Raw genomic sequence first — 144,179 nt, forward strand, 5'->3', positions numbered from 1 at the left:
GATTTGTAAAAAGCTGAAAATAAAGAAACTATGATAAATATAATAATACACATGTAGTCATTGATAGTGCTTCAGTCTGAGGATGTTTCGGGTCACGCGAGGAGGGAGGAGGGGAGAGGCGCTGCTGAGCGGCAGCAGAGCAAAAGGTCACGGCGGCGGTCTCTGTCTCTTTTTCCTTTCTGTAGGTGACACTACTGAAATGTGTGTGTGTGTGCAAGTGTGTGAGAGAGAGACAGATAGGCTGCGACCGTAAGAACACAGACCTGTGGCTCCGTCCCAGCTGCTCACAGCTCTGATTCATATTTCATGACCTTGTTTGTCTCTTCCCTGCTTTGTTCTGCTGTAAATTCAACTGGGACAGTTTTTTTGGCCGCAGAATTTGAAGATAACAAACAAACAAAGAAAAAAAACATACATCTGCATCCCTGCAGGTAGAGGAATCAACAATATTTGTTGTTGGGGTCGACTGTTGTTCATGTTTGACTTTCTGGTGCAAGAACCAGATCAGATCTGAGGACAGTTAGGGAGATTTAGAGGCCTGCTACTGCTAACAAGATGGCTCTCTGTGTCTGGTTCAGTGTTAACAGGGCACATTGACACATGCATTTATCTTTTTGTTTTTTTTAAATTTGATTTTTCTTTTTCTTTGCCTTGAGCCATGTGCGGGGGGGGGTTCTCCTCCCACTCCCTGATGTCACCCAGTGGCCAACGTGCCGGGTCTGTCTGTCCCCTCGTCTACAGCTGTTCCTGTCCTTTCTCCTTCTCTTCCTTGTGATGTTTTTTAATAAAAAAAAAAAAAGGGGGAAAAAAAATCACGAGTAAAGGCATCACCATCTGTCAGCCAGCTGGCATCCTGTATATAATCTACCAGAAAAAAAAGAGAATAAACATGAAAATTATATTACACAAAAACCAGACGGAAATGACCTCCAAATCCTGCATAGGCTGCTGCTGGAACGACAGATCATTTGACTGTTTTAATTAACAGAGCAAAAAGGATGGTATAAAGAAGTGCTGGGGAAATAAACTGAGATGTATTTCCACTGCTGGGAAAATGTAACATGAAAGCCGCCTGCTTCCTGCAGCGTAGTGGATCAACAGCAACATTTTAGACTTTGTAAAATATATTGCACTTTTGGACTAAAAGCCATCTCCCGTTAGCATTCAATTTGGCTCGATTCATGAGACATTTTATATGAGAAGTAGACACTGAAGCAATTTTTTTAAAGTCTCTACTTGAATTTGTTGCCCTCAGCGCTACTATTCATTCTAGTCCTATTGCTTATTTCCACTTGGATACAGTACTGTTCATCTTCATTGTGCTATATTTATGTTTTCCTCTGTTTCTGCATGTCTTATGCAAAGATTGAGCTTTTCACTCAGTGAAATAAAAACATACTGAACGACTTTAGGCCTGTTTCCAGTGTCCATGTGTCTTTGAGTGTCGAAAGGCGAGTACAACATGTCTTTCAGCAGATGCATGCTTTCTACCTTTTCACAAAACATCTCAGAGTCCCGGTGTATATAGTGCCAGTGCCAACAATGTGCGGGGCTGCATACACATCGGCCATAGCTGACACGCAGCCGCTTGATGTGCCAGGAACAGGTTGAGTGAGAGTGTGTGCAGCGTGGAGCGGCAACAGGCGCGGCTGGGAACACACACGACAGGTGTGCACTGCATATGTGGTCACATGATGCCTATAAGGCAGATTAGGGCCCAAACAGATGAAGCGCTGCTTAATGGCAGCTTTTATTAAGTTCACAAAGCGTGGAGGGAGGGGGGTGAGCGGAGGGAAAGCAGGTGGCTGGGCCTGTGCACTCCTAGATGAAGACAGATATTGTACAGTGGAGTCTGAGGAGGGTAGCCACTGTGGAAGGATTTATGGAGATTTGCCCGCCCTGGACTCACCCACTGCCTGCCTGTTCCCCAACTCACAGTAATAGCCAGAGAGGCAGAGCTGGAAAAGCTCAGACAGAAGAATGTGCCAGCCGTGAAGCCAGAGAGTGTTATCATAAAAGAGGAGATGAAACTATAATAATACCGGTGAGGACAGTCAGTAAATGCGACTACAAAAAAAGTTTTAAAAAACTGAGGCAGAGAAATAAACACGATTGAATTTCATGATCAGAGATGAAATCTGAAACGTTTTAGTATAAATGACAAGAAAAGCTGGGATCACATCTTTAGGATTATGAGCTAAATTTTAGAACGCCAAGATCATAAACATGTGACATGTCTTAGAAAATAAATGCACCTCTTATATCATCAGTGTGCATGTAATAATTGACAAAATTTGAATGTGAGGGAAAATATGGGATGTCTAAACATGAACAACTTTATACATCTACACTTAAAATAAAGGAAGGTGTTAGACATGAGGACTTGTAATTTAAAGATAAATTATACATAAACAACATTAAGGTACAGATGTGTGACGATAACTATAAATAACTATAAAGGTTTGTATATTCACATTATCACATTTACACATTACATTTCTATTCCTAATGAGATATAAATGTGGGTGGAACATAAAGCCATCACAGAAAGGTGGTTACGTGTATAACTACAGTGCATCTGTCCTCATTGCCACTACATTCTGAACATATTTCATGACACAGTTGTCGTGCCAACAAAAAACAGTGCTCCACTTCAGCAGAGTCAGTCAGCGCCCGAAGCTGATTGGCTAAGACAGTATGGACTGTACGTACTTTACGGAGTGGGAGCTTCTACACTATAGTTCACTTTAGACCACATCTGTCAGTAAAAAACTGCTTCCAGGCAAATATCACTGACATAGACTGTTCCCTCCTTGGTTTGTCTCCCGTCTCAGTCTAATTGATTCTTCTCTACACACGACTTTGGGCTTTTTTGGTATGTTGAAGGTTCAGCCCTTAGGATTTATTGGAATCTAGCTGTGAAGTTGCAGATTGCAAACACCTGAACATCATCCCCCCCCCCCCTCCCCCTCCAACGCATGTAGAAGAACGGAAGGCTGCCACACAAACACAAAATAGCTTCTCACAGCCAGAGTTCGGTTTGGACATTCTGGGCTCCTGATGAAAAAAGACTCATTCTAAGGTAAAAAGAACAAGTCATCTTATATTCAAGTGATGATGCACTTGTGAAAACCGAAATACACATTAAAACATTTCTGTCATTAGATTGCAAAATTCCACCATAAGATCCTTAAAGTAGTACTGAAGAAGAAATGATTCCACTAATTATCAAACATGTATTCAAACATAACCAATGTGAATTTAAAGAAAATAATTTACGAAAAACATATTTCAACTGTTCTCATTACACTGCTACAAGTAGCTGGTGAACAAAGTGGAGCATTTAGCAGCTAAATAGAAAGATAATTTCGATCCTAGCTGGTAGAGACCAAAACAAAGCTTTAAGTAAAGTGATTCATCGGGAAACACATACACGGCTCAACTTTATCGCTAAAGTGACTCAATATCTGTTGGATGTGTAAATATGCAGCCGTTATATAAACAGGTGATAATATGTAGGTGTTGTGTTTGCAACATTCTGTGGATTAAGGAATGCTTCAGGTCTTTGGGGTTGTCCGTCCCGTGGACTTCCAGTGCAGAGCTTTTTCTTGAACATGAAATCTTGAGATCAGCTAGAGGGAATTTCTTCAAATTTGGTAAAAACATTCACTTAGACCAGGGGTGTCCAAACTTTTTTTCCCGAGGGCCACATACAGAAAAAAATACGAAGGTCTGGGCCACTCATGCCGCAGCGCCCCCCCGCCCATGAGCGGACTGTTGACAATCGCGTCACTCAGGCCGGGGGGCGTGGCGGCCTTAACTGAGAAGTACAATACAGTGGGCCATAGTCCATTACATTACATTTCATTTAGCTGACGCTTTCATCCAAAGCGACTTATAATAAGTGCATTCAAGGGTACCCGAGGGTACAAACCAAGAACAACAAGAATAATAAAGAAAGTAAAAAAAAAAAAAGGCCGCAGATGGCCCGCGGGCAGTAGTTTGGACACCCCTGACTTAGACCCAAGGAGGAACTCGATTTGGTTGCTAGAGGTCAAAGGTCAAGGTCCCAGTGACCTCACGTCCCGGTGGATGTAACACATTAGGATTGCCTGTAGGGAATTCCCTTACATTAGGTTCAATTCAGTTGGACTAGCTGATTAACTGATTTGATTTCAGTGTCAAAGGTAAAGGTCAAAGTGACCCTATATCAATCCGGGTAGAATGTGTGGAGGACCATGTCCACAGAAACAGCACTGGTTGGCAGAGGCAAACAACCAGTGCTGTACTTCTAGTTTATTAATAAAAAGGTTTTCTCTCTCTCTGTCTCAGAAACATACTTCAGTCATTTAGACTGACCAATGAAAGCCTCTATGAGAACAGAGAGTAATGTTGTCTCAGGATTACTGTAATCACTAATTTTACCTGATAGCGACACTTCATGTCAACATTAAAGTTTATTATGACAACTGGCAACTTGGACTTTCTGATGGTCTGACACATTTTCCAAACAGTTAAATGAATGCAGGCGCCTCTTCTTCGCCCAAAGCTGAAGTTCCAGGTGATCAAACCCACATTTACTAGATAAAGTGCTATAGTGTCAACTCAATGCGTGTAACAACCTCACACATCAACCAGCTCTGCAGGTATACAACTCCTGTGGAGGCTTGAAATTCACAAACATCTTTTTGATCTCCATAATCAATCCTATAGGAAAACAATGAAAAGTAGAAAGAGTAAAATGATAAAAATGTGTTTTTCACAACCAGTATTTGAAAAAGAATGAAAGGATCCTAACTGAAAAAAGCTTGAGATGGACGTCATGTGTTCATCTAGTTTTTTAATGCCTAAATATAGATACATTATATCAGCCTGAGAAATGTTTTCCCTACACACCTGAAATTAAACAGAATAAGGAAACAGTCACAGAATGTTACGACAGCTCTGTCTGCAGGTCACCATGACTGGGGGTTTTGAAACAGGCCGATTTATTTTGAAATGTTCAACTCATACACCGAAATTATTCTGTCAAAAATGTGGCAGGAAGTTTCATAACCGAGCCTCGTCCTGACTTTCCAGCTCGACAACACAAAAGAGCCACCAGCCGCAAATAGAGAAAAGCCTTTTGCATAAAATGAATCATCTGCCTTTGTGTCATATCTTTGTCATCAGAGCAGCCTGTGGTTGATATGCCGCCTCACAGGTGTGCAGTATATCATGTGGCATGAGTATATATGACATGGCCGCGCTGCTCATTTTACTGCTTCATTGGCCCATTTATAGTTCACATTTTTGGATGAGATGTTTCCCCCGTCTCTCTCAGCACTCTGCCCCGGGTAGACCTCTCTTTAAATCCGCTGCCCTTTGCAATAGATGTTCATTTATCTATTTTTGCATGTGTATGGGCCTATTTTGGAAAGACCCCGGTCACAAGGCGGAAAAGGGGGCTGTGTGAAAAAAGCTGCTTTGCCATTGGTAGCAGCTGTTGCTGCTTAGACACCTCTGAGGAAATGGAGAATTGGACACACACTCATCCAATTTACCATTAACAAGACCTTATTGGATGCAGGGCCATAGGAGCATGCAGCTTTGCCTTGTGAGGCTCTGTTTAGATATGCCCCTGTTCTTCTTCAATGTGTGTGACTGGGGTCTGTGATAATCTTAGCATCTGTGATTAGGGATCATAGCCTGACGTGCGCAGTCGTCTCAAGTCTATAACAGACGTTCAGGCAAGTTACTCTATCGTTACATATCGGAACTGTACATAAAAAACAAACCTATTATTACTACTAGAATCTACGTTCTGGAAAATGTAAGATTCAAAACTAAATACTGAGGTAAAAATTCAAACTTTGAGTTTATCACAATAACATGGATTTCCATGTTCAGGGAAGAACCACTATTAAAACCTGCGCTCCAGAGGAAAGTCTGGGTTGGAACATGAGATAGTTTCACACATCAAACACTGAAGCTGCTCCGCAAAGATCTGCAGAAACCAGAGATTTCCATCTGTTTGATTTGTTTCCACTTCTAAATCTAACCACACCAAGAGATTTAGGTTGTTGTTGAGCTTCTCAACATGGCAGCCGCCGGTCGGACGAGTACCGGCTTCTCTTCCCTTCATGATTTTGTGCATTAACGAATATATAATTATCTTTTAAAGAGCCGACCTGATGCACAGCTCCACGTCTCTATATGCTCAGCAGGTTTGAATCAGATATTATTCTCTTGTGCAACACCTTTGTTTTGTTTCTGGTTGGGTAACTTTTTTTTTTCTTTCTCCTTTTTCCATAAACACATCTCACATTCTTTAGAGGGCGGTGTATCTAGAAATCTTTGTCTTTCAACAGGTTTTTTTTTTCTTTCTGTTAGGACATAAAGATAACAAAGCATTCTTCTCACAGTTTTGCTGGAACATTCAGTTAGTGAACACAAACAACGGTGTGGTTATTAACTTCAAAAACCTGAGAAACTGGATTAAACTCTGGCCTGTGCACATAGACGGGTTGGGCAAACCGTACGGGGAACTGCTGATCAGCTCGCTGCGGTAATGAAGCAGGTTGATTTCCCCCCCCCCCCCCCCCGCTTTTTTTCTCCCTTTGAGAACGCTTCATTTCATTTCTGTTTTTCTATACATGCACAGAGGTCACAGTTTGTTAGCGGGTAGGGACTCTGCGTCTTGAACAAGAGCAGAAACAGAGTCACTGCTGCTGATGACAAACATTGACAGCTGATATCATTCTTAATAATTTTCAGGGTTGAGGGTTGGTTAAGGTCACAGCTTTTCTGATTCCAGAGCTCTTCAGAGTATGAGGTTGACATTAAAATGTTTTTGTGTTCCTTAGAATTTGAAAGTCTTTATATTTACATATAATACACATATCGTATTTTGTATTTCTTTGTCATGCCAGTGCATTTGGCCACCTAAGACACGCCTGATTCACAAAAATGTACGTCTTCCGCAAACACACATACAAATCGTAGAACGTAGAAAAGAAAAGACACACACACATGCACACACCCCCCCAAAAAAAGAAAAAGAAACAAGGAACACAATCTCTAAATGAATTAAATAAAGAGTATATATCTGTAGATGAGATGGCTTCATATACTGAACACTGGATGCATTTTGAATTTCAATGGGCGTTTAAGTTCATGTTCAGTGGGTTCATCTCTTTGGCCACGAGCTCAGTTGTTGCGGTCACGCCCAAAACATAAACGTGGTTACCGAGGTGAGTTGGGAACATACAGAGCTCCTGCATTTCCATGAGCTCTGTTTAAAGTGAACACATTTTCAACAAAAAAGGGGGAGGGAGGGGGGGGGGGTGTACTGTAACACGAGAGATGTTATTTGGTAAACACACAGTTGTCATCTTACAAACACAAACAGAATCCAGTGGAAAGATTAGTGTTGAGGGCCTTTAAACAGCTTGTGAAAAATGAGCCTCCTGTCAACCCAGTTACATAAATGTTTACCGAGAAATACCAAACATTGTGTTCTATTTGTTTTACTCTGCCTCCAGTTTGCCCATCGCCACAGATTAGTCATCCCCAGGGTTAAACACGACTTTGCCAGCAGAACAAACAACTAGTAGCAAGACGGCGACCAGAACCCAGTGCACAGACCAGTCGATCCAGTCTGGCCCGCAGCCACGTGGCCATCACCCTTCAAGTGGTTTGCTTCTGAACTGGACCAGAGGTCTCCGCAGTCGAGTGGGAGTGTTTCATCACTTTGTAAACCTGATCCAAAAAGGAGAGAGCTCGGAGCAGAAACATCCAACCGCCCAGCGCCCTGAGAAACCAGTCATTCTCATTCCACTTCAATCGCCACAGAGCGGCACCGCTAACTGCCGAGTGAGGCCTGCTGCCGCCGCTGCCTCTTTCTTGGCAAACGCAGAAGTTCTTAAGTGCTGAGCTGTAAATTTGCTTGATTTGACGCGAGTCCGAGGGGAACGGGATCATTTTCTTTCAGGGAGAAAGCCTGCCATATTGGCTGACAATAAGCTGGAATGGTTCAACATGGTGTTTCTGCACGGCGGCAACGACCGGAACATACGACGGACAGCGTCTGACAGAGCTGTAAAACCAGCGCCGGGTGACTCATTCTTATGTTAATGCTGTGGAAACCCTTCGACTGTAATTTCTGTGGCGAAGAAAAATTATGATAATTATTCCTCTGAAGCGGCTTAAAGTGGTTTGTGTGTTTGTACGTTTGAAAAAAAAAAAAATGGTATTTACTGAATGTGCAAAGCGCTAACTCAGACCCTTGTATAAACCTGTCTTAATAAATTATTCTTAAATTATGAAGTTTCGGTCGCAAATGTGGAAGCAAAACAGATATACTGTGCAAATTACCAATATTATATGAATCTAATCTTCAAACTCACACTCGCTCCCTCACTGAAAACATCAGCCTCTTGAGAAGAAGAAATGTTTATACAAAGCACTGCTGTATATAACCTATGAAATTCATGAACTGAAATTATTGACACATTTCAAGCTGTTTTCAAATTATCTTTTTTTTCTACTGCATTAAAGTACCACTTAACAGCCACAAAATTACCTTTCATAACTAAGTGACAAAAATAACTGTGCAGATAGTGAATGATTGTCAAAGCTAGTTAGTGGTGGTTAATTAATAATCACCCACTGTGGGAGACAGCGTGGAATGAAAACATCTCTTTTGACCTTCTTCTGGAGTTTGCTGACTATTTCGCTGTGAAAGAGACAGAAAGAGGTAATAATGTCCCAGCTCCTATGAAGGTGACACTGGGGTGGTGGGGGGGGTGAACTTGAAATAGCTCGGGTTCGAACAGAAATGTGACAACTGTGGCATTTGCAGGACAGCATGTGGCGGAGTCCTGTTTTTTAAAGAGTTCATAAAAATACTTGGTAGAAACGGGGAAGAATCTAATTTAGGGGTTTGTCTCGTAACCTTGCGACAGAACCGTTGAAATCCATTTGAAGTTAAGTGTGCTAACATTCTGCTTTATTTCTGTTGAATGACTCTTAAATATCACCGGCGGCCCATGAACATCACGCGAGCCTTTAAAAAGACCGGTTTCAGTATCACAGCTGTGACCTTCATAAAACAGAGCTGGGCAACAGGTGGGCATCATGTGTGTGCTAATCTTCCACATTATGGTTGTTGATAACAGACACTGCGCAGCCCCCCCGCTCGGTTAAAACAAGGTAATTTAATATGGAATACATCAGCAATGTGATATTTGTAGCACGAAGGAAGCAAAGGTTGGGAAGATTCTGCCGATGCTAATAATAGAAAACGTCCATCATTCAGTGTGGGTTTGTGTTACCAGAAGAATCCTGCGAGTACCGCAGACCCTCCAAAACAAGACATTGGGTGTCCACCGGGGGATTTGGGGATTACTTTTTTCACTCGCTCTCCTCCTCGCTACAGGCATGAAAATGTGGATTGGATTTCGCTGTGACAATCCAAGCCAATTCTGGAGGACAAGGTCAGTGAATGTGCGGCCCCCCCATCCCACTTCACCCATTAAATTTCACATGGGACTTGGACGAAAGTTTGGAAATGGAGGCAGCGAGTCAGAAAGCTAAAGCTCATTCTGCATGTTGAGGTTCTGGTTATGGAAAACAAAAATATCATCAACACAGAGCTTGAAAACAGTTGAAAAAAATGTTTATACTTGGAACAAAATAAAATACTGATAGTCAATATTTACTGTGTTTATTTGGGTGGCAACGACCCCATTGACTGTTGCTCGCCAAAGGCCCAGGAAACCTTTAGAAATTTCTCCGGAACCGTTCACAGAAACCAGTTCATTGTTAGCACAGTTTGAGAATCACAGAATCTGATCATTACCTTAATGAATAATCTTAACTTTTTCCCCCCCCCATACTAATTTTGTGCAAATCTTCATATTCCCCTTCCAGATGATCATCTCTGATGCCTTTGGTTTATGACCAGCTACCAGCAAAGCTAATACAATTCAGTCATTAAGGTTTCAGCTGCATGTTGTGTTAAGTGCCGTTATGAAACTGTTGGCGAACCAAAATGGACGAACATGATAACCCTAAACATTCTACCGGCTACACATCAGCATGTTAGCACTGTCATTGTTAGCATGCTGACATTAGCATTTAGTTCATTACTCTGTCTAAGTACACACTGACAGAATTGCTAACATGGCTGGATTCAGACAGAGTCTTGTTTTTAAAGTTCAAAGGGAAATATTGTATGTGAGGACAACTGTGAATGCAAAAAGCCATGATGCACTCGACTCTCTAAACCCCTTTTGTTTCCTTCTCCCCCCCCCCCCCCTCCCCCGCCCACCTGGCTGCTAGCATGCTTCAGGTGTTCCACAGTCAGGCCCTGTGATTAGTCTCATTTGCACAAATGCTGGCAAGCGCCGCACCTGTTGCCCGTGCGGCGCCTGAAGCCGCGGCCCCTCGGCAGGCTGACAGGTCTTCTCCTGGATAATCCAATCGCCTCACAATAGCCTATCTGCTCTCCACCAGCGCAGCGCAAGGGGCGGCCATTTCTTCTACCTCTTGTCCTCCTTCACGTTCTCTTGGCCACCATTCTCCCGATGGCTCATTATTGGGCCATTCATAAGCACTGTCAGCCGGAGACTACTTCTGGGTTTTTTTTCTCATCCCGGTCTGCCACTGTTTCTCCTCTGCTGGTCTCCAGCGCCTTCCCTTACCTGCCACTGAGGTGAGCACAGGCTTTGCTTCAAGTTCAAAAGAGGCCCCACAGCCCGGCTCATGACAGCCTTCCAGCATTCACACACTCCATTTGGATTTGAAACAGTGCCAGGAGAAAATCAAGTGACACAGGCCACACAGAGTGGAAGGGAGGGAATGTGATCCCACTTGATTGTTGAGAGTTTATATAGCGAGCGATGACAAAGTGCTTTATGACTTTGCAGTGTTCGCAGGGCCCTGCGTTTGAAGCCTTATACAGGCAGAGCCCCCCCCGGTGACCTTGGCTTGTCAAATGTTCTCATTTTCACCAGGAAGGAGCCAGGGTTCATCGGCCACTCAGAGCTGCTGAGCTGCTTTTGGAGAGACAGGCGTGGAGAGCTTTTGGAGGTGACCCATGCTTCCTTACTTACACTGCTGAAAACATTAGTTGGGAAAGGCGTCACTCAGAGGAAAGCATAGGCCGCTGAATTATAATGATGAATATGAACATATTTTCAACAAAACCTAGAGGCCACAGCTACGCTAGCTAAAGCTTGGCTGTACTGCCCAGCAGCGCTTTGAGCTAAATGCTAATATCAGCATGCTAACAGGCTCTCAATGACAGGTGCAACATTTATCATCTTCACCATCTGAGTTCAGAGTGCTAACATCCTAACATTCTTACCACTCTTACTTTGTAATTAGATGTCCATTTTTTGTTATTCGGTTACAAATACTAGTATTGGATGAGTTTGACATTACAGTGGCATAATTATAAACTGCTTTATCCTGAGGAAACCAGGAAAACATGATAGTAATCTCTGATATTTCTCTAAAAGCCACAAATGTCGATCTTAATCACAGTGTGAAGAAAAAGTCATGAGCCAACCTATCAGCTAGATGTTAAGATATTTCCAACTGAAAACCTTGACCTGGTGTTGGCACTAGAACATTTTTTGCAACATGCATCTTATCTGAGAGGGAAGAGGATGTCATCCTTAGGGCTCCTTTGCCTGCATTGTCCATGACTATGCAAATGATTTACAACATTTCCCCATATGTCTGGAAACCATGTTGGGTGAAGCAACCCGACCTGTGTTGCTAGGACGTAAATGATCCTGCAAAACAAAAGCTGGATTAACCCTCAAGGACCGAAGGAGGACTTTACCGGAGTAAAGATGATGTGTGTATGGTGCACACAGAGCCGTGGTGTAGCCCTCTGACTAGCTGCTGTGGGCTAACAACCCTTGCATTGATCCAAGGAGACACTCAGCCCTCTAACCTGCTGAGTGCTCAGTTCCAGTGAACAATGGAGTTCAGAGCGCGTCGATACACTATCCTATTGAGTGCTCTCCGTTTAGCAGCAAGATTGATGAGGTGAAGGCTCCCAACCGGGGAGCCGAACGGTGTCAAAATCAAGGTGTCACTTTGGACAAACAATCCTTCACTACACTACCACATTGAGAGGCGCTAGCTACTGTCTAACCTACCAACTCCACCCAGGAAGTGGATTCACAAAGACACAAGGTTTCTCAGAAGGTCTGCAAACTGCTGTGGAGGCTGTAAAGATTCTTGAAATGTGGAAGTGAATATGAGGGAAGGATAGATGCAGCTTTCTGAACAGGAATGCACTGCAAATCCCCTAAGACCCCTAAATGATGTACAAGTGGATTTATTACAGTAGGTCCCTATAAATCTAAGATTGGCCTGAACTCCAGGGAGAGGTTCATGGATTACAAAGGGATGTGCTATCGAACCTCTGAGAAGTTTATACACCTCATCAATATGTGAAACACTATTGATCATTAGGAGCTTGATAAATGAAATTCATACAACTGATAATATATGGTAATATTCATAATGATGTGTATAAGGAAGAACCTTCTTTTTCAGCCCAGCTTTATTAAGATGAGGATGTTAAGTGGGACATTGTCAGCAAGAGCACAGAAAAGGGCGTCATAGGAAAACAAGCGTCACAGTTTGTGATTAGCTGCTCTATCAATGCTGGGAGTCTCAAGAAATCATCAGTAACCCATGCGTTGCAAGAAATTACAATAAATGACTGAGGCTGACATTCTGAGGATCATTGCTCAACATGAATGAGGCACCAGCTCAGACACGTTCATAAACTTTGCTATAAATTAAAATTAATCCAAGTTTGAGAGATAAGCAATCTCTCAGTCCAACAAATTATCTCAAAGACTATTGGCTGAGCTAAAGGGAAATTCCACCAATTTTCTCAGCATTATAATTGTGAAGAAAATTGTATGAAACCTGTTGTGGCTTTAAAGGGGGAGCAACACAAAAACATATCATGGGTGGCTTGAGGTTACATCATCCCACTACTTGCATAACACAACTCTCCAACTGAATTGTAAAGGGCTCAGCTGCGCCTTGGGTAATACATGAAAAGTTACATGTGGAATAAAAGGATACAGCAATACCGCATGTCAATTTTGTTTCAAGTAAAGTTATCAATAAAAAAATGCATTAAACTATGAATCTATGTAGTATTAGTAGTATTAAAAAAACTCACCTGCATTTTTGAATTATTGCTCTGAAGCTTAGTTAGCATGTTAGCTGTAATTGCAGAACAGCATAGACTGATGGAAGTCTCACAAAGTGAAGATGAGACTGAATGAATAGGATGAACCCTTCTGATACAGGCAACACGGCTTCACTGGTGGAAATGCAAGACCGGCGACTTAGACATTTTATAACGACGCATGCACCTTGTTTCATTTTTCTGTACTGTTGGATTAGGCAATAATAATTAGTTTTAAAACCAAGCAATTAAAAAAAACTATAAGAAATAAGCCGATAATGTTTTCTCTTTAACTTCTTTAACGTATTCAAAATGGAATGGGAAATTCTACTCCCACAACAGAAACCGAAAGACAGACACTGCAAATGCACCCACAGACATAAACAAATCTTCACTTGTTTCGATGTATAACTGTTTCACTTACTCATTTCCAGAGAGAACACTGACAGAAGGCTGAAAGTCCCTGCCTCGTCATGTTCCCTGAACATTCACTACCGGGTGGTTTAGGATTGTACACAGAAGAACTGCAGCACTCGAATCTGTAGCTCAGGAACCTAAAAGATTTATCTGAAGATTTCGGAACTCTCAGGCGTTTTGAGGTGCGTCACTCGATTATTCAAGTTTTCTTATTCCAAAAGGCTCAGTTATAAAAGGCTCAGGTTTATTAACAAATATGACAGCGTTTTACATGGTCTGATTTTATTATTGCCAAACAAAAACAAGAAATTGTACAAATTTACTTGATATGAATATTGCAGGAAAATGTTCCTTCCCCTGAAAAACCACATTTACACAAACAACTCAGATTAAAAGCAAAGACAAAAAAACAACACAACCCACTTAAAAGTGACAACTAAACACCTTTCAGCGTGAGGTTTATGATTCTTATTTTTCTTTCATTAAATATTAATTGAATGGATAGAAATTCAAAGTTGGTACATGTTCCTGTATTAGGATTTACAATGAACACTTTGTTATTTTTGTATACTTCAAAATAAACACTTTGAGGAGACAGATGGAAAACAGTAGCTGAATGAAAAAAAGAAAAAAGGATTTCATAAACAGGATAATTACAGAAATACTAGGTTAATCAGTAGCATGTGTGTTCAGTTGGTTTAGAATATGGATAAACCAAATGTGTGACAGTAATGTACACTCCTGGCTAACACTCAGCTTATAGAAAGGAACAATGACTGAAACCACTGCTAAAAAGCGTTACACCACTCGAACCTCGACTTCTTTTAACCAAGGTTATTCATCCACACAAATGTGTTTCTACTAAAGGAAACATGTAGAGGACACTGCAGCGTTGTTGTCGTCTCATCATTTGAAACTTTGAACACAAAGTACATCAACATGACTAAAACTGATGAGTAGATTAGGACCATTGTCACAGAGAAATGTCCAGTGTCCCGCTACCTTTTCTGTGTTCCTATGCAGGCCGTGTGATGGAGGTGGAAGTGGCACGAGAGCTGATATCCCTCCTTCTCACTCAGGGACTCTTCTTGTTAGCTGGAGACAGAGTGAGTAATTCAATAAGTCAAGAATTCATTTATTGCTTTCCTTTTCAATCATGGGGCATTTTTGTTGTCTTTTTTACTTCCCCCATCCACCTCCACACCAAGATAAAAAAAAGTGATACGAGTTGTGCAACTTCCATCTGTGGCAGCCCTCGTTGTCTTACTGCAGCTTAATTACAAAATATCGGCGCCGTTTTCTGTAAAGATTACTCACTGTAGGAGGCCCTACATAATTTGGACCGGAGGGTTTGTCACAGAAAATAATACAATGCAACTGGGCTTTCTGTATTAGATTTCCAGTTTTAGCCTCCTTGACATTTCAAGCTGCATGAACTAATACATCTGTTATTTGTTGATCATTTGATTATTAACATACTTCACAAACCAAATCAGCTGCCCTGCTGGAGACACAGATACAGCTCAGCAGACAGCGTCTGCCACGCACAAACACACTCACGAGAGATGTACAATTCAGCCCTCAGTGAAAAAGGAAAGCAGGGGGAAAAAACATTTATCTTCCCCTCCTTTGAGCCTATGAACACCCTGACACCGGCATGGAACAAAGCCCGTCATCACATTCTAATCTCGAATTTCAGGGCTTTTATTTCACCCAAATGCCACCCTGCTGGCCTTGTGAATTATTGACAGACTGACACCAATGCGAAAGGACACATAAAAGAGGCTAAAAGCTCCGGCCCTGGAAGAACGTGTCCTCTCCTATTGCCATCACCAGGGAGACAAACTGTGTTAATGCTTCTCTGGAAGCTCACAGTAACTCTGTGACTGAAGTACCAACATATGACTCCTGACCCACAGCTGCAGCTACACAGCAGAGACATTCTGTGCAGCGTCGCCTCTTTGGTCTGTATAAAGCCTTAGTACAATTACAAGGACACCAACGCACAGCTGTGAGTTATCTGATCAAATCATGAAAATTAAAGGCAGTCGGTTACATGGTTAGTTCTGCATGAACCCTCTAAACTCCCTCTGATTTGCCTATTGCCCGTCATTTCCCGGTAACATCACAAAATGGTACTCTGCTCGGCATGCAGTCATTTCGTTTGCATGATGAAAAGCAAATTGAGATAAGCCACGAGTCAACTAGACAATATTTGTCCGTTTTGCGTCTTCTCACGTTCATGCCTACTCCTCATTTTGCTCGAGATTAAGATGTTAGAGAAACAAGTGGAAAGAGACAGTGGAGATAGATTTAAAAAATAAAAAACAAACAGAGCCAGTGTGAGCAGAGAGCAGCAGATTGAAACAAAGCCATCGGCAGAGACAGGAAGTGGTGTTTGGAGAGTGTTTTGGTGCTGTTGTCTAATCCACCTCGCTCTCATTGCTGGCACCCTCTGGTCGCCTCAGTTTGTCCACCTGTTCATTAATCTGTCCATCCCCACCTCGCCGATCTTCTGTCTGCATGCTCAGACCCTCCTCCTCCTCCTCCTCTTCCTCCTCTACATGGCTGACATCATCCTCCTCTTCCTCCTTCCGCTCCTCCTCACCCTGCACTTCCATGCGGACCTGGTCTTTCAGGTCCACGGACAGCGCCGTGCCGTTGCCGACGGTGCTGACATCCCCATTCATAACATGGGCTCCATCTGGGCCTCCCAGTTCATCCTGAGGGTTGTGATGTACATCTTTGACAGGGGAGGAGCTGGCGGACTCATTACTGACAGGGGAGATGTCGCTGCTGCTGTGGTTAAGGGACGTCGAGCTGGATGTTGAAGGTGGCTTCAGGGGAATCTGCCATGAGGGGATTTTAGGAATAGAGGGAGAGGAGGGGAATTGTTTCCTGTGGAGAGGAGGGAAAAGAGAGCGGATCATCACCTCGTCGAAAAAACGTCAGTGATACAAATTTGTGAAAATATATTTCTAATGATTCGACAGAATGCAACCACATATATAACATTTAAAATGCAGTGACGCACACAAAGCATCCCATGTAATTCTCATAATTACAGCAAAGAATGTCCACCCCCCCACGCAGCCAGATGTTCATCACACCTGCTAAAGATGCTCCAAGATTTGTTTAATTACATTCACTGCAGGTTTTAAGATGAAAAGGACAACGTTGAGTCGTAACGGAATCAGTGCTGCTTAGTGGATGAAAAAAAAAAAATGTTTGGAGCTGATTTGGATCATTTGAACAGAACGGGAACGAGTTTGGAGACAGATGGTGATACCGACACCTTATTTTGTGATTGGAGCCATTGCCACTGTGAGAATCCAGATGAAGTCAAGAAAGCAAATGACAAAGGGATTATTACTGATTAGAATGTAGGGGGGGGGGGAGAGACAAAACATCCTCAACTAGACAGTTCTGAGGCAATTTTCATCCTTGCCGGTTTTCTGATGTACACTCTTCCTTCAGACTTCATTACAGACACGGATACCTAGTCATGCATGCTAATGGGCCTGACTGAGCCAGGCTGCACCTGACTAGGATGAGGAACAAAGCTGCATGAGATCTATACAATAAGATCTTAGTGACAAAACGTCTTACATCTTGTATCAACGTGTAAGTGAATGAAATGATCAACTAAAGTATTTTTGTTTGATCAAGAAACAGCAGATTTTCTCAGTGCACATACATCACTCCTCTCGTTGCGGTTTTATATTTGTCTCATAAAATGAGTGAAAGTTGCACAGGAACAATTATGCACGTGCGCGCGTGGTTATCTTGCTCACCAATAAAAGCAGTAAAACACAGAAGAGCAGCTGATGCCTGCAGTATGCTAATAGGCCAAGCCACGTTTCGAAGTAGAAGAAATGCTGCAATCAGTATTATAACCTCTAGTGCCAGTGAGATTAAACTTCTTCGAGATTAATGATTATGCTTTAAGTGTGCAATTTGGAAGAGCAATGTGACATTACGTGTTCTTTTATTTTATTCATTCATACGCAAACACAAACTTTCGGGCCATCTACAACAATTCTCTAATGAAGAAGTGACTACGCCACCATAATGGCTGTTGTGTAGTTACTATTTGAACAGTGTGTTTGTGAGATTTAGAGTCAGAGTTTAAGAAGAATACACAGTACGACAAAGAAAATATTAGCTGAATTTGCAGGCTTTTTCCAGAGCCTTTAAATAAACTGAAGACTATCCCTCAAATAGACTAGGATTCCCTCACCTTATATGAACCCTCAGTACTTCAGTAGTGAGATAACAACTGAAAGCACCGCAAAAATTTGTTAGTGTTCTTTGAGGAAAGATTTACAGTCTCAGTTGACTTATATGTTTAACATGAACAGTCATCAAAAGAAACAACACAAAAGGCTATACTTGTTTTTTTTCGGCTCTTATTATATATACTGAATATTAGTAATATAATATGATAATTATAAGTTTATAATTGTATCTTATTAATATATGCAAACCAAGAGACAAATACAATAAAGGCAAGAGTCATGTAAAAGAGCAGTTATGTGGACAGTTTCTGTAGACAGTAGTTTTATAACACACACGCACGCACGCACGCACGCACGCACGCACGCACGCACGCACGCACACACTTCAGAGAGAGATAAGTACAGGAACACACACTTTCATGTGACAGGGCATGGATAACTCTGTTACCTGCTGAGCAGTAAGCCCTTCAAAGAGACTATCTCTTGCTTCAGCTCTCCAATTGTTTGGTTGTCCAGGATGCGGTTGGTTGAAGATGATGTCTATAGGAAAAACACAAGCGACACACACAAGCACAGTTCAGGTCACGTGCGGTGGCACAACACAAAGTCAATATGTATCTGTTAACAACTCTATGTTCTTCTATTCTCAACAATATGTAATAAATGTAAGGTCATAGACTGCAAGGTAAACAAATATGGTGAATGCTAACGCTAAAAGCCACATGTTTGTAGTCAACACCATGACCTCACAAATGATGGTGATGGCAGAAAGAAAGACAAGCATTCACATGTCAGTCACCTCTATGGCCTCATCTGCTCCGAAACTCCCGCGTGGGAATCATCCTGTTTTTACATAATTTTCCATACTATCTAGAAAAGATTAAGCCAGTGTCCAATGTTTTGGATAATGACTTTAACTTGAACAATGGCCACATTCATAAAGGCAGACCATAGGTTCGCAGTTTGTTCTGTTCTTTTTGTCTTTTATCAAAAGGCATGTGTTATCACACACAAGCATGCACACACACACGCACAGCTTGAAATGCTACAGGGTTTAATAGCAAAATATTTGAATGGCAAAGTGCTTGTGAAAATCTGTCTCTGCAGCCCTTTTTTAGGGATAGGCAGGACTTTGACAGGGGCAGCTATAAAATGATGACTTTTGATAAAGGCCTAAAGAAAAAAAAAAAGAGAGATCACGTGGCAACGCCAATAAATGCAACAATAAAACTGAGGTGTAACTGCTGCAATGACATGTTGACTAATGGATCACAACGTAATTCACAACTCAAAATGGAGACCTTAGGGGCCCAAAATGAACATGTAACTTTTTTGACTTTGCCTCGGAAGAAATCTTGAAGCCATTCAAACGACATTGATTGAACTACTCATAGAAAAATGCAACCTGTAACAAGGTGTCATGACTCTGCATTGTTTGGCTATAGAGTCAAAATGGTTGAGAGGCAGTGATGTACTTAATTGCTCCCCTTTCTGAGTCCATCCCTGAATAAAGAGGATACACATGTGCAAGAGCAGGAGGATAGCATGATTAGACCAGTGGGAGAAAAAGGGAGAAGACAGGGGAAAAGTGGGATAAAAGAAAAGTAAAAACTGTAATTAAGACTCTCCTGACTCACCAGAGGAAGCTTGTTAGGAAGCGTAGACCCCCTATCGAGGGTAGAGGGATAACTTGGACTCTTTTGCTTGTAATTAAATCTAAGAGAAATTAATTGAATCACATCTGAAAGGGATCAGGCTCATTTACAGTGGAAGGAGGGAGGCAAGAGGAGGAGAAGTGAGGGGGAGACAGAAAAGGAGATGAGGAGGGGAAGGTTTTTTTTGTGGCTCTTATCGGTTCCTAAACCTCACTGATAAGGAGCCGTGTTTTAGAGGGAGTGCATTGGAGGCCAGCTGAAGACACTCTTATTACAGTCGTCACCTCATTAGAACCATCTTAATCCCTTGCCTCCCCAAGGCAGCACTATAATAACGCTGGATTCTGCTTCTCTCTAGTTTTACATCGGAAAAAAAATTAATTGCAGAGCTAAAACACTTCCAAAGCACAAATCAGCTGAGGAAAAAAAAGATCTCTCCAAATGACTGAAATGTGAGGATTTCTATGTTCTTCTATCACCTCATGCAAGAAAACAGGCTCTAGAGTAGAATTGTTAACCGCTAGCTACATCCATAATGTGCATTATCTACAGAGCAGCACCATATAATATCTCACATCAAGGCTTGTCACACAACACTACCTCTGACATATGTCTAATTAAGTCTGAGGAAACCTAATTAAATGTTGGTCCAGGACTGAATTTCAGCTTTCAGATACATTATGTCAGTGTTTATACACACACACATTGTGTAAGAATCTTGTGTTAAGTGCAGTAGGTGCTTAGGCGGAGGCTGAGTGGTGGGCTATCAGTGACAGGGAAGAGATTGAAAGAACACATGCCGACTTTACAAGAGGAGGCAACACTTATCCAGTGGACTGCACACAGTGATCAAAAATATGAACGTCTGAAAAAAATTAGCAGCTTTGATTACAAATAGAATCATTTAAGGATTATTTACAGCGATGATCATATTAGAATGCAGACCTTAACCTTTGTATTATTATTCTCACAACAATTTAGTTATAAACAAGAGAATGAGAATGGGTGATAAATCAAAATCAATATTTATCACATTGTTATTTTTCATCAATAGCAATATAACACAAGTAAAATATTTATAGATATATTACTTTCATATTTTATTTTTACATTTTGCAGTGATAAGGTATAAAACATCTCAAATTTGTAAAATGTTTTTCTGTTTATCAAGTGTTTGTCATAAGAAAGAGGTTAAAAACCACGACCTAAAAAAGTTGAATGTTTGCGTCCAACGTGATGCAATCCCTTGAATTCATGATGCGTCATGCTTAGAAGACTGGGATGGAAGTGGATCTTTATCTTTGACCACAGAAATCGAATCAGTTAATCCTTGAGTCCAACTGAAGGTCTGTACCAAATTTGAAGAAATTCCCTCAAAGCGTTCCAGAGATATCGCTTGTGACAACTGGGCCAGACGGACGGACAACCCAAAAACAAAACGCCTCCAAATACACCTATCATTTAGATTTGAAGGTACAACAAATTAACCAACCAACCTAAAATCTTACATTATCATCCACCACTGTACTGACAGGGTATGTTGTTTTTTTTACTGAGTAAATACTGTTAAAGGTGGTTAAGCTGGTAAAGATTTCCTCTAAATGGTTTAAAAGCCTTGTAACTAATACGTCTCGGGTGGGTGCCTCGGTGTGATTGGGGTCAGCCTCTTTCTAACGGTTAACTAAGTGCTTCAGGGGAAAAAAAGGGGAAAAAGATAAACACAGACACATACAAGCAAAGAAAAAAAGATTATCAACTGCAGCAGCACCCAAGGACGGCAACGCATCTGGATAAATGAAGATAAATGCCTGTGGACCATTAGCAACAAGATAGGATCTTTAACAAGCCTTGTTTAAGAGAGTCTGAAGGCAAATTAATTCACAGTTACTCCGCCGGCAGACAGTGTGTTTTCGTGTAACACATGTATATTTATGATGGAATTAGTTTCAAAAGGAAGTCCCCAGAGGAGGGTTTTTGAGTCGAAACACTGGTACAATGCAATTGATTTCACTCTACTTATGCGCTTTCCCACTGGCAGTGTCTCGCGCAAGCAGGGAGGCGGTTTCTAATCTTCTCTGTAGTATCCACTAATAAAAAGAACAATCAGTGAGTTTAGACAGCGGGGCAAACACTGTTAACAGTCAGATTTGTGATGATAATGGCGCAGAAATAGACCTCACTGTTTAACATCAGGGATGAATCATCCTGTGGCAAATCTCTCCTTAACACCTGCGGTAGAAAACAGGAGCATTTTTAATGACAGAGTCGTCATAGCTGTGAAAATGGTGAAAAAGAGAAACTGTCCCGGGCTCTAAAGTCTGGAAATGTGCAGCATCAGCGTGTGTGTGTGTGTGTGTGTGTGTGTGTGTGTGTGTGTGTGTGTGTGTGTTTGGACATGAGTCAGTTTGTCTGAACTCACTTCCATGACGAGGTCCCCAGTTTAGGGACAGTAAACACACTCCGCAATTGAGCGGTTTCCAAACTACGAGAAATGTTTACTTAGCAGCTGAGGAAACAGAAGTCTCCATGTGTTTCGGGTTAAAGGCACATTTCCGTGTTGAGAGGTATAATTGCTAAGCATGGTGCACTTTGAGCAGCGTGGTGAGGCAAACCCCAAAGCCACAAACGGTGAATGATAAGTAGCTCGCCAGCTCCAACATGTGTTTCTCATCAAATATCACGGACCTGAAAACAATTTCCCAATTTCCCCCATGGCCCGAGACAACAGAGGGCCTTGTGCCGGCTTGCAGGGACAATTTAAGATCTACGCTATAGCTATAAAGCAGAGTTTATGATTTGTTTAATGGGTGTTTTGATGTGAAATATACTTTTTATACACTACTGCTGTCCAACTAGGCACTCATGGCAAATGAAGTAGACACTTTTTAATCCAATCTGTGATTTGGAGATGACGAATGAAAAGAAATAACATCCCTTTTCATTCTCCCTGAGACAATACCGCAGCTTGGTCTGTTTCACGGCAGCGTGAGATCAAATCGGATCATCTCTTCCATGTATCCACACGGGCGGATATGGGCTTCCACCGCTTTTAACACCAGAGAGACTGTGTGGCTGAGAACTTGAAACAGCACAAAATTAGCTATGAGTTGTCAGTTTTTTATGAATCCAGGGGAAAAGATTCATATTTTTCTTCCTCGTTTGTGCCGAAGCAGATGTGGCTGCATATGTTTTCCTGCAGTATCCAGATGCTACAGTGAAACACCCGTGTGCTTAACAGCTGTGGACATAAAATATTGTCTTAGATTGTCTCTTCCAAGGCACTTTTTAAGAGCCCAGAGATCATAAAATGATTTATGAGCGGCGTCGTAAAAGCAAGAAACATTTCATCCTCGCACATAAGTTTTTAGAACAATCGCTCAGTTCGATTCACCTAAACACTTACAATTCTGAGTAGATTATGAACACTGTCTATAAAAATCAAGGCGAAGAGGAATGACCATACGGTAAAAGATTATGGTCCCATGATGAGATGCACCATACTATTTTGCAGCTTGTGTTCTGATGATATACAGTATAATAAGGCTGTCTGTCTCAGGTCGTTATGACTCGGGGTAGCGAAAGAGATTTTAGTACACAGAGTCGTCAGGAAACCTTTTCTCTCTCCTCATCAATCTGGAGATTTGAACCTGAGACTTTACGTTTACTGAGCTCTTCTGTAATTTCAGAGTTACTGCCTGTCGAGCTTCCCTCAAATCATCCATCGCAATGTAACGGACTCTAAAAGGGTACAGTCTGCAAACTCTTCACGACTGAAGAAGAGGAAAGTGAAACTAGTCAAGTTGTTTTTAATCTAATTTCTATTTGTCTGCAGTAAGATATATTATTTGTTAATAGTTTTAACAAAATTCTACAGTGAGATGGTAATGTTGTTATAAAACAGACATAACCTGCCAGAACGTATATGATTGAATATGTAGAGAATTTCATAAGCCTTTTTCAGAAAAACACTCGGCACCAATGGGGTCTGCACTTTGTCCAGTATCTGCATTGATTAATGAACCACTGCTCAAAACGTCATTTGAATCCACTGAACATGTTGAATGAGAAAGTAGGACAAAGAAAGAAAAAGGGTCAGAGTGTCAGAGTTTTAAGTAAAACCAATGATGTTGTAGTTCAAAATGAATAGTGAAGGGTGCCCAGTAGCTGATGAGATGGGTGTCTGCTCTACCTCTGCTGAAGTCTGTTCCTTCGAGAGCTCTTGGATTTTCTGCTGCTGCTGTATCAGGAGCTCCTGGACAGTTAGCAGGGTCTGCTGCAGCTGGCTCACTGTGGAAACAAGCAAAAGAACAGATGGGAAATTCAGCAAATTTGGAAAAAAAAAATTTAAAAAGGAAGTGAGATTGTGTGATTAGGTTGTTTTGGTGGGTCACAACTGAATAGATCTTCTTTCCAGAGATGACAGAACTGATAGGATTCAACTCATGTTACTGATCAAAGCTGTCCTCTAAGAATTGTAATCAAAGCTAATACCCCGTAACTTTAGTCGCAGCTTTTTGGTCCAAGGCGCTGAGGGTGGAGGGTGGGAAAGGGTGGGAAGGGGGGCCACATAGGATGGAGATATTAATCTCTAGTGTCTGAACTTAAATCAAATAACAGTCTCTAACCTTCCATTATCCATCCAGACACTGCCTTCTAATGCATCTTAAATCCTCAAACGATCAACAAAGGAAAAAACAAGGCTCCTGTTTGGGAGGAGGCTGCCAGACAAAATGTCCCCCCTAATCCTAATAAATATTGTTCTTTTTCCATTGACTTTGAAGATTGAATTAGTTCAAGTGTTGGTGTTGGATGTGGGTGTATGATTTCAAATAACACCAGGCACAGTTTGTTGCCCCCTGCTTCCAGTCACGCGTGTATTACCAAACAATGCATTAAGTTTCCCCGAGCTGATTATATTACAGAAAACCAATAAACATTCATATAAATCATGGGCGTGTAAAGTGTTAAATCAAGCCTAATAGGATTAACATCAACAGATATTGTGGCGGTCCACTACTGAGGTTGTCAGGCCAATGGTTAAAAGCCTGAGCTGCAGCCGGCTGGACGGGATGTAAAGAGCCCCTCCCCCTCCTCAGGTTAGAGACAGGCTGTGTTTCTTTTGAAAAACCAACACAGACAAAATATTTGATCTTTCAAAGACACTAATATCTTGTAGTGACACCTGTGTTTAAATGGGTGGGGTTGTATCAATATAGGTGGGGTGCTGACACGTTTGATCTTTTCATACTCGCAGAATCCTGCAGAATACGGGTTTGAGCAGGATCGTTGGTTGGGGCTGAAAAAAAACAATGTGAAAACAGTTTGCTGCTCGGTTTGTGATGCAGAGTGTGACCAAGCTTTCCGAGGACGGCAATAAAACTAAAATACCGCGGCCATCCCTGCTTAAAAAAGGTGTTACGGTGACAGGGTGTGCACGCTAAGCCAAGAGCTGCCCTATTACCCTCCGATTCCACCCCACCACAAAACAGCTTATCCAGATGCGTGGGTCAGTCTGCCAGCCTGTAATGCCGTACCTCCTGAATTACCATTGGCACCGCTTTTTCAGCCACTTCAGCCAAGCAGTTCACAGACTAACTCTTTTCATGTCTCTCCATAAAGTTGACTCTTTTGTACTGCTGAGACACTTGACAAAAATGCACAACTTCTTATCCGTAGTAGTCACAGATATGGAGCCAAAAATAATGAAGTCGGTGACTTTGGCCCGGCATGAATCAAGAGGCGGCTGTTGCTGTGATGTGTGCGTGTGTGTGTGTGTGTGTGTGTGTGCGTGTGTGTGTGTGTGTGAGAGAAAGAGGAGAGACGGAGGGAGAAAGAATCAGAGACAAGATGATGTGTGAGGCTTGCAGCTGCTGTGTGGAGGGCGCACATTGTGTATTCAGTAAATTATTCAGTAAATACCTCAATATAATGTACACTACATATGTCCAGGCCTGTCTCTGTCTTTAATGGCCAGCTGGTCACCAATATGGCTCCCACCAACAAAGAGTGCCCAAACAGCCGCACAATTCCATTACAGCCTGGCTCCGCTGAAGGAGTTCCAAGATCCATTCATTAATTGTCTGTGTGAAGTTGTAGGCAAATCATAATGGGAGTCAAGGCCCTTACTCTCGAGCCGGGGCTGGTGAGAGAGACTAATGTAGTCCCCATTCAAAAGAATACATCACCTCATTGCGCCCGGCACTAGAGAAATACATGAACTTTAACAAAAGGGGGTTCAAGCAATTGGCAGCAGCAAGGCAGTCGGCCGCTATTACTCAGTGCAGCGAGGAGAGAGGGAGTGAGAGGGAGAGAAAGACAAAGGGAAAGCAGGGGGAGAAAACTCTCGATGTAATTGCAACCCCTCTCCCAAACTGTTAACTACAACAGTCATTAACTACAATAGCAGCTTGGCTACTGCAGTCATAGCAAATTAGTTCCCCACACTGGCTGAAGAAAAGGCCCATGATTTTTTTTTTTTTTTTTTCCCCACTGGAGGCTCACCTACTCGCGGCAAACACAGGAGGACTCTTATTGTGAAATCCTGTCGTTACGTGCAAACAAAACAGGGTTTGTACTTTGGCAAATCTCCAAATATGTATAAGTAGAGTAAGAACTGGTAGTGAAACACACCAGAGGAAATGTGTTTGCATAGTTGGCAGAAAATGACCATAAAGGAGCATATATTTGTTAATCAGATTCAGGGTGACACACCTCGCACGCAATCTCACACAAATTCTAACCCTCCACCTGCGTGTGCCAGCCAGAAAACAATAGCATGGGCGTGGCTGGATAAAATTATAACAGCACTATTTTCATCTACACTTCGTTGGTTCGTGACAGAGGATGTAAACTCCAACTATTTGTTTTAATAAGGAGATGATTGAAAGTCAAACAAGACTGTATTTAAAACTCAAAGGCTTGCATTTATGATTCATGTGTGGCTCATTATTTCCTCTCTACCGTTTAAAACTCCCATAAATACAGGTGTAATAGTAGTCGTTACTGTTTTTCTACAATATCAAGAACAACTATATTATTAAAAAAATATTAATTTGACAAATGAGAGGATTGCATAACTAACACTCATTTAAGGGAGGAAAAACCTCTGAGGTAAAGGTTTTTACCTTACTTGACATCTCAAACAAACAGGATACAATAGATTCACAAATGAATGTAATCTCATGAAATCTAAAAGGCAATCCTTTTGCTTAAAATCTTATTTTATATTTAACTATTCATATTTAAGAAAAATTTCTTGTTACCTGTTATTCTTGATATATTTTAGGCCTCTGAGTTCTTTGATTAAACTTCTTTTAGTGATAAATTTGTCAAATTAATTTTATTAAGTTTTTTCTTTTCTGCCAGGCCGTCCATCTCAAAGGTGGATTGGTGAAAACACTCTCCGGTTCTACAGTACAGCTAACAAGAGCAAACTTTCTCGGAGTGCCTCCGTCATTTACGCCTCCCTGGATTTTTAATTATACTGACAAAGAGCTGGGAAAGCATCTTTCTCCCTACCTCTCTCTCCCACTCTCCATGTCTGACAGCCAGGTTGAGATTCCTCACCTGTCCAACATGGGAGCCGCACCTGTCACCGTACACTTAATCACACTAGGGCCAGTGGTGAGCCCAGACGCCACACAGTGCCATGCTGCACGCACGCACACACACTCACGCCACACACACACACACACACTAAATTAAATTGAACTTTCTCACCACCTATGGGGAAGAGGGTGGATGATGATGATGGTGGTGGAGGTTTAGAATGGGGGGGGGATAAGTTGGTGCAGGGGGAGACGGATAGTAGGGGGGGGAGTGAGAGAGGATGGGTGGAGGAGAGAAAAGTTGTCATTTCCCAACTCCTCATTAATATTCCGAGGTTAAGAGCTTTTCAGCGAAACGTAATTAATTGAGCCCGAGCCTGACAGTAAACAAGCAATTTCAAATTAAAGCGAAATGACAGCAGCGTCATTTGTTAAAAACGTGCGGGGCCCCCCGATTTTGGCGACAGATAAATGAGGGAAAATGTTAAGGAGGGAGAAAGTGATGAAGATATTAATCTTCACCTGTCTGTGTCAGCGTGCCACTCATTGCCGCAATGTTGCTCTCCATCCTCTGCAGATGCTTCTTGTCCTCTCGGCTGCCCATAATGAGGGGAAGGATGTATTTCTGCAATTAAAAAGCGTGGCACAAAATTACACTTCTCTTCAGTGGGAAGGCACAGAGAAATGAGAAAAAGACAAGGCCACCTATACTTGGCCTTGGAGGGTCAAAGGCATTGTTTTATCAGACTAATGCCTAATTGTCTAAGCTGCATGATTAACTGCATATTTAAATTGTGTCCAAACAACTGAAACAGGTATGTGTACAGATCTGTGATGAAACCATCAGTCAACTAGAAAATTAATCAACACTTTTAAAAACTCATTAGCTATTGAAGTTATTTATTAAGAATTAATGTTAAATATTGTTGCTTTGCTGTATTTAATACCATTGGAGATGAAATATCTTTGGGTTTTAGACTCTTGGTTGGAAATAACAGTCCTTTGAACATACAACTTTTGGTTCTCTTTTTTTATCATTTTAAATTAAAAATAAATTAAAAACTCACATTGATCTATAATTAAAATAACAGACACTAAAAACACACCATCGGAAATGTAAATGAATGACACCCAGAATGGCACAGTGAAACCAAGAGACAAGCCTACAGGGAAAAACATGGTGGTGAACAGTGAAAATAGTCCAAAACCAAAAACAATGTCACATTGTTTATCATCTCTCTTCCACTGAATAAGCAGAGCTCTACCAAATCATATGTACGTGTGACAGCCAAATGAGGGTGTTTTTTATCCAGTGTGAGTGATGCCCAGATGAGCAGCTTGTAAGTATGCGTGTGTATGATTGTGTTTGCGTGTGTGCAGAGCCGAGTTCGCCAAAATAAGAATGTCCAAGTAACCGTGTCCCCACAGTTCATTGTCCCCACTGAACTGTATTGAAAATCATTGGTTTTTAAGGCTGGATAAGGATCTCATAATCCCTCACAGCCAAGCCAGGTTTTCTCTCCAGCTCAGGTGGCAAGCAGACACACCAGCGCAAGTAATAAACACTTTTTAGAAAAATAGATTAAATGAGTGTCAACACGTAGTAATTAATAAGTGGGTTGCTGTGAGCGTGATGTTTACAAGGTGCACTATAACATAAATAAAGTATGGGCAGAAGCTTGGACATATGGTGCGACTGGCGCTACGCTCCAGTGACATGACAGCAACCTGTGCCGTCCCGCCAGGGAATCCCACCTCCCAGGCGACCAGTGGCTGGCAAAGCCTGCTGCATGTGGGATCAACAGTGGACTTGTACAGTGCATGTTTTTGTCAGTGAAAGACTGCACTGATAGAGGAAGAAGAGACAGGAGACCCTGAATGTGCAGCCTTATGAAAGTCTCTGTATAGAAGAATGAAATAATAGGACATAACAGGATCTAAAGAGAAGCCAATATGTCTGACAGGGTCAGGTAGGCATATGCATGTACACGAGACGTGCTCTCTTTCTCGCTCTTACAGACACTGAGGAGAATGGCCTGTCATCCAGGCCAAGAGCTACTGCTAGAGCTCCTGTCCTCCTCTAAAACGAGAGTAATGGCTTCCACATGCCACTCAGACTACTACTAACAACCACTATGGGATTAATGTCACCGGGGACAAGGGGCCTCATGAGCTCATGTTCAAGGGCTGCTAAGCCCGATAAAAACCAAGGTGATTATTTTTAGACAGTAGGACAGCAAAAAAATTGCTGTGTGCTGTGTTAGCAACTTTATTTTTTAGAGGAAAAAAAAAAAAAAATATATATATATACATATATATATATCCGAGAGGAGGAGGGAAGGTGAAGTTAAAAGAGGGGGTTCAAATGAGATCATGCTTTGACGTAAAGCAGGGTAGCTTTAATAACAAGACCAGAGTGATGTTACGTACTGCAGAGGCGCCTTCTCTTCAAGCACCATAATTCATCATAAACTGATTGACTTGCTAAGCCCACCAATTTAAATGTAATATCAGCGAGAGGCAGTACTGACAAATCTTAGGATGCAAAGCATAATATGTATAACAAATTTTAGCGAAACAGTAACTGTGAAAACAAAGTCGGTGCATGGTCTGAAGGGCAGGAGAGGCAGGGTGTGACTTGCCTTGTAAAGTTGATGAAAGCCAAAGGCGATGCCCACCATAATGATGGTGAGGGCACCGTAGTCTCTCCATCGGTAGCCTGCTGGACCTGGAGAACAGGATAAAACATGTGGTAAAATACGGATTTGGAAAATGACTTAATATCATTGTCGTTTTAATGTGTGCATTAATCTGTGAACAAACTGTGGCATGAAACTTAAAGCATGTCATACCTACTTTGGAATTTTATTTCATAACTACAAACCACATACACATTTTTTCAGATGATTTTTTTTATACATATTTATGTATTTCCTTGCAGCAATCAAAAATACATTCTCTAATCCCGCAAAATGGTTTGCACAATGGTTGGCAGAGTATGTACAACCCTTAATAAATACTGCATAACCATCGCAGAGACATTAAACATAACAATTAAAGCATGAGTTTGCAAAGTAACAAATCGCAGTGGAAATTCTCTGATCGAAAAGAAAGGACTTCATTGTCCTGCACTTATTTTGGGAGTGGGCCAAATGCAGTGTATACCATTTAAATAACTGCCATGAACAAAAAGGTGAGTGAGCGAGTGTTTGTGTGAGAGAGTGTGTGTGTGTGTGTTTAGAAGTTGATTGTCTTGCTGAGTGACAGATAATGTGAAAGTGTGTCATTGTGCAAGCTGTCATCTGGGTAGGCTAACTGTCTGTCAAAGTGGAAATTCCCCACATAAGAGATGCATTCAACTGAAAATGTCACTAAACAACAAACAGGTTTGGAGGAAATATATGAGGTTTTCTTTGATTCACTCTGGTGGGGCCCAAATGAAAAGGAAATGATCAGAGGCTGAGCCACTTAAATGCATGCATGATATTCTGTAGCGGGTCTGACATATCTTATTGGGTTATGTGGTGCCTATTGACAGGATAAAGGTAAACCAGATTGATCATGTGCCTTAACACTTGTGGGATTTGACATGCAAATAAAATGAGACGTCACATTGGACTATACGGTACATTTTCAAGGTTAATGCTATTTTACTCCTCAGTCAACTTACTCAAGGGCACGTTTCATGGCGGCAGCATTCAGGGCTGAAACCGTAACCTTTCCTATCTAAAATTTGAATTATTCTCCAACATCCATATGGTAACCACATAAATTTGGGTCTTCATCAACATTATAGCTGCGATATACTGTCACCTATCCCAGAATACCGTGCTTCTAAAAGGCCTTGGAGTCCTTGGGATAGGTGGTTGACCCTGAACAAGCCTCACTGCATCACCAGGGGTCTTCACATGCTCTCCCCCCCCCCCCCCCCTTTAGGACCTTTCATTCTTCCCGTCGCTCCCTTTTCCTCTGCCACTTCCACTCTGCCATCTTCCTTTTTTTATTTGGTCACTTAAGCTGTGGAACTGTGGTCTCCATCCCCCGTTTTTCCAATCTCCTCTCAAATTTATTGGGTTCAGTGGAGGCCTTCCTGTCCTTCTACCGTGTGGAAATAGAGATCAGAGTATCCATTACTTGGACAGAGATGGATGCGGGTCCCCGTGCACCGTCCCCATAACAAGGACATCAAAGAGAAGTAGCCCCCTCTTTTCGGCATGACCCCCCCATACAAGACTCCCCGCTCTCACCTCATTATGCAGCTGCCTTATAGCCGTTTTGATATAAAACCCCCCACTATGGACGGAGGGCCGCTAGTCTCCCTAACTACATGGCCATCCCATCAACATCACTTTCATTACAAAACATGAGATGCCGGGGGAGTCAAGGACAGTGTGGTAATAAATGAGGGTGGAATACATCTGGAATCATTGTCATATGGGTTAAGCATTACGCGGACTTCATTCTGCATTGGTAAATCAGTGGACAGCACTCATAACCTCCTGAGGTAATAAAGATACAGGTTGTGGTGTGGGGTCCTGCCAGGGTGGAACCCCTTGAAAAAGAATGGCATAGGAGACTTCATGAGCTTGTGCTGTGCAACATTGTATTACCTGTGTTTTATTTCAAGTCAAATGTTGCAAGTCTGTAATCCTTGTAATAGATGGAGCAAGGAATAATCCTGTTTAATGGGTTTAAATTAATAAAAACTAAAAGGAAGATCTCCAACCGCAAACCTGCTCTGGACAAGGGTCAAAGTTTTAAATTGACTCAACTACAAATGCTTTTCTCCCCAGGTGAGATGGTGAACATAAATATTAAATTAATGTATATGCAGCGTGTACTAAAGGGAAGAATAAGGCGTTGTGCACTCACTGTGAACTACAGGAACCAGCTGAGTTGCGTGGAGTGGATGTGGGGGTCCCACGGGGCTCAGGGCCAGGACTTCTTCTGTGCTTCCGGAACGCTGGATGGCCAACTCTACCTCTTCATCCGTCAGCCCTGAAATCAAGACGCACACCTTTAAAGTCATTTCAAAAGAAACTGCAAAAACTGTGTGTTAATGGGAAACACCAAATGGCTCCTTGCCTATCATAATATGAACTTAAATTCTTCCCAAGTTACCCACAAATCTTTCAAGTACAACTTAGAAAAAGTATGTCAAATTTTTTATTGAATTTTACCTACCCTATTCTGAAAACTATATTTTCATTTCATGATTCTCAATGGGATTCTCCATTAAGAGTCTCTGTTTCAGAAACATCTATCAAAGACAGATAGTGTGGAAAGGTTCACACAATGAAATCGGAAACTCTGCTAGCCTATTAACTGCCACCAAAGGCAAGGAAAATAAGAGTCTGTCCACTTCTCCAGTTATATTTCCCATGTGGAGATTTCATACACCCCAGACAGTGAAAATGCATTATTTTAATTTCTTCATTGTAATGTAAATGTATTACATAATTTTGCAAATGCCAATATAATTTAATCTTCAGATCTTTTTAATGATTTTAGTGATGATTAAATTGCAAAGGGCTCCCTGATGGAGAATCAGAGGGGCGGCAGAAAAAAATCTAATATGAACATCTCCTTTTGTGGCAAGAAAGGATTTTATTCCAGACGCCATATGCTGCCATTGCTCTGGGTATCATCTTTTAATGAGCATCTTGGTCTAAACAAAAGGAAAATAATTACAACTTTTGATGAAATACAATAGAATACAACCTTAACCAATTAAATGTTGTTGAAATCAAAATTGATTAGTACCTGCTGCATTTCTTAGATATTGATAAGCAGTGTTAACTAAATCAGAGGTTTACATCATAGTGTTGTAGCATACTGCTCATTGTGGCTAAGCAGGTTGTCTCTCCTAACATTTTGCCATTATTTCTGAAAGCCATTTCCTGTGCTTATTGACAGAAAATCCCCTTTGTACCAGAGCCTTTTACTTGAGCTACTCCCTCAGGATTTAGAGAATTTACACAAGCTCAGAATAAGCTTCCTCTGTGTTTTGAGAGACATCCAGAGAAATTGGAAAGGGTTCACTTCTAGTGTTTCAAGAGAAGGCTCTTAGTTTCATTAAAAGTGACCGCAGAGAGCCAGATCTGATACTGACCTCCTGAATGGACTACAGAAGAGAAATGTACTCTAGTGAAGAGTGCCAATGATTTTTACTGTGTAAACATATAGGGCCTTTCATTCTTAAACTCTTATGTGGACAATGCGTCTTAGTCAACTGACTGTGTTACATTGTTAAGAAATGTGCTATATAAAGTTTATTATATTGTGTTCCTTCAGATGAATGAGATATTATGATCAAGATGTTTCCTCACGTGGGAAATTCTGTTTAAGCAGTGGGTCAGGTCTCAATAGCAGGTTCAACATTAATATGAAATCCCACTTTAACCTAATCCTGTATCAGCAGAACTAAAAGCATAAAGGAATTTTTTGATACTCTACCACGCAGCTTATGCCAAGGGGAGGTCCCTGCCGTCACTTATTTAAATGCTCCAAGGACTTCAAATGGCCATGAAAATTGTTGAATAATTGAAGGCAAATATTGGCCAGCCTGTAGTCTACAGCAGGTCCTGAGTGCCAGGAAGTGGTGTCACCATGTGCTGAGTTTGTGCAGTCAGACTGCACTGTCAAATAAGCAATAATGTGTCCCTGGACTCCTGATTCATCTGACCACAGCAGACTACATGGTGGCAGACTATTGAGTGAAGCTTATGAGGATCTCAGTTTCACCGAAAGAGAAGAAATAAAAACATGCTTTTAGTTTTTCATTTCACCTTGAAATGTAAAGTTGATGTTTTTTTTGTATCTACATTTAGGATGCAAATATATGTACATTTTAATGGGGGTTGACATCTTTGATGTTGTATATTCAGCAACTGAAAGGTGTTTTTTTTATCATGTATTAAAATAAAAAACATGGACAATCCTTAAGCAGTTTTTCTAGTCAAATTACAGCTAGCTAAGTTGTGTGTCGCAGGCTCTGATGTATTTTTTTTTTTTTTTTTTTTTTGAGGGGAAGACAGCACCAAAATGAAAGGGCCCTTAGATCCAAAAGAAAAAGGAACAAGGTGAAAGTGAGTTTTACATATAAAAGGAAAAGACCAAAAAGGGATTGTGAAATTTATTATAGGTTCCAAAACCTGTGGAATGACCCCTGGACCTCTATTTCAGATCGACCTGTGTGGAGATGAATTTTTAAGACATAAATTACAACTAATGACGACACCATAAAAAAAGAACAATAATGGAAAGCTATTCTGTATTTCATTATACTGTATTATTTGGTGCACCTGATACACACAGTGCCTGTTTATGAGTCACCGTATTAGCAGATGCTCAGCCAAAGCATTTGCTTTGACCTTGCCATTCTCATTGGGGCATGAAATTACGGTGCTGGCACCTCGATATTACAGCTATAAATACTGTAAACTGCATATCTGGGCAACGTTTTCTATTGTCTTTCAACATAAACCTGATCGGTATTTATTTAAAGGAAAACCCATTGCTCGTCAGGTTATTTACAGCTCTATTTTCAGTGCCTCGTATTCTCTGGGTATTTTTTTAAGGGCAAAGAGGCAGCAAGGCTTCGCATTAAATCCATTTCTCGGATTCTGGCACTTCTGGATTTTATGGGTCAAGACCTAGGCCGGACAGCCAATTATAAAAATTGCTTACTAAAATATTTTGGGTGGTAAAAGGTGAATGCCTTTTTCGCTGTCCTCCAAGGCATGAATTATGATGTTGCCCTTGACTGGAAATTACTTACATTTTGAATATCGTATTTAGAAAAAAACGAAATGCACGGCAGGGGTCATAAATAGATGGAGGTCAATGGGTTATTAAGAAGTCGAGTGCAACTTCAACCTGTTTCTCATGGTGTGCTGGCGAAGGAGATTCTACATGTCATTTGGTTCACTACAACTGCTTGAAAATGGCATGCCCTAAATAATGACCACTCTCATAGAGTATTCATTTATGTATTAAAAAAGCGGACTCTGCTCTCATTTCCCTGCTTTATCGCCTTGTACTGATGACAAAGTAGGCAAGGCCTAGGCTAGGTGGCGCCGTGGAGTAATTTATAACCACATCAATCCCTTTACCTTCTATGCAGGCCTTGGTCATTGTCATTTTTGTCCGAGAGGTGAGTCACATAACCCCACTTACAAACAGGATCCTATTAATATCTGGAATGATGAACCTTACCCTTACCTTCATACCAGGTATGGTAATAGACCAATAGTCTACCTGTGTTCCCCATGACCCTGGATCAGTGGCCCTCTGAGGGTGAAATCTATTAGCATTATTTATTCAAGTCAATAACAACTGGGACGGCATAAAAAAGAAATAAGTCAAGCCATCATTTATGTCTCACTGACAGAGAGTGTACTGTGCCTGTTCCACATGCAGAATTTACCTGTAATGCAACAATGTAGGTGTACTCTCAGTTTGGTAATCTGGGAGCGGCTGAGTGATTTCACTTTGGGGCCACGGTCAAAGTGACACGCTGAAAGCTGGAAAGTGTTCTTGACTTCATCCTGAGAATCTGAAGTTTTTAGTAATTATGTGTGTAACTGCTAATTGTCTTGGTTAAATGGGTCCCAACACTCCTTAGTTGCTACATCTGTTAATTGTAGAGGACATAGATGGCACAATTCACTGGAAGAGACAGTGCCACATTATATTTCACTCAAACACAATGAAATTCACTTGATCTTGGCAAGGAACAAGTAAAGCAAAATTGCTTCAAGATGGCTGCAAGAGCGTTTAAATGCAATTCATTTCCCGGCTCCTAAACAAAAGAAAGAGAAAACGTCTCCTGGCTTAAATCTTGATTTATATTTCATCTAAGTGACAAAGTTTCAATATTTCAGCCGCTTTATTCAACAAGGACTCAAGAAGGGCAGCTAGAAGTATTGGACTGCATAATTGCCAATTCATATTCGGAAATTGCCAAACAGAAAATTATATTTTTCAATGAATATTGAAATAAACCACACTATTAGAGTCTCTTTGGGGGGAAAAAATGTAACCAGAGAGGCATCCTTCAATGCAGATTAGGGCACAAATGTGCTGAGAAATAATATGATATAATAAAGATTCTGCAACATGTAATCAAAGTGGGCCCTATTTTCCCCTTCATCAGCTGTCCAGCATAAGTACTGGCTGCAAGAGGAATCCAATTTAAATTCCACTCTACCAGGAGATGGTATTGTTTCATTTTATGTGTGCTTTGACATTTCTGGCTGTTAATATAGAGTAAAATCCAGAAGTATTTACATAAATATGGCATTAAACTGTATTAGAAATTAAGACTGACACATTTGCTGTGAGGACTGCGGGAGGAGGAGGCTGATTGAGTTTTCTATGTCACAAGGCAGCGAGGACAACACAGAAACGGGAAATGTGAGTATTGACGTACTGTTATGTCTGTGCTTAAGTTTACCATGTTTACTATACTGCTACGGCCAAGGTAAGGCAGAAATTAGAAAAATAATCTAAACAATCTCCAAATATCATGATCCTATTCTATTACAAATTTGATTACTATTTATATTTTGATTACAAGAAGTACAATTCATTTTGGCGTGTGTTGTAACAGAATAGTTAAGGTAAGAGGAAGCGATTTGTCATTATGACAAAGAAAAGGCTCAATTATATAAGAACATATTTCTACTAATTTGAGTCAGGTTTTACTCCTACTAAGGAAATTGAAATTGATCTTTGCCGTCACTAAAACTCCAACACCACTTTTCTGTAGTTACAGCCATTTCCTTGGAGACACCCAAACGTCTCAGCCTTGTCAACAACCAGCTTGAAGTAAGGAAGCCACAGCCAATGAAGATGACAAAATAATACTAGAGAAAAGTAGTCATGTTTTAGATCGTGTCCCAACTCCCAAAACCACAGCTTGGAAGCAGTACATTTTACAGATATAGTTTTAGAGTGTCACCAAGTAAAACGGTTATTGCTGCTATTGTTTGCTGATATTGCAAATAAACAGTATCTTTTTTAAGAAACCTATTTGAGACATTTCTTTGTCTTGAGTTCATTAAAACATTAAAAAACAAACAACAAAATCTATTTAAATTGCAATTGTCCACAATTCTGAATAAAACCCATCTTGATTTAACTACTTGGCCATATATCCCAAACCTACTTCTACCTATTAACTTGGATATATTTACTATACAGTTTTCAAGGTTTTAGAAAGGGTTTTCTGACACAATTTCCTGTAGAATAAACACATACAAACATTCCTCTAAGATCTAAATTAGTGTGTTGAAGTACACACTAAAAGAACACAAGAAAATGAATTTAAAGATGTATGTTATAGTAAAGCACTTTCCTGAAACAACTCGGGCAAACTGAGGTAGGAATGTATGAGATCTTCAAGTTCACTTAATGCATGACTATACCACTCAAGTCAAAGAGTTCTCTGCAGAGAGAGAGTCAAACATACTTTGTGCTTAGTGTTACATTACTCCATTTTCTATCATCTTTACCCTCTCTCTTCCTGAGATCAATGTCCTTATGCAAATCAAGAGTTCTTGTTTAGATCCACAGTGGATCCAACTTTCCAAAATAAATCTGCATCAAAGCGTCATACATATTTCATGGACTTAAAGTGCAGTAAGAGCATACCATTTTGGATAGCGGAGCTCTGTGGAGTTTACAACAAAGCAGAAAGTAAGAGGAACATGAGGTGTAGCATAACATCATTTTGTATTGATGAGGCCTCTTTACATTTGAGATAACGCATATATATTCTAAGCCGGTTGTTGTTTGCTTGATGTTGTTGTGTGATTGTGTCTTGATGCACCAAGAGAAGTGATACTTCTCATTGTGTTGTATGCATAGCTTACAATTACAATAAAGGCATTCTGATTCCGAACAAACAGTGGATAGTGAACATGGCTTAGTTGTCAATAATGAGAAATAAAGACGGAGACAATTTCAAAAGATACAAAGTCATTAGAGCCAGATGAGATGTGTGTAGTAACAGCCGACAACCATGGATTTAGTTTCAGGTTACCTTTGCCAGTCATGGAGCTTTTAGGCTCACTTGTCACTGTTTGGCTACAATAATGCTGGAGGCAAAGGCACCAAGCACTGCAGAGCTACAGTCCCTGAAGTACTGAACTGATTTTATATTGTAAATATATATAGTAAAAATACTCACCATAAAGAGTTTATCTAAAGTAAAGCCACGTTCTCTCATTGCTCAGCTATGGGCCGACTGGAAGAAAAACATGGCATAACACTGCACAATCCCACCGCCCGCATTCTATTGAACCGACTTAAATGAGTTCAGAGTAATAAAGCTATTTGCAAGTTTTATTGCACAAACAATATTCCACCGTGTGTCAGAAATAATTTCAATGAATTGCAAAGAAACTGAAGAGCCAGCAAACATTTCCAGCATCCCTGCTTAGAAAACCCTCCCTGTGTCATGCCTCAAATTTACGATAACAGTTAAATTAAGTAAAAGGGTTAAAATGCTGGAAGGCAATATTGATAATTCCATTGAAAATGCAGAGAGAGTTTGTCAATATTAATTTTCCTGAACCCAAAGGAGCATCCCTACTGGTGTGTCATTTATTCACAGGGCCTGAATCATGCACTCTGAAGCCAAATCGACTTGTGTTAAAGCCTCCAGGGCAAAGAGCTATGGCCACAACCTTTGACCCCAACAGACTAATCTTATAAAAAATAAAAAAAATGCTGTGTGTCCATCTTTGGTCAATCACATTTTGTAAACAAAGACATATTGATTATAATGTTAATATATACTGTACATATATATGTTATGTTTTTCAAGGTTTGCATAGCTGCATTCAACACAAATGAAGAGTGAATCAAATGTCTCTCACCTTTTTTTTCCAAGAAAGCTTTTCTGGTGGCCAAGGGACTCTGACGAACTTTGGGGTTCTGGAGAAATTTTACAGCGGTGATAATCTGGAAAGAGACAAATGTGAGTTAACTTCTCAGTAAGATAATGTGAGAGGAAGGAGACGAGGTGCACAGGGAAGTGATGCTTTTAACAGCACAAGCTAGAGTCCAGATCGTCTTTAAGAAAAAGGTTCATTATAAAAAAAACATAAATGGATTCCATTTGATGGGTTGCTTCTAAAACCCCCACACCCAGCAGTGAGGGGAAAGACCACCTGACCACTTTCCAGCTAAATGTGGGGAATGACCAAATCAGCAGTTATAAAATTAGCCCATCACGAGTGCCGGACAAATGGAGTATGGAGCTTAATTTGCTATTACCCTCTTAAAGACAAACTTCCATTCTTAAGTGCGCAGTGGAAGAAAATCTATACTTAATGCAGAGGTGATCATTTGTATCTAATAACTTGAGAATCCTAGGCTGAAAACTTCTGTAATTCTTCCAGTTAAAAACCTGCCATGATCAAATCACCCAGCCTGGATGTTGTAATGACTTGAAACGTTAATGCACTAGAACGTTAAATAGCATCAGAACATCAGAAGTTTTAAGTGCAGTGCGTTCATCGATTCTATTATGTTTTCCTTCGAGATGCACCTTAATTTTCCACCCCAGTATGCATTTCCAAGAATTGGAGGGAGAAAAAAAAATCTTCTTCAAATGGCATTAAAACATAAATTTGAAGTGGGCGCCGTGAAGTGGCGCCTCCTAAAATAGATAAATATGTAAGAACACAGGGAAAGGGGAAACACACTGGAGGGGAGGTTTAGATGACTTATTATCGCACCTGTGGTCCCCGTGATTCAATTGTAAAAGTCATCCCTCTAATAGGTTGAAAGGTTTTGATTACTCTTCTTTTCTCTTAGTGTTGAAAGATACAAAATGATTGAGCGCCCTGCCAGTGGTAATTCGTTTTGGGTAATGCATTGCATACACTATGAACCCGTTTCAATCCAAAAGAATTGCAGTTTAAACTTGTCTACGGGGTGGCAGGGAGGATGTGTGAAGAGCTAGATTCCAGTGACAAACAAACAGTACAGTAGTCGATGAATATGCTGAAAAGAAAAAAAATAGCACTTTTACTCTAATAAGGTACACACAGGCAGACTTCCTGTACTGTACTATACTCGGTGATGAAACTTCAAATGTGGATTTTATCAATATAGGCCAGATTCATCCCGAGAGATCCTGCCACAATTCATTTAGACACTCATCTACCAGTTCACTGGGACACTACCATGACCTTGATGTACGTAGGGGTTACGCAAGGGGTATGGAATTTCCTGGATCTCTATATGCTGAGGGCTTATTAAAGTCAGTCACCCGGAACCTTCATTGTGACAAGCAGATTAAACCATTTGCATGGTGAACCACCAACTGATGTTCTGGGCCAAAAGATACAGTCAAAACACAGAGAAAATATCCGTTTGATAACAAGACAAAAATAACCCTGCTCTTGGCAAAGCCCTGGCTGTTAAACTAAGTGAGCCTACAAGACTACTTGTGGTAAAAGACAGGAGTCAGAGATAATGAACACAGTAAAATCTAATATTCCAATATTTATTCCCGTAAATAACATTGTGATGTAGGCCCTGTGAGTGGGAGATGACCTAATAGAGGAAGAATATGCTGATTGAGCAAACCTTGTTTACATTCCCTTAAAATTTCAGGAGCACAATATTGACAAGAAAATTGTGTCAATGTTAATAGGCATAAGTATGACATCTTAGTAAGGACCGCAGCTAGCTCAGCGGCAAACTAATGAGGTAAATGTCCATTTGGTTAAAACTGTAGTGGTAGATCTTCAGGGAGAGGAAAAGTGCACTTCTTAGCAGATGACATAGATGCTTTGCACAAGTTCCACCCAGACATCTCAATCAATTATAACCACATTGCACAGATTTCAGTCTTGTCTTGTTATTGACTTATGGATCACCCCAGTTATAGTGTTGGGTAGCACACTATGATGGGGGCTTTTAGGGGGGTAAGATGGATAACAGTACAAGGCCCATTTGGGTTGGGGGCAGAAACAACAAAAACAAAACAATTCTTAATTTCCTTCCTTTTTGAAAACTGGTGAACCAATTGTGTTCAAAGACAACAATTAGGCTCTTGTGTAAAACTGCTTGTAAAGCTTTGACTGCTAATGCACCAAAGTGCTCCATGTTAAGAGCAATAATCTTTGCTAACCAGATAAACAATAAAGTGTCAGGTAAAGCTGAAAAAGAGGCGAAAACTCAATCATAGGAAGAGATAACATTAACCAACACACTTAAAGACAGTGCAGTTGATGAAAGGACAAGATTACAGCCGTGTTATTGAGTTTGAATTGGACAAGACATTGTGCTGCACTTGTCTGAAAATTACAGTCGTGATACCTTGAATTGTGAGAAATGAAGATAAAATCCAATTATGTTCGAACCGCATGGTCGGACGCCCGAGGAAATCCATGTAACTAGTTGTATATTTTTGCCTTAACTGGTAGTATCACTTAACTATTACCTATGAATGTTTCACAGACCGTGCATTCTGGTGAAATAACTGGAGAACTAAATTTAAACGACAGGAGATGAAAAATGTATCTCACAAGAAAATATTCAAGATTTTTGTTTAATTCAGACAAACTCAAACTCACTTGTTTTCTACAGTTATGATGAAATGCAGTGTTGCAATGTTTAGTCTTCATTTTTTTTTTAAGTTTTGCTGATTGTTGTTGATCTCTGAGCGTCTTTTTAAAATAATTATGTTCACTCAACACAGGGTTTATCTGAACTTAATTTCTATCGAAACCCTGGTGTATTTCAGACAAAACACTAAATAAATTCACATCTATTGGTTTTTACTACAGAATTTTATAGTGCCAGGCACTGAGCAACTTTTTAACCGATGTAATCTGTTCCACAGGAAGGTGTATGTCCACATTTTGTCTTCAATGATGAAGACAGTCAGAGAACATGATGGAACACAAAGTAGAGTGTTGGGGTGCAATGGAGGGGCTAAAAGGAAATCATTAGCAAGTATAGGATTCAGTCTCAGTGTGAATCAATTCATTCCAAATTGCCCCGGCCTGTACATTTGTGGAGAAGTGCCCCTGATATAATAACACACTGATAGACACGAACAAAAATTGTGTTAGGCCAGTCTCAAGTTTCACCCCCCAAACACACGTTTGAAGGACCAAAAGCGAGAGAAAGTGAGAGACGGCAAAAAATGAAGCTCTATATTAATTTGGTGCTTTCATGGATGATTTGCTATCAGGGGCAGCTGTCTTAAATGACTTAACCCAATACCTTTGTGATACCAGAGCCCTGCCAGAGAGGAATGAAGTTTTAATGTAATTATTGTATTTCCTTTAGTCGCCTGACTGCTTGATGTGGCCAACAGTGCTTTTTAATCTTTTTAAAAGAGCAGCTTTAAAAGCCCTTCTAATTGTGACATCTTTCCCGCCTTAATGTGACCTTTAGCGGAGGAAGCAAGGCCTCATGGGAGCTGCTATAGGAAATTATTGACCCTGAGAGACATCAGGAAGTGAGGTGCAGACTGGACCATTTAGCTAAGCTCCATATCGTTCATGACACTGAAGAAAGGGCCCTGCTGGAGATGAACCATTCTGACACTGACTGTATAAAAAGAGATGTTTGTTTAATGCCCTCATCACTTTTGGGCAGTAATTTTTAGATACACAGAAAATAAAAACAACCAATAACCAAACCTGAACTAAAACCATTTTTCAGCATCATTAAAATCTGATAGAGTAACACTGTTCAAATGTGGCCTTATTTATTTTTTTATCCTAACAAATTATCAGATGTTGTAGACTAACTTTCACATAAATAACACTTAACTGTCAGTATAAGAGTATACAGAGAGTTGGTCAGTGTTACCGAACCAAAGTTTGAGATTAAAAACAATTCAACACACGAAAAAGGGTCATGGAAAACTTCATTGACATTACCATGGCAAAGGTTTAAAAATAACATTCACTGCTGTATCGGTGTCAGTGTTAGAGCCATGGGCAAAGCAATCATGCCATCAAAAGTGCATTATGCAATTCTGTAATGGGGGGTTGGTGGATGGAAATAGAGCTTTTTTTTCAAAGACCACTGTATGTACAGAGCGAACTTTCCATTGAGTAGCATTTCCCTTTCAGAGCTCTGTCATCACAAACATGGAAAAGTTGAGTCGGTTCAGCGTAAGACAGGGGCTAAAGTACATTAGATCCAACGAGGCCACTATCGCATTGTAAAAACAGAGTACAGATAAAACTGATAATTGAGCCTGGGGAGTCATGCCTGTCTCGGAAGAAAAAGTTGAACTGTTCCTTCTTCTCTTCTCTTCTGCAGTCCATTTTTTTTTTTTTTTTTTTTTTTTTTTTTACAATGGGGTGAAATTATATTACAAAAATGAAGCAACATATTTTATGATTCAATATGCTGGGTATGCATAAAAATGTTGGGTAAAAAAAATTTGGTGTGGGTTTTTACAGGTTGTAATTTAAGATATATCAGCTTCTTTCAGGTTCTACTCAAACACACACAAAAAAGCATAAGTGCAGCAAGAACTGACAGTGGCTCATGCAAACAGCCAAGTGTTTGAAAAATAAGATGGATCTGCATCAAAGTGAAGTGTTTCCTTTTTCTTATGAGATCTGAAACTAAAGAAAAGCATGCGGCAAGCAGCCAACTCAAAACTAGCTTGAGAGATCTGCTACAGTACAGAGTCTGACATTTCTTAATGTGTAACTGTCAGTCGTGCTGCCTGGGGTTGCCCTTGCTACACCAGCGAGACAGATGACTGTTTAGATAAGGACATCCCCAGCGGGGCCCTCAGAGCCCCGAGAGCCCCGATGACTAAAGAGCAGCGACTCCCTCAGTGACACCTCACTTTCACTTACTTTGGACAAAAATACTTATATAGCCCACAAATTCCTTTTAATTCAGGTAAAAGGCCCAAACCATGAGGCTGGAGCTGCTCTGAGAGATGAGGGTCATCAGAGATTAACCCATGGCACTTTAGCAGTGGGGGTGCGAGAGGGGAGTCACAGTGGAGCACAACAAACTACTTAGCCACCACAAAACATTCCAGCCCCTTCTCAGCTGCAATCCAGTAATGGATACTTCCTCAGCTCCTCGATTGGTCAAAATGTTTTCATACAATAATTTAATTCAGAAACACATTTACAAAGCAGGAGTAATCAATTTTAATTAGTTGACTTTTTTTTCATTCGCATAAAATTTAATGTACTGCCATCGATCTCCTTTGTTCTTTAATGCAGTGCCTCTTTCCTGTAATTTGAAGCTTTTCTTTTTCTTTTCTCTTTTTTCTGATACAGTCAATGATGACATTCTGTGACAAGCAGCTCCATGTGCTTTTCAGAGAGAGGACTGAGCGTGAACAAGCACAGGAGCACTTGCAATGTAACTTCATATCAGGGGAATGTTCAAAAAAATGTGGCGTGCATGAAATATTGTTAAAAAACAAAAAATATTTGTAATACAATTAAAATACTGAAACAATCATTTCTTGACTGATTACTACAAGTAATCAATAAAATAACATATAGAGGTTAATGTTATGCAAAGTTGTATATTAAATGTGTAGAAATATAAATGAGTAGAAAGTGCTAAATGTGTAGTTATACAACTTTGTGCATGTGTTGCCGAAAGTTTGTTGAAATGATATAAAAATATATAACTGATCAATGGTGGCTTATTCAAATGAATTAAAAACATAAAACCCATATACAATTATATATACTCAAACATTGTAACTGTAAAATGCTTGTTTAGCCACAATAAACTGATCTGCATGAATTTGGTGAGATGTCCTTTGTGACCCTAAACTGGAGACGCAACCGGACACGGCCACATAAACAAGCACACAGGCTTTTCTTGAAACTGCCACCGCTCTGTGTGTTGTCCTTCATATCATCAAGGCCCGCTGGCCTTTCACATTCAATTAGTTGATTGAGGCAAAATGCGAGCGGCACCAGTAGCAAACAACGTGAAGCTTGTGTCCAAGCGACACACCACAGAAGTTGTGTTGTGGTGTCAGGAGAAGAGCTGCCGCCGTCACAAGCAACTTACTGTGACAAGCCTATCCTCCTCTGTTGATCCAAACTGCTCCTCTCACTGAGGCAGCACCCACCCACAGACACACATCCTACAGTACACACACAGCAAAGCAACGTGAAGTGAACCATTATGATTAACAAATAAAGCAGGGAGTCGGGGTGAAGATGCAACGAGTTGGCATCAGTTGTGTGTGCGAGTCCTGCCAGCCTGCCAAATTAACTAATAAAACTAGAATAGAGAGGCCAGCGACAATAGAGAGAGTAGTGTCCTTTTATTGATCAAATTATTCCTTCTTGGGTACACTGTGTCACAGAATGAGAGTATGTCCACAAAGACAACCAGACGGATTGTGACATTCCAGTGACATTATAATCACACGTCAACCCCTCTCCAGTCAATAGGCTGAATGCACTAATCGTGCGTCTTGGATCAGTAATTTCATGGTCTTCAAAGGGGGCCAGGAATTGGTGGCATGACCCTCCACACAGGGTGAGACCCCTCTTTGCTCAGCGAGTGCCACGGAGAGACAGAGAGGAGAGGGGTGGTGAAGGGGGACACACGAAGGCAGGACCGGAGCCAGAGAAGATTAACATCGCCATCTACTGGTCAGGGGTGGGACTGTTGAGTCAAAAAAGGGGGAGGAAAACCTGGCAGTTTACCCTTGCGGCCTGTCTCTCACTGAGACCTGTCACAAACATTTAGACACACTTGCCAAGACAATGGGCCACACATACACAGCGGCAGATAAGGCAGTCTGAAATCGTCATCAAATGAGGAAGGAAACTTGAAGCAGTCGGCCTTTGGTCTGGTTTTGGAGGGAGAGCAAAACAAGAGTCTGTTCCTGATCACACTAAGTGACAGAGAAAATTGCTGGCTAATTCTCCTTTTCTGGAGGCCTCCAGCTGCCAGGAAGAATCCAACTTCCAAAGTAGCATGAGCACAGAAGGAATGTGCTGCTGACAGTGTCAGAAAACAATAGTCATCAGGGTCACAGAAGCAGCAGTGACTGTCTTCTCATTTAACCCGATGCCAGAGAGGATACAAATCGTCAGATAGAATAAATAGTTATTTCAGCCTTTCTGAGAATACAAACCGGATATTTCACATTGTATAAGATGTCATAAAGTGACAAAAGCATGCGTGACATTTGGTCTCCATGCCGCACCTAAATATAACCTCCCTGTCCTGAGATGTTCCGAAAGAATATCAGGTTTTACAACATGTTTTTCGAATGCAGTCGGTAAATAACGTGACACAGATATAAATCAGCCCACTTCACCCCAGACAACTCCATGCATCTGCCTTAAATCTACTTTGAGGTATTTCTTTAGATCTCAGATTAAACTCATGGTTTAAAGAATGTATTTCTCTCTGGCAGTGTTTCTAAAGAGGCAATGATCCGGTTAAAGACAAAGGCTTCCTTTTACATCAAGTCTCCTAAAATGAGAACTTTTAATCAGATTCAGAACTCAACAGAAAGAGGAGTAATCAGACAGGAATGTTGCACGTCACGCAGCGCCACACTTTGTGGGACTGAATGACAATCTGAGGCGGTGGTCAAAGTGAAGGCGTCAACACCCATTTCGAATTAACATCAACCTGTGTGGCGACAGCAGAAAATCCCACGCTTTCCCAGGCTCCTCCAACAGATTGAAGATAGGAGACAACCCAGAGTGAACCACTATAATGTCACACAGGGTGGCGCGGTAAAGCAAAGGGGCTGAGTTTGCAAGCGGCTCAGTAGCAGACGTGCACCTGTTCTGACATTTTCTGTCGACCTTGACACGGAAAACACATGACAATGCCACTCTCTGCATTTCAAAAGTGCAGGCTGTTTGTCGAAGCCCTTTCACTTCCTCTTTTTCTAATCCCCAGGATACCTAAAATCACTTTCCATACAGTGTGGGAGCGGAGAACATGACGTAGTGCTATAGATGTGAGGAGGGACAGTCGCACAGAGGCAGTAACTAACAGGGATATACAAGAAGAGACGTACAAAACTCTGATATAGGGTCATATTCGGTCACCACCAAAGACTGTTCACTCTTTCCACAGGAGTGCAGGACACCAATACCTCCCTCAAAACACCAAATCCTACAATAACATCAAGTGGATGGAACAAAAAGGCCTCCGACTCTCTCCTCTGTTTACTACATTTCTAACGTCTCCCTCTCAGCGTTCCTTTTGAAGTTCATGACAGCGCTACAATTCTTCCATCCGTCTACTACTTTAATCAAAAAGAAAGCAAAGTAGTGCTGCCAGGAGCGCTGCGCAGGAAAACAAATGTGATCTTCCTGTTAATCACTGCATTAACAAGCAGCTGACAGTCTTGACGCACATGCCAGGGAGGGGAGCCAGTCCAGGTGTTGGATAATTGTCAGTTGTGTCAGTGGCTATGTCTGTTTTTTTTACCGTGCCAGCCTCTGTTTCACTGCTGATCTACACTTGTGCCCCACCTTAATGATAGCTTTTAAAAGTCCTCTTTCTGCTGAAGGCTGCATATAGAAACAAAGAAGTCTTGGCAAGGGTTTCTCCATGCTGACTGTCGTGGACTACGGGTGAAGTCATCGACGCCCCGCTTTAATCGGTGCCAAGTCAAGTGCGGCTACATTTTCACAGTGCATCAGTAGCGTCTATTTTGAGGGAAAAGTTTTTTAAAAAGCCCCATCTAATCTCTATAACCTTTATAAAAACAAGTCGATACGTGGCGTTGCTGGCAAACAACCATATATTAGAAACGCATCACAGTAGCCACAAAACAGACTTGCCAAGACAGCAGCTTGTCAGAAATGATTAAAGTGTTTCTTTCATTCAGAAAAAAAAAATCCTTGGACTGCAGGTGTGAATGTCATTCTGAGAGAAGTAGATGAATCGCAACTTTCCATTAAGACACACTGAAAACGTTACAGTCAACACACTCGTGTATCACACGTATAGTGAGGCTAATTGGCGTGCAATACTCTCACTTAAGTTCTCCATTTTTGCAGGTTTTAAGATAATTTCTCCTTTACTGTATTTCACTTTCATTTTAGCCTGGAGTAGTCCACTATCTCCTCTCTTCAGATTACCAAGATAAAGCCACAATCTCAGGGCGCCACACACAGAGAAACTCTGAAATCCCATTAGCATTGTGCTTTCATTATTTTTAATCAAACCCACAAAACTGACACTTATTAATTAATATCCATTACCAATTTTTTGCCCCTCTCCCGGAGAAGACGTTGGGGGGAAAAGAAGCAATTAACTTAACAAAATAATCAAAAAAATTGTTTCACAAATCCCTGATAAATGTCATGTGAGGTCCCGTCTTAATGTTAGAAGTGTAATACATTCTTGCTGTCATATTCCATTAAACTGCTATTACCGTCTTGATAGAACTATTAGTCACTACATTATTAATAACATTAATGTATTTACATTTTTGGTGTACAAGCCTGCTTTCATGCAATAATTTATGAACCCAACTTCAGATATGTTATAACACTCCCCATCCAGGCTCCTTTGTGTTTATTATTGATTATGAAAAGAGTCAAAATTCCAAATCAAATCCCCCTCCGCCCTCCCCCCCATCCCCTTAATGTATTGAAGTGGGCTGTTTACATTAAAGGACTGGAATAAAGTGCATTTACATCTGAAGCATAACTTCATAATTTACATTCCAACATTTATTAGAGGTGACAAACGAGCATTTGGTCCACTCGTGCTTTTCCACAATGCAGCACTCATTCAATCCATATAAATTACAGCTGGGCTATGGAGTGCAAGAGCAAATTATTTTATTATATTTATGCATGTATGACTCTATAGGGGGTTACTAAGACAAACAGGGAATTACTTGATTAGGCCAACTGTGGTTAACAAAGAAAGAAATATGACATAGAGGGTAGGGCCAATCAGATTTCAACATCACTCAAACGTTTGGCCCGGATTCAAATATCTAAAATACATTGATCTCAGGGTAAAAGCTTTAAATCTATAAGAATTGTGTTTTTATAAAATGAGTGTTCTGCAGACTCAGAGCCTTTGCTTGGTTTTACTGTAGATGTCTGGGAATTGTAGAGTATAGAGAGCTGTTACAAGTATTACGGTTGCAATAGCTTACCCTTAGCAAGAACTAATATTATTCAATTAAAATAAACTTGCCTAAAAGGCAGTATTATATTACATAATTAGACAAGGCAGCGTTTTCAGAAGTGTAGTTACAAATGCACTGAGGGGATCCCAGCAGTTGAACAAATATCTAACGCTGTAGGGGAGCTTGCCGACAAATTAACAGCTAATAACTTACTGGGAAGCCAGATAAAAAGAGGAAAAAAATGTTCCCCAAAGTGTCAATTAAAAATTATTTTTCCTCTGATTTCCACACTTGTGAGAGCATGGTGTGCTAAACAGCATTTGGAATCGGGAGCCAAAATTGCATGTTGTTCATTTATATATTTATTTTTCGTTTTCCTACAAACTGGGCTAATTCAGAGAGAGATAATTCACCGACAGCAGCGGGATTGTTCAGGAACAGTGAAAGGGTAACCGTACGGTTGGCCGGAGAAGAGAGGCAGACGTATGGGTGCAGGGACAGAGGGAATTGAAGGGGGATTCAATCAAATTCATGTTCATTAAAATTAGAGGACATCGCAAAAATTAGAAAGATGCTGACAAATCAAAGGGTCTCAGTACCTGAATTACCATAGTCATTTACTTATTAAAGCCAGGATGCTTCCTGTCAATCAAGAGCCATCACATTCTCCATTTGCAGCGGAAAGCCAGCGTAATTGCTTCTCATACTAATCAACACAACTTGTGTAATTATGCCTTGAAAGTGACATTGGAGGCTGAGAGCGATGTGAGCAGTCTTGACAGCGGAGACATCTCAGATTCATCGGGAGATTTCCAGCCTCGCTGCAAGGAGACAAGCCACTCTCAGACCAAGTTACTCACTCGAGCAGTTTACAACCATAAACACAAAGAAAAGACGATAAATCAAGCTGAAGTAATTACAAAGCAGAATAGAGTATAAAGGAAGCTCGGCTCAATAAGGCCACTTTCCCAAGTATATTGAGGCAAAATGACTGCACTGTAATTAAACTAATGTCATATTTCTAACATTTCTTATGTAAACACATTATGACAGTTCACTAAGTTACGGGAGAATAGGAAATTACAGCTCAGTTACCATGCTGTTTACATTAATATGCTTGCTGAGACGAAAACCCCACAAATAAAATCCCAAGTATTCATTAAAGTTGATTGAATCGAGCTTAATCACAGACTTTACATGTCTCCAAAATGAACTTTGCGCAACGCTCGCTTCAACATTCCTTCGTGCATTGGAAAACTATCTAAACCATATTCCCAGGCTGCATCTGTCACCAGTCACACAGCATCGCAGCAAGGAAGGTCACAGCGAGGTCAAATTGATGCAACAAATCAAGAGCCAAGGGTCCTGACGTGAAACCCCCTGCATAAAATATGTGCATTATTGACATACAGCGACAACAGCTTCTTCTTCATTTACCATGAACTTTACAACGTATTAAAGGATTTTCAATACGCTCATCAAAAACAGAGATAAAAGTGCTATTGTCCCGATTGGCAGCGCAGATCTGGTCCGGCTCTGCACATGAGGAGGAAACCACAAAATAAATAATATGTATAAAATGGGTTGGACCATTCTGTGCTCATCCTTTTCAAAGGGGTGGGTGGATCCATCACAGAGAAAAAAGTCACCAACATCAAAAAGAAGTCGACTGATAATTCTGGCATACTATGAGGGGAATAAGTGCAATCATTTCATCTGCTAACAGAAATGAAGATGAGAGATTTATGGCTCGTAAAAAGTTCAAACGACAGAAAAACCAAAAATCCTTGTCTGTGTCATTCCTCGCTTGTGACCTCCAAACTTTAGCACATGTTTGAGACAAAGTGAAGCTACGCTCATCTGTGGCCAAATATGAGAAAAACAAGTTCATTTACCGACATAGAAAACAGAGACTTTTACAGGAAAAGCGTGTGTGGTTCACCCCCCCAACCACGTTCAACTCTAATGAGTCAAAAAGTGTGACCTGCACTTAAACAAGAAGTCACAGCCAGAAGCTGTAAACTCATTTTCCCCATCCAAGCCAGCAACGTCTGCAGGACGTGGAAGATGTGCTCCGAGCATGCACGATAAATCTGACGTGAAATCATAATCATAAAAGCAATTAGCTGACCCTGCGCCACTCGTCCTTGGACATGACAGTGAGATTTCATACAGAGTCCTCTAAGGAGGCTGGCTGCCGGGTTGAGCGAGGAGGGGAAAAAGTGCAACACAGCAACAATAAAATGGAGGGCTCTTCCTGTATCATTAACCACTGAAACAAACAGCGTATGATGCACCATGAATGCTGCACTGAGAAACAGAGAATTGAGCTTTTATGCTTTTCAAACGAGACAACCTCACCACGACCACTGAAACAAACTGCTGTGCAAATGTTTTTCTTGTAAATCTGTGGGCATGTAACACACACACACACACACACACTACACTTGTAAATGCCATCTAGATATCTTACATCAGTCTGTACTGGCTCCCACTGTGTGAAACTGTTTTCAAGTAACATTGAAAATAAAGTTTTAAAAATAATTTAAGATATTTGGAACTAATCACAGGAATATGGAGAAAGATCATTTCCACATAGGCCTTTGTATTGTTTGTCCGTGGAGCATGTGGCATGTTTACAGTCAACATGACAGGATACAGAATCTACTGACTGAGAGATGGAAGGCGATCAGATTTATTTCACTTTTCTCTTTCAAGGAGTGTGATCGGGTCTGAGAAATGTCTCTTAACACACCGTTGCATGCATACACACACTTGCCATCACTTCCCACCCAGTAATTACAGCAAGGCCGAACTAGCGGCTGCCACCTAGTGACCGTCTTCTCCAATAATCATGAAATATCTCTATTGCTCGCGCCCCCACTCGGACCATAACTCTCCTTTACTGCAGACAGCTCCAATAAAGGATTACAATTACAATTAAAGTAATGAGCAAAGAGGAAAAAAGGAAAATCTCAGAAGGTTCCCTTGACTAACTAAATTGAAGGCTAGTTTCTTGACAGAATGGAGTAACCCTACCAGCCTCATTACTGGATCCCATTTCTTATTCTGCCCCAATAATTAATTTGAAGCGTGTGTTGAAACCTTGAGTCAAAAAGTTAAGTAATGGTTTTTAAAGTGATTAATGTGAATTGAAATATTTATTATCAAATACAATCCAATTACTTTATATGTTTATCTTTTATGTAAGTGAAAACTTAAAAATAACCCTTCAAATCGCTGGTATTTCAGAGTTTTCTTTTTAACATTTTAGAAATGTATATGCTCTTTTAAATAAATCACACTCACACACACAGAGGGCAGGTTTGATTTTGAAAGACATCTTTCCACAAACACAAGTTCCATGGGGAAAGTCATTAAAGACAACAAAAAAAACTAAACCCGAGAGTAACCTCTGACTTCCTGGTATCACCACTGTGGTACATTTGTGTTACACCCACTAAGTGAAGAAGGACAAAAATCCCTTTTTAGAGGCAACATATGAGCAACATCTGTCTGCCTGCGACTCGCAGGGCTCAGCAGAAGAGCCATCCGGGAGGGAGAGGTGACGCGAGAAGAAAAGAGCAACAGAGAGAGACAAAAGGTGACAGTAGCAGCGGCAGTGCCTTCATGCCGCCCGGCTGGACCGATTCCTGCTGGCATGTCCTCCGCCAACCAGCCAGGTCCCCCTCAACTCCTACACTTAGCATACTGTTCCCTTTTACCCCTCTCCCCTTCTGTGGTATGACGGCTATAGCAGAGCGGCTACGGAAATTCTGAGACTGCGGAGCCAAAACAGATCACTTCAAAGCAGCTTATTTAACGCTTGCTAAATTTTTCATCACAGTCGCTTAATATCCTGGGGAAGGGGAGCTTTTGAAGTTGCTGTGAGACTGGGGATGTTCTTCATACAATTCATTTCCCCCTCCCACTGCCATCCTCCCTTTGCTGGGTTGACCCCCCCTCATAATCTAAACACATACACACACTCAGTTTACACAATGCCTACATGCACAAGCTGAAGTATGCAAATGCTACAGATGCACCTCCTGCATGCATAACCCAGCTGCTTGATTCTCCACAGAAACTCTTTCCCCCCCTTATAGGCCTGTGATTTTACAACATATGGGGACAGTAGGAGGCTTAATGTTGCCAAGGATATCCAAAAGAAAAATAATCTTATTGGTGAGGGGTCAATACTTCTGCATATCAGCTGCAAAGCCATATGATTCAATATCAAATAAAAGTATTTCACAGAATGGCAGCGGTTCGTCTCCTTATGTGCTGGAAATTCACAAACAAAATCAGACACAATCTGGACACTCAGTGACAAGTTAATCTGGTATCAACAAACATATATGATTTGGTTTTCAGCTATTGAGTCAGTCCTAGAGTTTGACAAGAAAAACAAAATCGGATATTTTATATAGTTTAATGCAGTAAATAGGCAGAAAATCCACAAACAGATTAATCGATAATAAAAAACAATTAGTTTGAGCACTACTGTATGTCTTTAACTACAAATTCAGAGAAATTAAATGATTAGAATAGAGCAGTAAAGATAGTCAAGCAGGAAATCATTTTTAAGTTAAAGAAATTACTAGAATCTATAATGCAGATCTACATCTGTTTTCTCATATGATCAAAGGGACTTTGTTCACATATAATTATGATGGAAATATATTAATTGACAGCAAAGTGCGGAATGATTGGAGGTGACTAGGGCTGAGCAGAGGGTAACACTACAGGGAAAGAACACAGAGACGAGAGAGACGCCAGCTAGAGACTGGTAGGGGCAATGGCCCTGGCAGAGATAAATGGAAGGTAGAGGGGGAAGGGGGGGTTACAGAGAGAGAGAAGAAACAAGCCGGGGTGAGGGTGAGCAGAGAACACGGCCAGAGGCAACAGCAGCAGCTGGCAGTGACTGGTATACCAGTCAACCATGGAATACATACTCACACACTCCCTCTCTCTATCTCTACAACAACTGCAGGTCTAGACCTGCACCTCTGGCCTGGACGGTGGCAGAGGCTGTGGCACTGGCCCCTGAGCTGGGCCCTCTCAACACAGAGAAGAGCCCACGCCATGCTGTGTGCCAGGGCCTGCTGATCTGGGCGAGGTGAGTCAGAACCTGTTAACATGACTGGTGTCCCCAGCCTGACACGCTGGCTTGTCAGACATGCACATGTGCACATAAATGTTATACAAACGTGTATGCTCTCGCTCTCTCTCGCTTTCTGCCCTCCCAACCCTGCCAGCACTCCCTTTCCTCTCAACCAGATAAAATCCTTTCGGACACAAATTTCAATTATTCACCTCATCCAAATAATGCCATGTGACAAGAATTATCCCTACTGTAATAATCCACTTAACTGGGAAAGAGCAGCTCATCAAAAAGAGAAAGGAGAAAAGGGGCTGGAAGTGAGGGAGGTGGTGGTGGTGGTGGTTGTCTGCGGGGAGGGGGGGCTTGTCAACCAGCCTCGAATCAGGACTCTCATAACAAGAATTTCTTCCCTTTTTGAGTAGGCAGTCTTGAAGCGCACTGGGATGATGAAATTGAAGTAAATTGAAAGAAAGCCTGGGAGAATGCTCCCACAATCAATAACCCCAGGATTAAATTAGCCTTGGCATGAAGGGATGATGGGGGGAGGATGAAGAGTGAATGGTGGTGAATGACATTGAGACATGTAGGCTGAACAATACAGCACTGCTCTAACCTGGATGCTGCGTCCATACAAGGAAAGTGCTGTGATGTATTCCAGCCCACTTTGCAATAAGACACTCTCGGTTATAATCATTGTCATCACTTGTCCTATAAACACTGCTCATTACACATTATAGAAAAACAACGGACGTTCTTATTCTTACAAAGTCCAGAGATTCCGATTAAATGCTAACAGCTTTGCAAATATCAACAAGTATGTGCAACTTTTTCACTGCCATATTTCTTAAATACTGTTTACTGAGGACAAAAGGAATATTCAATCAAACTATTAGAAGATTTATTCAAAAATCCAGAGTTAAATTGTACCGAGGAAGAAAAATAATGGGCTAAACTAAGGTTGAACAAATCCATGTGGTGAAAGTTTTCTATTAAACATGATTAAAGCAACCGTGGAACCACAGTCGTTGATAAAACAGAGCTTTCTGCATGTTTTTTACTCTCCAAAGCCGAGGAACATAAAGTACAGTCTCATTATGGGCTTGGGGACATCAGTGTGGTGCTAAATGACTGGCTGCTAATTGGACGCCTTTAATACTCGATCTCACTGGGGAACGTGGGTAATATCATCTGATTAGCCAAGGAAAAGTGGTTTGTTGATGAAAAGATGAAAACAAATGTCTTTAAGTCACCAGATCAGAAAAGAGACGAGCACAATGTTCCTTCACTGTGTCATCAATTTCCACAAGTGCATGTTTTCCAAATACCAAAGAGGCTGATTTCACAGGTGAGAACACAATGAGAGCACAACACAAATCAGTAAAAACAGACATAGAACTTACATACTGTGGTGAATTAATAGCACACGGCTGAAAATAACAGCATGGAGCCTATTTACTGACAATAAAAATTATAGTCAAATTTGATCCATCCTGCAAACACACATTTACATAAAATACGGTTTCTAAATTATTTTATGAATGTTGCAACAATGAAGTAATTTATATTAAATACTTAATTCTTACCAGTGCTTCTCTGGGGGGAGCTGGTCCACTGTCTCCAGGTGGAAGGCCATCCTGAGAAGATAAACACACCAAGTTGTATTAGAGTGCCATCTACTGGAGCACAGTGGGTATCAGTGAGGGAGCGGATTGAATAAATACATGAAATCCATCACTCTGTTTCTCACTAATTAATGCTGCTGAGGAAAAATATAACTTAAAACTAACTCGTTATAAAATCGTGAACATCTCGCACAACATATAATTGATGGTCTCAAACCACCTCTAGCCTGAGCAGCTAGCAGGAGGAACACCTATCACTTGACTGCTCCTTCATAATGAGCTGAATGCACATAAAATCTAGTTGTAAACATAAATGGAAAGGAACCAGTAAAATCGTCTATTTGCATTACATCTGTGCGCCCTTCTTCTGCATCATATAATCCTGAGCAATAAAAGAAATAGTGACACATAAAGTGGATGCATGTGCACAAAGGGGACGAGATACTTTAGGAGACATGTCCCTGCACAAGCTCGTCATTTAGTCAACATGAAGTCCCACTTCTGCATTGACCTTGAGGACTTTGCACAACATGTGGTGTGAACATATACATTGTAAATGCAGCAGCTGGTTTCTGAGCTGCCCCAGACGAGTTGTGCATGGGTCGAAACTTTGTTTATCATTAGTTTCCTCTGAATGATCGACGCCTGTCAGCGTTTTAAACCGATAACAGTGTCCGGACGAGACGCGGAGGGGGGTGCAAACCCCACCAGGCTTGTCCGGGCTAACTGACCTTTCCACCATCGTATCATTAACAGCACTATATGACAGAGACGAGGCTACATAGTCAGGGGGAAGGACGAGCATTAAGTCCAAGTAAAGTGCTAGCAGGCTGGGTGAGCTGTTCACGACAACATATGGCAACATGTGGCAGAAACACGACGACGTCAGCTCAGCCCTTCGTGTGTCCCTGACTGCACAAACATGTCTGAGGAGAAACTTTTTGGAGCACTGCGGCGGCGGCTAGCTAGCGTGCTAGCTAGCAAGCATGCTAACCAAAGCTAGCTAAATGGGGCGTTATAAAAGTAACTAAGGGAAATGAAGGCAATCAAAGAGAAGCGAAAGGTAAACACGTCGCAGGAGGTCACTGTCATGCGTGGACACAAACGGGTGGATGTCTTTTAGTTGTGTGAATGTGGACCTGTGTTGGTGGATCAGGTTGCTCGGTGGATGCCATCTTCCTATCTCCTCGCTGTGGTGAGCCGCGCTCGATTGCTTTTCCTTGGAGGACAGCAACGGTTTATATTCACCACTGGTGTCTCTGTTTACTTTCTCCCTAACCACCACAGTTAACTACCCTGCACCAGTATATATATATTATATTTACCACTGGTGTCTCTGTTTACTTTCTCACTAACCACCACAGTTAACTACCCTGCACCAGTATATATATATTATATTCACCACTGGTGTCTCTGTTTACTTTCTCCCTAACCACCACAGTTAACTACCCTGCACCAGTATATATATATTATATTTACCACTGGTGTCTCTGTTTACTTTCTCACTAACCACCTTAGTTAACTGCCCTGCACCAAACTAAACACAGTTCAGTGTCCATTAGTGCACACAGGACACAAACAGACAACTTCAAATGAGCTGGTAACACAAAATAAACAAAATAAGAATATGGAGAGAGACAACTTTACTTATACAGCACTTTAAAAACCCCATTGATGATCTAATGTCTTTTACAAAAAAGTGATGACAGATTGCGTGGGTCAGTTACCTGTGAAGACCATCATCATTTACCCCTGAACCAGCGCGGAGAAATGCGTATATATAATATATAAGAATTTATACAAAGTGGTGAAAATTGATTTATTCTGGAGGAATTTTCAATGGGCGCGGTAAAATGGCTCAAAGGTGCCCCTTGAACACTTTCACATTGACCGAATTAAATTTAATTTAATTTAATTTAATTTAATTTAATAAAAAAAAGAAGTTGCACACGCAAATCCTGCGCAGAAGCCCATTGCGCACATCCTGCGCAAAAGCCCATTGCGCAGAAGCCCATTGCGCAGGAATTGCAAGCGCATTTTTTTTTAATTATTATTAATTTAATTTAAAAAAAAAAAAATCTGTTTTTATATTTAATTAATTTAAATTTAGACAGTATAAGATATTTTGCAATTAATACGTAATTAAAATCCAGACAATTTTAAGTGTTTAGTAAATTGCCAGTATGATGATGGTGCCAAAGTGGGGATAGAACCAGCTACCTTCTTGTTGAAGAACAATCACTTTCCCAACTAGGCTAAACAACCTGCTGATTCCCGTGAGGGTCTCAGTAGAATAAGTCGATGGACAAATTATTGTGTGTGTGTGTGTGTGTGTCCGTCCCGGCCCTGGGGACAGACATCAGTCTCTGCTCAGATGAGCTCAAAGTCCTGACTGTGTGTTGGGGACAGTAACTCGGAGATGATGGTATTTGTACCAGGGCTTACATCAGATCCACTTCAATTTGAGAAGAGTGTCATCAGAACAAGACACGGTGTGACCAAAACGCATGCAACGCTTCAAATGCATGTGCTTGGGCCCGCTCAGTGCTGCTTTGCAGTCCAAGTTCATATTGATATTTTATAAAAAAAAATTATAAAGTCACATCTTATAAATACATCGAGTACACACTTTACATGCAACACATACGTGTACTGTTTCAATTACCTACTTGTTACAATTCTTTTAAAAATATTATATTATAATACAATATAACATATATTATGTTATGTTTTATCCCACTGAAGATTTACAGCTCTGTTGTCCTAGTTTTGCCTCTCTGATTTGAGCGTTGTACAAAACTACATATCCCAGCGTCCTTAGCGTCACCGCGGCAGTTCCGCGTTGGTTCGAAGACAGGAGTCTGTTTGGTTATCCCAGTGAGCATCTAAAGAGGGAGAATAGACGTGATTTAGGGAACATAAAGGCCAGAATGGCGGACATACGGCCGTGTAAGGTGTGTAACTTCACTCGACAGAAGTCCTACGGGCTGGTTGTTCCCTCCCTGACGGAGCTGAAGATAAGAGGTGAGCTGCCGATTGGGTTCGACTTGTAAACGTGTCTGAATGACAGCGGAGATGTACAGTTTCTAATTTAACCGCAACTCTACAAGACACAGAAACATGGGACGTCAAAGTAAAACAGCCTCGAGTGGATGTGATCTGTGTCTTACTGGGATCTCACTTATCTGTGATTCTGTCTGGGCTCCGGTGTGAAACTGTAACACGACTGTTTTAATGTAGATCCTGGTCACTGACAGGTTAAACTCTGCTGGTATTCTGCTGCACACGTGAAACTCAGTTATCTGTCGGTGGTCCTGTTGAAACTTGCAGGACAGTAACATGAAAAGTCAGAGAGCTGCCTCAGTGTCCTGCTCATTCCTTCAGTGCTAGTCAGCAGGCGTGGTCCGCATCACTGCAATCCTCAAGCTGGCTGCTCAGTCGAGCTGCAAGTAACACATGTAGTAATTATAATAAACTTGAGGTGTAGTATCTTTCAAAACACAGTTACAGGGTGCTTTACCAGTTCAAAATGTAAATCAAACAATAGGAAACCGTTTGAAAAGCCAACTGAAACAATTAAAAGTCATTTGAAGATCACAAAGCATTTGATACAACTTGTATGTTCGATTACATCAGGGTTGCTCTTCTGGGACTTTGACTACAAATTTGTGTCATCGATTTCTATAGATGTATAGCTATACAGTAGATGTATTTTGTCTGGATAAAATGTGCCTAACTCTTTTCATCGAGACCCATGACTTATCCCCTTTGAAAATGGTTCAATTGTTGAAAAACTCTACTTGCCCCCTGATCTTGTTTACAAACAAACAGACAAGGGTGAAAATATAATTTCCTTGGTGGAGGTAATTACAGACCCCAAAAACCAAATCTATGAGAAGCAAACCCACCAGACACATTAAATAAATTATGTATTTATCATTGGCATAAGGAATACGTCATTTTAAAATCCAAGCCTCAGGTGAAGGAGGCAGAGGGACTCAAGGAATGCAACAGCAGTGTTCTGAATGACAGGGAGGTGCAGCTGTGATGAAAAAGGAGGTGACATCTTTATTGTTTAAAGTACAGATATCATCGGTATTTGCTAGAGTCAGCTGATGATCAGCTGGTATGTTTGTTGACTGCCTTAGATATTCAAGCTTTGGACTGGTTGTCCTACTTATTTTGGCTGAAACATGGCAACATGGCCAAAGATGTCAATGTGTCAAAGAGGTTCTCATAATTAAGCATATTGACACATTAGACCTGTACAGTCTCTCATCTCTTTTTCTTACTGCAGGGTCGGAGTTCCTCGGGCATCCCAGTGACCAGGTCACAGTGGTCCTAGAGGATGATGGGACGATAGTAGAGGATCAGTCCTACTTCTTGTGTTTACCCCCAAACACAAAGTTCATGCTGTTGCATGAAAAAGAATCATGGTCTCCAGTTCGCAAGAGTAAGCAGGTTTACTTCTGTCAGAGATCTGGCTACTGTCCGAAGTGACTCTTAACATTTTAACAGTGAAATGCTCAGCCTTGTTTGTTTAGGTGCTCAGTTTACCTCTCATTGTAGTGGATGGTGGCACGGCCTGGATGGCCAGGGAGTCTGTGATTCTGGAGAATGATGCTGTGGATGCCCTCGGCCTTGTAGCCCCCTGGTGGGGCCTGGCTCAGCAGCTGAAGCAGGACCTGGCCAGCATCATCCTGATGTCTGAGGACGACTTACAGGTACCAACATTATTCTTCTGTTTTTCAAACAGCAGCTGCTGTCATGACTATCCCAGCATGCACTGGGAAGGAAACAATACGGAAATGGTACTACCAGAAAACCATGGTTGAATTTGTTTACTCTGTGAAAACACTTTTTTGGGATGGTACAGACTTTGGGACCAACTGCAAGAAGTTGAGACAGACAAATTGACAATATGCCAACGTAAGACAAACCAATCTATAATAACTTTTTTTATAAAGCGCCTATCAAGAAACTCAAAGACACTTAATATCAAGTATAGAGCAGCCCACATAAGCGATGAAAAGCGGTCGTACATACGTCACACAGAAGTCTTTAGTTCACTCCCTGAATAACAATGTGAAACCAAATCTAACCAGCTCAAGTACAAACAATGTAACAAAGACATGAACCTCGGTTCAGGCCATATCTAAACTTTTAGGTTTGAAAACGCCCTTATTGTTTTTCCTGTTAGAGGATTAGTTTGGGAATATTCTATAAACTTTTCTTTAGTCAACACTATAGAAAAAAACAGCTGTCCATTACAAGTATTATTTTGTGTCTCCTGCTGTTCCAGACATTAGTAGATGCCCCATGCCCTGAGCTAGCTTCTGCTCTGGGCTTCCAAGAGAAGAAGGCTGTGGACCTGAAGGAGACACTGCAGAGGGTTTTGGACAGAAGGGAGGCGGAGAGACAGTCCAAGGAGTTGCTCCAGCTCTACCTCAAAGCTGCGGACAAAGAGGACAAGCAGCAGGAAGAGCCGAGTCAGCCCAGCCAGGGAGGTATGGCTTTGTCATTATGTGGTTTTTCCAATTTAAAAATGTTTGTACCAAATAAAGATCTGGGACATTTCATTCTCGCCTACACACTAAAGAGGTTTCATTGTTTATACTGTGGCTTCTTTGACACATGAAATAAGTTAGAAAGTTATTTCAGTGTATGTTTTTCAGTTCGATCAAATAAACCTCAGAAGCTTTATTTAGTATCTCAAAGAAATATTCTGTCCCAACGAGTTCTGATGGAAAACCAACAGTTATATTAAGGGATTTGATCACCTTTAAATGTTTGGCTCGGCAAACCTATCACAGCAACCTCTGAGAAGTCAATCTTTCCGTTAAATAGAATAGTTCTGTTTCTGTGATTTTATCTTTCTTTTATCTGTGTATCTAATCCAATTAGTTTATGATAATCATATAAAAGCCATTTCATACGTGTTTGCCGTAAAATAAATACGTCTACGAATCTTAACATGCCAGAGGTGCTCATTAATCTTCCCTCAATATAATCAATAAGCATGAGTACAACATCCAACAAAGCAATCGATACAAGTCTATGATTGTATCGCTCCCACAGGAAGTTAATGACCCAGAAAGTGCTCGTTCTTGTGATAAAGGATCGGGACAAAGCCTTAACCAGCATGTTAGACTGACGCGCTAAGAAATCCTGAGGAGTCTTGAGATGTGAAAAGAACTCTTTATAAACATCTATACATGTATTTGATTTAGTAACTAAGAAAACTATTTGTATTCAATTGGTCAATATTCAAATAGATACAAGTTAATCTACATTTTAGTTTTTGTATGTGCTAAGTGGCAGAGCATATTGTCACGACAAACTGAATCAAACAGGAAGACTTCCTGAATTCTTTTGATTAAAAAAGTTACAAGCTGTGGAATCAACTAGAAAAAAACTGCAGGTAATAAGAATCGACCTAGGTTGATGATAGCTGGTTGAACCTCCCTCTCTCGCTCTTCCTCTTTATTTTTCTCTTCTTTCTCTCTCCTTGCCTTGCCACCTGTCTCAGCGATTCGTTGTTTCATATTTGAAACTCTGTACAGAGTCGTGCATTGCATCTTCATGATATGCATAACCAGCAATGATTTTGAAGCTGTAAAAAATAGAAGCACTACCAACACTTACTGATAAATCAGCAGTTAGTCTTTTCCCTCAGCTGGCTTACAGTATTTATCATAACCTATAAGGGAAAAGATGTGCTTGTGCATTTTGGGCACTAGATGGAACCATTGTCTCTGCTTGTTTTTTCCCCAAGTGGTAACTGTGAACTCTTTATACAACAAATTATCCTAAGAGAAAACTTGTTTGATATGTCAGGGGCTGCACAGGTGGATATGCCAGACGGAATGGAAGTGGATTCCGCATCTGGATTCATGTCCAGGACTCTGATGGTCTTGAAAGGCAAAACCAGCCCAGAGACCAGGCTCTCCACTGAAGACCTGCAGGTAGTCTGATCGTCCAATCTGCCTCAACATCTCTGCAGATAGAAAATAACCCAAATTAGACTTTTATTAATGTATTGTGTGTAACTGCAAATGCAGATCCAGTGTTTCTTAAAAAGGTGAAGGATTTACAGTGGCTTTAATCAGACCTGAGAATCCAACATGTACATCCAGCAACAACGTCCTGTATCATTCCTTCAGGGCTTATTCTGCAAAATACCTATTCGAGTAGCAGCTGTAGAAATGATTAGGCAATTATGTAAAACTGACACGACACATCCACATATAACTATAGTGACATAATTCTCTTATGTAATCCAGAGGGTATTTAATTTAGCTAAGCCTGAGAGACACTACCCGACCAGAACCCGACAGACAATCTACTATATGTGTCCTGTAACCTGACCCGAGCCCGATGTTTTCACAATTACATTCATGCGTAGTGTAAAAAAATTCAAGTAGAAACTACTCTCACTATCATTTAGTCCAATATATCAACACAACTACCTAAACCTCAAATCAAAATCTATCTGACACATTGTCAACAGAAGCTGAACATCATATTCTCCACAGAGAATAGGATTAGGATAGTATTCATTACAAGGCTGTCTGATTGGATTGCATTTGTTTGTACATGTGTATCCAGAAACCATCAATTTGTATAAAATCTCACATGTTCACGTTGGAAATGAAGGCTCCTCCATGTGTCCTCAGATGGTAGCAAGCAGAGGGGTTGAAGCTATGCAGCAGGTGCTGGGCTGGGACTCATCCAGGACGGCAGATCTGCTGCAGGCCTGCAAGGCCGAGCTGGCCACACGTCTTCAGCAGGTCCAGGCCGTGCAGTCCGTCAGGAGCAGCACACAGCTGGACAGCAGCCGGCAGGCCGGTGGGAAGAACGCGGAGGGCAAACAAACAGCAGCCAGAAGCAGGGACTAGGCCAACTTCACCTGAGCAGAGACTGATAAGAATTCACACTACCTGCCTCAGGGTCAGCAGAATGGGATTTGTCCCGTGGTACTGATAATATACATAATGCTGGAATCTATGAATGCTAATAATGTTGATGTTTGCATCATTTTGTAAAACCACCTAAGCGCTTTTGCCGCAAGAGGTTTTAACCACTAGTAGCTTTCTATTGGCTCCTTAATTTGTGCCAGGCTGTAAAAATAAACATATATGAATATAAACATATTTATGTAAAAAAAAAAAAATCTGTTCAATATGGAGCTGAAAGGATCAGGCCGTTTCAGCAGCCTGGCTCTGTTCATGTAAGATATTAAAATTAACCTGACAGCACCTATTCAGATAACAAGTTCACATATCACTTCTGTTCTCCGAGCATGTAAGTGATTTTTTTTATTGGGGACTGGGCATATAAAAGATATCATTCTCCCAATTCAGTGGACTATCAGTTTGGTAGTTGCTATTTTAAGGTAATAAAAGTAGCATGGTGTTGCTTCTAAGTTTTTATAAAAACTGTTATTGTTTCCCACTATTATTGTTTACAGTTTTCTCCTCATTTGAATTGCTAATTAAGACAGATATGATAGACTGCTTATTTTTTTATGCACACTTTTATGTTGAATATAAGAAAGAAATAGACTTTCAGCTAGCCAGAGAAACCCTGTTGAAATCCAGTTCATAATGAGCAACAAAACAGATTTTATTGTGTTTTTGAAATAATTCAAAAGTGCCATCGCCGAATGGACATTTACATTTTGAATTCAGAGGATCTTTTGTGACGTTGAAAGTAGCAGTGTGCTCTTATTTCAATCAGCTGCTAACCAGGCTGATCCTGTACCGTATAACACTCCCTTCCCAGTGGCTCCTGCAAAAAGAGACATGTTAGGACCCCACTAGAGCTCTGTATCAAAAGTTTACTTTTATTACAATCACTTATAAAGTTTACAAAGAGACACACAATGTCAAGAAGTTGATAAATTTTTTTCTTTTCTTTTCAGAAAACGCAAACATAAATCCACTTAATTTATTCTGTAAGATTAAAGTTTTCACATCTGTGTATATCCGCAAACAAACGTGGATACCAATAAGTCTGTGAAAGTTTCATATCGGATCATTATTAGCCAAGAAAATCAGTGGGACTCTTCCAATAGGTGTGAAATATCATAATTTACTGACCTGTAACTATAAGTAAATTCAGTATGTGGAATATTGAATAGTAGAAATACAGTAGTGTGGTGGGAACACACACAAAACACAATGCCAAAGTAACTTGCACTACGTTAGAGCATGGAGTGCAGATAGAACCCGTGACCTTGATCCTTCTAAGAGTGAAACATTTTCATGATATATATGCAAATCCTAAAATCGAGTAGACATAATTATATAAAAACTCTGCGTCAATAAATACATCTATTTGAATGGATCACACAGGCTAATTCATCATTCCACCATTAACGTGTGACACAAGACGAGATGTATGACACACAAATGCAAGCCTCACCGAGTCCATTATGGCTGACATTTTGAATGACAAAGCTTCATCTTTGAATTATTGAGAACCTGGATTTCTGGATGAGCACTCTTTAACACCATCAATTAAATACTATTAGGAAGCTATGTATCAGTCCAGTGGCTACGTGATATGCATCGGTGTGTTCGATGTGTGCAGGTCCGCGTGATTCATAGGTCATGGAGAAGAGGGCCTTTGTCGTGCCTGTCATCTCTTCATCTGTCTCTCGGACATAGAACACAAATGATGGTGGTCACACTACTTAAAGCTTCTAAGAACTTCCCCGTGTCAGTTCTCCAGCACATTCACATGTAGTATTTAATTGAAACGCGTACGGCAGGTGTTAGAATGGGAACTTGTATATGATTGTACAGTATAAGGTACCTTTGATACACATGTTGAATGGTGGTTGGAGGATTTTCTAAATAAACTCGTCTTGTCTTTTCAAATGTGTGTTTATTTTCAAGTTTGTAAATTAGCAGTGTTTAAGTGCACAGCATTGTGCGCTGAGGATTTACTCAAAAGCTGAGCTGTGATGCACAACATTGATTTTGGCCACAAAGCTATAAGCTCTGGTTAAATACCCCAAATGCTCGATAGTAAAGGATCAGAACCATTAACAACTAGAATGGCACCCATAGTGGTAGCCATTGATTCAGGGCAGGCTTTTCACCAAAGAGATGAGCATGCATGACCTGCTTAGGAGAACAACCAATAGGGTTAGTGAACTGCTCTGGTCAAGGTCTCCCATCATGGGCCATATTAACAGAGCCTAGAGGAAGTGCCGGAGTCTAGTTTGGTCTCAGATGCTTGAATTACATTCTTCTGAAAGGTTATTATTAATGCTCACTAATGCCAGAAATCGTACCCTTAGAAGCTTTAAAGCTCCTACAAGGAGCTTTTTAACTAGTTATGAAACAGTCTTATTTTAATATTGCTGCCTCTTTAGGAACCTACAACAGCAAATGAGCCAGGGAGAGAATTGGCTTTTTCTATAAACTGTTTTCGGTGTGTCCACGAAGTCAAAATCCAAAATATCTGGATTTTTTATTTGTATCTGCACCAAATTGCACACACTCATATCAGTTCCCTAAATATGCCAGATTTATTTCATCAACATCCCTGAATTTTTGTTGGGGAAATCTGGGAAAATGTCTTTAAAGATTTCTTGGATCTCTACCTGTGTCAGAATTTTGTCCCAAATTTGGGTTCTTTTTTTTACTCATGTCCCATCCTTCTAACTTTTTGTGTAATCCGGCTGATAAAAAAATGAATCAAGCAACAAACCGGCAGACAGAGGCAGAAACATTACCTCAATGTTGGAGGCGACAAGAAAAAAACAATTCTGACATAGTAAACCTCCTTAATACATCTTTCCTCAGATACAGTAAGTTCATGCATGAGATACCGGGTTGTCTACAAATATGATGTGTTTACTAGCTGTAACCCTGTTGGCTGCATGCTGCTGCTACATATTTTCCAACAGATGGCTAATGGGTTTCATGGTGTGCGTAATTCCTGTGGAATTGGCTCCAACTAGGCTGAACTGTGAGTGTGTGTGGTACCAGATCAGTCGATTGTGCGGTCATGTGTGACACTGTCTTGGTGGACATGATTGTCAGTTAGCAGTACCCAGGTAAAAAAACTGCAGGTTTGATCTGTAAGCACCCAGTTGCCCTGAGGACATGTCTGGGCCTTTCGTGCTGGAAATGAACTTTATGCCAATGTGGTCAGATATCTCTCAGAAGATGCATGTCCACCGAGGAGCTTACGATTCTGTCAGGGGTTGCAAATGCCAAGGTGATGCACTTTATGGGTCACTACTCTGCCTTACTCAGTGTGTAGCAGCATAACAGCTCATTCAATGTTAATATGGTGACGGTTTAAAAAAAAAAATACAAAGAAATCACAGGAACTCCACCTGCTGTTATTCCAAGAAACACGAAGGGAAAAATCTGACACTAGAATAACGGGAACAGTGAAAGTAAATCAACACAAGTGATTCCTCCTCACATCAGGCACGCTCCTTTGCACCACTTGTGGGCCGCAGATGGAGGAAATGTTAGTCAGTCAATGCAAAAGTGTCCAATGAGAGGCAATTTCATGGGACTAAAGAAGCCTGTAATGAGTGTTTTGATAGAGGTGCAGAGCTGGGGTTGCTGAGAACAAGCTGCATAATGTATGAAGGTTAAACGACCAGCTCCTCAGACGAGACTCACGGACCTCCAGTATATTTTAAAAGGAGTTAATTTATTGTTTCTGCCAGGGTGTTAAAATGGGCCCCCGTCTCAAGTGAGAATACAGCAGGAGAATTGTTTACACTCAGCTACGGTATTTAGTGGAATCATTTTAAGTAAAAACAAACGTTTGTTCATAGCCTTGGTTTATTTGCAGTAGAAAAATTTAAAAATAAGCACAAAAAAAAACAACAACATAAAAGGGGTTAAAAATGATTGTTGATCAAAATTATATAAATTGAATACACGCAATGAAATAGCTTGAAATTTGGCAGGTCTTTGTTGTGCCTAGTTCACGATGTGATATTAAAGAAGCATTAAAAGGAGATACAGTATATTATTCTTTATTCAGTTTTTCTCTTTCCTCTAGTGTGTTATATATTTTTATCTTGTGTATTTAGCCGAATTGCAAAGGATTGTGCTTGTGAGCATAATGTACCTACATCAAGTGGCTAGTCCGACACGCCCCGTTGCAAGAGACGCACGCGGCAAGAGACAGACATTTCCCACACGAGCCTTAAGGATAGACAGGAGCTTAAGTGCACGGTCACATGCACTTATTCTGTGGTAGCGAGGGGGGGGGGGGAATAAAACATTCGCTTCCTGGGGTGAAGCAAATCCACAGAGATCAACTTTTCTGAACATGTGATTATCTTTCGCTTGTTTTCATGTATGTGTGACCATCCACAAAACAAAGCATTTCAAACAGAGGCAAAAAAAAAAAAACGAGTATGTAAACCTTTTTTAAATATGAACAAATAAGAATTTTGAACTGAAATATGAGCAAATATATCTCCTTTAAGATAATACGTCTGCTAGCCTGAACACAATATCCAAACTTCATCACCTAAATTATGGTTGTGTGAAGTAACCATAAATGTTCAGGTTGTGTTTAACGTGTGTAAGCCTTCAGTCGTAAGTTAAAGTCAGGCATTCAGCCTGCTCGTGTACTTGATCTTCCACCCCTTGTTTTTGCCACCAGTATCGGATCTGAACCCAACATGCACTTGGTAACTTCCTGTGTCAATGCGGGCTGGTGCGGTTGATCCACAGAAAGGTCCGTACTCCTGTCCAGCTGTCGCAATCTGAAGAAGAGGAATGACAAAGAAGAGACGGGGCATGTTGAGTCATTAAATGTTTGCCTGACTGATGTCCGGCCAAAACCTAAATATGCAGCAAAACGAATGGCCGCGCGGTATATCACCCGAGGAGGACAAGTCAACGACAGACTGCCTCCGCAAGCATGAGTAGGAATACATTGCTAATCATCACCTCGTGCGTGTGTGGGTGTGTTTGTTAGGTCCTAAAGTCACATGACCAACCTTCAACATATCATACGGACAGGGGACATCTGGGTGTCCCTCTACGTCAAAGGGTTCCAGGAAGTCCAGGATTATCCTGTAGCCCTCTGGCAGGCGGATGGTGTGGTCACATTGAATCATGGGAGGGTAAGGGTCCGGGTAGCCGGGACTGGTCAGGACCCCCGATGGTGAGGTCAACACCTGGCTGTGGCATGGCACTGTGAGGAGGAGCCTCATTAAAACCCCTTTTAAACGTAACGTAACTTTTAAAACCAACCATTTGTGTTCTCAGTGTTCACATCCTTGCAACTCCTGCACGTTCATTTGTTAAACTGATGAATGAGGGTTCTACTTGCAAGTGCCTCAGAGTATGAAAACGTTTGCTTGATTAGATGAAAACACTTTTTTTTATGAGAATTGAGATATTTCCTGGCACCATTAATTCATTTAGGTTTGCATTACTGCCCCGGCGAGTGTGCGCAGATGCCGTCGCAGACAGAAACAAACGAGCATCGCAAAGAGGCTGAGTTGCTGTAATTCATATAATTAGTACAAACTCGAGGCAGATAATCATTTTTGTTTTTGCCCATTCATTGCATGATTTGTTTTGTCACCCTTGTTCCTGCGGCAAAGAATAATAATTTAAAGCACATCAGCTGGTAATTGTGATAGATTACCTGGTGTCGGCACGCTATTAGCGCCACACACAGGTATCAATTTTTAACACCATTTTGAAGTCGCTTCTCCCTCGGGAATCGACAGTAATTAACCTTGCTTTGCACCAGCTGGCAGAGATCAACTACTCTGTGCATCAGTTTGCCTTTTCACTCTGAGATGAGTCAGCACAGGAAAGCCAGCGCCTGAATAAAAGCCCACTGCAGGACTCTGTGAGCCGTAGTTCACCACAAAGCAGTGGGATGTCATTTCCATCCATGCCGTCCTGCAGAGTCTGAAATTAGCAGCTACTTGTTCTTATCAACACCTTCACACCACGTTTACAAATGTGCGAGCTGTGTCATTAATACAGTTCCGCGTCAACAAATATTCTGGAATTGAAATATGTTGTAGCCGAGGCCTCAAACAGGTCAATGCACACTAATGGGCATCGACATCTGCTGTGGGGTCGTGAGGAACCCCATTTACACTGATCAATATACAGTGACACTTCAGCCTCACGACAAAGTGTCGGACTCTGATTGAGCTCAGGCCTGCACGGCTCTTACCTGTGCAGGTTCTTTTGTTGTCGTGTAGAAGGTATCCCTGCCTGCAGGTGCAGTAATACCCACCGATGTAATTATGGCACAAATGGTCACAAGCTTTCTCCTCTTCAATCTTGGACAGACATTCATTGATATCTGTGAGGTCGAGAGGTTAAAGAGACAAACACTGCACCATAAATAAGGACTTATTTTCATTCATTAACGTACTCTACACAGGGAAAGGGTGAATTATCTCTCCCAGTAATTATGATTTGAGGTTTGGAACTCTCCGGGTAGAGGAGGTCACCATCTTTCAAATCTAGTAAATCTGGTCTCTCATAAAAATGTGTCATAAATTGTCCTAAACTATCCAACGACCAGATGATGAAAGAACAATTTAATAAAGCTGCTGCAGCTGCTGATGAGGTGAGACTGTTACATTCAATTAAAACAGGAGTTTCAATTGGAAAAGTATTAGTGGCTCTAAAAGCTTATTTTCACTTTTTCACTTCTTGGTTGATATCAACTGCAGAATACTAAAAGTACGGGAAGATAAAAGAGAGTATTTGTCATGGCTATTGAGGTGAGTCACGTGTTTTTTTTATGTAAGAATGCAATCACAAGGAAAACCAGGAGGAAGGAGAAGAAGTTGTCAAATTAGCGAAACTGTGTTAAAGGTAATGCATTATTACAGTATGATAGTTGAAAATGAATGAAGTTCCTTCTTCTAATAACTTATTTTGCACTTTATTGGAGCTGTGTGCTATTGTTGTGTCATTATTTTACATGTGTATGCTGCTAGAGTATCATAGTAGTATAAATTAATTAAAACGTTAATCACAAAGTTCACAGTATACTATCTAATCCTGGTATCATTATCTGTAAAGCCCATTATTCTTGGTGTAATTACAGCCAACAAAACTATATCTGCCCTCTGGCCTCAGATGTCACTATCGTGCATCACCTTCTGCAGCGTAAAACGCTCGGAAGCCGGTGAATCGGCCCTCGTTAGAGTAGTCGCTCCTAAAGACCACTGACATGAGGTTTCCGGCTGACAGGATGACGGTGTTCCTCGGAGCGCTTTCGTAGTTCTTCTCCTCCTCACCACAGAACCGCAAGGTTTCTTTCCCCTCCACCAAAACCTGGTGTGACAGGGTCAGAGGCCTTTGAGTACAGACTCCTGTGCAGACAGTGAAAGTGGTTTTTCTCCAGCATGTACCTGGATGTAGTCGTATTCACACCGGTGGGAGGGTTCCACGCTGAAGTGGGTGAAGTAGACTTTGACCCTGTGACCGTCTGGGACGCTGATGTTCCACGCTGTGCGCTGGTTGTCAGGGTATGGCTGGGGGAAGTTGGGGGAGGTGAAGCTTCCATACAGCCCTGACAGTTCCACACTCAGCGACACACGCAGGAGGGAGAACAGGACAAACACACAACGCCCACTGGGCAAAATTAGGTGTGTTGCCAGTAGTTCCAAATGTTATTTCACGCAAAGAAATGCTCAGTGACACTCACCTGGTCATGTTGGCTTTACGGTCCCCAGATGTTTTGGAACAACCTCACTGGCTCAGGTCCGAGGGTAAATGAACCCAGCTGTCCTGGCTGGCTGACATTTAGGTAAACAAAGTGAGACAGGCACATGATCAGTTTGTCATCATTCTCCACCTCTCCCAGTCACACAGAAATCTATCAGACGGATGAAATGTCAGAATAATTCATATTCATTCTTCCACTTAAACTCTTTTGTCACCTCGAAATACCTCTTCCCCAAATCTCCCTGCCCTCATCAGAGGACATGAAGGCGGACCGATGCTCATGACGTGGCTTATCGAAATCCTCAGACTAAGAAAAAGTTAAGTTTACAACTATTTGTATGTTTTTTTCAGTGGTGTGTGGCTGTGGCTCAGGAGATAGAGCGTGTTGTCCTCTTACCAGAAGGCCGGTGGTTTGATCTCCGGCTCCTCCACACTGTATAATGATATGTCCTGGGGCAAGACACTGAACCCTTAAGTCCCTCTGATAGAAGTGTGATAGAATAAAGCATTGGATGTAGGTGTGTGTTGTACGGGTGTGTGTGATTGGGTGAATGTAACCTAAACTGTCAAGTGCTTTCAGTGAAGCCTTGGAAGTGCCACAGAAATACTTGACATGGCATCAAATGTAAGGATTTTTTTATCGTAAAATGAAAAAAACACATAAAGCAAAGATCATCAGTGCTGGTATCACACTTCCCCGCTCCATGAAACCTGCGCAGACAGTGATGCTGATCTGACCAGGCACTAATTACTTCAGACCCGGCTCTGATGATTGCTGAGCAGCGAGGCTGTTAAATAAAAGCCTCACAACATAAATACACTAGAACCACAACATTTACCAGCCTGGTCCTTTTATTTGCACCTAATTACAGCATTGGGGATGAAAAACAGTCCAGAGCACATCAGCAACAGTTTCCCATTATTTTCTATTCATTTATCTTCATATTTGCGTCTCTAATGTGCCAAATGCTTTAAGGTCAGACATTATTTGACAGGCCTATATAACAAATTGAGCTTCCACGCTGTCCGTGTTGATGGAACGTGGATATTGATGTTATCCAGAAGTGACAGGGGCCTTTCAACCAGCAACTGTTGTCTGATGTTCCCTTGTGCAAAAGCGCTAATGGCTAGTACTGAAGGGAATTACAATAATTATCCACATAAACAGCAACGTTGATTTCCCTTCGCTAATGACCTCTCTGATGGCACTCTTTTTAAACGGTGCCACAACCTTTCCACCCGAGAGCCGCTGGAGTCTGGGAGCAGATGGTCTCCTCTCAGATATCGTAAAGTATGAAGCGCCCACAGAAATGACTCCTCCTGACACCAAACAAGTAACCTAGCTTAATCAAGGAAGAAAAAAAGAAAAAGAATGTTGAACTCTTCACCCAAAGATATCCTACCCAGTATTTATTTTTGGTACCAAATTTGAAATGTTATGCACAACACATATGCAAGGTTTTTATCCTGGGTGAAAAGCCGCAGCCTCCTTGGTCTGCTCTTGGTTATTTATCTGGTGACTTCTTTTGTTTTAAAGGGCAACATTTTAAAACCCTTTTGTAAAATATTCTCTTTTCATCTTTGTATTGATATATAGTTGAATTTCATAACACCTATAAGTCTCCCATTATGAAGCCCCAGTCTTATGCTCTGTCTTATGCTCTGTCGATTACCCAATAATCATGTAATAATCCAAAGGAGAACTGGCAAAGTTCATGCACAAAAAAAATTCAGTTTACAAACTATCAAAGTGAAAAGGAGGTTATTTTATTTTTTAATTAAAGTATCCAAAAGCAATTAAAGCTCTGTAGTTACTTCAAAGCCATTATGATAATGTACTCTAACATGGAATATAGAGGAAATGCGATCTAGTTTATTCGCACAAACAATTGAAGCACAAAGAACCAAAACAAAAAAGTTATTATTGCTTATGCTAATATGAAGTGTTGCATATAAATATAAAATGCAGATCTAATTATCTAACGTCAAATAAATTGCACTTGGGTTCCTGAAACCATGAGGTAGGTATTACTTTGTATTCAAATTCAGCAATTCAAGAAATACACACACAAATATATATATATATATTATTACATTTTAAGTAAATGAGTAAAAAGGATTGTTTAAAATTATTACGTAATTGTTGACCATTCTTTTTAATGTTGTTTGAACTTATACAACAGCTCCACAGCAAAAACATTAGTATTAATGACGCTAACACAAACACTATTAGCTTTGCTCAGTCGGTTAATAATTAAACTCCCAATTGCAGATGAATGTTTTGATACAGTAGGTTTTCTTTAATATGAACTATACACTTGTATTTCTAAAATATAGTATTTTCTGTTAAGTAATATAAAACATTTGAATCTTAAAGGAGTGACTGATGTTAAATGAGCGATAAACTATTTTTTCTTATCACAAGGTTTGTTTTAAGATGTTCTTCTGCTCTAAAAGTCAATGCAGTGTCTGTCACTGTTATACCATATCAGCTGTACCAATCATAGGTTATTGTCAGTTCATCTGAATGTACTGCTTATTTCTTTTATTGACAGGACACCAAAGATTTTGCTTGCCTAAATGTCGGCTCTGCAGCGTGTTGTGAAATCAGAAAACCAACAGCATCCCTCTGGAACGCCTGGAGCTGCTGGCACGGCACCTTTTCATCTTCTCCGATGCGTGCTCTTTGCAGCTGCACAGCTTTAGAACCTTTTCACAACCCAAGGTCATATCTTTCACACCCATAACTCATACCTTCAGGTGTAAAACAAAAAACAACCTATCCTCTTACCGTGTCCGCCTGTGGACCAGAGGCAGTGTTTAACAACACACGATGAGCACAATAAAGATTAGATCTGATTCCTGAATGCTCTGCAAATGTGAAAAGTTTGAACATGATATCAAGAATAAAATCCAATAAATCAAACCTCTAAAGAATGATCATATTTCTGGAATGTTGTGCAGTCTCTGTATTCAAATGAGTCTCTCCGACAGACTGACAGAGGGGATGAAACCCAGAGCAGCTCTATAGACGGAGAATAAAAGAGCAACTGCTGACATCATTACAGCAGCCGTGGTGATCTGCGGGTATACGAGTACATTTTGTATTTGAAGCAAAAGGCTCTTTATTTAAATAAAACTTGACTTGAATGAACACACTGCCTCAAATGACATTTCCATGAGACCACAGGCTCGGTCAGTGATTCACTCGTACCTGGTGACATCATTAAGTCAAAGATAAATACCCTGGTTTCCAGTTAGAGAGGAGAGATCTTCATTTGTATATGCATCATAAGATTAATGTGAGATGGAAGGGGGGGGGGGGAATTTGCTGCCCACCGAGGATGTTTTGCAAAGGTAAAATGCATTAAAAGAGCACAAACTGTAATTTGTTTACCAGTTTTAACTTGATCAGTTAAAACAATTGCAATAACCCGGGAGCCGAATATGAAAAGCTTTGTGTAGATGCATCTCGTGTTACATCAGGAAAAACACATTCATTACTTCAGGATACATTTGAATATCTTGTGCCAAGTGTTGTCCACTTGCGTCACAAGCAAAGCTCATTTTGTGCGTTTGTGCATTTACTGCAAAGAGTACGTACACACACACACACACACACACACACACACACACACACACACACACACACACACACACACACACACACACACACACACACACACACACACACACACACACACACACACACACACACACACACACACACACACACACACACACACACACACACAGTGTTTTGATTTCAGTTTGATCAAATCCTAAAAGTCCATGTGCACAAGTCAGACGCTGCCCTCACACCATTGTTTCGCCTGCTGGCTGTACCAGGCTGTAATGAAGTGCTTCCTCATATGAAGTCAGGCGGTCATTAAATACAGAACAGGCCGCTGAGATGTCTGGAGGATCAACGCAACGAGCACGATGAAGATTCAGGGAGAGAGAGCTTCAAATCAATGCTGCATCAGATGAAAGGTGAGAGGTTCTGTTTTTCTTCTTCTTCATTTTGCACAACCAATGCATTGCCCATTCTAAACCCATCTGTTAGAAATGGGCTTACCTCTTGGCCCGTGTTAATGCTCAGGAGCTACTTCAGAATTATTCCTTGTCATTGGCGAGTCCTCCTCAAAAAGTTCTACAATGCACTGTCACCTTTAGAGTGAAGTAAGAAAACCTATTCATCCTACCTGGTTTATCTGCAATGGAGATTTTATGGCCAATGTTTTTTGTTTTTTTAAAGTGTGTTGTGTGAAAGTTTGAAAAATGTATTAACTGTTGTGTTTCCTATACATTGCATGTTGACCATTGTAATTTGGCATGTTGGACAAATTACTAGAGATGAAGTGATTCTATGGATATTGATCACACGACAGCGATCAGCACCTGTGACACCTGGGGATGTCTGTATCTCACTATAATATGGTTAAAAATGATAAAATCATCAAACTTATGTGGCAGCAGCTTTGGCCCAGTTTTCAACTGCTGCTGTAGTTTATTCAAGGAAGTGTGTTCAACCGGCTCCACAGACTGAAGGCAAACTATCAAGCAATCCCCCCCACCCCCCACACCGACTGTTACAGACCACTAGTCTCCTGTTCATTCCGATTTTATTAATATTGAACAAATCCCATGTCCAAAAAGTGCGATTCGAATCAATCCTCAGGCCGCGAGTTATGTGTTCTACATCTGAAAACATTTGTAGAATTTGTAGGTAGATATACAGATTTCCCATGTGGCGACCACAAGCTGCAGGTGTAACTCTTCCCTGATTCTGTTTCTCCCTGAACATCTTGTACTAGAAAAATAAGTGATCCTGCTCCGGCACAGTGCTAGTGCCAGTATACCTTGTGAGAGCATTTACTCTTACTATGACAACCTTCTGCCATCTTCATCCTTACTCTCCTCTTCTCTCTCCTTTCCACTGGCTGCAATCACAGCAGTCTCATCCACCCACATGCTGTAAACTGTAATTAGGGACTTGAATAAGTGGGGATGTGTCACTCTGGCTGAACACAGAGGAACAATGTGGAGCTAATCCACTGTAATTTGCTCCTCCACTGCAGTTACTCCCAAAAAAAAATATTGAATATAGGCGTCCGTGGCACACGACCTGCCGCAGAGAATGGGGGGGTTTAAAAGCCGAGCAGGTGAAATACCTCTTTGACATGTCAGACAATCCTCCACTCGTTTGTCAGTGTGTCTGACTGTAAGTGCGTTAGATCAACAACGTTCAATGTATAAATGTTGAATTCTGCTGGAGGGAGCGTCCACATGTATTTCACAGAATTAAGAGAAGAGCTTTCATGTGTCGTGACAGTTCCAGGGTCTCACTCACTGTTTCAAAGACCATGAGCAGCTGCCTCGACTGGAGCCTCGAGGCCAGATGCTCACGAGCAAAGGGAACAGAATTAAACGAATGCCATCCATATATATTAATATTGTTCTTTGTTCTGAGGAGAGTGGCAGGCTTGGCTTAATCTTTCCATTAACACCGCCATTGTCTCTGCTCATCATGCGTGGGTGCAGAGAATACAGTGCACGGCGTAGAACAAAAATACACCTGGGAATAATAAATGTTTGGTTTCTTGCCAAATACTCTTGCCAAATGACAATTTAAGAATGTGAACATGTGAAGATGAACGGAAATGAACGGAAAGAATAAATGTTATTGGTGCCGTCATTTTGTTGGACATAATCAGTCACAGTGGAATAATCAAGCCGAATGCCAATGTGGTACCGAATTCTAAAAACACGCGGGTTTAGAAATATAATATATACCATGTTTCTTGTAGAAATATTATCTTGATGTTAGTTAAGTTAGTTAGATGTTGGTCTGTACTTGTATTTTTAAATTACACAACATGACAGACTGACCACGGCTTCATCTGCTGGATACATTTTGTGGATGAGGAGTTTCCACTTCTTTCAAATCAATAATCTAAGCGTGATTATCATATTTGGCAGTTAAATAAGCTGATTTCATTGTTCCTGTCCAATTGGTGAGTTATTTTTTTCTCATGTATATGTTCTTTTGTGGTTCTGAGAATAGCAACAATATAATTTGGATTGATGTTTTCTGCTGGTTACGGCTTTGCAATTTTTTGCACATGAACATTTTTAAATACATTTGTCAATTATGTCCAGGAACACATTAACAAGGGTTGTACAGTTTCATGTAAGATGCAATGTAATAACTGCATAGTAGCAGGGCCTTGGTGCATTTACTACAAAGTGTCTCAAATGCTAAACCCAGATGTTCAATGTGTAATTACTTGTTTACCCCGGCTCCCACATGCCGCGATGCTAATCACCAAGAATGGCTCCTGATGAATTGATGTTGAGTCTTTTTGTGCCAGATTTCGTTCCTGACGTCAGGCCCATTACTCTTTCACTTTGGCCTGGCACGGCTCCTTTTTGCGGATAACAAATACGGTCATTTCGTTGCTAATTTAAACAGGCCTCGGCTCTAGCAATTCAGTGGACTGCCATCAGGCAGTAAAGCAGTCAGTGGCGTTGGCGCGAGGAAGCAATGATGAGAAATGACACACAGGTGCTGCTCTCGCCCCAGAATCCTCTCCTTCATTAATGCGCTCAGCATCACCACGCTTTTTCCCCCTTCAGTCGTTCTTTTGCAACAAAATGACTGAGTGACGGTTTAAAGGGACAGTTCACCGAACAATTCACTCATTATCTCCTCACCACTATGCAGATGAGGCGTTGTGTGAAGTGTTTGAGTCTTACCCAGGATGTCTCGCCTTTTTATGTTTTTGATAAGCCTGCAATTGTATATTTTTAGTGACATTGTGAAATTAGGAGCCAACGCATCATGATAACCTCTTCCTAATATGGAGGTTCCCTGTGTGCCCCCGAAGAGCCCCAATCCGCAAAGGCCTGGACCCTACAGGAGGTCTGAAGGTGGTAGGGCCCATGCCTCTGCAGATCAGGGACATCACCTTGTCACCACGTTGCCCGTTCTTGGTTCGTTCCACCAGGAGCGCCCGTCCTTCTGTTTCTTAGAAAAATGTCGTCCCAGTCATCGGGGCCCTTGTCAGAAACGCATCCACTCAGATCACCGATATGAAATCATGTAACAGTGCTGACGGGCCATGACTCAATAACTCCAGTAGGGATATAAATGGGGGTTATTTCTTGTAGAATTGATTAAACATTTTCGGGTCTGTTAGGCCTGAGAAAAATGGTGGTCAGCCTGAACATTAAACATGGATTTCCAATATGAGTAATGGCCCGACTCTGGTCGGCGGCGGCGAGGACTTCACATGCCATTAATAAACGAAAACCATCACTGTCACACGTAATGGTGTGGTGACATTTAGGATCTCGATAGCCCGCGCCGTGTGTGTGTGTGTGTGTGTGTTGGCGTGCGTGTGTGTATTGCCACCAGATCATTTGACATAAAAGTGATTTTGTGTTGTTAGAGGAACAGCAATCAGGTGTATTGCTATCCTACAAGGGCCCAATTGTCCTAAGAATAGGCACAAGTAGCACTACATACCGCGAGAAAACCAAATTGTTCTAGATCCTCATCTGGTGCTGTGGCAACAAGCCTGCTCAGGGTACAAAAGGCTGAGGCAAACAATGACAGCACTGCTGGCTAATCACAGGAGTGTGTCCCTGTGATTAGAGACCTATATCGTACACCTCGTGGAGGACACTGCGGTGCTTATACAAAGCAGTCACTATCGTCTTGTGATGCTTGCCTACCTCCTTGCAGTCCTGTTCTTCTAATGACACCATCAACATGAGTGGCTGCTGGTCAGGAGTTTGACATCCAGTGTAAAAGCCCGCCTAATGAACTGTGATGGGAACGCCGCTTTATCGTGATGGATTGCATTTACTCTGATAGAAGTTTAGTGACCATAATACAGCAGCACTCAGCAATTGAAAACTATACATACATACTATATTATTGTATAAATAACATGAGTGCTTGAGTTGTTTTTCAACGATTCGATCAATGTTGTATTACTACTGAACAACCAATCAAATCTTCCAACTTGATGGTTTTTTAAACAGCTAAACTCACAGGCCAGTGGGGAGTTTCAGGGATGCTCCTCCCGACGTCGAGACATGCAGACACAAACATTTAGTTGGACGATACGTTCACACAGGAGTAAAATCAGATGAACCGCTCAGTTGGTCAACGAAGCGCAAAACAATTCATCTTTACATGCTTTGTATTGTTGGTAGGGGAGAGCGGGGTAATTTGGGACATCGGGTGATGTGAAACACCCCCTCTATCTAGGCAACGGAACACATTTGTGGTCATGTGACTATTATGTTTAAAAAACCCTCCCATCCCCCCCCTTGCCATGAAGGAGAAGTTGGTGCAGGTGCTGTGGAAAGTATGTTTTTTCACAAAAATGTGTTTTTTGCATGTAAAAGTAAATTTTCTTGCTTTGAACTTAATCAACTGTTGTGTCAAAACAAATTGATTCAGGTAGAAAAACTTATATCATACATGTTGATGAACTTCCAACATATAAAACCATGTGATTGATGCTAGCTGAAGATTAGCCTGAATTGATAAGAGATGTTGTTTTTCTAAAATTGGGGCTTCGGGGTAAAGTGGGACAAATGCTGTGGGGTAAAGTGGGACAGTGTCTCACTTTACCCCACCATGAGGGACAAGTTAAGTTTAGTCTTAAACATATTTTAGTGTTATATTACATTATATATGTTTTATTTTTAATGTCATAAACATTTTAGAAAAGCCATCATGCCAAGAAACTACACCAGGAAGACAACCTGTGGCCAAACGCCCCTCGCAGAGATGGAGAGTGCAGCCGCTGAGGTCATGCAAGGAAAGAAGTCCTTAAGAAAAGCTGGAAGGGATAGAAATATTGACAAGACAACCCTCAAAAGATTCATAAAGGAAAAAGAGAAAGGGAAAGTAAAATCAGTAGCCTGGGGTGCAGTAGCTGAGGTAAAGAGAATATTCATAGATGAGATGGAGGAGGAGGTTGCCAAACACTTGAAACAACTAGCTGACCAGTTCCATGGCCTTGCTCCAGTTAAGTGCCGTGAACTGGCATTTGAATATGCAGAGAAAAACAATATCCCTGTCCCTGCCAATTGGACAGATAAACAATGTGCAGGTAAGCTAGGGTGTGCAATAGATCACATGAATCATAATAATCATAAATGTGCTTAATTGACCAATCCCCATGATTCTGTTACTAGTCCGATATTAGTGGTTGTCAATCTAGCTGTCGGGATTTTAACTATTACAGCATGTGTTGTTATGGTAGTTTTAAAGTGGAAAAAGTAAGTGGACCACTTAACCCCGTAGCTGGGGTAAAGTGGGACACAAGACCACTTTTTTTAAAACAATCATATTGTCACTGCCCTTTGTCCTGATGACATTCTGATCATTTCCATTGCTAGAAAACATCCTGAATTAATGGGAAATGTGTAAATTTTACTGATATATCAGTTTAGCCTAGAGGGGAGCAAATGTAAAAGATGTCCCACATTACCCCGCTCTCCCCTACAACCAAATATCTGCAAAGCCTCTGCTCCTCCTACACACGACTTCTGTGCTTTGCTGCTTCAGGGATGTAGCTTATTTAATCCAGCCAAGGATTTACACTCACCACACTGTTGCCCTAAAATGCGAAATATATTTATCATCTGCTGAGCAATTTAGGAAAAATGTTCCATTAAAATGAATGTTTGCATATGGAAGGACTAAAGCATAATAACTCTACGTCTCTGCTGGGTAAAAACAGCAACACAAATTGTGCTAAAGTCAAGCTTATATTGGTTAGATACACGATACAGTACATCAATGTGTCAAGAGCATCAACATTATCAAAAAGTTGTATATGCTTTTTTTAAATAAAGCTGCAATTTTAAAATAAAGCCTGATCATATTCCATGATATTAGATTTTGTATTATATTAAATTGCTTATTTTAAAATGACTTCAGGTGTGTCCCAATTCAGGGGCTGCTCAGGATGCTGGCCTTCCTGGGCCGGGTAGACTGCAAAGACAAAACCCAAAAAAAATGTTCTGGTCCAACAGAAGATTTCTATGATTTGCATCAACAGCTTGCCAAGGAAAAGAGCTGCATATGGACATGAAGAGAACATCTCAATGGTTCCTTTAACATATGTAATGTTGTTTGAGTTAAAGTCTGATAGGCTACTTAGATTTAAAGGTGTAAGTATCGGACGTTTTGGACTTGTTGCTGCAATCATCTGAATCATATGAAAAAGAGTTTGTTACCCGAGTGCAATGAATCCTGGGATAGGGAGGCCCGAGACGGATCCTCCCATTGGTGCCCTGGTCTCTTGAGAATGTAAGGATGCATTTCTCAGCCGCGTTTGGAGTCGGTCTCAGAATGCAGCCTCCACAGGATGCTGCCCCTGAATTAGGACACAGAGTTTAGCTGATGACTGCAAACCTGCAAAATGACCTTAGATCCAGCCAATAAGCAAATGTCAGACTTCTACATTCTAGACTAAGTTGGTGAACATGGTCAACACTATAAGCATCAACATATGACATTAACATTTAGCTGAAAGCAGCACTGTGCCTACAAACTGCCTCACAGAGCTGCTGGCCTGTCAATGTGGGATAATCTAGTCAAATTTTTGTTTTTATTTTTGAATATTTATTATCTGGTATCCTAATTACATGGTGAAGGCAAAAAGAAAATCAAGATGTAGACGTCATATTAAACACTCCAATTAAACTGATAGGACGGTTGCTTTTTGCAACAAGAAATATAAACAGTGGTTTAAAAAAAAAAGAAGAAAAAAAGCACAAATGTCACCATAAATTAAACCCTTGAAGACGTTTGTTTGACTTTACGCTGCAGACCTGCCCAGCTTCTCAAAATAGTGGCACCCAGACTGCACAAGGGTCACTATAGTGACCAGTGGGTTGCCTCCTCTCCTCGTGCTGCCGTGACAGCTCATTTTCCGAGCCACGGCTTTAGCGCTGAAAGAGCCAGGGGCCCTATAATGATCAGCTTTTAGCGCTGCCACCGGTAGACTGAATAAGCCATCAGGCATCATTAGGTCCTGCTGGGGGAGAAAAATCTCTCCATTCCCAACGGTGCTCCCAAACAAGGGAACTGTTTGGGACGGATACATCAGAGACACTTAAGCCTATGTGTCGTGAGTGTGCCAGAATGCTGCACTCTGTCAAAGCTCAGCATCACATGGCAGCGAGTGTCTCCACAGCACAGATGATGAAGTTATTTACGATGCCTTTGAAAAGCATAATCTCTTTAATCTGAAACATCAGTTTCTATGGAAAAATCAGCAAATTCTTCCTTAGGCTGGAATCTGGATCTAAACTTCAACACAAGAGAGTCCCTACTTAAAGGCTGTGATGATCTCTCAACAATCATGCAAACACACTCACACAAACAGGTCTATTACTCCTACTGGCGTGTCCTTTCTCTGGTGGTTAGTTTGTATATATATTTATTTTTCTTCAAAATGCCTCAGCTAGTCGACCATAATGCTTTTGCTCAGTGCTCTGTGTACAATCTGAAATGTCAAAACTAACTGAGGCCAGCTGACAGAGATGAATAAGGCCGCTGCAGGCGCTGCATCCAGAGTCGCCGGGTTAATAAAGTATAAGTACAAGTACATGTGTACTTCACAGAACCTCCATCTCGGTTGCTGAAACAAACATGTTCACCCATTGTATCGCAACCTATCAAATAAAAATGTGTATAACAAGTAATTTCCAGTTTATTCTGGTACATACTGAATAAGTACATGACGCATCTTATAAAACACTCATCAGTTGAAGGAGCTCGAATCTCGAAGACATTTGATTTCATGTAAAAAAAATATTTTACATTATTTGTTTATAGCGTCATTTGTACACAAGGGAGGACACAGTCTTTCCTTCAGCAGCGAATCGTCACACAACCCGCCAGTTAACACCTTCCCTCAGAAGCATCAGCCGAGCGCCGGGTGTTAATTTGGCCTGTCTTGACTGATCCAGGCCAGGTTAGGGAACCGTTTGATGTTAACCATTTCTAAATCTTCACAAGGGCGGGATGAAAATGTGTTCTGACATCTGTGAAATACAGAGACAAACACAACATCAGGCCAAGCCAGCTTACAATTACAGTGAGACAATCAATGCCTTTTGTGACAAAAGAAAGTTAAGATATTGAGTAATTTTACGGTAAATCCTTTATGAAGACAGTATGACACACTCAAGATTCAGGCTCACGCTCAGAAACAATCTCTTTGGTTTAACCAAAGCAATGAAATCATCAAGAGCAGATGAAATCTCTTCCCTCCTCACTGTGACCGTGAAAACATCATTAAAGATAATGTGGAGACTCACAAACATTTGATACACAGATCTGGTCACACCACAGTGGTTCAGAGATGTGTGCAGCTTTACTAAATTAGCTCCAGAAGAAGTTGTGTAACAGAGACAGTTAATCCGACAGAAACGGGTTATAAAATAACAAACAGCTGATGGCCTATGATTGCTTCCTTCATTTTGGACCATCCAGCTGTCCGGCCCCTCCTTGGTCAGCACTGCCTTGCTATTGGTCAAATTTGTGGGTTCAATGCACTTTATATCATACCTAGTTTCTTTTATGACTGCCAACTACTAAATGACTGGGTAAGAAAAATTTAAATCTGAAAGGTGTGGAGTATTATAAGTGCCACCACTGCCCCCGTTAAAGCTGATCTAATAAAAATGGTTCCATATTGAACTAGCACCATATTTCTTAACTTGCTCAAACTTCTCCTGTGCAGTAGCAATTAATAGCATTTTTTTTTATAAATTTGCTAATTTGGTAGTATAACGTTCTCTGAAGAACTCGGCTGGCATCATGTAGCTCTGTTTGCTTGTTAGTGTATATTCCTAAAGACAGGAATCTACAATAATGACTGCAGGATGTTTGTGTAGTTTCAAATGATGTTGGGACCAGGCCCAAAAATCTGCCGAAAAAATTCTTTGTCCACTGGGAAGCAATAAACATTTATTCATTTTGTTAAATGTTTAACAGTACCTTAACATACAGTAACCTGGAAACCAGTTTATTCCCACTTGAGCATGACTCCCTCCCTCCCTTTACAAAACTGATCTAAAATGGTGGGTGGGCTGTCTAAAATGACAGGGGAGCACATTTTGGTTTAAAATCAAGATGGCTGCCGCTGATATGGAGAGATCTGTTGAACCCACCATTGAGCCACTATTAAACTAACTGTGCGTCACGCTTGTGAGATAAGGACCCAAATGCACACAGGGAGTTTGATATGACTCACGTAGACGTACTGGTCTGCAGTTAAATCAAATTCGTCCACAAAATACAAAAGAAGAGGGAAGGTCCACAAACTTGAAAAATAACTCTTAAAGAAAACACAGGAATTCACCTTTGGAAACCGACAACAAATCAGAAGGGAGCACAGGCTTTAAATACAGGAAGTAAGACTCAGGTGTAAGTAATTAGGGCGGAGCTAATGATCAGTGAAGGAGGGACAGCAGACAAAGACAGGAAGTAAAGTGCACAGAGAGAGACACAAAGGTAAGAAATAAACTACCATAATAAAATATGACTTAACGTTAAGGAGCAAACAACAGAGAACACAATTGGAAAACAACAAAGTAAACTCCATAACCAAAATCTTAAAATATCCAGAAGGTTAAAGCATAAGGTCTTTTAAAAGTCTTTAACAATGCATAGTGTTGACACTGAACCGTATATTTTCCTCCGGACATTTTCGGCCAGATATTTTTCCATTGGGCTGTGATTTGCCACACCGTGGTTGTAGGATTATCTATTCGAGGTATTTTGCTCTGCATCATTGATAATGCCCCTTGGAAAACAAAAAGAGCCGTTTGCAATAGCTCTCTATATATTTGGACTGTAGAAATAAGATGGAGATACAAGGTTGACTAGATTTTGAGAATTATTCTAAAATAGGCAAAAAATCTCTACAGATTTAAATGATAATTCTCAGTCTCTATATCTGACCCTTTTCACAATGCACACATTGATTCGCAAATGATGACTCTCGGTTTCGACATCAGTGTCTTTATACAGACTTTGTTCTCCCGTTGTCCGTGTGGTTTTTCTACGGGTCCTCCAGTTTCCTCACAGATTGGGTATAGGTTAATTGGAGATTCTAAATTGACTGTTTGTGTGAATGCGAGAGTGAGTGGTTGATTGTCTCTGTACCTTGGACCTGTGATACACTTGTGACCTGTCCAGGATGATCCCCTTCTGGCCCAATGTCAGCTGAGATTGGCTCCAGTTCCCCCCCCCCTCCGGCCTTTAAAGGCGGAGTGGTATAGATAATGGATGAATGGATATGTGAAGATTTACATAAGTACAAGTCTAATTTGGAGTTAACCCCTTCATGACTTATTGTCACCCTGTTTTGCACTGATGAATGAGAGATGAATGACCCAACATTTAATAACCACAAATCATTTATCATGATGTACCACCACACTAAACATAACATCGCAGATTATACATCTAAAACCTGGAAACAAGAACAATTACCGATGCCTTACTTTCTCCGTACTTCAGAGTCACATCCTATAAAGTTTACAACTCTCCTCTGCATTTACGTAATGGTACTGGGTTCACTTTGAAGTTGTTTTTTTCCTTATGAGTAGCACTGACAAAACCTAGGTCTTTGTTATTTTTAAACACCAGCAAATATGAAGTCACATTTAAATTTGAATTACACAGTTAGGCCTGAGCATTGCCTTCCCTACTCCTTCAGATCAAAAGGAAAATGCTTCGCTTGCAGGCATTACCTTTGATGTTGCTCCTCTGTATGCTCATTTGAGCCCGGGAGCAAGAAGTCAAGAGTGGACAGCACCTCCGCTGACATCAAATTGTTTTGTTGTGTAATCGCAAGCCCAGAGATACTGATTGGTACCAGGTACTGCGTAGGAGAAGGAATATTTCTCTTTTCTTCACTCCTAAAAATGAGTTGTAAACCTGGAAATGCATAGTTTTGAAAACGGTTCTTTTTATTCTTCCAATGACAAATGCTGCGCGAAGGAACCTGTAATTAAGTCAGACCAAAGGGGTCATTGTTTATTCATTATCTTTAAAGGGAGCAGCGGTACAGCAAACCATGTAATTTTGCCGCTTTGAAACTCTCTGCACTGTAACTCAGCATCAAGTGCTGTTTTCAGGAGATTTTTGATTGTCTCGTTCAATAAGAACAAATTACGCACGATTGATGAGCTTTTCTCTCCAAACCGTCTTGTACATGCACGCATTAACAAGAGAAGAAAAAAACACGTCATCACCGGGGCCTTTCATGTTCCACCTGTAATTGAATCAGTGCTGTGAACCGAGGTTAACTCGAGTCTCTGCAGCACCTGTGAAACAAGTGCATCCATCATTACCTTCTATTCATCCAGCTCAGGAAGACGACGAGACACCAACCCAGCTGAAAGGAGGGAAATGAAACCACTTCCGAGCTTTGCCTTTTCACTGTGTGGGATTTCTATGGACTCCGGTGACACGTTGTTGTTGGGTTATTTTAGAATTAACACATTTCACTGTAGCTCTTTCAGTTGATGATTGCCCCACGCATCTGCTAGGCGGTGAATTATATCTGCATTGCCAGTTTTCTTCTCACACAAAGATTGACGTCACTTTTTATTTGAAAACTTGAGTAAAACCAGAAAAGCAGAAGCCAACCTAAGAGGATGTTTTGGTTCTTGTTTGCCACTTTTGCTCAGTTGTATGATTCTTTCACGAAAGCACTATTTAATCGAACTGACTCATACAAATATATTTCCCCTGCATGTTATTTACTGCATTAAATGTGTCAGCTCACTGCCCTGAGCTTGAGAGTCAGTATTTGACTTAGGCTATCCCCAGGTGCACACTATACCTTGGTATGTGGTTAAAAAAACACACACATCAAATTGTCGTACATGCCAGGAAGGCCGTGAGAATTGGCAATTGCAGTGTGACTGGTTGAGGAATGAGCTGCTGGTGGTCTGCGTGGGTTCGATTTTTCCTGCAACAATTGAAAGCTGGGTTTACTGGGTCACGCTGTGAACATTTTATTATCTTTAAATCGGACATTTAAAAAAACATTTCCTCTGTTTCATCACACATTGGTTTTCTACCTCTCGTGCTACAAGTGCCGTAACTGCTGTCAAAGGTCAGCATGCCGCGAACCCCACTTTATTTACTTTCCTTATATTGACAGGTTTAACAGCATGTTATTAGTCACGGAAGCATCTTCCTCAACCTGTGACCAGGCATTAATAAGTCGGGCGAATAATAAAACATACACACATTACAGATTGTCACCACCTAGATATTATTTTTTTATTACTAACTAAATCATTTAGGCTCAACACCACTATTTGTATTTAGTCAAGTGATTGAATATCTTTTTTCAGGAATTGTGAAATGATTCAAAGAAAAAATGTCCTTCTCAAATGATCGTCTTACGCAAGTCTTTCCCGTTCAGCATTTTTTATTTGTAACGAGTACAAAGCAGAATAGGTATGATACACACATTATGAATTATACCCCCTGCTACTTCCTAACACCTGCCCTCCTGAAAAGGAAGGATTGGTTGGCTTTCAGCAAAGAATCTGTGCCGTTTACGACTTCATTTAAGCGGATGTAGGGATACATTTGAGTGATAATGGTAAAGCTTAAATTATATCCGACAATTTTAGCGCAGTAAATGTCCCAGTTGCAATAAAATGCAGCCATATCTTTTGCATGAAGTCTGACTTTGCATTTCTAATCATGTAGAAACAGGTGGAAAAACACGACCCTTGTTCTGAACAGTTTGCAAAAGCAATTAACTGATATTACCATCCCAAATATGTGATCCATGCTTTATTGTTGACCCTGAAGGAAACGGTTTTACATACATAAATACATACATTTGTTTATACATAAATAAATAATTCATATTCAAACAGACACACTGTCTCAGTGAAGTCCATCGATGCTGCGTGTCGGACAGGTGTGGATGATATGTACAGCTGAGGTCAACTACAGTTCATGTGGAGCTGTGGAGGGAAGGAGCCCGTTAGGCGGATCAGACCCTGGTGGGTGGGTTGGGGGGGGGGCTTGCCGGGGCACTGTTAGCAGGAGGTGAAAGTTTTCCAGAAGAAGTTTTTACAGGGGGTTTTGCGGTCGCGCTGAGGCAGTGATAGACGGTTGTAGACAGCCCTCTCCTCCAGGCGAGACTCCAGCGGCTCCTCCAGATCCACAGGTGCCACGTCCCCTGGCAGCATGTTGGTGTCCAGGGCTCCATCCAACAAGCCGGACACCAGCTTCAGGATCAGCTCCTTGCGCTCTTTGCTCAGCTCCTGAGCAAAAAGCAGAGGAGAAGAGAAAATGTTATTAAAACACCGTCATGGGAGATTAACAGGAACAAATTAACAGGAAAGCCTAAAAATCCTTTTTTTTTTACTTTTCCAATTTAAGCACGAGTTCACTGGAATAATTGAAAAGCGTTTTAACTCTCTGGCAGAAATTCTGTCAAGCGCAAGTTAAAAGCAAATACATTTTTCTTGATTACACAAGCAATTACCAAAATAAGATCAGATATTCTTTCTGAAATTCGACTTATTCAATTAGATTTTGGCACAAAAAATAACTCAGTCAATCAGTAGTAAGAGAGGAAATTAACAGAACAATAAAAATCTACTCACCCTGTTCATATGGATGGGGCTCCGGTCGTCCACAGGAAACACAGCGGCTGCTCTAACGCTGAACACAACCCCCATGAGAGCTGCTAACACCACCAGGAGCTGCATGCTGTGGCAGGAGTGCAGGTGACGGACCAGTGCTACGGTCACAGGAGGCTCAGAGAGGTCTGGTAAGTGAGTGTGTTTGAGAGCAAGGCTGTGAGAAGTCAGAGATCCAGAGGAGAGCGGTGCAGAAAGTGCAGTGCAGTTGGAGGCAGCTGGTCACAAAGACTTAGAAAGCACTGGTGTTTCTTCTCCTCATCCTCCAAAGTCCCTCACTCTTTTATAATGCCTCCCCCCCACCCCCTGTCTGCCACTGACGTAGCCAGTGGTGGGTGTATGACGGAAGGGTGGAGGGTGGATGTGTGCGTGCAGTTTGGGGCGGGGGTGGTGGATGTGGGAGAAGGGGAGGGGGAGATGGAGAGGTCAGGACAAAACAAATGGAGGTGGTCGGTCGAGCCGGTGTGATTCATGGAGAGAACATCTGCAGCAGACCACGTCACCGGGCTCCAACCAGGGTCTGACATCAACCTGTGGATAATGTATTTGCAATTAGGATAAGACGGTCTGAACACGGTCCTCTTCAGACTGAGGGGCAGACAATTCCACAACTCAAATCAAACTGTGTGATCTCCCCAGATGTGCTCCATCCCCCCCCCATACTCCTCAAGATACCAGGCCAGCGTCTTCCTGCAGCCGCAATCAAACAAAAAATCTAAAAGGAATACAAACGGATCACAAGTGGACCTGATCGCCTGCACATCCCCAGTGTTTAGCACTTGATAGTACCGGATGACACCATCTGATTCCTGTCACAGTGCCTCTGAGCGCCTCACCGACACCTGCCGATTACAATTGACTGGTCGGGCACTCACCATGACTGGAGGATGTGTCTTCAGGAAATGCACATCACCGAGCTGGTGGAAAAAATAGAAACGATGAAGAAAGATGCAGCACATCTTCTTCGTGCCAGATGTGTGAGGAGCTGATGGCTAATTTTGCCATTTTATTTCTAACTCCACTGTGAGAGTGCAACATATTTCAGTTAGGATGTTGTTCAGTGAAATTCACATTACAGACTATGCTGTTACGATTCATCTAGCGAGTAACTACTATATATGATTATAAGGAACCCTGTGGTGCAGCTTATATAGATTCATATGTGTTATATCTCTAAATACTGTGACCTTTTTATATAGGACTACATAACATCACTAAATTTGCGTGAGCTTCTCCTAAAGCCCTGTTACAGGGAGCAGTTACAGCATAACACACACATCCTTGTTTCAAGTGTTTGAGGTGCTGACCGCAGCCTCCAGGATGCATCACTGAAACAGCACAATTAACAGAGTTTACTGGGTTTACTGGGTTTACTGTTCAGACCTCTTCAGACAGTGTGCTACAGGCAGGGAACATACAGTACTCATAGTCCAGTTACGTTCAAATTGATTTGTTGTGCTTTCAAAACAGTGTCTTGAGGTGTTTTCTTCACACGTGGCCGAGCTGAAGACGGCCCGGAGCCAATCCAAAGATTAGCTGACAGTTGAACTGGCCCCACTGGAATCAATGCGTATTTGAAGGATCTGCAACGTTCGCAACACGGTCGGCAGGAGACTTCAAACAGTGGCCAACGTCAGCGTGACGGCTGGTGTGTAGGAGCTCCCAGATATTATTAACGAGGCGTGGAAGTCTCACTCTTCGGCACAATTACTTCAAGTGAGGCCTCCAGCGCCGCCTTGACATCTCTGACAAAGATCACAAAGGAACATCCACTCAAGATCATCTGAGGATTTAGTGTTGGTTGCATCAAACCCGTGAATCTGCACATGTACGTCAATCCTCCTTTTTAACTGCAACAGAAAAACTCAAATTTGTATTCACGGTCACTGCAGTATCATTTTAAGGTGAACTGTCAAAGTCACACATGAACAAACGAGTGCAGCCACATCGTATGAACAAAGGTTGGACATATATATATAATATATAGAAAACCAGTGACAACTGAGCTCTTACACAACAACTAGAGTTGATGCAACGAAGAGCAACAGTGACACCTCACACTGCAAAACAGCCACTGACCTGAACAATTTAATGAAATCAAAGGGCTTTTCATTCAAATTCAAAGGAAATCCCCCAAAATTGTTATAGCCTCTGAAGAAGGATTTGGTGACTTTGAACAGCATTAGATGTTGGTACCTCTACAATGTAAATGGTAAATGATGTCAGTAGAGTTTTGCCACTCACACAGTGCGTTTCTGGACAAGACTTTCTCTATCATACAGTCATACTCAGCCGTCTGGGGCACTTAGGGGTTCAGTATCTTGCCCGAGGACACTTCAGCGTGCGGAATGGGGGAGAAGCGGATGGAGCTACTAAACCTCTGGTTACTGCACGACCTGCTCTACCTCCTGGCAGAGCCCCCACCCCACTGCGGGAAACTGGCTTTTACATTAAAAGAATAAAGATTGCCATCTTGTGCCTGAATATGGACACTGCACTTGGATCTCAGCGCTGTTCATTGCAGTTGTGCATTTGCAATAAACAGCAGAAATTAAGATTAAGATACATTTATTTTTGTAACCTGCATGTGGTTAAAAGTGATACTGCAATTGGTAAAGATTAGCTCAACACTAAGATATACAGTTTTAGACAAATGGATAGAGGCCCTGATCACATAATTCCCATTTTTCCAATGTCCTGCAGCCTAAGTGAGACACAGAATTTATTTTTCCTACATAAAAAAGCATCACAACTTTTAAACCATCACATTTTAAAACAAGAGCTGAATTGTAGTTCTGCATCTCGTAATGATGCATAAACCTGAGTAAAGTCATGGACAAATACAAACAGAACCATTTTATGTTCAATTTATTACAGTTGATAATTTTTATAAAAACACAGACTCATTGCTCAGGTACGACCCCGCTTCTCATTCCTCGTGGAATTAAAAGTAACAGATATTAAGTGTTTGACATTAGCTCAACAAACAAATAAACCACACGGAGACATGAGATTTCCATTGAGACAAATGAACAGCATCCTGCAGTGAAACACATCAGTTTACAGGCTTACCATCAGTGGTCAACACCCAATACTGCAAGTTATCATTGCATAATGAGTCACCTTTAAAAAAGGTATTTCTTGCATTGCAAAGCTCCAACACCATATTTCATTTTCTTTTACCAACATTACAGTATTCCATATTCAATTGATGGTCAAAGAGCATCAATTACATTTACCTCATTTGAAGTTCATGACATTTTAGAGACCATTTTCTCAACTCATGACATTTGCACTTTCGTCTAGATGAAAAATCATCAATGTCATTATCTGCCTGGAACACTGCCATAGACACAAGGAGAAACACAATTCAGTTAACAACTACCATTTCAGGCACTGGAAGAATGATAAGCTGAGGATCATTCATTCTTTTCACATTAAATCTAGAATCCCAAATGACAAACTAAAAGCTGTTTGTTAGTTTATTAATTTAGGAGGTTCACTATAACACCTAATAATGGCTTGTTTTTAATTATCCAATTTATGCTAGGGTCAGAAATAATACATCCGCTGCAGAGAGTTGTTGATTTGTGCGAGCAGGAGGTTACGGAGTTCATAACTTAACTAGCACCAAATACACTTGAGTGATGGCCGTATCTGATTTGACGAAATGAATACGAGTTAGAGCATCAATAAAAGCAATCTTCTAGTTTTTTGGGAAAATGTCACATTAAAAAAATGACCCTGTTTATAAGAGACGGGCTGTATTTTGTTTCACTAAGTAACGTGACTATTAACAGTTCATTTGGTAGGGTGTACAATTCGATAGATTAACACATGAGAGATGTACTATGTCACTGAAGGAATCTTAAAGAGTCCATGTTCCTTCCCCAAGATACACACACGCAAGGAATTACACTGTGTGCTGTGAATTAAGCCCGATTTTTAAAAGTACTGTTAGTTGTAGATATTTAAGCTCATTCATTAAAGTACATCGGGTGCAGCCATCAACCAAATGTACTTGTTGCAAAAAACAGAAAAATTGAATATCAAAAATCGAAATCTGTCAACCACCAGAAAGTAATTGATTTCTTTGTGTCAAACTCATAAATGAATAACGATGGATTCTGACCATGAAAAGAACTAATACAATGGATCAATCGTGTGTAGAGGTCACATTATTCTGAATATAAAGTAGAAAAAATGGCCACTGTATTTTCCTATAAGCACAAGATGATATCTAGCATTACAAATAAAAATGCATTACATGTACATACTCTCCATGGTATGTAATATATTGCATAACATATGTGCAGTGAATCCAATAAACAATACAATGTTTCAGAGTGAGGTCAGGTGTGATGACACTGTTCTTTCCACTTAGCCCCGCCCATCAAAAAGCTCTTCACAAAACGTTGATACGACAATTAGAGTAAAAATTTATATTCAAATACATGAGGAAAATAAATAAACACGGAGAGCGAGCTGGAAGGAAGGGGAACAAACTAACACTTTGTCTGTAGAAATCAACAAGTTTCCACCCACTGATTATGAGACGCCACCGCACAAAATCTTTTAGGAGGCCGCTTCAGTTGAGCTGTGTTGAGGAGGTGGAGAGGCCGTAGAAAAAGGGTGTTTCTCTGTCGTCTGAGGGTCAGGTAGAGGTTGAACATGGTGGTCTGTCACTGCTGGTCACGCTTCACAGAGTACCTGCCAAAGAGTGAAAGGTAGAAGTGTCCTCAGATTAACTTTACTCTGAAATAACAGCAGTTAATTAAATCATTCAAACTTCTATATGAACCACACATGTGAGTGGAGTAATTAAAAAAAAAGCGGTTTCATTTTATGAAAAAGATTCACAAGATTAAATCAATCATCATCGTTGCAGATAAACCTGCTATGACAACTATTCCTTGGCATTAGTGAGCACTGATGCCAAGGAACAGTTGGAGGATTACAACAGAACAAGCAAACAGTCCAAACCAGACAGGCCTGTTTAGAACAGGCACTGCACTAATACTCAAATCTGGAAAATAAGTCAAACATACCTTTCTTGCAAACTCCGGGAGGACGAATGATGCTTTGTGAATCTCAGGGTTGTAATATTTAAGGTTCATATTTTCCATTTCTTCTTTTACCAGAGCTTTCACTGGTTTCTTGAAATTAGTTTCCTGATTGAAAAAAAGTGAAGGGTGACCTCAGTCATTTAATGGTCACCACCAATTCGAGACAAACAGCAGACAAGTTATTGAGCCGCTATAGCTTTTGTATTAAAAAGGGATAGTTCACGCACAAGCTCTTGCCTCTATGCTCTGGCCCAAGGGGCACGTGGCGACAGCAGATTGCGAGTATCACGAGACTCGCAGTAGATGCGGCTCCGAGCTGAAGATGGCAGCAGACATTTAGGCTAAAAAAAACATTGTGTAAATGACTCCGTCTCGAGTCAAAATTGAATGTCGGGGCTTACGGACACTTGGATGACAGCACAGGAGCAGTATGGAGGCTTTGTATGTTTGGCTTGATGTTTGAAGAAGAGATCCCAAGCTACTTCGATTGTCTTGTATTCTGCTGCAACACTGTTTACCCCCTGAAACTCTAAAAGTGTTTTATGGACTCAAACACTTCACCCACCCCGCCATCAGCATTGTGATGAGCAGATACGAGTGAATTTTCCATTACGTGTGAACTTTCCCTTCAAGCTAGTGGTGTTTATAGGCACCACGTGTGTGTGTGTGTGTGTGTGTGTGTGTGTGTGTGTGTGTGTGTGTGTGTGTGTGTGTGTGTGTGTGTGTGTGTGTGTGTGTGTGTGTGTGTGTGTGTGTGTGTGTGTGTGTGTGTGTGTGTGTGTGTGTGTGTGTGTGTGTGTGTGTGTGTGTGTGTGTGTGGAGTCACACGCTCACTTACAGGATTTTTACTGCAGAGCATGAATCCAATTTGGCCACTGGGATAAGTTGGTATGGTGCTGTAGGCATAGTCCACCACAGGGAACAGGGTCTTGCAGAAGGTCTGCATCTCCTTTATCAGCTCCAAATGGAGCCACTGACACTCTCCTGAGAAAATGACAAGAGCAGAATGAAAGGCATGTTCATTTCCTGCCTGCTATTTAGTTGTGCCATAGTTTCAACTTGACATAACTGAAAGACTTTATAAACGGTAATAAAACAGCATGGGAGGATGTACTAAAAAAACAAATCACACAATGCTTTGGGAGGATTTGAAATTATGTTCACTGTTATTTGATAGGACAGTTATGATTTCTACTGAGTTAAGAGCCTGTCTAATGACTTGTTAGCTTTTCTCGAACTTAGAAGAAAACTGAGAGAAATGCAAAGTTACCCTGGGAGCAAAGAATTCCACCATTTCTCAATGCTGCCTTCATCAGCTGATAGTAAGACTCCTTGAACAAACTCTCAGCTGGGCCTGCAACAAAAACACAAGTGGGGATAGGACCGCCTCCGACAGCAGCTGACAAGGTTAGATGTTACAACTCTGAAAAAGTGGCACTTACCGACTGGATCTGAGGAATCAGTTATAATGACATCGAAGGCATCCTGGTTCTGCTTCATGAACTCAAAGCCATCTCCAACATGAAGGGTGAGCTTGGGGTTGAAAAACCCTTTGGCCATCCCCGGGAGGAACTTCTTTGAAACGTTAATGACGTCCTACACATGAGGTGACATCAACGCTGATATGAGCAGGTGTTAAGCAGGGAAAAAAACGAATATTGTTTCATGGAGAGAACCTCGAATCCATGACTGTGTTGTTCCCACCTCGTCTATCTCACACAGCACCACCGATTCCACCAGTGGATTCTTCACCACTTCTCTCAGCACGCCGCCATCGCCGCCGCCAATAATCAGAACCTGCAAAACAGAAAATGTGCCATTGAACATGACAGGAGAGCCTGACTGCTTTCTGAGTGTTATTTTACAGCAGCGTCGTTAATTTAAAATACAATTCATTTTGAGTGGTACCTTCTTAGGGCAAGGATGGCTGCACAGCGGGAGGTTGGCAATCATCTCCTGATAGGCAAACTCATCTCTCTCTGTGCACTGAATCACACCATCCAGCACCAAGACGTTACCGTAGGTTTTACTGAAAAGTGATGCGACAGCAAAGGCATGAGAGTCACATTGGACACGTTTAAGGTAAGTAGACTTGATTTGGAATGTGAGTCACTGCAACTCGAGCCGTTCTCTAAAGTTGATGAATTGGTCGGGACTCTATGAGTGAGCTCTATCTTTCGCTCCCCCACAAAACACAGAGATATGCAGGGTCAACTGGGATGAAACACAGGAGTCACGTAGAAGAGACGGGAGTAGCTGATCATCTTTTTTGATGATCGTTTTACCTTTTAGACTCTTTACTTTTTTCTACTACTGGTTTTGTTTTGAAGGTTAATTTCTTTTCTATTGTTCGGAAGCAAATGTTTTATTTGTTTGCGTCAATAAGGTGACTAGTAACATGGGTGATGAATGATTGATTAAATATAAATCAATGAAATGACGGTTTTTACCAGTGTGAATGAGTTTGTAAATACACTTTAGTATACGTATTCTGCTTTGTCAGTCAGAACACTTGCTGACCTGATTTAAAAAAAAGTTGCTATATCATGTATACAATTAATAGTATCATTGCGATACTTCTTACTTGTAGCTAAGTTGTGATAAACTACACAAGTTATACTGCATAGTGTTGCATTTAAATATGCTGTACAAGCCGCTGACCATGACCCCTGACCCCCCCACCACACAGATGCTTCCAAACTCTACGTTCACTGTTGTGTCTTGAGCCGTTTAAATCCCTGCATGGCCACGACGAGGATCAATCAATGAATAATTCAGTGACTGCTGCCGTGACTCGTGTTAACCTGTCAGTGTGTTACCATTACACACACCCTCACTACCCTCCATGCAGCTCATTAGCCAACAAGCTAACCTGCCTGTTAGCTGAGAGTTGAGGCTTAGTGAGAAACTCTGGAGCAGCCGCCAGCTGAGCAAACTTAGCAGAACCCACGAGCCCCGGGCTGCTGCTGCTGCTGTGCTGCTCAAATGCCAGGGCAGGCTAACAGCTAGCCACGTTAGCACTCACCTCTTGAAAACCATGACATCTTGAAACGTGGACTTCTTGTGGTAGAGCACCTCCTCCACCTGCAGGCTCATCGCCTGGCCCGGCCATAGCGTGCACAGCTCCGTGAACCAGCCATCTTTAATGTGGTCCATAACTGCAGCCGACAGCCACAAGTACAACTGCACAGTTTCCTCCGTGTGTTTCTCTGAGGCAGCGGTGTGACGGAGGTGACGTCGGCTCATGCGCCGACGCATAAACTTGCTGTCCGCTCCGGGTGTAGCAAATGGGAAGCCGCGGATGGCGGTGACGTGGGCAGCTCTGGCCAATGGGGTGTCAGCGTGAGCCGGCTCGAGTATGTTTGTATGATTTCTCGGCTCGTGCCCGTGCCCCCGCCCCGTGGAGAGGAGCGTGTTCACGTAAAGAGGAAAGTTTGGTCTCCTCTTCATCAGAGACGAAATCAATCCGTTCACTGATCCAGGGCCTGTGTAACCTCACTGTGCTCGGACAATGTGAACACCAGGCCCGGTTAGGTTGTGGGAAAATATCCCAGTTTGGATTAAAATATACTCTTTCACAATATTGGCCACGTGCAAAGAAGAACTGGTGGCAAACCACTGAGACAAATCTCCCCCCCTACCACGTGCTCATGGATGTGCCACATGCATGCAGTTGTCACTGTGGCACGCTGCTGCGCATGCGCTGGCCAGCAGAAACTACAGCGTGCGTGGCCGTGTACTGTAGAACCAATGCAATCACTTCTTTAAATGTATTTATTTACCTATTCTCATGCAGCAACAGTATGGTGTACACATCAGACTTCAGGGTTCATACATTTGTCCTGACCCAGATCAAGTGGCCACAGAAAAAGGGAGACACAGAAGTATACCAATCAAAGAATATCTTATTACCCAAACCAAACAAATGAATGTGACATATTAAGAATCAACATATTAAATGTGGAAGTCAGTAAAGTCAGTGGTGCAGGGTGTGCCTGAGTGAAGGGTGTGGTTGCAAGTTTTGTAGGGTGTAAAGAAAACATGAAGTCTACTTAAAACAGAACCAAAGGCGAAGGTGAAGTGCAGAGTTCCCTTAGGTTTAATTTAAATTCATTACAGCCAGATTGTTTTACTAAGATCCATTTATTATTCTGTGAGGAACAAAAATGTTGAACAAGGTCCCATCTCACTGATAGAGAAAACTCCTGGATCTGCACCAACATTTAATGGATTTGCTACGGACACAGACCACATCCTATCACCGACTTTTACATAATCTTGCTTACATACAAACTATCCTACAACAAATGGTCAGGGGTGAAAAAATAACCTCCACCAAGGAGGTGATCGAGGCCAGAGCATTTTCAGGCACTTCCCAAATGTACACAATCAAAAGTCTCACATGCCCGAAGCCTGCTGGCTGTTTCTTAGGGATGGATGTTATCACTTTGCTCAAGGCAAATCGTAACGTGACAGTGTACAATGGTCTTTAAGACAATGGTGTTCTTTCATCTTTGGGTTTTAAATCAGATTTGGCCCAGACTAACCTGTGGCACAACACTGACTGAATACCAAGTCCCTGCGGGAAGGTTACAAAATTATTTTGTGTGTGTGTGAGAAGCCTTTCCAGAAGAGTGAGGGTGAAGGAGCAGGATTGTATCACTTAGCCTTCACACAGGGGTGTGTTGCTCATGTGTCATGTCATGCTTTTCAGACAGACAATTATATTGACAACTATTGCCTTAATATCATTGACAACGGTTGTTAAAATACTTTGCTATCCACAAAATGAAACAATACATTTCATCAAACTGTTTTGTTTAGTTAAAAAAAACTGAAGACGAGGAACTTTATCCTCTAAAACCATCTTTAATAAAGAGTCCTGTGTTTCCACATATTTACAGGATACACTATTCCAAAGATGGAAAAACAATACAAATTCATTATATATTGAAATACTGAAATTCATTTGCAGGAAGGCAAGGTGGGGGGGGGTCATCGGTTCCTCGAGATGAAAAAATAAAACAAAAAACTGAAAATTAACAACAGTCTTATCTTTTGGGCCAGTTATGCCGGAATCCCCTGTGGAGAGTAAAAACACAGAATGGGTAACGTACTGGGATGGTTGAATGTGCAGAGGAACAGAACAGTGGACTGTATGTTCTATGTTTACCTGTCAGATCTCCCAGTCAGGTACGACAAACTTCTGTTTCCAGCTGCAAAATTGGATTTTTGTCCCTTGGGGCCTCTCTGTTGATTGAAAGATTTCAGTTCATCAATCACTAATCAAATGTTTTCAATGAAAAGTATAAAAAAAAAAAATCTTTGTCTATACCTTTTTCTTGTTATCATGGCTTTGCCGGTTTGGATCAAACTGTGTGTTGTCCTTTGATTTGGGGTCTGTAAAACAAAGTGAATTTAATGTTACAGCAACTGTACGGGAATGTGCAGCAATTAGTAACTTGTTTAATGTGATGACAAAGTCAAAGATACATACTGGCAAAGACTTTGAGGTCTGACTGAGTGTAGTCGAAGGGTGTGAAGACATCTTGGGGAGACTTTTCTGGCTTCTCCGGCTTTTCTGACTTCTCCGACTTCTCGGGCTTCTCCGACTTCTCTGCAGATTTCATCTGTTTCTTGGTCGGTCTGGGAGTCGACTCTCCAACCAAACTGGCAACCCTCTCCCTTTTCTTTCCACCACTTTTTACAGATTCCTAATGAAATTGATCAACAACATTATATTCTTAACAGTACATACAGTATAATGAATGGCGTTTACTGTTCCCTGCAATGGACAAGCAGTATTTGTGAGCAGTTTTGCTGTACAAGTTATCAAAGCTCTGTTAAGATACTTTGATATTTTAAAAGATGAAGCATTTATGCTACACATTAAAATTGAACAAAAGAACATAAAGTTTAAGTGAATTATGAAGAGACTGACAACAACTAACATAAATTTCCAAACATTTTGTTTTCCTGTGCTTAGCAGATCTAAAGTATTTTTTTCTCTCAGTCATTAATCTCTTATAAGGGCCTCTCCTGAAGAAAGTATATTGGGCAGTGACCTCTGATCCACATTGCATTGACCCATTAGTGCTGAAACAGTCTAAAATGTTACTTCTGCTGCCATCTCCAATATTGAGTTTCACTTTGCTTTATACACCTCAACAGTAACTTGCATCCTATAGACCACACTGTGTGGTGTCATGAGACATTCACGGTAGGGATTTATAATCCATATTCCAAGAAGAGACTGAAAGTACAATCTCTGCAACATTAAAAGGAGTTAACACATGCAAGGTGGCTGATGTGCGACTGAAAGTACAATCTCTGCAACATTAAAAGGAGTTAACACATGCAAGGTGGCTGATGTGCGGCTTAAGATAAAGCCACAAATTATTTGCAGTCATGGAATTAACTTTCACTGCTAGACTGATGATATCCAGCTGTATGTGCCTATTAGGCAGGCGACTTCGCCCAAATTAGGAAATTAGAGGTCTGCTTGTCTGCTCCTAAAAGCTAGATGTCTGGAAATTCCCTGCTGATTAAATTCTGATAAAAATGAAATGCTATTCATTGGGTCAGCTAGACATGGACACTATCATCAAGTGTCTGCAACTTTTGACAAATGGGTGATTTCTCCTAATCTGACCACCCTTTAAACCAACATAACAGATACAAATTTGGTCTTCTGTTTATAGCAGAGGCTGGTGAGGGATTTTGCCTTTGTCTGTTGCTTTAACCGATACAGTCTGTTATAGAAACCATGAAGAAAGCCTATTCACAAGGATGCATACGGCTTCACATTATATAACTACAATCACAGTAAAAGATGTGTGACAATCTCAGGTCATGACTGCTTTGATTACAAAACTGCCAAAACCTGTTTTTTTCAAACTCCATTGTTTATCATCCTTATTCAGGAGTTTCAAAACACATTAGAAATGATGTTATTCATATCAGATGCTGGGCCCTGATCACAGCACACACCTTTATTAATATGCATCATAAAATCAATGCAGTTAAACCATGAAACTTTCTTTCAAACTAAAATAAAGCGAGGAAACTTCAGTGCCTAAGTGCCGACTGAAACTGACAGTGTGCCAGTACAGCCAATATTTGGCTACAGTTGGCAGGTTGACGAGTGCTACTTTCAAGTGCTACTGCCAACACTTATGACTATGATGCCTGCCAAAGGGCATATTTGAAGGAGCCGTTTCTGCAGGGAGCATCCTTGAACAAACTTTTCACTTAAGCCAATCACACAATGGGTTACTGTGGTGCATACCATTACTGTTTGTACTAGCTCTCGAGGGCTTAAGGCTGACAGTGAAGGGCTGAGGGGAGGGGGTGTCACCAGAAAGGAGATAAAAACAAGAATCAAATGGTCATGACCACGCTCTTTACGGTGAGTTTTATATAACTGAGCATTTAAAAAAGACAGAAGACACCATATGGTCGCAAGAGCACAGATGAGTAACCAAGCAGAAGGATGCCAAGTAATTCCCCAGAGAGAGCGAGATAACAAGAAGGGGGGTTTGGGCCAAAAAGCAGCTATTGTTGATCCCTGGGGAGGAAAGAAGAGGAAGACGTGTCTCTTATGTGCCAGTCCCACGCTGTGCGTTTCTCTTCCCCAGACACATCATGGGAAAGATATACATATTGAAAAGCCAGTACCATACCAATGCCGCAGGAAGGCAGCAGTGTTTCACTGGCTTGTGAGTCACTATACTTATGCGCAGAAATATCAGCCAGGTCTTAAGAAAATGGGGGGCATTGCAGAGGGTTAAACTGACTATTAATGACCAATCTTTAATATGCTGTGCCGGGCTATCGGGTGAATGCAACTGGTGTTTTTCATGGATTTGTACTTTACGCCAAAGGGACATCAACAGTGGAGTTGACAGCTAAGCCTATGTTAATCTGTGGACGCAAGAGCAAAATGACTCACCGCTGCTTGTTGGCGAATGGTGATGACGTTCGCTAGAGACTCCTGGTAGCTTTGTTTCTCCTTGTTTCTTTCCTCTGTGGAAATAAACATTGAATTCAGTGAGGAGCATTAAATAACAACGTTTACATTTGGAGAAGATTAGACCACATTACCGTTCGCTTTCTTTGCATGTTCCTTTACTTCTTGCTTGGCTTTCTTCTTGGCCTCCAACTCCTTCTGTTGCTCTTCCATACTCTGCAGCTTCCATCTTTTACTAATCTGGATATGTGAAATGATACAGCTATAAACATCTAAACATGTAGTAAAGCAGTAAAAGACGGATAAGTCTGGATCTTTCGATTACCTCAAATATTTTTGAAGAAGGGTCAAACTTGGCATTCTTGCTGATGTGCACATCACTGGTGGGTAAATACTGAAATCCCAAAGAAGATAAATGAATACTGCATGTCTGATTAAAAATACAAATAATACTGAAGATTATTCACTGGTCATCTCTTACCATTCTGAAAGGGTTTTCAAAAGATTCAATGATGCGCCTGGCTTTCATGTGAGGAGCAGAAAGAGACTCTTGGTCTTTCTTTGTCTCAGGCTCCTTGAAAAGGAAGCACAGTCCACTCATTAGTCTCCAGGGTTACGCACACAGCAATGAGCTTAAGGTGAGTGAGTTAGAAGATGATCTCTACCTCAAACAGCGTGATTTTAGCTGATGCCGTGAGACCACATGTTCTCTGATCATCATCATCATCATCCATTTGGTGCTCATCTTCTGAGAAGAGCATTCCCTTTTTAACAGGCAGTTCTGAAAAGAAATATGAATGTTTAGGCCTAATTGGCTATAATATCAAAACAACCTGGAAAAGGCACAACATGCACACACATTGTGCTCACCATTGGGAGAGAACTGAGGGAGGTCGCTTTCTGAGACCCTGGAGGTATCGTGGGGTCCAAACAATGTCACCTCTGGCTGGAGATTTAGACAAGATCACAAATAATTTAATATTGTGATTGCTTTTGCAACAAATGAAATGCAAATTAAAAAGATTCAATCTTAATCAGTTCTTAACGAACCTTTTTTATGGTTGTGAGCCCCTTAGTCTTTTGAGCAGCAATCTCAGCCTGTGTAGGGTGTAAAAAAAAATTGAATTGTTAGATACCTGAATTCACAAGTAAGTTGACAGCAAAAACACCAAAGTTACATAAACGATAAGACACATTATAAAACCACGGCTGATAAGAGTTCTCACCTTAAGGAGGGGCATTTCTCGTGCTTGCTGCACTAACAAGTGGAGCTCATTGACCTGCTGCCTCACCACTGGGGGGACAGGGTTACAGCAGGCAATGATGCCCTGGGGCTCCCTGAGTAGACAAAATACAAAATACTGTGCTGTAGGTTCTCAATAAAAATACAAAATTCACCCACATTGAGGTGAGAAGAACCAACACAATAATTTGTATAACTTACCTGGGCATCTCTTCAGCTATCTTGATCATCATGTGGGTGGGCAGGACATATCTTAACACACAAATAACAGCAGTTTGAAAAATTTTATGAGCGGAATCTATAAACTGGGATAAAACTAAGATGGTTGCAAAATCTGTCTGGAAACAAACTACAAATTGATAACAGCTCAAGCAGATTTCCAGAGCAGCAAGTCCATCCATTTCCAAACAGCCTACCCGGTGCTTTCATCTTCCTGCCTGGCCAGCTTGTTCCTCCAGGCAAACAGCAGTCTGAAGGCAGTGAGCTGCTGGGTGTTAAACGACTTTTTCTGCTTCCTCTGCAGCTCCAAATATGACTCCTCTGTGTATATAGGTTTCAAATATCTCTGTGTGGAAGAGGGGGGGCACAGAAACCATGACAAATGTCAGAAAATGTTGGAGATTCTGGTGTGGGAATTAAAAAATATGAGAGTAATAAAGAAACGGTGCAACTATTTGATCGGTGGTAGAGTAATGAGTACAGAGGCGGATTTTGAAGTGTCAATCTGATCATGGTGGGTGTACGAAGTGAGGGTTGTGCAAACCTTCAGGGAAATGTCCTTGCTCTTGTTCCAGACACTCTGCAACAGGCCAGGCTGCCCGTGGTTAAAGTCCAAGAGCTGCGCCCTCACACAATCATAGATGTAAAGGAGGTAGTGTGTGTCTGCCCGGGCGTACTGAAACATCTCATCTGGCAAGGGGCTACGAGTTATGGGACAAAAAAAAAGAAAGCGTAAAACAGATATATCACGTTCTTGTTTCTCATTAAAAAAAAGAAGAAAGAACTCTAGGTCACAGAAACAAAACCAAAATTATAAGATTAAGCATCTAATGACTTGGTCAGGTCCATACCGTATCCTCCAGTCGGCCAGCTGGTAGCGTTTGTCTGAGTCCACATTGCAGAAGTGTTTGAGCAGGTGGTCGAGGGAATGTCTGGCCATGTTTAAAGCCCGGCTGGCCTGATGGGTGTCGAAAAGGTTGACAACATACACGCCGAAGTCTCTCTGGAGCCAGTCCATGTCCGAGTCGGACCCATGAAACACCTGAGACCAAGAAACAAAGCCCATTCAAGAGAAATGTATGTGACACGGAACTAACTTCTAAAAAAAAAAAGAAAAAAATGATACACCTGTATTTATATTACATTGTTCACTACAGAAAACATTTAAGCAGGAAAAAAAACTGGGGACATCATGTGACAATTTTCCAATCCGCTATTTTTCACAGGATCTTTGTGTAGCTCCAACCCACATACCGCTTTTTTTTTAACAGGTGTCCTACAGTGTGTGACTCATGGTGCCTCCCACGCTCCACAAGACACACGCCAACCTTAAACACCTCTCAAGGCAATGGGGCTCGGAGACGCCTCAAAGAAATTCAGACTAACGGGCTCCAAGATTAAAGAGTTTCTTCCCCAGGTTTTCTATATAATATCAATGGGAGAGAGCTGGAGATCGAACCGCTCATAAGGTCGTCTGAGCATCTTCAGATACATGTTCCTAAAACATATATTCCTATGAGGCCATTTTCAATGCTGATATTTGGGAATGAGATGACAAAGCTAGACGAGGTGAACAAGTGGTCAGGAGACAAGACTTAAAATATCCCCAGTTTAACAATTTAGTCATGATTTAAGTTAAACCCAGAGGTATGCACAAGACATTTCTCTCATAACCGTCTATTGCATTGTGAAATTACTTGTGTGCACAACTACTGTATGCACATAAGGTAAAAGTTGAATCTGGCGGTAGCTCTGCGAGATGTATTGGATTTTCAAAAGTGACTTAAAGTCAAAAAGTTACTCTCTGCATTTTGTTGTAAAGTTGGTTTGGCAGAGTTTCCATGTCCACAGTTTTTAATGAATTGTTCACTCATAACAGAAATGTTGGCATAAACTGAGATAAACCATGGTTGAACAACAAAAGCAACAGAAAACAAATATCAATTGAAAACAGCCTCACAGATCAAACAGTGACACATTTTGAAAACAAATCTATGGACCCATGTACTCTCTTATTCTCTTTAGGGTGTTAAAGTTATGGAACAGTGTACAGAAACGATAGGGAACGCTTCAATTACCTTGACAATAGACGGGTCAGTGAACGCTTCGTTCAGGATGTACATCTCGCTGCGGAGCTCCAAAGTGTCGACGATGAAATCCTCATCCCTGGTGGAGATCTGCATCAGAGAGGTGATGCCGAGGAAACTCCTGTAGGAATGGTGCTGCAACAGAAAACAGTGTAAACTAAATGTGTCCACAATCCATGTGGTTATACAAAAGAACAGGAGAGAACAGGTTTGCAGCGACCCTAACAAGAGCCCCAAAAGTTACCATATCGATAAATCTCTGAAACAAAATGTTTAAAACATTATAGGTCTAACAATATTTTTTTTCTTTAACGCTTCATATACAATTATGTCACAAACATAATCCTTGTACCTCAAGGTCAACGGCAAATTCAGACAATTTGCACAGCTTCTCATTCAGTGCCACCAGATCCTCCAGGGTGTCAATGAAGGAGCACTTGGTCTCGGCGATTGGTTTGTACATCTAAAAACAATCCAGAGATAACAGATTAGATCGAGGCCTAATCAACAATGAGAGGATCATATTAAAGGATTACGATAACTTGCCTGTGGTTCTGGCTTAGTCAGGAGGCTCTCTGGAGTTGTAAGATGATCCAATTCATACTGGTATGGGTGTGCGAACCTGCATTGATGACAAACTATCATTTAGATGGACAACGATGACAAATGGGAAAAGACTAAATGTTTTAATTAATTCTTACATGTCTTCAACATGTTTCTGAGTTCTTTGCTGGTGAATGAAATCCGCAAGGGCAGCTGGGACATCAACATCCTCAGGTCTCTCTTTTTGGATTTGTTTGTTGGTAAAATCTACCATTGGAAGGTAAAGAACCAAAATAGGTTATAAATGTTAAAGAGTTAAGAGTAATGATTTAAAAACAACAACAGATGGGAAAACGATGAGTGAGAAGCGCGTCTTACAAGAAGGAAGAGGCTTTAATGCGTTGGGCTTGATGAAGATCTTGGGAATAAATGGCGTGTTGCTGTTATCTACTTTTTCCTTGAATTTCAGCTGCGGCCTCGCAACATTCTTGGCGTGGAGCAGTCGGAATGTCTCGGAACGACTGCTAGAGCCTGAACCCTGAACAATAAAAAACAAGGTTTACCAAAAAGTGTGTAGCACCAGTATGAAAATGCATGAAATGTGCCCCCAAAAAATAATAAGAACCAGAGCTGGCACACAATATTTCAGCTTGAACGCAGCCCAAAACAGAGACTGGGATGTGCAGTACAAGAGCAAAAAGGTTAATTAGCCAACCTTGCGATTCCAGCTGGAAACAACAATTTTAGGAGGCTGAAACCCTGCAGGCATGACAGGCTGCTGGCTCCTATTCAGCCCATCAGCTTCATCAAGAAGAATCCCCTGGAGATCAGATACAAGACGTTAGTCGGTTGGCCGAGACCTTTCCATTCAGAAACTTGTAAAACACAGGAACTCTGGGTCCTACCGCTCTTTCGAGGATGACGTCATTTGAGTCCACAACCAAGTCAAATCTCTCCTCCAGCCCGGTCAGCTTACTCTGGTCTCTAATGTGAGATCTGCAGCCATGGTGCCGCATTATCTGACTCATGCTAAAACAGGGACACGTGAAGAGAATTGGCATTTGATCTTTCACAATAAAATAATTAGATTCATCATGACATCAACACTTCTGCACGTCTAAGGCTCTCTTCTGACCTGGTATTAACATACATCTTGAGTGATACAATCACAAGTGGAAAGCTCTAAGGACAAGTATGAGCACACCTAAAATGGATTAACATGGACCACATAACATTGATTTTTTTTTTTTTTTTTTTTACAAATGAATTAAATCTTGTTTTATTGTAAAGCTATGCACATTAATTTCCTCAGCCCCCTGAGTCCACTTCTTCATGGACTTGATATGTGTACGCATGTAAAGTGGGGAAGCGAGATCCGAGTAGAAGTGGTCACAGGAGACACATTCAGGATGCATGTTAATGCCGGGTGTGAACAGATGAACGTAAATCTGACCACTTGTGAAACACAAGAGTGTTGCTGCAGTATGAAATCTATTGATGTACTATTGCACAAATTGGGTTGATCAATCTTTAGTTAATTGTCAAAAGGAGAGACAAGTCTCAAGACCAAATAAGCTGGATGCCAAAAAATAATGATGAAAGAGTTACACATGAACACATCAGTTCAATGGGTTCATGTTCCAGCAAAATACTGGCAGACAGATGGAAGTCTTACTGAACCTAGACTCAAAGGAAGCAGCAACACACTCACCAGTGCAGGAGCTTATCTCCTTGACTCTCACAGAACTCCTGGAAGCCCGGGAAGCTCCGGTAGAAATCATATTCATCTCCAGCTTGAGGCAAGCCCGCAGAGGCTTTGGTGGCCGATAGTACAGCACCCAATCCATACTGCAGAGGAGAGAGAGGACGAGCAGTTAGTCAGTCATTCGTTAAAAGTTTTATTATGATTGAGTGAGTACAAGTAGAGAAATTCAAGAAACAGGGACGCATGGAAATGTAACACTTGTTCAATTTTTTTCAGCTTTTTAGTCCAATGCCATGTTGGAGTTTTTCAAAACAATAAGAAACTATTATTTGAATCTTGTACAAAGATCAAATCTGCTGATGAAAGCTTCGTTTATATAGTTTTAACTGAACGATTTCCTAATGTGCAAACCATATGGCATAAATCAAGGTATTTTATTACAAATACAGAAGAGCTGCAGCTGTAAGAAAGAAAACAGACAACCTAAACATACTGTGAAGCATAAGATTAACACAATGTGATAGATTAAATCTAGTTTCGCTTCCATGTGCTTGGATTAATGAGAATAACATTCCCCCCCAGGAATGAGAATGATCATTTAGAATAACATCTTTGCAACTGTCCATGTCGATAATGTTCTTTTTGGGAGAGGACTTCAAGACTTCAAGTTGTCAATGATTGACTTTACATGAAAGAAGCCATAGAGCTTCTCACATTAATTTATTTAATTTTCTATATTTAATGACGTCCCCTGTAGCTGGCTAAGTTAGCTAGCTTTGAGTTGGACGAGATATTTAAACGGGACTATTTTTGTAGACGTAATAACGAACACACAAATGAGTCGAATCTGCAAATTTACTCTCGTCCAACATGAGATAAACATTAAGCACGAGACACTGACGATTCTTCACGAACTCAATAAGCAAAATAAACTCGTGTGCCACTCGAACACAGCTCGTCCTCTCCACGTTGCTACACCGCCTGTTAGCACGAGCTACAAACGTCACTGCGTTCACCCACTTTCACGAAGGCGTCGACGTCTTTAAACCCGGGACACAGCTCCTCCTTTTCCTCGTCGTTGTTCTCTGCATTGCTGTCTTGAAGGCCGCTCTTCTCGGAGTCGTTACTCTTTGAAGAAGCCATTATTTTAATCTGGTGATAAGTGTGTACATGTGAGCGACAGGAAGCAGCCGCCGTGCTCACTGCTTTCTCCTACGCTGCTCGAGGAGGACGCTGCGGGGGAGACAGCGCCACACACTGGCCGGGGGGACGCATCGCAAAAGGGTGGATTGTGTTATTTGTGTTGTTTGGAAACGTTTAAAGGTTCAGTGTGTAGAATTTAGTGACATCTAGTGGGGAAGTTGCATTTTGCGGTTGAAGACCCCTCACCTCACCCTCCCCTTCCAAACATGTGGTAGCGTGCAGTTGTCTTATAACTCAAAAGGTGTTTAGTTTGTCCAGTCTTGAATTCTGTGAAAAACATGGCAGCCTCAATAGAGAGGAACGGCTCCAGGTGTAAATATATAGAGGGCCCATTCTGGGCTAAGGAATCTGTGCATTTTATATGAAACACACATAAAAAAAACATCTCTAGGATTATTTTAAATCCAATTTGTGCCAATAGATCCCTTTCACTTAAACTTTACACACTGGAGCTTTAGATCAAGTAAAATGTGTGATATTGTGGTTGAAAACATCCATAAAAATTCAAAATTCTAGGTATCAGGAACATTGCAGCTTTAGTGTGTTTTAATTAGCTTCATGACTTCTGCAGGTCCTGAAGCTCTGTTCATCAGTGCGCTCATTCATTGCAGACACAGCCTGATCTCCCCCCGGAGGTGCCTCACCCATCCCGCCTGACCGAAGAGTTGCAATAGGAACCTAGCACCATGAGGGGGCAGTGTTGACACTTGCAATCTGCATCAACAGAGCTACAGTATTTGCACTGCATTGAGGGGATGGGAAATCTGCACCAGTCATGCCTTAGTTTATGCCTCAGTATTAAGATCTATCTAAATCATGTCTGAACCCATTCCTTTTTACAGTTTACAGCCATGGATGTGCCACTGGGGGTTTACTATAGTCACACTCCCGTTGGTGTGCATGTGATGGGGAGAGAAGTGGGCTGCTGTCGTGATCCAGTGGTCAATAGCATGTGAAGAGCCATTGCCTAAGTATTGACACAGCAACTCATTACGGATGATCTGTGGTGTGCAGGGAGAAACCACTCTTTTCTTCACTTCCCCTCCCTATTGATCTCCTCTTCCTCTTATTATCTTAAAAGCATTTCTGCAACACTGGCTTAATCGATATTTCACAGTAACCCTCCCATGTTATTCAGGTTCAGCAGATAGCCATGCCCCAATTAGCCAAAGAAATTAATCAGTCTTATTTTGCAAGGGTAGTGTATTCTTTCTGTATTGTGCATGTTAGTCATTAAAACATTTCCCTCTATATAACATGATAAAATATTTAGAATACGCAGCTAAATCCATTGTGAATGAGCTCTTTATGCACTGACTATGACATTACTGCTGTCAGTTACTCTCATTTATATGCTTTTTCATAACATTATGTATTTTATAGCTTTGATGGTGCCCCAAGGCACTGCTCAAATTCTCCCAGCAGAAGAAGACACTAAAACTGCTGATGCTGAAAATGACACTGTGCCACACATTCTTTAAAAAAAAAAATAAAAAAAAAATAAAACAAGACGAAAATCCTCAGTGAATTGCTTTTATTAACTCCCTCATTTAGAAAACACAGATGCACCAAACGATACCATACATGCACAGCTTCAGCATATCAAGATCAGCTGACCTCGTTTCAATGTGAAAACGGTTTATGCCACGATCTCACGGAGATCACCTGGACGTCGAAATACAGAGGAGTCACAACAGAAAGGCCAAGCGTTGTCACCCAGAGCTGGAATGAGTCATTTTTTTTATCAATCTTTAAGGTATAACAAATTGTGTGTAACTTTTTTTTATTTGATTATTTTCAGATTAATTTCTGCATTTTTCTCTGAAAGTAGCAAGAAAATTTGTAAAATTGTGTTGGTATAAAACGACTGTGCACGGACCCACTACCTTGTAACAGGTAGCGTTTGCGTCACTGCACCAAAAGGCTGTGTGTGGAAGCAGCTCAGAGGAAATGTGACTCTTTTCTCATGTTTTTTGTTCTCTGTCGGAATCTGGGTTTGACTGAGAATTACAATCGGAAGAAGGACACATGTTTGTTTTGGGGGGGGGGGGGGGTAAACTGTATGATGACGGATCTCACATCTCTGTGTCCGTCTGAATTAACTGGTATTTTAAAGCAACACTTGACCTTTGTGCAGAATTTTGGGAGGAAAATAGGAAATAAAAACGATCAGCAACCATAGCAAACATAAAAAACAACAACAGAGAAGATGAAAGTTAAAATCTAAACATCTCACAGTACTGATACGATACAAAACAAAGAGGTTGGCAATGCTTCCAAAAAAGACACCATCGTCAACAGTGTATCTTTTTTCAATAAATCAATAAATCAGCCGGAAAGTTTCCTGTGTAAAGCTCTGTCAGAATAACAAAGACATTCTGTGAGGATGGGCACAGAATAACCACACATGAAGCCACAACAAACCCAAAATGTCAGGATTAGGATTCAAAGACTACGTTCAGAAAGGCAAAGAAAGAAAACCCTTTGTTTTCATACTAAATACAAAGTTTATCTTGCAAGGTGAACCCGACCTGGCCTTGGATTCTGGAGCTTTTTTGCCCTACTTCTTCCTTTGCACTGGCAATCCTCTGTAATTTGATAGAAAAGCAGACAATTCATCCCCCCCCCCCCCCCCTTCAGGCTTCAACCTTTTTTTTCTCTTCTCTACTTCCCATTTGACCTCGCATTACTGGATTTTAATGTCTGCATCGCTTCAGTGGCTCAGAGCCCTGAACCGTAGTTAAGTACAAAAAATTAGTTTGAATGGCGCGTTTAATTTTTGAGCTGAATGTCCTTCTTGAAAACACTTGTCCATGACACTGTGGGGTAAGGTAATAACACACACGCACGCGCACATACACACACACACGCGAATCCTCCTGGTTTCATCTTGACGGGACTGTCCTGATTTAGCCCTCCCTAAATCCTGATATATTAGTCTTGTGTGGGCGTCATTACTACCATTACTCCTATGCCCTTTCCCATAGAAGCCCCTCAGGCCCGCTCTAATTTATTAATCTGTTGTAAGGTCTGCTGAATCATGGCACACATCAGGCCTTCCATTCGTCACGTCAGACAGTTAAATGGACCCTTGTGACAGATTTCTGATCCTGTCTGCTCCTGCCGGTTCAGAGCGACTGAAGCGCAGGGAGAAGCAGGTCTGAATACCTGAGCAGCGGACGTTACACTGAAACACAGAAAATGAACAATGACAACACATATGACATTTTGAAAAAAGCGGCAGCACAACTGACAACAGGGAACAGAACCACATATTAAAACACAGCTGACCATACATTTTGCCAAGTAACGGCTAAGCTGGTGGCTCGATTTCATTCGTCAGACTGGCACGTTCGGCGGCACTACGGACCTCTCGTCTCCACTGTGATGGCGGATGATGCGCGGGGACTGGCACTAGCTGTGGGCTGCCCAGATGGACGCAGTCTTAGCCCGAACATAATGACGACTTTCATTATTGATGAATTAGACAGTCGTATTTCCTATTCATGGTTGAGTCTCTCAGATGTCAGAACACAGTGAAGAATGTGTATCATTATTCTGACGCAGCTGATTATTACCTCTGCCAAGGAGGTTATGTTTTCACACCCTGTCCATTTGTGTGTGTGTTTCTTCAGCAGGATTAAGCAAAAAAACACTGGACAGATTTTCATGAAACTTGGTGGAAGAAATGGACATGGACCAAGAAATAATCCAATGTTATCACATATATTTTTTATCACTTTGTGAGTTTGGGTGTTTTGGGATATTTTCATTGTTTTCCCAGGGAATAAATCATTATGATGAATTATATCAGGCAGACGTATATCTATGAGCGTGTGGAATTTCGTGCACTTTGTTTAAATTGAAGGGGATTTTCGGTTCCCTGGTGGACAAAATAATTATGACTAAAATCCACTTTTTGTTTTGATTTTCATTGTGATGTTCAAAGCTCTGGAAAAAGCTCATGAGTGGATCTTAACATTAATTGGTCAAACTACTGCTCCATAAACCAAGAATGACCTTACACATCCACCTACTTTTCTCTATTCTTGTATTTTAACTGTCCTGCTCCATGATTTGAGATTGTTCAGCGAAAGGACTTTAAAACAACACTTCAACATTTTGGAGGAAATGTGCTTCTTTGCTTTCTTGCTGAAATGAAATCGAGAAAATCAATACTACTCTCATGTCTCTGCATTAACTATGGTGCAGACCATTTGACGAGCTGTTCAGCATGTGCTGGTAGGTGTGTTTTTTAATGCTGGACAAAGCCCGGCTAGCGGTTTCCCCCTGCCTCCAGTCTTTGTGCTATGCTAAGATAATCTGCAGAGTGGGAATGTAAACTTGGTATTGATCCTGTCATGTTACCCAATTTTAGAAATAATGTAATAGTAGAAATAATATAATATGAATAATACTGTAGAAATAATCAGGATTTGAACTATAGCCTGATATTATATGATTATCATATGAATTCTCATTTTGTTTCACTTCAGCTCTAAATGATCAGTTAAGTCTGTAACTTTGACTATCAACGGAAATAAAAGTGAGATGGAAACCTTGTCCAACTAATGAAATGGTTGATATTATGATGACATATAGCAGTTTGTTTGGTGGTATAAGTTGGATTCTCTCGAAATATTTTTTCCATAATGGGACGATCACCTAGCCGGGTTTATAATTTAGGTTTAAAACAAAAGAAAAGCAGCAGCTGTTCATGTTAGAGCGACTGGAATCACAGAATGTCTCCTTGATCAATGACTTCAACGATTGCTGTTGATTATTGATTTGTTTGGTTGATTGACTGATTGTTTGAGCACTGGTGTTGAAGGACACACACTGGCTGCTGTACACCTGTAATGGGAAAATAATCTCGAGTCCAATCCAAGTAACACGACAATAGATCTCAGGTGTTAAAGCAACACTAGGCAACTTTGTACTTTAAAGTAGCAGCTCCGAGTCAGTCAGATGGTTCTGTGACTTGGTTTGGTGTGCTTGTTACAGTGGCAGCTCTTCTGGTTCAGGAAGCCGGGGATCATGGGTTATATTCACCAATGAGTTGTCTTTTAGTGCTTTCTTTTATAGGCTTTGTTTTTTCTCGCAAAATCACTTGAATTGCTTGAGAAATCGAGCACAACAGAATAATTCACCTCGTGTGTCTGCAGAGGGCGCTCATGCTCAGTAAAAGTTACACAGTGTTGCTTTAAAACCTCATGGTACATTCAGATTACCACAATCAAATGATAAAAGGCAAATGAATAACACCGGCACCGTGGGCCCAGTTTTATCAACCAACTGTTAATGGCACACGGTAAGATGGATGAAGTACGATCCAAAGTATCACTGACTAGTGATTACAAGTGACGCCGTTACAAGAACCTCCGAAGGCACGGACCAAGTGAATGAACATGTTCCTTCTCACCAAATCAGATTCAGAGAAGAAATCTGAAAATATTGAAAAATACAAAACACAACTTCTCATCATGGCCCTCTGACACTGAGACCTCCATTAATAAGAAACCGTGAGGACTTAACTTTTGAGAAAAAGCATGTAGCAATCTTAGCAACAACAACAAGGCTGAAACTACTTTGGCACATGAATGGAAGTAAGGCATCGTATCATTCTAGAGTTAAAAAGGGGAAAGAAAGAGATGAAATGGAGCATTGTTCCCAACCAGCAAAAATATAAAAACAGACCTATGTAAAAAAAAAACAAAGCTCAAGCATTGACTGTTAATAAAGTATCTGACAGCACACTCAGCTCGTGTGCTGCTTCATACCCGCAAACACTGCAAAATACTGTAGTATGGTGGCACCTCCAGAAAAGAGAGGAAACAAAAACTGGCAACTTTCACAGATTAAAGAAAAAAAAAAAATATCAAGATTGGATGTTGAAAAATAGCAGAATCGGTCGTTGTGTCATGACGTCGACCTTAATGTTGATATTGCGAGGGCGAGGATCAGGGAGAGGGGCGAGATGTCCAGGCTCTGGGCTCTCGAGCCACGGGCACTCATACCTGAAACAAACACAAACACACACACAAACATAAAATAAAGATGACAAGCTGATGTTCAAACCTGCGGGAGGAAGCGAACACTGCTGTCAGAAACACTCTGAGACATCCACCTGAAAAACCCACCTCTGATCTAAGGCCCTGTTCAGACCTGGTATTAACATCCTACCTAAGAGTGGGCAGCGCTTAATTCCTATCTTTACACCTGGTGGCAAAATTTGTCCCGAAAGTTTCTCCTGTGACCACTTGTGATTGGCTCTAACTTTACCGCTGTATTTGCCAACAATCGTTTGTGCTTTCAAAGACCAAACCATGTTGCTTTTACACAGCCCTGAGTTTGCCGATGTGCCCGTTGACAATGTTTGTGTGCGTGTGTCTGGGCGAGCGAGAAAGAGAGGGAGTGAAGTGGGGAGGGGTGGAAAGAACCATTGAGTTGCAGAACAATTTTACCCATTTGAGATAAAAGTTTCAGTCATTCTGTGGAGATCAGTCTCTATAAGGCCGCCATAAACAAATCAATGTCTGAACACAGAGAAGCTTAAAAAGACGAAACATTGTGAGACTGTAGTCGGTTGTCAGCTGAGTAGGTGGTCCTTCATCAGTGGCTAAATGTAGTTGTGTGCACACAGTGAACAGAATGTGGTCACATACGTCCCTGACCCCCTTTGAATGTGGTACGAGTGCGTTCAGACCTCGTCTTACGCTGACCACTTCGGATCAGATCTTGGCCTGTCACCATAATCACATATTGTTCGATATATATGGACATGACCATGATCTATTTTTGCCGACCTCTGATTACTGTAGAAACAGCCGACCTATCAGAGAGTCACACCAACCATAGGTCAATAATCCCATCACAACCCCAGACCACAGCCCCATGTATTCTGAACCACTATATATACCATCGACGATATATAATTGCCATGTACATAGAGCAGTGACACGGACAAGTCTCTTTCTGTTTACTTTCCTGAGTTGTTGGTTTGAGAAGATCAGTGGTAAAACTATTTTTGTAGTGTTTGCCTTGATTTAACTGGATTTAACTGGATTGTGTTTTGCTTGTGGGGGAGAATGCAATGGACTTTCTAAATACACAGATTTGACTCTGAACACTGAGACACTGTGGGACACAAAAAGGTCTTAAAATGACAATATTAACGTTTATCGTCTAAGACAATATATATCGTCCAACAAAAAAGGCCTAATCTTTTAATGTTATAACCGGTTCTGAACGGGGGTCAGCGTTAAATTAATTGATTTGCTATTAATAATTGCACTTGGCTTTTCAAAATTCCAAACATAAACACTGGTGTTCTGAAGTGGTATTTATTAAAAGCTAATCTGAGTCCTGGCTCGTGCCTGAGACTGTCAGTAAAACGTGTTAAGGGAGTTGGGCGTAAAGGGACCAGAAGCCTAAAGCAGTTTGCTCTCATCACTTCACACTCCTCATGTATGATTTAAGTCAGTCAATTAGCTCTTTAGAGGTCCCTGACTACTTTCACTGTAATGACATAATATTCATATTAAACCCTTTCCTGAATTGAAAACATATTACTGATGCAAAAGGAGCCTCCTAAACCATTTCTGACGTTCCTGAGTAAACCGCTCCTGTGAACACAGCACTCTCTTTGCCTGCTAATTTGTTTTGCCCACATATTTTTCTTTGCAATAGCCAAAGAATCTCTGGGGAAACAGTAGGCAATATTTCAAAATGAAATTTGAAAGAAAAGTCAGCGTGGAATTCTATCTCTCTCTCAACCGCTGTTTTTTGGGATTCAACATGGAATATTAACAATGCAAATTAGCATTTAGAGCAGGGAGAGGGAGAGCCCCCCCCGGTGTCCCACAGGACAGTAATAGCATCTAGTAAAAAGAGGAAGTCAACCCCTGCAACAGAGATGGATTGGGCTGCATATTTCAGCAAAACATAAGGCTACAGGAGCTCAGCAGGAGTAATGGGGAGTCAACGGAGGACAAAATGTCCTTGTCAGCTTATAAAAGTGTTAAGTGACTCCATTATAATAGTGGATAAATAACAAAGGAAATAGTTTCCCTGACAGACGGAGGTTTGGCTGAATCTACATGTACATTGTGTCATCATCAGATTTCATTGCTGAGGCTGAAACTTCAAAATAAGTTTTTCTTTCACCTGATAAAACTGAAGCATATGGCGACTGAAACCAAAACTACTTCTAGAAACCGAAATGACTACTTGAGCATCCTTACATCCATCCATCCATCCATCCATCCATCCTTCCATCCTTCCATCCTTCCATCCATCCAACAACTTTTTTGTTTGAAAACGGCAAAATAAAACGATTTCTGTCCATACGAGCGTTTTGGCTCAATCTGTTTCAATCCATACCGATATGCCATCATGGGACCACTCACATACTCTGGGTATGCACCTGCCAGTGTACACAGATAATAGAATAATTGCTTGTGTCCTACACAAATAAGCAGTTGTATCATTGTAAAATGCAGAATTTAACAGCTATTAGCAAAGACAACAGAGCCAATAACGCTTGTAATTGATTATCCATACAGCTGGTAGCCAAGGCTAATCCCTTTTTCCTTTCCGGTAGGGGGGTCATGCCTGAGAAATCAGCGAAGGCTAGGTTGAGACTGAGAAGACCCAATCAGCAAGCAGTTGTGTCAACATCATCGTTCCATCAAACATCTGTTTCTGTCTTCAAACTAAAAGGGGCCAGCCACTAATCCAACAGGTAGCCACGTTGGGCTAGCCATAGGAATAAACAACCACTCACACTCACTGTTTAAAGAGTAATCCACCTGACCCAATGCTGCATTTCCTTAGGCTGCGGGAGGAAGCCAGAGTTTCCACACAGAGGGCGAACATGCAAACAGAAAAACTAGAAAGAACCAGGAAACTTATTGCGACAGTGATAGCCACTGTTCCACCATGCCACCCCTATCTGAACTTCATATATTGATAAACCCCCTCCCAATCACATACTTACTTAATTGGTGGATCCGTATAGGGTCCGAGGCCGGGCCGAGCCCTCCTTCACTCAGAGTCTGAATGTGGATGATGTAGTCGTCGTCGTCCTCGGGCAGGGTCAGCTCTGCTGTACAATTGGATGTTGTGAGTGTGTTTACCTCTTTGTGTCTCTGCCTCTTGTATGACAGCTAAACAGAGGGAAGAGAAACAAGGTGGGTGACACAATGTAAATATGTATGCGTAAATATGGAGGGGGGGGAAAAACTCACTCGGTAGCCCGTGACTTCACACTCTGATTCCATAGCCACCACAGGTTCCCAGTAAAGAGACAGCTGAGAGCCAATTAGAGTCCATTCGATGTTGAGTGGAGGCTGAGCTGGTGCTGCATGATAAATAAAAACAATACATTTCTATATGTCACCACCGACATCACACATTTCTCTAATGGCATAATACGACTTCTAAGAATATGATTAGAAGTGAATATTCTATCTGATCTCTGTGTATTGAAGATGCAAATATGCCCCAAGTTTTTCAAGCAGCTAACAAAATCTGGGATTCAAACCTTTCATAGAACTCAACACAGTGAGGCAGCAGCAGCAGGGTGTGTTGGTGCTCAAACTTACGGGGCTTTTTTGTGGTAACATTGATTGCAGGGAGGAAGGGGCCAGTCCCCGCTGTGTTGAAGGCGCTGACTGTCAGGAAATACATTGTGTTTCCAGCCAGGCCGCTCACTGTGACCGAGGTTTGGTTCCAAGGCACCCTGACCTTCCCCATGGTCTCCGGTTTAGTGTCGTCCTCCCAGTAAACCACCTGTTTGAGATGGAGAGCACGTCATCTGGGATCGAACTGTGACACACGGAGCAAAACGTGGACACTGGCAACATGCTTTCTCTATCCCCTGCAGTATTGGCTGTTGTCTTTGAGGTCTGGAGACATGTGGTGATGTTAAATCATTTCCTCTGGCTATGTCTTCTGAGGAATTTAACCTAATATCATTGCAAAAACTTGAATGTGCTTATATAACTCATTTAAATGTTTCGGAGGCACGATAGGGGAAGATTAGATTCCACAATAAGCAATCTGCAGATAATTTTAATGAATGAATTCATAACTGAATAATTAAAATGAAAACAAAAAGAAAATAATTAAATGATGTGTTTGTTCGAACTATAGCAAAAATATTAGTTTTTTGTTCCCAAATCTTTATTAATTTATCTTTCTCGCCTTTGACATTAATTATGGAAGAGATTACAATTTATACAGTATATTTGAAAAAGAAACAATAACAATACTAATTAATTCATTCATTATATAATTCTATATTTTACACACAAATGTGCGCATGTGGAAAAACACCAAAATTATGGGCAAAACAAACATATACATGTATGAACTCATACACAAGGATACATTAAATATCCAGAAATTCATAAATATATATTTCAAATCCGTTCTACATACATTTTAAAGAAATGCATCTGATTATATATCTTCCCAGCCTCCATCTCCATCTCCTCTCCTACTAATCCTGACTGTATTCGAGTCACAATGCTATAAAACTGAAATGCATAATGAAAAGGATTTCTTTGTTTTCCCTGACCAATAGATTTTCTGTTAAATCACAACAGCACAACACTACATCAGTTTATGTTGCGCAACACGGCCTGGTGTGATCACTATTCTCCTCTGATTATCATCTGACTTATTAAAAATGCAAGTAGATTATACAATAACTGATTAAGTTCCATCATGTACCCTTTCATCATCATTATTCCGTGTTTGCTGATGTTGATATCACTGAGATCGCTCAGATATGAAATGACACAAACACTTTCTTTCCCGGATGGAAAACGTTGAGACCTCTTTGAATTTACTGAGCAGAAGGAGAAGCAGAACATCAGCATCTTACATTAAATCTCTTTGATGGTCCTGATTATCCAGTCAGAAGCAAACAGACGAGGCAATCAGGGTGTCCCAGTTTTTCAAGGTAGGAGAGAGAGCGCAACCTCGCTGCAAATGTGATCGTTTAATATTCCTGTTTTATTTAGAGAACATCGACGAGACTAAAGATCCATTCCCCTGGTGCGGCTGTGCTATCAATAGTCAGTTGTTGGTGTGATGTTGCGCACTTCTTGCTGCCCTGAAGTGCGGAGAAGGGTTGCCACTCAGTCCATCACGAGGCTTTGTATCACGATATCCTATAACTGACAGCAACATGAAAAGTAAAGTGGACGCGGCAATTTCCTTTGTTCTCTTGAAAACTCCCTCGACATGTTTTCTGTCGTGCGGCTACAAAGAACCGTATAATTTTGACTGCAATAGACGCCCGGCTGAAACGCTTATTTCCGTGGTGAGGTAAACTTTGGAAGCGATTGGGTTTTTTGGTACAACAGGGGTGAGGACAATTATTTTAACCGTGTGGTGCTGTGCCGTGTGATTCCTTTCTCCATTTAAAAGAGTGAGACATTTCTTTTTCTTACCTCGTAGCCCAGAACTCTTTCAGGGGTGAAGGATATCGCCTGCCAATTCACCTCAATCTCCGAGGCTGAGACACTTCTGGCCCAAACGCCTGCTGGCATCCCACTTGGCTCTGAAAGGAGACAACAGGAGACTGAGCGCCGAGACAAGCAGAACAGATCTCTTCAGTTTTTTTCACGTTGATAACCGCGCAGGCTTCTTGTTCATCTCTGCTCGGGTGAATCATTACAGGAGGTGCTGCTGGTAAACACATCGGTGCAGGCTGACCCTCTCTCTGCAAGTCGAGAGGTACCATCGATATAAATGCCAACAGGTTTTTTGTTTGTACTTTGGCAAGGCCATTCAAAAGAGTGGTGATATTCACAGGCAATCTGCCGATCCTTCCATGAATGTGTTTTAGTTTCCATCCAGCTTTACTTTAAAAAGATTGATTTTCCATCCAATAAAGCCGAGTTTCATGATCTTTGTCCTTCCGTAAGAAATAAGAAAAAAAGCTTCTGCAAGAAATCCCACTCACATTCATTCCCTTACCTATCTCTGCAGAGTAGATGGTGGCCACAGGGCTGAAGGGACCCTGTCCTTTGCTGTTGTAGGTTCCGACCTTGACCTGAAACGGAGAGAAGGGCAGGATGCTGTCGTTGCGGTACACGTAGCGCGCCGCGCCGGGGGCGGAGGTGGCCACGTGGGTCCAGCTGACTTCTCCGAAGGCGCGGAAAGCAATGATGTAACCAAAGCTCTCACCATTCTGCAGTTCTTCGGGGACAGGCTGAGAGTGAAACACAAAACTATAGTGATATTAAAACATATACAAACCGCTCACGTTCACCCCGCCGCCGGGCTGACACAATCACCGCCCGCTCTCATGATGCCAAAAGGAAGCATGTGACCTACAAATTGCTTTTGTGACCCACCTGACGAAATGAAATGAGCAGTAAAATGCCATTAAAAAAAAAGTCTAAGCTCATTACAGGGCGTCCGTTGCAGCTTTTAAAATGAGAAGTCGTTTTTGCATTTAATGAAATGAGAAGAATTTAAACGAGGAGATAGCTCCGGCCGCTAAAATGATTTCTTCAATATCTACATTATTTTGGCTCACTCCACTGCTGTGATTCGGATGAGCAGTAATTCATCACAGATTGAAGCCTCACAAGTGACAATAGCTGTCAGATTCAGTGTTACGCCTGTCTACACTTTGCTGGTGACTCTTTAACTGAGACATTACAGCCACAGCAGCGCCCAGACGTCAATTGACCCCCGCATTGACAACACTCACAGGCCACAGGGAGCAGGAGCTTTGATTTAGTGTAGAAATATTAAACGGCTCATTCAACAAAATAGCCCACTGACTGCAGCCATTGAGAATAAGAGAGTGGAACATGAGACTGTTGACTTACCTCCCATGTGATGACCAGTTCAGATCTGCTTCCGCCTCCTCCGCCCACGTCCCCGGGAGCTGCATCAGGGACTACACAACGCACACCTCGTTCACACAATTTGCATGAGAATCACTTCAGGCTTCATGATATTTGTACAAAATGGAAACACTGCTATAAACTTGAATGATGCCGGCTCGCAACCATCTGCAAGTGGAACTATTCAGCTCTTATTGTAATGTTTGTTTTTTATGATGTATCTTTCATTCAAAACCGTTTTTATTGTTTGCAGAGGACAGGTGGAGGTTTTCTATCAGATCCGGACGAATCAGGAGACGTGTTGTACCTGCGTCCTCTGTCCTGGTCTTGACGGACACTGGGCTGGGTTCTCCGACTCCGACGCTGTTCTTGGCCAAAACCCGAAACTCGTACTCCACCCAGGCATTGAGGTCGACCACAGTGGCTGTCAGCGTGTTCCCATAAATGATCTCAGGGACTAGGAGAAAAAATAATCATGAGATTGATTCTTAATAATACATAATAAATAATACACTCAGGTTCATGGGGCTTAAAAGGCCTCTACTTCCTTTACGTTAATAGTAAGGTAACGTAAGGTAACGTTAGCAGTGAGACAAACTGTCGGCTCTCAGCACTAGTGATGTTGGCTGCTTTTTGAAAACTACTTTTTGCAGCGACCGGAGATGAGAGGGAATCAGAAAGGTAAAACAGTAAAACATGGAGCTCAAAGAAATGAAAAGGTTCTGTACCGTTCAGATGAACTTCAGTATTAGGTGATCGTTATCTTGGGGTTCATCACTACAACCAATTTATTTCTCATTAAACAGAAATCTGATCCATTGTTAAATAATACTGATTATAGCAGCTTTAATTTGGCTTGACTTGAACCTTTCCCCCCTCTTTCTTGTTAATATGGATTGCAGCCACTTGATGTTATATTATTTCATTATGTATTTCGTAGATAGGAACTACACTGTTGGGCATATATTTTCACCTCAACATTAGGACCATATAAAATAAATTGCCTTATCGGATAACTGTGGGTCATTTACAATGGCCACACGCAATAAACCACACTTTATTACTTTACATTGATTTGACAGATGCGTTTGTCTATGGAAATGTACAATACATCGATTTAAATCCTGCAACCTCTCCCTGCTGAAGGGAAAAGGGAAATAAGAGAACATCCCTGAGGGGCTCTATGAATTATCTGGATAACGTCACGTGTGCTGTAAAAGGAAAATTCATCTTCAAGGGTTGTGTACCTGTGTTAACCCGCTGCCAGCCCACAGTGAAGGGGGTCCTGGTCTGTATGAGGTAATTGGTGATGGGGCTGCCGTTGTCTCTGCCTGGGCTCCAGGTCAGCTGAGCTGTGCTGTCTGTCACCTCCTCCACCGTCACCGAGTCTGGTGGGCTGGGGGGGCCTGGCTCAATCACACAAACACACACTGTGAGGTTCGTGCAGCAGCAAGAATGTTGATGCAAATGTGTAAACTTGCACATGCTGGAGTTTAAAGCTTTCACTGTGGATCATTTCTGCATACAATTCTAGAATTAACACCATGTAGCTGAAGGCCCCAACCATCCCCTGTGGCTTCAGTTAACATTTACTTTTTCCAGTTCAAATGACGTCACTGTGACCTTTGACCACTGTAATCGTATAGATTCATCTTGAGTCCAAGTCACAAGTGGTTAAAATTTTAAGAAACTTCCTAAAGGCAGACTTTGTAATCCCCTCATGATGTTCTAGAGATGCTGAGTTTACAAAACCAAGACAAATTGTTTCGTAAGGTCACACTGACCTTTGAACTTTAACCACCAAAACCTAATAACTTTCCAAAAGGGATCCCCTGGAGGTATTCCTGAGATATCAGGTTCAAAATGTGTTTCGTGAGATCACGGCGACCATGAGCGTTGACCATCAAAATCAAATTGGTTCATCCTTGAGTTCAAGTTAAAGTTTGTACCAAATTTGAAGCAATTCCCTCGAGGGGTTCTTGTGTTCGCAATAATGGGATGTGCTGATAGACCGAAAACATGAAAACAAAATGCCTCTTGCCAATGATTGTCCCCTCTACCTGAACTGGGCTGCGCCTACAGTCTGCTGTGCTTAGCTGAAATCCTTTATTTACGAATCAACAGCAACAGGAAGAGAAAAAAAAACATTTTAAGAAAGCTTTGACTTTAATGTGAACTAATGTCCTTCACGAGGAATACAAATATAATTCAAGATTCATCCTCCAACATTCACCAAACTTTTGATCCTCCGTTCTCAGGCGGCTCCACGGTAAGTGATCGATGAAGCAGTCCAGACTAAGAGGGGGGGGTGGAGTCAAATTAAAAGGTAAAACATGAAAAAAGACCTCACAGCCCTGAAGAAAACCAGAGCTTTACCATTTATTTTCATTATCCTGCCAATTAAATGCCGTGATGGTTTACTTTAGCCTCATCTCCTGTTTCCTGTTCTAATGAAGGTGTCAACTCATCAGAAATAATAGACCACTAGAGAGCAGCGAGACAGCCCGCAGAATAATACCGCCCCCTGCTCTGCTCACACTATCGCTGGCTCTGAAGTGCTTTCTAATCTGGAGGAGAACCATTGTAATTATCAAAGTGATAAATGATTATTTTGATAAACAATAAGTGCACTGGAATCGCGTACGGGGAATTCTGTATTGATGGTTCATGCAGGATCTGTGGATAGAATGTAACAAGTGACTGTGGAACATTCTTTTTCTTGAATGTGCTGCCCACATACATTTGGACTTTGGCTTTAGAGATATTGATCTTTGTAAAACTCTTTAGCAGCTCCTGATAAAAAAAAAAAAAAAAACTTTAATAAGATGGCCTCATTAATACATAAGCAATAATGGGGCACACAATCAAGGATCAATTTCTTATCCTCTTAATTATATTTCCGTGGCAGAGGTAAAAAGGAGCTGTCAGTGTCTTGAGGGTGTTCAAATAATCTGTTATTAATATGGATTGGCTGTCTGGGCTGTTATTGTGAAGCTGGCACAGAGAATCTGGCTCTGTTATGATTTTCTTACAATAGTAATATTATTTTGATCTGAACTGAATATGAGGCTCATTTGTTAAAGGTGCTGTCAAACATGTCAGATGCAAATCTAGACAATAAGAGAATAACAATGTTAAAACACATTGTCTTTCTGGCAGTTGTGACGGGTGTCTCTGTGTGTATGATGATGATGATGATGATGATTGATGATGATGATGATGATGATGATGATGATGATGATGATGATGATGATGACAATGCAGCTGTCAAACCCGCGCAAGTGCTCGCCAAGTGGTTTGAAAGCGAATGACCATGATGTTAACCGCAATGGTGACCTTCTCCAAAACCACCGGTGTCCAGTGGTGGAGTGTTTGTGGGGCGTCATGGAGTGGGCCTCCAAAACATTTCCCACTGAAGCTGTTTTAGAAAAACAAAACAAGAACCCTGCAGATTGATCACTCAAGAGTCTTTGTATCAGGAGCGATTATTATTGACCTTCAGTGCGACGAGAGGAGCCGAGTGAAACGGGATCTGAAATAGCACCGAGCAGGATTACGGAGCCACGGCTAATTCTACATCATTGCAATAATGCGTCTACTGCCAACAACAACAATAGTTGCTACAATTACGATTGTGATCTTATGGACTGTATGTTCCTGCCATCACACTCCCTCCAAGGTGTAATCACACTGACATAATCACTAACACAGGTAAATGGGTCCTGCATTATTCACACGGTTGTCGGAGCATTGAAATTTCATTTTTGAGCTCACGTAAACGCAGCCACTGAGTGAAGTTGGACTCTGTTTAAAGGTTTTTCTCGCCTGCCTCTCGAATTATAAAACGACAAAGATATTTTTTCTTTTATTTGTCTCGTTTTTTAAGTTTATCAATCTCTCAGATTTCTCCACCTCAAGAGAAATGGGAGAGGGTGGAAAATTTGTTTGTGCTGCTAACAGCTTTGCAAAAATGACATTTATAAAGAAATCAATAGCAACATCTCTTTCTAAATTCAGCGTCCCAGTTGATAATCCACACAACAAAGGAGAGTGTCTCTGGTTTAAAGTCCTTCAGATGAAAACAGCTTCTTCTGTCCGTTATCCCACCAGGGACGGGGACACTGAGTCACCGGCAGTGGTCGAAAGGGAATTACTTCCATTTCTTCCAATTTTAACATTTAAAAGGAAAATACTGCACCGACTGTTACTTACTTCACATTTGTAAGATTATATGTTAAAACAAAATAACTATAAATGTAATAAATTGTTCTTATTAAATACAATTAAAAGAAGTAATATTTTCTAACATCTAATTAAAAAAGAAAATCCGTGAATCGTGTGACTCTTATGAGGGCCCCAAATCCCAAAGCTTGGACTCACCGCACTAATCTGACAGTTAATAAAGAAGATAAAACTAGTTAAACCTCCACCAGCTACTAATGTGACATGAAAATTGCAAAGTGATGCATCATTATTGACATTCTAGCAATGACATATATAGCCAGGCCATAATTATAAGCCTTTTATTTTGATCCACATCAAACCTGTTGATAGATGATAGCACTATACACAAGCCAGATTTTTCTCATGTTCTTTGCATTATTTCTGACACATATCAGATCCTTCCTCCAAGTTTCGTGTAAATCTCTCCAGTAGTTTTTGCATAATCTATTTTACAAATAACCAAACAAACAAACATATTATTACCTCCTAGGTGAAGGTAATAATATGTCAGTTACTTTCACTTCTGTATACTTTAAGTAAAGTGCAGGACTTTTAATTGTAATGCAGTATTTTTACATAGTTTACTGTTGCTGTTACTACTTGTTCAAATCCAGTTTTTTTCTGAGAATGATGCTGTACATTGAGTGTTAACATGTGTCCTTCATGGATCATAGGTATAAAAGTATGTGGGGGTTTACAAGCTGGATAGTGAGTCGACTGTTGATAGACATGTGGCTAAGAAAACTCCTTCTTTACCCTCCCGCTGTTTTTTTCTGCCTAGCTCCAAACATTTGAAGCTGTTCGATCCAAGCAATGAGACGTCCATGACAGCTGTCATGAGCGGGGAGTGTAAATAATGCACAGTCTGAGTCACGGACAAGTTCCTCTCCAGTCGATGCCGGGGCAATCCATTTCCAGGGCCCTGATATCGCTTCAGCTGGAGAACTGGCGTCATTTCCACTTAGTTGTCAGCCGCTCGGTGAGGAGCGCTTATGAATGCCATTTGCCTGAGATCTCCAACATGCCAAACTGAATCACTGGCAAGTATCCTTACAAGACAAAGATATGGATCCAACCTTTTCAAATCCCGACACCCGAATCATCCCTCACCTCGTCTGACATTTAACACACGTGGTGTCAATTTGCTGGGCTATTTGGCGTATTGATCAACGGCAGACACATCCCGACTCTCACTCTGCACAAACCTGCCACTCCCTGAAACAAGTTGTTCGCTTTTGTTCTGCCCGATGCAGCTCTCTGCAACTGCGTCTCTCTGGAGCCACACAAACTGCATGAGCGAGCACAGGCAGGCTTCTCAACATTCATCTGTCAAACCGCAGCAACACTGAAAATTGTGCATTAAAAAGAGAGACAGAAGGAACACCAGAACACGTTCTTAAACACTCAGAGCTCATATTCCTGTGATTTCACACATTACTCGCAAGTCTTTCACTTGCACAGGCATCCCTCTATGCAAAAGGAAAGAAAAGCAATTTGAAATAATCAAGCAGCCACCGGTGGGAATAAGAAGGACATAAATCCTGTGACTTCTGGTGATAGTCTGGTGGTATGATTTTCATCAGGATAAAAGCATTTTGGTCTGAAAGAAAACCGATTTGAGTTTAAAAACTCTAAGTGAACATTATATTCCCTGACAGTGAACTTTCCTTTTATTCTCAGTAAAACATATTCATAATAGAAAGGCATACCTTCGCTCAACAGTCCCCTAAAGCCGAGTTCACACAATTTCAGAGTGCTCGGATCGCTCTGCAGCTCATATTACAGGACCTGCTGTCTTGTGTTTAGGAGTCTTGAGGTTGTTTTGAGATCACACCACATGACTGACTGGTGATGGGGGGGGGGGGGGGGGTCACACACACCACAATGTTTCGCCAGGAGAAACCAGTGGCTGGTGCATTAAATCCTCTTCCTGCTCAGAATGACACATCAAGCTTGAGGAGGTCCAACGCTTTAGTGGACGTCAAGAACAAGAGTTCAGCTCAGGCCCAGATCTTTGGTTCAAACCGCCCTGAAAGCTAAATGAGCCCGACCCGAACCTGACCCCAGCCCGATGTAGTTAATATGAGCTGCACATGGTTATTGCTTGATTTGCCTGATGACAGACATGTGCAGTGTTAAAAAAAATCCAGATATGCCAGATTTCCAGCAGGTTGAAAATCTAGGAGCCTGCGACACGTCGGGGATGTGTCGGCGAGCCCCTCTGATCACGTCTCTGAAGAGTTCCCACATAGCTGCCAGCCCATCAGTGGCTTTTATCTGTAACTTGCAGAAGTCCTTGCTGAGTGTCGAATCTGTCTGAAAACCCTGTGGTGTGAACTGAGCTTTACCAAACTGCTTTTAAATTCACTCGATCTGGATTTTTATTTCAATCTGCACAACACTCCCTAATATCAGTCCCCTAAACATGTCAGATTTATTACATCAAGATCCATGAAATATCCTCTGAGAGAGGAACATTTTGAAAAATCTCACAATGTCAAAGAAAGTGGAAAAAATAAATACCACAAACTTTAATGGCTTCTTCCTGGGTCGTGCCCCACCTTTCCAAACTCTTTCATGGATATCTGTTTAGTAGTTTGTGCAAATCCTTCTTTGTGGAGGTAACAACGTCTCCACATATATCTCCAGAAATCTATATTTATTGTATGGTTTGCGGCTACACCAACCGAGCACTACACCGTTATGTCTGTATTTGAAATTGATCCTTTTTTTAAAGCGGGGCCCAATCAGCTACACTGGCTGTAAACCCTGTTGTAATTAGTGAGTGCAGAGCAGAGGGATTTTCTTACCTTTCACAATCAATACAGCCACAGCTGACAGGCTCTCCACGTCTGTGTCCACCACGCAGATGTACTTCCCGGCGTGGTAAAGCTGAATGTTTCTGATCATCAGATCTCCCGCTGTGCGCTACAAAGGAGGAGAGAAAGACGTATGTAGCATGATGGCAGACCTTGTGACAGCTTATCAAAGAAGGAAGTGAAGCATACATAAAATGCGGTTAATAGCGGCACCACAAGCGGTTGCACATCCTGCAGTTATTTAGCCAAGTGTAGAAAACCAGGCATGCTGTTAGAAAGCTAGATATTTTTTAACATCAAAAAGCATTTTACATACACATCTTGACCCTTCTTGAAGTCGGAGCCATTAAAGCAAACACAATGGAACATCTCTGAATAAGAGCGAGTCACACGGAGCCGTGCCTCAGATGAGAAGGATCAAGGCTGGAAATCAAATCAAACGTACGCAGCAGACAGAGCCACTGTGATTGACAAGGCCTCGGCTATTTCTTTTGCATTTTCTCAGAGGTCATTGCCACGACCTTCAAGACCTATTACGAGGAACCGCAGAAATATGTGTTACTGAGTTCAGCGAGTGGCTTGTGCTTGATTGGAGAGTGAAAACGGTCCACTCTATATTCTCCTCTGAGAGACACCCGTAAGCAGTAAATGGTAAATTAGTGGTGAAATTGTTCTCTCGGCATTGGCAGGGAAATGTGTCACTCGAACCAGCATGGTTTAATTATGGAAATTAAATTCCTTGAAGCAGCAAAGTAAAGTTGATAATCTCTTTGGACTAGGCACATTCTAGCATTTCTTGAGGGAAGGCGTTTCTTTTCAGATAAGCACGCTGTCAGTCAAGCGCGCACAGGAAGAATGGTTCATCTTGAAGGGTGTGAGGGTGTTCTCAGAGCGTTTTGTCATTTGGGGCTCTGCCATTCCTTTAAAAAGACGCCTCTAATGATGTGTGTTCCCCTCTCCGTGCGGAGGGCTATGTCAAAGTGGGATATGAAGAGAATTCAAGACCAGCCCGAGTATTAAAAATAGATCTCTTCATAAGGCGTCAGCTTGAGCGGTAGACGTGCACTCGAAGAGATGACAACATGTCACAATGGCTGAGCAAGCAACATATTACCTGCATCAGGATTTGTATGTAGGAGGTGGATTTTGACACAGAGGTCGCCACTGCTTTCATTCATAAAAGTGCAATTGGAGGCTTAGAGGGACTGAATGATCTCACACAAGTTCCTGCTACACATTCCCACAGCTTATTATCCCTCCAGCATCAAAAGAAAGGTGTCACACCAACTTCAGGGGAAATTAGGCTGCATCCACAAGACTACATTTTACTTTTATATCACACTAAGAAGTTTGAAAAACGCTGCTGGCCCTGTTTATTAATTAGGTGGGTGAACTTCAGTCCCCCATATACGATACTATATATAGACTAGGAGACTAGAACACCTGAAATCGAGTCATATAGACCAATAAATTAGCATTTAATTTGTATTGTTTATTTGTACTGGTTTGGGGTAAACAATGATGGAATGTAACTAGGTATATTTACTCAATTACTTTATACAAGTTTCAGGAGCTGCATTACTTGAGAGTTGCAATTTCATGTTACGATATATTTATATTCCATTAGATCACAGAGCAAAAATACTGTACTTTTTACTCCGCTATTATTTTCTATCTAGTCATAGTTGCTAGTTTGTTTACAAATTAAGATTTTTGCATACCAAACATATTACGGTAACAGTAAAATCATGCTTTGACATGACAGCACGTGTAATAACAACAACACATAACAACAAACACCGAGTGCATTCATTGGGAAAATAGCCAAGATAATGTCGAGCCAATGTAATAGGAAATTAAGTTTATGATGTGATTGTGAGCATGTGATTCAGATAGATCAATGGGGCTAATAACAACGTCTTAGAGATTAAACCTGATGAGTTCTTCAAAACTTCACACAACGCTGACTAACTGGTAAACAAGCAACCGCCATTTACTACACACTCAGCCCAATGACACAGCCCTCTGCTGCCCCTGGTCACAGCGTCTCACATCACAGAAACAGCTGATCGGGGTTTGGATGTTAAAAGGGAAAAGTCCATTCTGTGTCTGTGTCCCATTTTGACGAGCTGCTGCATCACATGGAGCCGCTCACAGAATGGAGGGACCAACAGAAACTCGGCCAGTGTGCGAGAGAGACGGGACTTTGAGAGTCAGCGAGCAGCGAGCGCTAAGGAGACGGGAGGGGAGGGGTGGGCTGCCAAGCAACAGCGAGAAGGGGGTGGGGTGTGTGTGTGTGTGTGTGTGGGTGGTGGGGGGGGGGGTAGGTGCTCCGTACTGTCATATAATGCTCAGTAAAATTGGACAATAACAAGTGAGTAAACCTCCATAAAAAGGTGCGTAAACGCTATTTTGTATTTAAAAAGCTACCTAAACAGCCTTTACCCACACTACACTACACTACAGCCCCACATGCAGCATAGTGATGCACATTTTACTTCCGGGCATTGGCACCTAATTATCCATAACGTTATTGAACTTGTTATGTTTTTCCCATCTTGGGAACGATATTTTTCTTTCTTCATAATTTGCAAGATGTAACACTGGAAAGCCAGCGAGGCGAGAGAGCTTCTCTGTTTCCAGTGACGTCAAACGTGACAAAGAAATGCAAACTCCTCTACTGGGAAAAGAGAATATCGCATATTTTTAATGGCTTTGCCCGTGTTTTCGCTAATTTTGGAATTTAAGATTTGTAATTGTCAGTCATAGAAATAAAAATCCCTTCTCTTACTTTTCACCATAGCCGTTTCTTGCTCCCTGTTTACATCGGCGCACTGTGTCCAGTGAACCTGAATGGTCATGTGATCTGCGTTTCCAGGGCTGTTTAGTATGAACAGAGAATGTTTTAGCTTTTAAAACACTGTTTAAAATGGAAAGTATGAATGCACCCTTAGTCACAGTCAAACCCTCTTCAAGCTGTCCCTTTTAGCAAATGGCTGGGATGAAAGATGGTAGGAGGTGTTAACTGCACATTCACACGTCCTGAGGCGGCACCCCGGCGGGTCACTCACCCCACCCACGAGCTCAAAGTGACCGTCCCCCTTGGCGATGAGCTGTCCGTTGAAAGCCCAGGAGAAGGAGACGTCCAGGACGGGGTCACTGGCGACCTGACACGGTAACACGATGCTCTCGCCAACGATGATCTCCATGTCCACAGGCCCCTGGAGGATTCTGGTTGGATCTGCACCAGAGGATTAAAAAAAGCCGTGAGAGGGAGTCATCACCGACGAGGCGGCTGTCAGTCTCACACTGAACATGAGACATTTCACTAAGACGGGATGAGCAGCCATTTGCTGAGTTTCTGAAACAGGAGCAGACGAGGGACACGACGCCAGCTGGAACGCAGGAAAGTGTTCTGTTATACAGTAAGTGGAGGGCAGGCATTATTATCTATGGCAAAGGGTAATTATATCAATTATCATCATCATAATAATAATAAGCATTATAATAATAATCATAACAATAACTTGACTTTACACAGCGCCCTTATAGAGACCCAAGGAAGGTCTCATGAAAGTCTTATTGGAATTAATGTGATAACATGCAGCCTGCCACAGCTAAAGTGGACTAATACTCCAGGCTGACACAGCCGGAGTAATCTTCTGAATTCCTGATAGCAATTATATTACACTGCGGATCAGATAAAACGTCATGTAATGGGCTCTGCTGTGCATCCAGAACAAAAATGAGGAGCGCTGCTTCAAAGTCTACCGCGGCAATCATTGGACTAAGTCTTCTGTGCCTCAAAATGCGAGATAATGAATCTGCTGCATTTGAATAAAGATGGTACAACGCAAAGGAAGAGGGTCTGCACTCTCTCATCTTACATTACATTCCCTGTTAAGGAAGTAAAGCGCACATGTAAAAAGAGTCCCCTCACTTCTTAAGCCATTAATAATCAGTGTCTGGGTCGTGGCTTTGTGTCGTCGGCTGTGTTTTGACCTTAGAAAAATCCGTCCACAATTAAAGAAAAAATGCTGTTCCGCGCAGACAGAGCTGCAAACAACAGCGTTTGACACATAAATAAAGCCAATAAGAATCCGGGAGAACACTCGACCATCACTGGAAACACACTCAATACAATAACAGCGTCTGGTGCAGCTCGTTCTTTCATCGCCTCCATCCAGAGCACTTTTATTTGTTGCAGTAAATTGGTTGTTCCAACGGCTTTGAGGGAAACAATGATCCGAGAATTTTCTCCAACACCGTTCATGTGTATCATTGCAGCTTCAGCAAAATGCAGCCGGCCGGAACTATTCAATATAAAAATAAACCAAAATAATTTTTTGCAGGCTGCAGCTTTGGTAAACAATACACACACATTGGAAAAACGTTTCAGGATGTTACTCAATTATTCAACGCCTTTATGTTGGGCCCTTCATGAATAGAGGCTTCCCAAACTTTTGACGCACCCCTCAAAGCGAAACCTAAAGTTTATTTAGGTTTTCTAGCCACCAGTTATTGACTCCAGTCCTCCCGATGCAGTGGCTCTCTCCTTGGTGTTAATCCATACTCAGCCATATATTCAGCTCACCAAGTGGGGAACGCTCGGCTATTAAACAGCGCAGCTCACCGGTAACGAGGAGCCGTCCTGTCGTGCTCGACATGCCAAATCTATTCCGGGCGAAGCACGTATAGCTGCCCGCGTCCGACTTGCTCACGTTGGCGAGCCTCAGCGTTCCATCTGGAGAGAGTGTGATCCTGCAGGAGGGTAAGAAACGTAAAGAGCAGTTCACAATCTCACGTCTGCCAGCAAGGAGCCGCTTCATCTTCAGTGCTGATTCTGGATGTGTCTGCATGCAGTGTCCTACATGCTCATGGACACTTGGTGTAGTGCGAGTGTATGTGCAGTGAATATTAATCAGAGGAAATAAAGTTTGAAAAGAGTTTGGATAAAAAATGGTCCGTGCTCTGATTTCAACCTAATTAAAAAACTGAACTGTTCATGCGTGTATATCAAACTACACACTGAAAAGAAGAGGAAGAGGAAGAGGAAGACGAAAAAGAAGGAGGAAAAGGAGATGAAGGAGATGAGGAAAATGAGGAAGAAGGAGAAGAAGAAGAGGAAAGACAAATAGGATCAGCGTGTAGCCCTTGTGTGCACATTATCATCAGTAATTTGAACATCTACCAGTCTTTTGTGAAACCTCCTTAAAGTGGTTTTCAGGGAATCTCCAGCTACTTTTCAGTTCGGCCATAACTCACCTGTCGTTGGTGTGGATAGGCAGGTTTCCTTTCTTCCATAAGATGCTGGCGATGGGATAGGCCTGAGGTTTACACTCTAAAGTCACCGTACTTCCTGCCTTGGCTTTGAGCAAAGCTCTCAGGACGTTCCCTGTGAAGTCTGGAGGAGAAGCTGATGGGAAACACAAAACGGACTTTATCACTACAGCAACTCTCACAGGAGTGAACTTCAGTCTGAGAATCATTAAATTGTGAAGTAATCCAACCAGACATTTTTAACATTTTGTCATAGGAATTAAATGAATATAAAATCAAAACACTGCTGAGACATTAACTCATTTTTTATGTATGAATATTATGACTTTTATTGGTTTTACTGTAAAAAGTCGTTTTTATTGTTCTACATGTCACTACATCCCCCACGGAAGAAAGAAATAAAAATAAATATATATATATTCTTTTTTTAATGTGTTTGACCCCACAAAATGAAACTCGCTGACCCTGTTATCCGTTAATCCAGACAACCTTTCAGAATGACAGTGAGATGACCTTTAAGATGCTTTGGCAACAATGACATGAGGAGTTAAGGGAGAGATAAATGCCATCCTACCTAGAACCATCAGCTCAGCAGCGAAATATATGACACCGTGTTTATTCTCAGCCACACACTGGTACATGCCGGCGTCAGACAGTGTCAGCGCGGACACTGACAGGACTCCGTCCTCCACGTGGATCCTGCCCTGTGCAGAAAAAGGATGAAAGGAAGCAATTATTGCCAAGGACTTAACGGTGCAGCTTTTGCTTCACTCAGCATCCTTTGGCAAAGCTCAACGACTATTCGGTTGAGTTAGAGGGGTTGTCAATAGGTGCAGATCGAATCAGGATTATGTTGTCGGGAATTAATCGTGTGGACAAAACACATTTTAGTTTTGGTTTCACGATAATAGCCTTTATAGTTTTACGTTTTCAACTCAAATCTGAGTAGGTGTGTGGATAAATCAAGGATTCTGATCTATTATAGATTTAGTTTGAGGTGTTCTATTCAAGATGTTGATATTTGATACCTTCCACAGTTCTATAAATCCATTTTAATTAAACTACTCTAAACATTATCCTTGAAAAAAGTCTTCACACCTACGAAACCACATTTGAATCCACTTGACTAAGATTATTATTTGGATTCATACAAAATGCACATCTCATTTATGCAAACCCCATAAATCTGTGTTTGATTTGACATGTTCATAAAGATGAACCGATAATTCTCTGAGAAATCGACAGAAATGTTAAGAAACACACATGGTGAAAAAATCCTGGATCTTCACCGAAATGATGTTGTGTAATGTTGTCTACAAACAAACACACGGATGAAACTAGAAGCACACTCAGACTGATTGGCCACTTTATCCCCATAATGTATATTCCATAAAAAAAATACCATGTACACAAAAATGTGTTCTTATGTGTTATGACCAAACAGAAACTGAGTAAAAATCACCTCATTAAAAATACTCTACACACTCCTGATGTTTATTCATGAAGATCTTTGCAATATTTCAGGAGAAATTCACAAAAATGTGGGAATCTGATCTGGTGATGTTGAAGAAAGTGAAAAACGGCCAGTAGCTCTGTATCAAAATGGAATGGGTTCTTCTCTGCTTACAAACAAACAAATGCCGATGAAAACAAAACCTCCTTGACTTGGCCTTTTGATGGCAAAAATAATATACAACGAAAAATATTCATTTTCTGAATCTTGCAGGATGGAAAATATCCTTAAAACCAACTTAAAGAATGACATTTAAAAACATATTTTTCTTATAACACGGTCAGACAGGTTATATTTGTTTTTATATATCAAAAGACCAGTCCCATTCTGAGCGTTATTAAACTAGCACTCAGACAATAAGACATGGCAGCAGGATCTCCCACAAGACGACAAGTAGCTGTGGTGGTCTGCAGTAAGGTGTGCTGCTCCATACACTGTCTTTCACAGTGGATTAAGCCCATTGTCCCTAAATCTGGAGGAGCTTAAATATGCACCATGAATAATGAAAAACCACCACTGACTTCATTCAGATGAAATGGAGCAATCTCCTGGGGACTACACTGATCCACTCGCTAAAACTGTGTAATCTGCCAAGGTGGAGCAGAAGAAGAGACAGTTACATCCGCGTCTCATCACCGGCACACCTCGGCATCATGTTTACCCTCTCATCTCCTCTCTCTCTGAATTGCACTCTGGGAAAAAAAAGACAGCGACGGGTTTGACGCCGGGCCCTCGGAAAAAAAACGAAAGGGGATGAGCTAAAGCTGAAGATTAAGCCTTTAAAAATGAATCAGTGGTGGGTGGCAGAAGACAAGCAGTGATTTACCTCGGAGAGAAGCTGCTGGCCGTTCTTCAGCCACGTGTAGGAGGGCTTGGGCTTGCCATTGGCTCGACACTCCCAGTACAGCCTCTCCTCTATGGCCAGGGCCGTGTCCTTCATGGTCTGGATCCACTGAGGCTTGGCTGAAGACACAGATTTATTTATACTCCTGTGAAATATCTGACAAGAGCCAGGAGGGCAGATTTGCGATGGAACAGAATTATTTCATTACATTCTGACAGCTCAAATCAGTGGAAATCATCGAGTGTTATAAAAAGAGGTTGTCTTTAAAGGGGATGGAGAGAGATGAGTGAACGTAAGGTGTCACTCAGTTTCATCACTGAAATGTGGCAGCGCCCGGTGGCAGCTCCAGATTAGAGCGAAGCACTGCAGCAGAAAGCAGGAAGCCCTCATGGTGGGTGAAGTGCACCTCACCCCCCCAACCTGTCACCTTGATTCTGCACACAGTAAACATAACCCCTGTCGATTTCCCCATCCGGAGCCCCTGTTCCCTCCAACCGGCATCCTACATATTGACAGCTTTTCAGGAATTTTTTATGGGGCTAGAGAGTTCTGCTCATAATAAGCACATCTCACTTCGCAGGCACTCGTCATACCATCAGTTCCAATTTCACAAGTGTCATTCTCCCTCTCTCACAAATTCAGGAGGAGGGAGAAAAAACAACAAGTCAGGAGCCCAAAAATGTAATAACGGCGCCGCACAGTTAAAACCAACACATCTTATTATACAGGAGGAAGGTGATGGTCCGTCTCCAGCTGTGAGTCTGCTGTCAGACACAGCTGGAATATGATATGATGTGATCAAATCACCGGATCACAATTCATCAAGTCACATTCAGAGGCAATGAATCCAGAATCCAATGCACTGAACCGACGGGAACAGTATATGCGAATGCAAATGTCTGAGTCAGTAGCTCCGAACATTTCACGAAACTTTCCTTGCCTTCTGGTAAATATACGGAAAATATCCAAGTGAGTGGATGTGAGGCTCAAACCACACGTTAGAAATCCCATCCACTCTCGTACAGATACGCCTGGAGTTTAAGAGCTGCTCAATGGAGAAGTCTGGTAACGCAGTCTTTTAGTATAAATGGCTACAAACAAAGATGCTTGGATATTAATGATGTATCCGTTCACATCCGCTTGCTGATTGGATCTTTTCGGTCACGACACAGCTTTTGCTTATTGATCGGGCAAGAAAACAACTGGGATTAGCTTCGGCTACTGGTGTGGAACACAACACATATCTAAAGGCTGAATTATAGTCCTGCGACTGCAACCGCGGAAGGCCACGCAGCTGCATCGACGGACTAGTTTTGGTTTATACTTCTCTAACGTGCTGCGCGTGTTGCAACGCAATTCACCGCCAGAACCATAGGCGGAGTAACGTTTTTTTTCAAAGACAAAACACACAAAGAAGAGACGTCTTCTTCTTCGTCGACTGTTTATTTACATCGCCACTCCGGCTCCTCATAGCCTATTTCTGGCGGACAAATCGGTCAGTCAGTGACGGGTTATACAAGTGGTCATACTTTCGGATCTCTTCTGCCAAGTGCTCTTCTATTTGGTCCATATTCGTTCTTCTAAATCTTCCGGGATTTCAGCGTATTGTGGGGCATGAAACCGGAAACTAGACTCCGGACGGGATGTAGTAAGCAGACCAATCACAAGCCTTGCGGGCTGCTTGAGGCTCGCGTCGTTTTGTCGTATAGTTAGAAAAATTGGCCGACGCACGCAAGCCCGCAGAGGGCACGAAAGGGGCGTGTTGCGTGTCTTGCGTCCATGCGTGCGTGCGTGCAACCCGACTATAATTCGGCCTTAACACACTAGAGACGCAAAAGTGAAGAAAAACTAAACGCATTAAGAATGCAAATATCTCAGGGTGGTAAAAAGGAGCCATTCACATAGAGGATACAGATAAATATGTCAACTTAGAAAGACGACAAGATTCAAGGAATTTTTTGTATAAGGTCAAAAGTCAATGTTTATGTACTGTAGACAACAACACGGGATTTCTGCAGTTGAATTTACTGGCCATGTCCTGCCTTATGCCTTATCTACCCACACACCACACCTTGCCTGAATACTCTGGACATTTTCATGTTGTTGTTAACGCCTCTGACCCAGACAATCTCCTGTGTGTTCTTCATAAGTGCAAGACAAACATCTTCAGACATTAACTTGTGTCCGGACATTTTACAGAGTTCATAACAGCTTACGAAACTAAAGCGTCGGTACCATAAAAAGCCAGTCGACCAGTGGCTGTGTTCTTCCCCATCTTGTTCTCAGCCAAGCACTCGTACCCTCCGGCGTCGTCCTGCTGGAAGCTGGGGATCTCCAGCACGGCATTGGAGTACTTCATCTTGACTTTGCTGGGGAAGGGCACGCCGTTCGCCCTCTTCCAGGTGATCTCTGGGACGGGGCTGGGAGAGACAAGAGGAAGTGAGATCCTGATCCAAGTCGCTTTGAACTACTGAGACTGTCTCTTAGGTCGCAGGTGTCTGTAATAATCCTGCAATGAAGTGCGTGATGGCGCTCTAAGCCGATTCACAGTATTTTGGCAGATGAATGGTTTCAGTGTGAACCCAATCCAACAACAAAAAGAGCCGCCTCACACAGGCTTTCAGACTAATCGTTGCTTGACGCCCCACTCTAAGAAATATAACTGCCACAGTAGGTTTACTCAATAGAAATCTAACGGTGCCTCGTCTGGAGAGAAAATCAGCAGAAGATTGAAATCATGCTTCAAGGAATCCAGCTTACTTCCCAAGGGCGAAACACTCCAGTGTAACTGTTGATCCTTTGGCGGCGGGTACATTGTCTGGGAAATGAACTTCTATTTTGGGCTCGTATTCACCCATCACTCCTATGCAGAGGAAGCACAAGAACTTGTTCAGTCTTCTACTATTCATGACTTACAAGCAATATGGTTTGCATTATGGACCAAAACAGCAACACTGTAAAGCTAACAGAGGAGAAATAAAAGACACAGGAGCTAACATGCTCTCGCGGGTAAACTCTGAGTGGTACCGCACTTTAGTGTGCAGCCACCAGAATGTGGTGAAACAGCACCGAGGAATAATTTTAATCTCTTCCTGGTGGAATAAGCTGTGAGTGTATATGTGAAATCTTGTTCTGTTCAGCTAGTCTGGCTTTTTATCTATTATCTCAAAGCTTGAGTGGGCAGTTCCCAACCTCTGGTGCTTTATTGTTTGTATCAGTATTCAGGGAAGACAGGCATGGCCAGGATCAGACAGTGATGCAAAGGGATTTAAATTTATGCAGCTACATGTACAGTACACTGAGTGGAAACTAACTGGTTGAGCCACCAGAACACTCAATGTAATGGTCCAATGATGTATGGCTTATGTTTAATTCATTCCAGAGGCAATCTTTATTCAATCTTTCTATGAAAGCATAACAGAGAATAGAACAACGGGCCGCTGAGAACCGGCCTGAGAATTCATGTGAAAGCACAAGGAAGGCTTTTAAAGGGGGGCGGGAATTATAAGAAAGCCAAGTCAGCAAGAGGAGATTTGGGCGCTTTGTTTGGTGGCCTACATTGAGGAGCAACTATTTACTTACAGGCATTAGTACTCGGTGACTCAACTACAGCAAAGCAAGACAGGACAAAGAGCTCTCGAGCCACTGTGATGATTTAAAGCTGCCTTGAAAAGGAAAGATCCTCAATATATACGACTGAAAGGAAGACTTGTCACATCGCAGCACCGAGGAGGCGTCTTACCGTCTGTCCTGAGGATCAGAGACGTCGGTGAGCTGTGAACTTTGCCCTTGGTGACGCTGTTCATCACTACGCAAGTGTAGTTACCCACGTCAGAGGGCTCCACCTTGGCGATGTAAAGGTTTCCCGTCTGCTGCGACACGAAACGCCGATTGTCTTGCTGAACAAAGTATGGGTACTCGTTGAAGATCCATGCATAAGAAAGGTCTGCAAAACAAACAAGAACACGTAGATGCTGATCATTGCAACGGAGTGTTCGGGTCATGCTGTAGAAAAAATTATCTGAGACTTATAGAATAATGTCCTAATTTTACAAGGATAATGATGTAATTTTACAAGGATTAGGTTGTAAACTAATTGAGAGGAAGTCATAATATTACCAGATTAATGAGATAATATTACAAGAAAAAGTAATATTTTATAAAGTTGTGAATTCATAAAAATATAGTCTGACTATAAAAAACAAAGTTGTAATTTTACAAAAATTTCTATTTCTGAAACCAATACTTAACTATAACTTAAAGAGATGCTCCCCATTTCTAATTTTAAGACAATTGGATGGTCTTAAAAATTACTAAAATGACATGTAGCCTTAAATTACATCTTTATTCACGTGAAATTCTGATTATTCTCTTAAGAGAAAGAATTTATTGTTGTAATTTAATAACTCTATTCTCGTAATATTTATTCTTGTGACATTAGGACTTAATTCTCATACAATAATGACTTTCATCATCTTAAAATCTCCTTCTCCTTTGAGTGGCTCTAATACTACGTCATAAATAATGGATACATGAGAGGAAACGCAATTAAGGAAATGATATGCGATTATCATGCTTCAATCTTGTGAAAACACATCACATCACTAGAAGTTTAAAGAGCAGCGGTGTTGGAGGTTTCAGACAGAGGCCAGCGAGTTTACCTCCTGAGGATGTGGGCGTTCCACAAAGTAGCACCACTCCTTGTCCCTCTCGGACTGACACCGCGCTTCTGGTGTGGACTTTGAAATGATCTAAGTCTGAGGGAAGAAGGAAAATAAATGAAAAGAGAGATCCCCGCAGGATCTCACATATCAGAGAGGAGCCGAGCTGAGTAAAAGCTTTCAGCAAAACACTGGCACACGCCTATAAGGAAACTGTCATGAGAATTACACGTCTACAAAGCCTGAGAGAGAGAGAGAGAGAGAGAGAGAGAGAGAGAGAGAGAGAGAGAGACTGAGCTTGTTCTGTGCTTCTGTAAAGTATTTGACCAAAATAGAGTCAAGAAACTCACATCCAGGATGTCAAGGAGACATTAGATCTAAATTGCATGACATGGGAAGCATGCAGATAACAAAAGATTATGTCTCTGTCACATGACGATATATATTCTGTTAAAATAGATACACGGCAGGAATTCAGCATGAGCCGACAGCAAAACAAACAAACACAGGGGAGAGTGAACAAGGGTATTTCCGAACAGGAGATGGACCAGACAAGACAAAACATGGAGCTCAAACCTAAAACAGGAACTACTGATTCTACAGTCTGACATGGACCAGAGAGTAGTGTCTGCAAATGATGCCCATAGTCCGGTCCCCACAACACACTCAAACACCCCTTTTACCTGTGCTACAATCATCTCAGACACTACAGTCTAAGAGAGATAAAAGCCCCCAAAAATGTTGTAATTTTACAAAAACATGTCTTAATATTCGAAAAACAAATAAACAGTATTTCTGAAACTGATACTTATAGAACTTATCAAGATGCTCCACCTCTCTAAATTAAACGCAGATTGGATGATCTTCTGATATTCCCCCACCAAAATGACAAATAGCCTTAAAATGACAAATAGCCTTAAACTTATTCATGTAAAATTACGACTTTATCGCCTGAAAAATGTAATTTAAATCTTCTAAAATTACGACATTATTCTTTGCAAATGATGCCCAATCACCACTAACTTCTTTTACCACCTGCACTCAAATCATGACAGTCCGGAGAGAGTCTAAAGAAGTACAGTGCTGCTACAACACCTCACACCATGTGGCAAAGTGCCACAGAGAATGGAAGGAATTTACAACTGGTGACACGGCCCCAAATTACACAGTTAAGGGAAAGGTGGGAGCTACGAGTAACAGCAGGTCTCATTATCCAGATCTGAAATGACCTCTCTCAGAATGTGATTATTATTTTCATACCGCACAGCCCTGCTGTAATGAATGTCTCTAATAAAGCAGAGGGGCCACATGAGCAGGATGGCTAACGCTGGAACCCAAACCTGAATCGTAACACAACAAGGTCAAAACACAGAAAAGTATTTCGAACATATAAATATAAATTATACCAAATATGAGATATAATATGAAAAGAAAAACGTGACCAGAAGCTAGAGAGAGAGAGCAACTATTGTGATCATTGGTTATTGGCTATTGTGGATTTAAAAAGTAGCCTTCACTTATTATGATCCAATAACATCACATCCAACCAACACTGAGAAAGAGAAAGCTTTAAACCACAGTATAATAAACATTTCGGACCAGCCTTGAATACTTTCGGTGTTCATATTATTACAAGTGGATTCTAGTACATGTTAAAGTATGTATAATGTATGTACTTCACATTCCCCATTTACCTAATGGGGTTATCTCCAAGTTACTCTGCATAATTCACCGACATTTTACGATTGGGGTTATAATCATTTGAAGAACAGCAAAAAACTCTTACCAGCGAGGTGTAAAGATTAAAGATGTAGATTCTGCATAGACCTATTGTTCTTTTGTGTGTGTGTGTGTGTGTTTTAAATATCATTAGTCATTATTTTTTAGCTCTGCTAATCTCAGTGCTCTTCAAAGCTTGTCTACCAGATAGCACCGTGAAGTGAGGGTGTGAAAAGATGTTTTGTTGTTATCTCTATGAAAAGAAGCCGTAATGAATAGAACTTGAATAACAGGCATCCAGTTCTATATTCATCGGGGATGTTTGCAGGTGTCACCATGGATGATTATTGATATGACAGAAATCCGAGTCTTCACACACACACACTAACTCACTGTTGTAATATAAAGCAACCCACTGCAGCTCTTATTCATTTATATTACTGCTAAATGTGTGTTCGGGCTTCAGCCCTTATTAAGTGGTTTGCTGACTCCTTTACCCCTGAGTACATCCAGTGAAGCACCACTGACAACACCACAGACTGTATGTTCAGATGGACCATTGGCTCCACTTCCTCCCACTATCGAGAAAGGAAGCCGAAGTATCCTCGATTCCAACGCTGCCATCTTGTGCATTTTGAGTCTGCAAAGGAGTCATTGTCCATTAACAGCTGTCAATCATAACCCCTATATAACATCAAATAACAAATTATAACTCAGATGCGTTCACAACCACACAGAATCCTCCGCAGCGTTCAGGTGAAGGGGGGTGCAGCAGGCAGAGGCAGGACGTAACATATTAATACCACTGCAGAGGCCTTGTGTTTTTTTCTACAGCATATCACACCCTTATCTCCCAATGCCCTGAGATTGTGTG

General features: G+C 41.4%; 7 protein-coding genes and 1 long non-coding RNA gene across 9 annotated transcripts in view; 2 read left to right on the forward strand and 6 right to left on the reverse strand.

Annotated features, from left to right (window-relative positions):
- The first annotated feature begins 13,605 nt into the window (after positions 1-13,605).
- Positions 13,606-15,207, forward strand: LOC128441909 (uncharacterized). Its single transcript, XR_008338775.1, has 2 exons — positions 13,606-13,809; positions 14,651-15,207. It is a non-coding gene; the product is annotated as an uncharacterized LOC128441909 (long non-coding RNA).
- pex14 (peroxisomal biogenesis factor 14) lies at positions 13,851-57,121 on the reverse strand. Of its 2 annotated transcripts, XM_053424027.1 has the most exons (10): positions 57,044-57,121; positions 55,866-55,916; positions 38,953-39,037; positions 31,940-32,065; positions 29,710-29,795; positions 27,590-27,692; positions 23,710-23,807; positions 18,314-18,405; positions 16,060-16,525; positions 13,851-14,722 (listed from the first exon to the last, which is right to left on the reverse strand). In XM_053424027.1, exons 1-10 carry the CDS (start codon positions 57,077-57,079, stop codon positions 14,699-14,701), a joined length of 1,167 nt encoding a protein of 388 aa, XP_053280002.1. In that variant the 5' UTR covers positions 57,080-57,121; the 3' UTR covers positions 13,851-14,698. The 2 variants fall into 2 exon arrangements, with proteins under 2 accessions (XP_053280002.1, XP_053280003.1); XM_053424028.1 differs by having other exon boundaries at positions 13,851-16,525.
- Positions 57,122-58,715: 1,594 nt separating this feature from the next.
- Positions 58,716-65,788, forward strand: dffa (DNA fragmentation factor, alpha polypeptide). The gene is made up of 6 exons (XM_053424029.1): positions 58,716-58,928; positions 60,202-60,357; positions 60,474-60,628; positions 61,207-61,411; positions 62,742-62,869; positions 63,581-65,788. Exons 1-6 carry the CDS (start codon positions 58,835-58,837, stop codon positions 63,800-63,802), a joined length of 960 nt encoding a protein of 319 aa, XP_053280004.1. The 5' UTR covers positions 58,716-58,834; the 3' UTR covers positions 63,803-65,788.
- Positions 65,789-67,705: 1,917 nt separating this feature from the next.
- masp2 (MBL associated serine protease 2) lies at positions 67,706-71,737 on the reverse strand. Its single transcript, XM_053424030.1, has 6 exons — positions 71,592-71,737; positions 71,296-71,518; positions 71,041-71,218; positions 70,101-70,232; positions 68,899-69,095; positions 67,706-68,661 (listed from the first exon to the last, which is right to left on the reverse strand). Exons 1-6 carry the CDS (start codon positions 71,597-71,599, stop codon positions 68,503-68,505), a joined length of 897 nt encoding a protein of 298 aa, XP_053280005.1. The 5' UTR covers positions 71,600-71,737; the 3' UTR covers positions 67,706-68,502.
- A 16,992-nt stretch (positions 71,738-88,729) lies between these two features.
- On the reverse strand, positions 88,730-89,407 carry sst7 (somatostatin family member 7). Its single transcript, XM_053425447.1, has 2 exons — positions 89,303-89,407; positions 88,730-88,957 (listed from the first exon to the last, which is right to left on the reverse strand). The coding sequence occupies exons 1-2, from the start codon at positions 89,405-89,407 to the stop codon at positions 88,730-88,732; spliced, it is 333 nt and encodes a 110-aa protein (XP_053281422.1).
- Positions 89,408-92,189: 2,782 nt separating this feature from the next.
- Positions 92,190-97,641, reverse strand: srm (spermidine synthase). The gene is made up of 8 exons (XM_053425315.1): positions 97,430-97,641; positions 96,313-96,433; positions 96,109-96,201; positions 95,847-96,000; positions 95,675-95,758; positions 95,243-95,388; positions 94,387-94,509; positions 92,190-94,048 (listed from the first exon to the last, which is right to left on the reverse strand). Exons 1-8 carry the CDS (start codon positions 97,558-97,560, stop codon positions 94,031-94,033), a joined length of 870 nt encoding a protein of 289 aa, XP_053281290.1. The 5' UTR covers positions 97,561-97,641; the 3' UTR covers positions 92,190-94,030.
- Positions 97,642-99,253: 1,612 nt separating this feature from the next.
- On the reverse strand, positions 99,254-109,394 carry exosc10 (exosome component 10). The gene is made up of 25 exons (XM_053425342.1): positions 109,191-109,394; positions 108,177-108,313; positions 107,371-107,494; positions 107,181-107,285; positions 106,844-107,003; positions 106,624-106,732; positions 106,469-106,544; positions 106,275-106,385; positions 105,914-106,057; positions 104,687-104,877; positions 104,380-104,536; positions 104,033-104,181; positions 103,818-103,868; positions 103,600-103,711; positions 103,424-103,471; positions 103,244-103,319; positions 103,039-103,154; positions 102,855-102,947; positions 102,699-102,767; positions 102,508-102,613; positions 102,356-102,429; positions 99,902-100,118; positions 99,740-99,804; positions 99,578-99,654; positions 99,254-99,486 (listed from the first exon to the last, which is right to left on the reverse strand). The coding sequence occupies exons 1-25, from the start codon at positions 109,311-109,313 to the stop codon at positions 99,456-99,458; spliced, it is 2,721 nt and encodes a 906-aa protein (XP_053281317.1). The 5' UTR covers positions 109,314-109,394; the 3' UTR covers positions 99,254-99,455.
- A 1,498-nt stretch (positions 109,395-110,892) lies between these two features.
- Positions 110,893-144,179, reverse strand: part of LOC128443064 (contactin-3) — a 38,099-nt gene continuing 4,812 nt past the window's right edge. The window contains exons 4-22 of the mRNA XM_053425770.1: positions 141,587-141,682; positions 140,668-140,871; positions 139,686-139,788; positions 139,161-139,345; positions 136,908-137,044; positions 135,143-135,272; positions 134,554-134,704; positions 133,922-134,049; positions 132,360-132,529; positions 129,280-129,397; positions 123,493-123,651; positions 122,553-122,702; positions 122,228-122,298; positions 121,365-121,599; positions 120,836-120,945; positions 118,979-119,165; positions 118,622-118,734; positions 118,372-118,540; positions 110,893-115,390 (exon numbers count right to left, since the gene is read on the reverse strand). Coding sequence (XP_053281745.1) covers positions 115,293-115,390; positions 118,372-118,540; positions 118,622-118,734; positions 118,979-119,165; positions 120,836-120,945; positions 121,365-121,599; positions 122,228-122,298; positions 122,553-122,702; positions 123,493-123,651; positions 129,280-129,397; positions 132,360-132,529; positions 133,922-134,049; positions 134,554-134,704; positions 135,143-135,272; positions 136,908-137,044; positions 139,161-139,345; positions 139,686-139,788; positions 140,668-140,871; positions 141,587-141,682 — 2,714 coding nt within the window. The 3' untranslated portion in view covers positions 110,893-115,292. The remainder of the gene's footprint in view (positions 115,391-118,371; positions 118,541-118,621; positions 118,735-118,978; positions 119,166-120,835; positions 120,946-121,364; positions 121,600-122,227; positions 122,299-122,552; positions 122,703-123,492; positions 123,652-129,279; positions 129,398-132,359; positions 132,530-133,921; positions 134,050-134,553; positions 134,705-135,142; positions 135,273-136,907; positions 137,045-139,160; positions 139,346-139,685; positions 139,789-140,667; positions 140,872-141,586; positions 141,683-144,179) is intronic.

Source organism: Pleuronectes platessa, chromosome 6 (assembly GCF_947347685.1).
Source record: "Pleuronectes platessa chromosome 6, fPlePla1.1, whole genome shotgun sequence".
NCBI classification, from domain to species: Eukaryota; Metazoa; Chordata; class Actinopteri; order Pleuronectiformes; family Pleuronectidae; genus Pleuronectes; species Pleuronectes platessa.

What these genes read in the sequence shown, in the direction of transcription:
- exosc10 (XM_053425342.1), bottom strand. Translation starts at nt 109,313, where the DNA reads ATGGCTTCTTCAAAGAGTAACGACTCCGAGAAGAGCGGCCTTCAAGAC. An exon ending in TTTCCAGCTGGAATCGCAAG is followed by an intron (nt 107,004 to 107,180) that starts GTTGGCTAATTA and finishes TTTATTGTTCAG; the next exon opens with GGTTCAGGCTCTAGCAGTCG. An exon ending in CTGGCCGACTGGAGGATACG is followed by an intron (nt 104,537 to 104,686) that starts GTATGGACCTGA and finishes CATAACTCGTAG; the next exon opens with CCCCTTGCCAGATGAGATGT.
- srm (XM_053425315.1), bottom strand. Translation starts at nt 97,560, where the DNA reads ATGGACCACATTAAAGATGGCTGGTTCACGGAGCTGTGCACGCTATGG. An exon ending in GATGTCATGGTTTTCAAGAG is followed by an intron (nt 96,434 to 97,429) that starts GTGAGTGCTAAC and finishes ATCACTTTTCAG; the next exon opens with TAAAACCTACGGTAACGTCT. An exon ending in TGGAATTCTTTGCTCCCAGG is followed by an intron (nt 95,389 to 95,674) that starts GTAACTTTGCAT and finishes TCATTTTCTCAG; the next exon opens with GAGAGTGTCAGTGGCTCCAT.
- sst7 (XM_053425447.1), bottom strand. Translation starts at nt 89,407, where the DNA reads ATGCAGCTCCTGGTGGTGTTAGCAGCTCTCATGGGGGTTGTGTTCAGC. An exon ending in GCCCCATCCATATGAACAGG is followed by an intron (nt 88,958 to 89,302) that starts GTGAGTAGATTT and finishes CTTTTTGCTCAG; the next exon opens with GAGCTGAGCAAAGAGCGCAA.
- pex14 (XM_053424027.1), bottom strand. Translation starts at nt 57,079, where the DNA reads ATGGCATCCACCGAGCAACCTGATCCACCAACACAG. An exon ending in AACCTGATCCACCAACACAG is followed by an intron (nt 55,917 to 57,043) that starts GTCCACATTCAC and finishes TTATCTTCTCAG; the next exon opens with GATGGCCTTCCACCTGGAGA. An exon ending in GCTTTCATCAACTTTACAAG is followed by an intron (nt 27,693 to 29,709) that starts GCAAGTCACACC and finishes TTTTAATTGCAG; the next exon opens with AAATACATCCTTCCCCTCAT.
- dffa (XM_053424029.1), top strand. Translation starts at nt 58,835, where the DNA reads ATGGCGGACATACGGCCGTGTAAGGTGTGTAACTTCACTCGACAGAAG. An exon ending in GAGTCAGCCCAGCCAGGGAG is followed by an intron (nt 61,412 to 62,741) that starts GTATGGCTTTGT and finishes TTGATATGTCAG; the next exon opens with GGGCTGCACAGGTGGATATG. An exon ending in TCTCCACTGAAGACCTGCAG is followed by an intron (nt 62,870 to 63,580) that starts GTAGTCTGATCG and finishes ATGTGTCCTCAG; the next exon opens with ATGGTAGCAAGCAGAGGGGT.
- masp2 (XM_053424030.1), bottom strand. An exon ending in AGCGTTTTACGCTGCAGAAG is followed by an intron (nt 70,233 to 71,040) that starts GTGATGCACGAT and finishes TCGACCTCACAG; the next exon opens with ATATCAATGAATGTCTGTCC. An exon ending in GTCCGTATGATATGTTGAAG is followed by an intron (nt 68,662 to 68,898) that starts GTTGGTCATGTG and finishes CCTCTTCTTCAG; the next exon opens with ATTGCGACAGCTGGACAGGA.